This window comes from Erinaceus europaeus, chromosome 15 (genome assembly GCF_950295315.1).
Source record: "Erinaceus europaeus chromosome 15, mEriEur2.1, whole genome shotgun sequence".
In the NCBI taxonomy this organism is placed as follows: Eukaryota; Metazoa; Chordata; class Mammalia; order Eulipotyphla; family Erinaceidae; genus Erinaceus; species Erinaceus europaeus.
Genome location: NC_080176.1, coordinates 594,258 through 707,275, shown reverse-complemented (window position 1 = coordinate 707,275; position 113,018 = coordinate 594,258). Strand labels below are relative to the sequence as shown.

The 113,018-nt window shown below is 60.6% G+C and overlaps 5 protein-coding genes across 6 annotated transcripts; 2 read left to right on the top strand and 3 right to left on the bottom strand.

Moving 5' to 3' along the window:
• Positions 1-3,311: 3,311 nt before the first annotated feature.
• EMP2 (epithelial membrane protein 2) lies at positions 3,312-7,016 on the bottom strand. Its single transcript, XM_007532389.3, has 4 exons — positions 6,919-7,016; positions 5,381-5,474; positions 3,932-4,078; positions 3,312-3,549 (listed from the first exon to the last, which is right to left on the bottom strand). The coding sequence occupies exons 1-4, from the start codon at positions 6,994-6,996 to the stop codon at positions 3,362-3,364; spliced, it is 507 nt and encodes a 168-aa protein (XP_007532451.1). The 5' UTR covers positions 6,997-7,016; the 3' UTR covers positions 3,312-3,361.
• Positions 7,017-50,599: 43,583 nt separating this feature from the next.
• Positions 50,600-65,377, bottom strand: TEKT5 (tektin 5). The gene is made up of 7 exons (XM_060172382.1): positions 64,766-65,377; positions 60,408-60,491; positions 58,356-58,426; positions 57,651-57,794; positions 56,955-57,177; positions 51,436-51,590; positions 50,600-50,840 (listed from the first exon to the last, which is right to left on the bottom strand). Exons 1-7 carry the CDS (start codon positions 65,336-65,338, stop codon positions 50,624-50,626), a joined length of 1,467 nt encoding a protein of 488 aa, XP_060028365.1. The 5' UTR covers positions 65,339-65,377; the 3' UTR covers positions 50,600-50,623.
• On the top strand, positions 50,684-55,079 carry LOC132533048 (submandibular gland secretory Glx-rich protein CA-like). Its single transcript, XM_060172383.1, has 3 exons — positions 50,684-50,819; positions 53,189-53,607; positions 54,058-55,079. The coding sequence occupies exon 3, from the start codon at positions 54,138-54,140 to the stop codon at positions 54,831-54,833; it is 696 nt and encodes a 231-aa protein (XP_060028366.1). The 5' UTR covers positions 50,684-50,819; positions 53,189-53,607; positions 54,058-54,137; the 3' UTR covers positions 54,834-55,079.
• A 4,377-nt stretch (positions 65,378-69,754) lies between the features above and the next one.
• On the top strand, positions 69,755-81,631 carry NUBP1 (NUBP iron-sulfur cluster assembly factor 1, cytosolic). Of its 2 annotated transcripts, XR_009544931.1 has the most exons (12): positions 69,755-69,891; positions 69,977-70,081; positions 71,429-71,562; positions 74,056-74,124; positions 76,845-76,877; positions 77,193-77,283; positions 77,905-78,059; positions 79,278-79,388; positions 79,827-79,929; positions 80,826-80,911; positions 81,044-81,127; positions 81,393-81,631. XR_009544931.1 is itself a non-coding variant. In XM_016192247.2 (11 exons), the coding sequence occupies exons 1-11, from the start codon at positions 69,873-69,875 to the stop codon at positions 81,449-81,451; spliced, it is 963 nt and encodes a 320-aa protein (XP_016047733.2). In that variant the 5' UTR covers positions 69,758-69,872; the 3' UTR covers positions 81,452-81,631. The 2 variants fall into 2 exon arrangements, 1 of the variants encoding a protein (XP_016047733.2); XM_016192247.2 differs by lacking the exon at positions 80,826-80,911 and having other exon boundaries at positions 69,758-69,891.
• A 1,105-nt stretch (positions 81,632-82,736) lies between these two features.
• On the bottom strand, positions 82,737-97,182 carry TVP23A (trans-golgi network vesicle protein 23 homolog A). Its single transcript, XM_016192248.2, has 6 exons — positions 97,136-97,182; positions 96,955-97,031; positions 85,879-86,023; positions 84,620-84,709; positions 84,333-84,461; positions 82,737-83,147 (listed from the first exon to the last, which is right to left on the bottom strand). The coding sequence occupies exons 1-6, from the start codon at positions 97,142-97,144 to the stop codon at positions 82,995-82,997; spliced, it is 603 nt and encodes a 200-aa protein (XP_016047734.2). The 5' UTR covers positions 97,145-97,182; the 3' UTR covers positions 82,737-82,994.
• Between the last annotated feature and the right edge of the window lie 15,836 nt (positions 97,183-113,018).

Below are 113,018 nucleotides of genomic sequence, written 5' to 3'. Positions count from 1 at the left end.
CTCTCATTAAAAACAATTACTTTGGGAGACAGGCGGTAGCTCAGCGGGTTAAGCGCAGGTGGCGCAAAGCGCAAGGACCGGTGTAAGGATCCCGGTTCGAGCCCCCGGCTCCCCACCTGCAGGGGAGTCGCCTCACAGGTGGTGAAGCAGGTCTGCAGGTGTCTGTCTTTCTCTCCCCTTTCTCTGCCTTCCCCTCCTCTCTCCATTTCTCTCTGCCCTATCCAACTATCTAACGACGATGACATCAATAACAACAACAATAACTACAACAATGAAACAAGGGCAACAAAAGGGAAAATAAATATAAAAAATATTAAAAACACATATAAAGCTCAGGCACCATCAAAGGATGATCTGCCCTAACTTCTCTTCCTCCTCTCTCTTTGCTGAAATATTTCTTTTACTTTATTAACCTGGACTTTTGTATTTGCGAAAGGATTTATTTGAATCCTTGTTGCTTACCAAAAAAGGGAGGTGAGGGGACCCAGATGGTATCTGTATCGGGACCCCTGCCTGTGACCTGCCATCAGAAGACTCCGCCGGGCCGGGCAGCCCTGGATTAGGGGTCTGCGAGGTGCTGCCCTGCCAGGGGCGCCAACACCCCTCTGTCTCAACCGGCTGCCCCAAGCCCCTCCACACCCCCCAGCCAGATCCCAACCCGACTTGACTCACACCCTGTATGGCGAGCCCCCAACCGCGGAAGGCCACCGTCACGAATTGGAAGCCCCCCATTTCAGCTGAAAATCTGAGGCCAGTGAGGAGATTCGGCCCCCTGCCCCTAACCCCCAACACACCTGGATGCGGCAGAAGGGACCACAGGGACATGACTCGTGTGACCATCGCTCCCAGGATAGACGGACACAGCATAAGGGGGTCCCAGACGGGTCAGCCAGGTGTGGAGAGAACTGAGGGCCAGGAGGTAGCTCCGTGGTGGGTGAGCAGAGTGCAGACCCAGCAGAGCAGCTTGTCGGTCTCCCCGACAAGCAGATGAGCTGGAGCTGGGTGATGGCCGGGCGGCAGTGCACTCGCCCAGCAGGGAGGGAGGTGCCAACTCTCCTGTCCTCTCTGCAGCCCTCGCCAAGACGCAGCCACCTCGCGCCCAAGCCCCCTGACGTGACATTGGCCCTGCAGACGGGGACGCCCCCCGGACGGTGCACATGGAGCCAGCATGTGGGAGAAACCGGGGACCTGAGGCCTCTGCACCGTCGCCCCCCAAAGAGGAAGAAACGGCCACTAGGAGCGGTGGACTCGTAGTGCCGGCACCAGGCCCCAGCGAGAACACGGGGGCAAAATAAGTCAAGCTCCGATGAGAGTGGGCACGGGGCACCTCCCTCTCACCCTGGATAAGCTGCTGCGGGGCTGAGCCCACGGCCTCTGGGCCCAGTGTAGACCTGCCGTACAGGGGCCAGACAGCTCCCGGTGGCGGGCGGCACCCTGGTCTTGTTCTCACAGCTGGAAGAGCAAATCCCGTGTCACCGTGCCAGCCTGCACCGGGTCACAGACTCGGGCGGGGCACTGTGTCCAGCACCGTGGTGGCGACTGGCCCCTCCACCATCAGAACCCGGGACACACAGGTACTAAGCTCCAGCCAGCTGGCACCCTGACATGGGACTCCCCTCCCTCAGCAGCACCTGCTTCCAGCCGGGACCACCCGACAGGCAGTGCAGGCGACCTGGGTTTAAACTTTTATTTTCCATTTACGGTAGCAGACCATACAAACCATAGAAAAGGGACCGTTTATAAAGGCACGTGAAAGAGAAAGTATCGAGCGACCTAAGATCACATTCATCCCCAAAATGAGACCCTGACTGGATGCCTCCAGCATCTCCCTGGGGTCTCCCCACCGCTGAGGACCCCCACCCCACCCGCACCCAAGGCTGTGTGCGGTGCCCCCAGGATCCCGGGCCAGTGCGGTGAGCCCCCTCGGGGTAAACAGGCTCTCAGCGCCGCAGGCTGGCACCCCCACCTCTGCTGAGAAGAGGTGGGGGGGCTCGGCCTCTGCCGTGCAGGAAAGCACCCGGGGGAGGCCCAGCTCCCCTGAAGCCCAGGGTCTCAACACGGGACCACACAGCCCAGGCCCCACGTCTGAATGCAAACAGCAACAAAACAAAACCCAGTTAGTCTGTCCCCGCCCAGTGCCCCCACAAGAGCTACAGTACTTTGTAAAAGGACGTGCTGAAAGCAGACCACAGCCCCTGCTGCACGGCCGTGGCCAGCCACGTTTGGTCCTAACGGGTGCTGTTCAAGGCCTGGTGAGGCTGGGCGTTCTTGGGTAACTAAGCATAAGCACCCGGTCAGGGCCGGCTCAGCCCCGCCCCTGCAACGCCCTGTGGGGAAAGGAGTCTTCACCAAGCCATGGTGTCACGGGTGGGTGAGCACCCAGATTGTGCCATGGGGTCTCCACTAGTCAGGACCGTGCCAAGGTCAGTTCAGACTCTCAGGAGCACGGCCTGGGGACTGGGCCCCGGGTCCTGCAGTTGGGGGACGTGGCCTGGGGACTGGGCCCCGGGTCCTGCAGTTGGGGGACGTGGCCTGGGGACTGGGCCCCGGGTCCTGCAGTTGGGGGACGTGGCCTGGGGACTGGGCCCCGGGGCCTGCAGTTGGGGGATGTGGCCTGGGGACTAGGCCTCGGGTCCTGGAGTTGGGGGACGTGGCCTGGGGACTAAACCCTGTAGCTGGGGGACATGGCCTGGGGACTGGGCCCCGGGTCCTGGAAGGTCTTGGTCTGCCTGCCTCGGCCATGGTCAGCAGGACACCAGAGAAGTGTCAGCTAGGCAGGAAGCTGGAGGACCCTCAGTCCTGGTGTCTTGCCGGGGCTCCCACAGCAGCACCCTCAAGACCTGAGGTGGGTGACCCCCAGAGTGGGAGATGACCGCTGTGGTGCCTGCTCCTGGCTGTGGAGCGGGCCCTGCCTCCTCAGAGTCCTCCACCCAGTGCCCGGAAAGGAGCGCAGCGAGCCACTGGGAGGATGGGTGGGTGAGGAGCGCAGACAGGCCCCTGGCCACCCGCAGCCCTCAGAGCGGTGTCCACCGGCGCCCCTCACTCCCGGTGGGGCCCACCAAAGAAATGCAGGTCCCTGGGCCCCGGGAAGGCTGATTCCGCAGGGCAGGGCAGGGCTGCTAGGGGCTCAGCAGATTGCGCCCCCAAATAGCCCCTGCACCGAGGGGCCAGGAAGCTGCATGGGTACACCAAGGCTGCGGACCCGGGGTGGGGGCAGCGAAGCTCCGCCTGTGGACAGGTGGGGGCGTGGCTCCTCCAGGGGAAGGGGCGTGGCTCCTGTGGACGGAGGGGCGGGGCTCCGCCAGGGGAAGGGGCGTGGCCCCTGTGGACGGAGGGGCGGAGCTCCGCCGAGGGCCGGGCTCTATTTGCGCTTGCGCAGGACGAGGTACATGAGGCTGCTGAGCAGCGTGCAGGCGAAGGCCAGCCAGGCCAGCGCGAAGGCGTAGCCGTAGGCGCCCTCGGCCGTGCCGGAGTAGATGAGCCCGTTGCTCTGGTGGAGGCTCTCGCGCTGGTCCGCGTACACGGAGGCCGCGATCATGACGCACAGGCCTGCGGGGCGGGGGCGGGGGCGGGGGCGGGGGGTGAGGGGCGCTCACCGCCAGACGCGGCTCAGCCCGAAGACCCCACCGTGTCCTGCGGGCGCAGCTCCCCTCGGAGCCAACCCAGGGCTCCTGGCACCGTCCCTGCCCTCCTGGGGCCACACGGCCGTCGGGGGAGTGGGGCGCCCGGCCGGCCGTCTGGGGAGTGGGGCGCCTGGGGAGTGGGGGCACCCGGCCGTCTGGGGAGTGGGGCGCCCGGCCGTCTGGGGAGTGGGGCGCCCGGGGAGTAGGGGCACTCGGCCCTTCTTTGGAGTAGGGACCCCAGCCCATCTCCCTGTCCCCCAAGGCATTGCCAGCCCCTGCCCCCCGGCCTGGGGTCCCCGCCGACTCACAGGACAGCAGCTGCAGGATGGAGGTGAGCACGAAGCGCTCGCCCTGCTTGAGGCGGAAGAGTTGCAGCAGGAAGATGAGGAGGGCCAGGCAGCACAGCGTGGTGGACAGGACCATGCTCACCTGCACCGTCTGCATCGTGGCGAGACCTGCGGGCAGGGGCGCTGGGACCGCGGCGCAGGACCCACCCCCACTCGCCGCTCCTCCAGCCCTCCACCAGACAGGCGGATGTGGTGGGTCGGATGTGGTGGGTCGGGTGGGTTCCGAGCTTAGGCGGGGACCACCCACAGGCTCAGAGGGGTGCGAGCCCCGCTCCCAGCAAGCACCAGGCACTCTCCCCTGTGAAAGGAGGGAGGGAGGGAAGAGTCTGCCGAGAGGGGTGCAGCCACAGGCACAAAGCCCCAGCCGTGTGTCTGTCTGTCTGTCTGGACAGGGTGCAGCGGTCAAAGTGTCCGACTCTCAAGCATGAGGCCGCGAGTTCCGGCCCCAGGTGGCACTGTGCCAAGTGATGCGCTGCTTCTCATATCAATAAACACTCAAATAAATACACGGAAAAGAGCTTCATAGCAGGGCAAGGGAGATAGCACGATGCTTCTGCAAAACGACTCGTGTCTAAGGCTCTGAGGCCCCAGGTTCAATCCCCAGCACCTCCATCAGCCAGAGCTGAGCAGGGCTTCGGTTTAAAAGAAAATTCTTTTTAAAACATCATTTGGTTTTCAATGAAGCATTTGAAGAAGCTCCCCTTCCTTTATGACAAGAGCATCTGGCTCACTTTTATGGGAGAAGAGCGGCCGAGCGAGGTTCCCTCAAGAAAGTGTGTCAGGAGGCAGCTGTACAGGCACAGACGCACGGCACAGACGCACTGTTCTTCCACAGAAAGGCAGACGGCAGATACTTCAGGTGTCGGGCCCTTGTTCAATACTGTTTTCTCTCTCTCCCTTTCTCTTGGAGGTGAGTTAAGGTGGGGTTGTTGTCTATAGCTCTTAAAAAGTCTTTTTTTGGGGGAAGAAGGTAGATAGCATCATGGTTATGCAAACAGACTGTCATGCCTGAGGCTCCAAAGTCCCAGGTTCAGTCCCCCATCCTACTGTAAACCAGAGCTGGGCAGTGCTCTGGTAAAAAAAAAAAAAAAAAAAAAAAAAAGAATAAATAATAAAGGTAAAAAAAATAAGTAACTCCCCTGCCTGAGGCTCAGAGGCCCTGGGTTCAATCCCCAGCACCACCAGCAGCCAGAGCTGAGCAGGGCTCTGGGAATAGACAAAGACCCTAAAGCCAGAGATACAGGCTTAGAAAGAGGAGTGAGAAGAAGAGTCTAGAGGGAGATTAAAGCACGGATGTGAGGAGGGAAGGCCTGCGGGACCAAGAGACAGAGGGGAGGGGAGGGGGGCGGCCAGGGTCGGGGGGGGGGGGGGGGGCAAGGGGAATGGGAGCCGGGCGGGGACCGCACTCACCCTCCATGGGCGCCCCGATTTCCGTGCAGTTGGAGCTGCCATTGACGCACACCTTCCAGATGTCAGCGTGGAACTCCTCCCCGACCCACCAGGCCTGGAACAGAGCAGGGGCGCGGGGTGGAGGGGGACGCACACCAGAGGCGGGTCCCTCCATCCCCTGCCCGGCCCACGGCGGCTTCCCCAGCTCCGCGTCTCTGCAGGGGTCAGGGAGCCGGCCACAGAGCTCCACGTCCTGCCACGCAGGTCCAGCGGGCGCAGGGCCTCGGATACGCTCTGCTGAGCGGCCTCCCTGGGCCAATCGTCTCCCCCTTTTCTCTCAGAGTCAGAGGAGGGAGAGGAAGAAGGACAGAGAAAGGAGGGTCAGCCTGTGCTGCCTGGACAGCAGCGGCCTCCCGTCAGTGTGCCCAGTGGGCCAGTGGGCTCGGGCCGGCACTATGAACCCCCTGCTCCCGGGGGCCATTCTTCCATTTTACTGGGTGGGACCAGAGAAACTGAGAGAGGAAGGGGAGACAGAGACAGACAAGCACCGGCAGACCAGCTCCACAAATCTCAGCGTCCACCCCTGCAGGTGGGGAGATGGAGGCTTGAACCCACATCCTTGTGTGGGCGCCTGTGTTTAGTACTATGTGAGCTTGACCAGCTGCGCCACTGCGGGCCCCCCAAAATGAAGGATGTGGGCCCAGGACTCTGGACAGTGGTATCAGCCATGTGCAGGGCCCTGATTCATTCCCAGGCACCACATTAAAAAAGCAAACGGACGGCATTCCACAGAGCACAGAGTCCGGCACCCGCACACGGAGCACAGAGCCCGGCACCCGCACACGGAGCAGCAGCAGAGCCCGGCACCCGCACACGGAGCAGCAGCAGAGCCCGGCACCCGCACACGGAGCAGCAGCAGAGCCCGGCACCCGCACACGGAGCAGCAGCAGAGCCCGGCACCCGCACACGGAGCAGCAGCAGAGCCCGGCACCCGCACACGGAGCAGCAGCAGAGCCCGGCACCCGCACACGGAGCAGCAGCAGAGCCCGGCACCCGCGCACGGAGCACAGAGCCCGGCACCCGCACACGGAGCAGCAGCAGAGCCCGGCACCCGCACACGGAGCAGCAGCAGAGCCCGGCACCCGCACACGGAGCAGCAGCAGAGCCCGGCACCTGCGCACGGAGCAGCAGCAGAGCCCGGCACCCGCACACGGAGCACCGAGCCCGGCACCCGCACACGGAGCAGCAGCAGAGCCCGGCACCCGCACACGGAGCAGCAGCAGAGCCCGGCACCTGCGCACGGAGCAGCAGCAGAGCCCGGCACCCGCACACGGAGCACCGAGCCCGGCACCCGCACACGGAGCAGCAGCAGAGCCCGGCACCCGCGCACGGAGCACAGAGCCCGGCACCGCACACGGAGCAGCAGCAGAGCCCGGCACCCGCACACGGAGCACAGAGCCCGGCACCCGCACACGGAGCACCGAGCCCGGCACTCCATCCCGCACCCAGCGCCCCGCAGCGTCCCGGGCTCCCCTGCCCGCCCCCGGCGCGGGACTCACGTTGTGGATGGTGGCGATGAACAGCAGGGCGGCCGAGGCGACGTGGAAGAGGAGGATGCAGACCAGGAGCACCAGCATCTCGGCGGGCGGAGGAGGCGCTGCGGGCAGAGCACCGCGTTGGCCGCGCAGACAGAGGCGGGCGGGACGGGGGCTCCGCAGGCCTGCACCCAGCACCCAGCACCCCGCCTCGGCCTCTCCCGCACGCACCCGGGGCGCTCCGCGCAGGGAGGGCTGGCGCAAAGCCTTCGCGCTCCTCCAGGCTGGGTGCTCACGGGCCGCTGCGGGACCCCCGCCTGCCAGACAACTGCGGGGAAGCCTCGCAGCACCTGGGGAAGCTCCCCTCCTGAGCCTCCCATGCTCACGGTCCCTGCCGTGGACAGGAGCAACGTGCGGTCTCTAGACGCGCCGTCCCGGCGTGCCCAAGGGGAGGACCTCGCTCAGCAGCGGGCCTCCACGCGTCCCCGTGCGGACACCTCCCACCACACCCCTCTCCCTGCGGGCTCGCCGGCCCCGGAAGACTACATTTCCCAGGGTCCCTTGCAGGCTCGCGCGACTACGTTTCCCAAGGTCCCTTGCGGGAGGACCGCGCGCCTGACACGGACAACCAATGGGCTGTAAGGATCGCTCTGCCGTCACTTCCGGAAAGAAGCACTTGTGGGGGGGAGAGAGCGGGCCTGAGTCCTCTGGCCTTCTGACGGGACGGAGCGGCCGGCAGGGTCGGGGGCTGGGCGCTGGGCCGTGGCGGGAAGTGGCCCCGGGGAGACGTGTTCGTCACCTTCACGTGCCGGACAGAGGCCGCGCGCAGCTGCCCTGCGGGGCCGGGGCTCGAACCCGGGTCCTTGCGCGCCGGGGCAGGGCGCCACCACCCGTCTCCCCCTTTAAAATGCAGTTATTGGGGGTCGGCCGGTGGCGCAGTGGGCTAAGCGCAGGTGGCGCAAAGCGCGGGGACCGGCGTGAGGACCCCGGTTCGAACCCCGGCTCCCCACCTGCAGGGGAGTCGCTTCACGGCGGTGAAGCAGGTCTGCAGGTGTCTGTCTGTCTCTTCCCTCTCTCTCTGTCTTCCCCTCCTCTCTCCATTTCTCTCTGTCCTACCCAACAACAAAGCAGCGTCAACAATGGCAATAATGATAACCGCAACGAGGCTGCAACAAAAAGGGGGGAAATGGCCTCCAGGAGCGGTGGATTCATGGTGCAGGCACCGGGCCCAGCAATCACCCTGGAGGGGGAAAAATGCAGTTATTATTCATTTATTTACCTTATTCCCAGAGCCCTGCTCCGCGCTGGCTGGCGGTGCTGGGGCTCGAACCCGGGACCGCCGGGCCTCAGGCAGGACAGCCTTTTGCAGAGCCTGGGCGGAAGGGGACAGGCCCCTCCCAGTGAGGACATCGCCCGGGCGGCCGCGGCCCAGCGCTGCTCTCTGGGGAGGCACCGGGTCCGAGAACTCGGGGACAGGAAAAGCGGAGCCGGGCCGCAGCCGCTGCAGACCCGCCCGGCCGCCCGACCCGGACCGGACCGGACCCGCACGTGGTCTGACCGCCTGGACCCGGACCCGCACGTGGTCTGGCCGCCTGGACCCGGACCGGACCCGCACGTGGTCTGGCCGCCTGGACCGGGACCCGCACGTGGTCTGGCCGCCTGGACCGGGACCCGCACGTGGTCTGACCGCCTGGACCCGGACCCGGACCGCACGTGGTCTGGCCGCCTGGACCCGGACCGGACCCGCACGTGGTCTGACCGCCTGGACCCGGACCCGCACGTGGTCTGACCGCCTGGACCCGACCCGCACGTGGTCTGACCGCCTGGACCCGGACCCGCACGTGGTCTGGCCGCCCGGACCCGGACCCGCACGTGGTCTGACCGCCTGGACCCGGACCCGGACCCGCACGTGGTCTGACCGCCTGGACCCGGACCCGCACGTGGTCTGACCGCCTGGACCCGGACCCACACGTGGTCTGGCCGCCTGGACCCGGACCGGACCCGCACGTGGTCTGGCCTCCTGGACCCGGACCGGACCCGCACGTGGTCTGACCGCCTGGACCCGGACCCGGACCCGCACGTGGTCTGACCGCCTGGACCCGGACCCGCACCCGGTGGTCTGACCGCCTGGGCCCGGACCGGACCCGCACGTGGTCTGGCCTCCTGGACCCGGACCGGACCCGCACGTGGTCTGACCGCCTGGACCCGGACCCGGACCCGCACGTGGTCTGACCGCCTGGACCCGGACCGGACCCGCACGTGGTCTGGCCGCCTGGACCCGGACCCTGACCGGACCGCGGTGGTCTGACCGCCAGGCTCGCGCATTCTGCTGTCGTCTGCAACACGTGCATCTTGTGTGTCTCCTGAGCGCCGACCAGTGGACGTGCCGGGTCAGTCGGGGCTTCACCCGCGTCCCAGCCCCTCCCGCAGGCCCCATGGCCTCTCGACTGCCGACATCTTTCCTTCCGCCTCCTAATGCCCGACATCAGAAGCACCTAAGTAACATCGGCCTCAGCTCGCCCTGCCGGGAGCCAGGAGATGTCAGCCTGTCGATTCCCCACAGTGCTGACGACAAGTGGCTCGAGTCCGCCAACTTCTTTTTTTTTTTTTCCTCCAGGGTGATTGCTGGGCTCGGTGCCTGGACCATGAATCCACCGCTCCTGGAGGCCATCCCTAGTTGTTGCAGCCTCGTTGTGGTTATTATTGCCATTGTTGACGCTGCTTTGTTGTTGGATAGGACAGAGAGAAATGGAGAGAGGAGGGGAAGACAGACAGAGGGGGAGAGAAAGACAGACACCTGCAGATCTGCTTCACCACCCGTGAAGCGACTCCCCTGCAGGTGGGGAGCCGGGGGCTCAAAGTCCGCCAACTTCTCACTGCACATTTCTCCTCCGTGATTGAGAAGTAACTTGTGGGGGTCAGGTGGTCACGCAGCGGGTTAAGCGCATGTGGCACAAAGCACAAGGACCAGCTCAAGGATCCCGGTTCGAACCCCGGCTCCCCAGCTGCAGGGGAGTCGCTTCCCAGGCGGTGAAGCAGGTCTGCAGGTGTCTGTCCTTCTCCCCCCCTCTCTGTCTTCCCCTCCTCTCTCCATTTCTCTCTGTCCTATCCAACAACAACGACATCAACAACAACAACAACAACAAGGGCAACAAAAGGAGAAAACGTGGCCTCCAGGAGCAGCGGATTTGTAACGGAAGCACCGAGCCCAGTGATAACCCTGGAGGCAAAAAAACCCCAAGCAAACCTGTGGTTCACCCGCAGTCTAGGGCCCGTCACCACCCGGCTCCAGAACACTCAGCTCAGGGAAGGAGAAGCCAGCGGCCCCTCAGCGGCACCGCCCCGCCGCGCCCCGTGCTCGGCCCGTCTGCAAACCTGCCAGATGTGGACGCTTCACAGAAAAGGAGCCACAGCGTCTTCTGGTGCCTCACGCAGCACAGTGTCCTGCACGCCGCAGCCCGAGTGGGGAGAGGTCTTCAGACGCAAAGCTCCCACTCTGGTGGGAATATCGCCCGGCGGTCGGAACAACCACGGACAGTCCTCCAACAGCAGCAAGTAAAGTGCCGTTTCTGAGCCCGGCTCTCCCACGCAGGGGCTGCACTGCCCTGGCCAGCTCTCGCTCGGACGCCCAGGCGCCGCCCCCGGACAGTAAGGCCGACACTTGGCCTGGAGGGTCCTGGCTGCCCCCGGGCGTCATCGCCTGGGAGAACCCTGCGAACCCGCTCAGAGGTTCCTCCCATTCCTTCTGAAAGGACAGACTCCCCTTTGTTGAAGCCTGCGTCACTCTCGCTGTCATCATGTGCTGCCCCAGAGACAAGAAGGCCCGTGTGCCAACCCCCTCGGCTGGGTCCTCAACTCCCAGTGCCCGTGGCTTCTAAACCATCAAGCTCCAAGGACACAACTGCAGAGGGACACATGATTAGAACCTTCTAGAGGGAGCCGGGCGGTAGCGCAGGGAGTTAAGCACACGTGGCACAAAGCACAAGGACTGGCGTAAGGATCCGGGTTCGAGCCCCTGGCTCCCCACCTGCAGGGGAGTCGCTTCACAGCTGGTGACGCAGGTCTGCAGGTGTCTGTCTTTCTCTCCCCCTCTCTGTCTTCCCCTCCTCTCTCCATTTCTCTCTGTCCTATCCAACAACAACAACATCAGTAATAACTACAACAATAAAACAATAAGGACAACAAAAGGGAATAAATAAATATAAAACAGTTTTTTAAAAAGACCTTCTAGAATGGGGCGGGGGAGGGGTTCACTCAGCCTGTTGCAGAGTGTGGAAGTGAGAGTTCGCAGGGCGTGATCTGGGATAGGTCACTACACGGCACTGAATGACACCGACCCAGGCGGCAGGACACTCCCGGCTCCTAACCTGGAGCCCACCGAGGAAGACGGCACCGCGTGGTCCCGGCCTGGTCTCTGAGCGACGCCGCTTCCAGCAAGAGGAGCAGCCAGCCCTCCGGTGGGCTGTGCGCTGTGTAGCCAGCTGTTAGATTTACTTTAAGCTCCTTTCTTCCTGCAGGAAGTGCTACCATTCATAGTCGTGATGTAAAGTTCCCTCTTAAAAGCAATTCATAGAGGTTTTAAAAAGTGAGTCATTTTCGATAAACATTCGCTTAAAAGAGAGAGGAAACGAACAGGCGTTCTTTAGTGTTGGCTAAACTCCTGAGGGCCAGAGACGGGTTCGAACCCCGAGGATCCAGGGAAACTAGAAGCTGGCGGGCTCAGTGCCGGCCACACAGTCCTCCCCGTGGACGGCTGGAATCCACATCTCCAGTAAAATGCAGAAATAAATAAGATGTGAGGCGGGGGCCCCGCTGACGGCACCTGGTCGTGCACACACACTACCACACGCAGACACCCAGGATCAAGCCCCCACCCCCCTGCAGGGGGAAGCTTCACGACCAGGGCAGCAAGTCTGCAGGGGTCTATCTGTCTATCTCCCTTTCTGCTCTCAATTTCTCTCTGTCCTATCAAATAAAATAGAAAAAAGAAAGGGGGAAAAAAAAACAGCGGTGGAGCCATCCGTGCGCCCGACCCCAGGGTCCACAAGAGAAGCAAAACCTGCCCGTCCGGGAGCCCCCGCGACCCCAGCAGCGAGGCCAGGACGGGGGCCTCCCGCTGCCCTCCGTGTGACCTCGCCCAGGTCCCCCCACGCCCACAGCCTCGCTCCAGGCCGGCGGAGCAGGATAGCCGGGAGGCCACCTGGGCGTTCACCTGTGTGAGGGGCTTTTGAAGTTCCTGTTGAGAAATCAAAGGCCTCGGACTTGCTGAACTTCTTTTAAGAACCCACGTGCGCCCACGCGAGGACCGCCACCCGGAGGCGCCCAGAGACAGAGCCCGCCGCCCGCCCTGACCCGGGAGCACCTGGCCCCGGCAGCTGTCCTCCTGACCCCCAGGCCCTGCTCTCAGCTCCCACCGGTCCAGCTTCCTGACTCTTCTGCTGCAGACACGGCTGCCCGGCCGCCGAGGTGGGGGACTCCGTCACCCGGCACTGCCAGGTGCTGTGGCCAGAGCCGGATGGCCCCCACCTGCCACTTGTTCTTATCTAACGGGCTGGGGAGTGGGGCTGGGGTCTCGCCCGGCAGCAGGCTGAGGGGTAGCCTCCAGCCCAGTCTTCTGACCTGCCCCATGGCTCTGTCCTCCCGGCCCTGCCCAGCGCTGTCACAGACAAGACCCAGGGGCCTGGGCAGGCGGCTGGAAGCCGGTGAGACCCCAAGGTCCCCAAGGACGAGACCCCCAAGGTCCCCAAGGACGAGACCCCAAGGTCCCCGAGGTGTGCAGTGGCCAGAGCTGGCCCCTGGGCAGCGGGACCCAGAGGCCCCCACCTGAACGAGGCTTCCATGATGAGAGGCGGGGCGGCGTGTGCACTGCATGTGGCCCTGGGAAGCCGGCGGCGGGAGACCTCATTAACCCTCCACAGATGAAAGGCCGAGGTTCCCTGAGGCTGCGGGTACCAACGTCACCCACCCAGCGAAACTCCCCACCCTGCTTGTCCAACTCCAGTCAGAGAGGGTGAGTGTGTGTGTGACTTTGAGGGTGTGTGTGTGAGAGAGAGAGTGAGTGTGTGTGAGAGAGAGAAAGTGAGTGTGTGTGTGGGGGGGTGAGTGTGTGTGAGTGTGTGTGTGACTCTGAGGGTGTGTGTGTGTATGAGAGAGTGTGTGAGAGAGTGAGTGTGTGTGTGTGTGTGGGGGTGAGTGTGTGTGAGTGTGTGTGTGACTCTGAAGGTGTGTGTGTGTGAGAGTGAGTGTGTGTGAGAGAGAGAGTGAGTGAGTGTGTGTGGGGGGGTGAGTGTGTGTGAGTGTGTGTGGGGGGTGAGTTCGCATGACTATACTTTGTGTGTCTACCTTGAGTGCACACACGTGTGTTCACGTGCATGTGTGTTAGTGTGCACACAGGTGTTTGTGGGCTGTGAGTGTGCATGTGTGAGTAAGTAACTGTGAGTGTGTGCGACTGTGTGCACGGCCAGCTCTGTCGGGACAGAGGCTGTGGCTGCCCGTGGCCCAGAGGTGCGCGCGGATGCTGGACCAACAGCTGTGCTCACACCCTGCTCGATGAGCCGTCCCGCCCGGAGCAGCCCGTCTCCTCTCGGGGGCTCTTCCTAGAATTCATAGCCACCCGCCCGCTGCCCCCTTGGAGCCTGGGCCCAGAAGTCCCGGAGCCTCTCCGGCAGGGCCAGTGGTCAGCGAGCACCCAGGCCCCAGGCCCCAGAGACGGGGCGGGGAGGAGGGAACAGTGCGGGCTGGCCAGCACCCAGGTCCACCCCAGGGCCTCCCAGGGACGGGGCTTGGCCCCCGCACTCAGGAAGTCGAGGTCAGCCTGGCCTCAGCCCCGGTCTCCACGTCCCCGCGCCCCAGGATGAAGGAAGCCCTCACCCTGCCACCCGGCCCCAGGCCTGGACTCGAGCCAGCCCTCGTCCGGAGTCAGCTGTGGGCAGGATGCCGGGCGGATGCCATGGCGGTGACTGAGCTGAGCCCCAAAGGCCGTGACTGCAGGGACGCCGGCCCACAGGGCACCACTCAGCTGCCTGCACTGCCGGCCCGTGTCCTCCCTCCTCCCTCACCGTCTGTCCGTCGTCATCCTCACGCGTTCGTCCGGGACAAGCTGAGTGCCGTCAGCTTCCTCTAGAACAAGGAGGACGAGGCTCGGAGAGAGGCCCCACCGCCGCCCAAAGCCACACAGCCAGTAGGGGCTGGAGCCTGGACACGGGCAGGGTGGTCCGGCCCCGAGAAACCGCGGTGACCTGCTCAGATGCACCTCTCTCCCTTTGGGGGGCAGCCCAGAGACCTGTGGCCACAGCGGCTTCAGACCAGCTGGCAGGACAGGCCCTGGGCTGTCGCTGTCCAGGCCCCAGAGCTGGGACACCAGGGACAAGGGGTGGCCGTGCCTTGAACAGAGGATGGACATGGGTTTAGACCAGCGGGCGGGAGGGCACCAGGGTCTCGTCGCCAGAGGCGGGCCGGGGGCTCCGGCACAACCAGATCGAGATAGCGGCTCCTCACACCCTGAGCATCTGCTGGGCGACCAAGGGGTTAAGCGCACACAGACACCATCGCACAAGTTGAAGTCCCCGGCCCCCACCGGCAGGGGGGAGCTTCAGACGTGGTGAAGCAGGGCTGCAAATGTCTCTCTGTCTCTCTCCCTCCCTATCTTGACCCTTCCCCTCTCAGTTTCTGTCTCTTTTCAATAATAAAAATAAGCAAAGTAAATAAATAAAATAAGGAAATGAAGACAAGGCATCAGGAGTCCCTTTGCAAAGAGAAACCCCAGGCCCAGCCCTCTGCGGGGTAAACCACGCCAAGCACCGACTCATCCCGCGCAGGACGCGGAGGGCGGGGAGCCCACACAGCCAGGCGCCATGTCACACAGAGAGAGGGCACACGCCCCTCGCGTTCACGGCAGGTGGGGGGCTTAGCAGTGGCCAAAGAAGACGCCCAGCTCTGCACGTCCGACCCTCCCCAGCGAGGACAAGCAGCCCAGTATGGCTGCAGGATGGAGGTGGCAACACAGAGCAGACAGAGCTGCCCCGGGAAGACCCCGACCGGCCCCCAGCCAGAGCAGACGGATCTCCCCTGGGAAGACCCCCGACCGCCCCCAGCCAGAGCAGACGGATCCCCCCGGAAGACCCCCGACCACCCCCAGCCAGCGGGCAGCTTGCCTGCAGGGACATTGGGACTGTCTCTTTCACTTGTTCGCGCAGCGAGGAGATGCGGCCATGTCACCTTTCCTCAGAGAGGCAGGCGGCAGACAGAAGTGAGCCCAGCCCTGCCCCACCACCCGTGGAGCCTCCTCCCTGTGCTGCCCATGGTGCTTCCGTGTGGTGCTGGGGCTCGAACCCAGGGCCTCACACACAGCAAGCGTGTGTCCTGCTGGGTGAGTGACCTCGTGTCCCTCCTTTTTTTCTGCTGCCACTGGGGTGACTGCTGGGCTCAGTGCCAGCACATGGAAGTCCATTGACTTGGCAGCCATATTCCCTCTCTCTCTTTTTTCTTTCTTTCAATTATACTTGACAGGACAGAGAAAAATTGAGAGGGGAGGGGGAGACACAGAGACGGGGAGAGACAGAGGCCTGCAGCCCTGCTTCACCGCTTGTGAGGCTTTGCCTTGCGGGTGGGGATCAGAGGCTTGAACCTGGGTCCTTGTGCACTGCGGTGTGTGCACTTAACCAGGTGCGCCACTGCCTGGCCCTAATTTCCTTCCTTCCTTCCTTCCTTCCAATTTTTATTTTATTTATTATTGAATAGAGACAGAGAGAAATTGAGAGGAGAGGGGGAGACACAGAGACAGAGAGAGACAGAGAGACACCTGCAGCCCTGCTTCACCGCTTGTGAAGCTTTCCCCTGCAGGTGGGGGCCAGGGGCCTGAACCCGGGTCCTTGTGTGCTATAAATTCAGAGTTTAACCAGGTACAGCAGCACCACCTGGCCCTCTAATTTCCCCTTTTTTTTTTTTTTTGGACCTGGGCACTGCTCAGTTCTGGCTTACAGTTGTGGCAAGGATTGAACCCGGAGCCTCTGAGCCTCGAGCATGAAGGCCTGTTGTGTGAGTCACTGTTCTGTCTCCAAGACCCTCGTCCTGCCACCTTCTGAGCAGCAAGAACCTGGGGCCTGGCTCACGGGCAGCACATCAGACCCCACCCCAGCTTCTCATTCTGATCACAGAGGCGGGGGGAGAGGGGAGAGAGACAGAGAGACACAGAGGGAGCAGACAGCACAGCACATCTCCAGCACCCATGGCAACCCCCGGATGCTGGGGCTGTGACTCCAGGGAGGCAGGCGCTCTACCCACTGAGCCGCCTCCTGGCCGCGGGCTTCCTAGGCCAGCAGCCATGGGGATGGCCGGTCACGCAGCCCAGCTGACCACAGCGGGCACGGTGCTCTGCCAGGCAGAGCTCCTGGTGGCTGGAAGCCACACACCATCCCGTCTACAGGCCCCACGAACGGCCGGCTGAACCCGAATGCCTGGCCTCCGTCTGCAGCACAGATAGTGCTGCAGACGCCCGCGTAAGGATCCGGGTTCGAGCCCCCAGCTCCCCACCAGCAGGGGAGTCGCATCACAGGCGGTGAAGCAGGTCTGCAGGTGTCTGTCTTTCTTTCCTCCTGTGTCTTCCCCTCCTCTTTCCATTTCTCTCTGTTCTATCCAACAACAGCAACAACAATAATAATAACTACAACAATAAAACAACAAGGGCAGCAAAAGGGAATAAATATTGAAACAAATTTCAGAGCAGAGGAAGCGGCAGGGCCTCCACCTGTCCCTTGGCCGCTGTCCGTCCAGGCAGCCTTCCCACAGGACCAGGCCCTCACGCACAGGACTTGGGGGCCCTCATTCAAGGGGCCTGGAAGCTGAGGACAAGGCAGGCCTGGGGCGCACCCAGGGGTCCCAGCCTTACCCCTCCTGCCGCTGCCTCCCCAGGCCCAGGCCCTGGGGCCGGGCAGTCACACCCAGCCGTCTCCACCAGCCTCTGCTCTCTGTGCCACCCTCCCCAGGCCTCGAGACCGCCCGCTTCACTCACCCCCGGGAGCCACTGACCGGAGACCCAGGGCTCTGAGCGCGGCTGTGCGCACCGCACCCACCACCACAGGATCCAGCGGGAGAACGAGACCTGGATCACGTGGGGCCGTAGCCAGATGGCTTTGCCTCCAGGGGAGAGGCCTGCACTGCTCAGCTCAGGGGTGCAGGGGTGCTAGGGCGGGGTGTAGTTCTGCAGGGGTGCTGGGGCGGGGCCTGGGCTGTGCAGGGGTGCTGGGGCGGGGCCTGGGCTGTGCAGGGGTGCTGGGGCGGGGCCTGGACTGTGCAGGGGTGCTGGGGCGGGGCCTGGACTGTGCAGGGGTGCTGGGGCAGGGCCTGGACTGTGCAGGGGTGCTGGGGCGGGGTGTAGTTCTGCAGGGGTGCTGGGGCGGGGCCTGGGCTGTGCAGGGGTGCTGGGGCGGGGCCTGGGCTGTGCAGGGGTGCTGGGGCGGGGCCTGGGCTGTGCAGGGGTGCTGGGGCGGGGCCTGGACTGTGCAGGGGTGCTGGGGCGGGGCCTGGACTGTGCAGGGGTGCTGGGGCGGGGCCTGGGCTGTGCAGGGGTGCTGGGGCGGGGCCTGGACTGTGCAGGGGTGCTGGGGCGGGGCCTGGACTGTGCAGGGGTGCTGGGGCGGGTGTGGTTCCGCAGGGGTGCTGCGCGGGTAGGGGCTGCACAGGGCCCTGGCACACAGCTGTCTCCGTCTCTCCCTGCTCTGGGCGGGGCTCCGGTGGTGAGAGTCCCCGCCATGGCCACCCTCCCGTTGTCCTGCCCAGGTCACAGGGGACAGGTCCTCGGTCCTCCCTGGGCTGGGAATCTGCACTGCAGCCCTCTGGAGCTCCCTCCCTCCTTCCTTCCTCCCTCCTTCCCTTCTCCTTTCCTTCTTTCCTCCCTCCCTCCCTCCCTCCCTCCCTCTCTCCCTCCCTCCCTCCCTCCTTTCCTTCCTTTAGCTGCGGCTTTCCCACACAGCTTACCGCCTCCTGGCCACTTTCCCATCCTGACAGACAGACAGACAGACAGCAGCACACCAAGAGGAGACGAGACGTCCACCACACAGCCCAGGCACGGGAGCCTCCCCCAGCCATGGGGCCCCCCCCCCGAAGGCGCTGCCCTCCCAGTGTCACTCTCCGGAATGCAGGGAACTCCGGGCCTCTGCGGGCAGGTGCCCGAGGGCTGGGGTGACAGGAGGCTGGTCAGCCACCAGCTGCACTCCAGGGCGGCTCTCCTCCATCTGTATTGTTATTCTCTGGGTGACCAGGGCAGGGGCGACTGACTGGCTCATTTGGGGGAGCTGCAGAGGCTCTGGGTGGCCCCCACTCCCGGGGGCCAGGCTGGGCTCTGCTGAACAAGAGGGGTCCTCCTCTCCCTCACCCCCCGGGCCTCCCACCAGGCCGCCCTCGGCCGCCCTCTGCCCACGCCTCAGACCCCCAGTCTGGGCCAGGGGCGCCTCCTACCCAGAGCTGGGCAGCAGCCAGCATCACCACACACGTGGTCACCCGCCCCCAGGCTGGGCCGCCTCCCGGCCGGCCAGCCCCACAGCCCTGTGGCATCTGGCCCGCAAGGGCAGGCTGACCGGCTCAGGGCCTTCCTCCCTGGGGCCAGAGCGCCCGTGCCCACCGTGCGGGGACAGGATGAGGGGCCCTCACAGAGCCTTCACCCCCGCCCCAGGAGTCGTGCAGGGCGGAGAGGGGCGCCAGGCCGAGTGTCCCCCTCTAGGAAGCCCCACGGGCACCCGTGCGGGGGCCACCCCGTGTACACGCAAGCCCCCCGGCTGTGCCCCAGTCAGGGTGGGGCCCCTGCTCGGCCCGCCCAGACCTCACCCACTCCCTGGCTCCTGACACGACACACCTGCCAGGGGATCTCTCCATCTCAGCTTCCCCACCCGAGGGACCCAGGAGCTCGGCCTCCCACGCCTGCTGCCGGGCTACCGCGGGGGAGGAGGCCCAGAGACCCGAAACCCTCCCGGCAACAGGCAAACAGGTTCAGCCTCTTCCTGCCACCCACACCCTCTGCCAAGGCGCTGCAGGGCCCCCAAGATAGCAGGCCTGTCCTCTGGAAGGGCCCCCAGGCCCCCTTTCCCCAGAGCCCACCAGGACACCTCCAGGTGGGGAGAGGGGGCTCCCTGCCCCTGCCTCCCTCCGTCCGGGTCTTGCTGACTGACCGGGCATCCTGAACCCCACAGCTGGGGCCTCCTTTTGTGCGAAAGGGAACAGGAGCCCCCACTCCATCCGCGTCGACACGTCACATGGGGCCCGCCATCGCTTCCCAAAGTCTCTCCAGCACTGTCCCTTCTCTGTGCCCCAGAACTGACCACTTCAGCAAACTCCCGGAGGGTGGGCCCGCAGTCCTGGGCTCAGCAGGCAAAGCCCCTCTCCAGGGCCTTGACCCCCTCGGTGGTGGGGCTTTGGGTGTGGACGTCCCCACACACACCTGGTTCCAGGAGAGCCCGCGGCCCACAGGGAGGGGCCTGCTCCGTGGCGTCTCCCACAGGCCCAGCCCCCAAACCGGCCCCACTGCCGGCTCCCTGTGTCAGTCCCCCAGCAGGACCCCCGAGGGCCTTCGGAACCCAGGACTCGGGGACAGCGCCGAGGCCCCCAAGGGTGGGGCTCTCAGAGCACCCCAGAGTGTGAGCGTGAGGTGTCACCCCAGCTGCGCTTGGGGGCCCTTCTCTTCAGGTTGAGGGAAGTTGCCAATGACCATGAAGCGCAGATGCCAGGGAGGGACCTGGGGATCCTGAGGTGCCACTGGGTGCCCCAGCTCCTCCCTCCAGACTTTTCCCGCCTCCTGGGTGCGCAGGGCGCCTTGGGGATCCCGGGTGGGGCTGGGGGTCCCCGAGAGCTGGGCCTGAATCAGTGACCAGTGGGGCCTCCCTGGGCCCCAGCAGCCACCTGGACTGCTTTGGGGTCCCTCCCCTGGGTGCAGGGCCACCCCGGCCCCGGAGACCCCGACTCACCAGAGCCCCCCCAGACCCCAGAGCTCCCTGTCCCAAAGCCCCCCACTCATCAGAAGCCCCCATCCCTGGAGCCCCCAAACCACAGAGGCCCCCACTCACTGGAGACCCCCCGGAGCCCTCCAAACTCCGGAGCCCCCCCCCCAAGCCCCGGGCCCCACTCACCAGAGGCGGCTGGCGGCTGGGGCAACAGCGGCTGTTTTGAGCCAGAGGGAGGGAGCACCGCCCTACATGTCGTGTCGGGGGAGGGCCCAGCACCCCACGCCCAGGCCAGCAGGCGGGTCCAGGGGAGGGCCTGGCCAGCTGTCCCGCCCAAGTCCTCGGGGCAGTCACACTTCTTCAGGCCTATCTGGCCACACTCCTTCTCCCCCATCTCCTTGAAGTTTTCTTTCTCTTTAACTTTTTAATTTACGTTATTTATTTGTGTTGGGTAGAAACAAGAGAAAGTAGGACCGGCTTAAGGATCCCGGTTCGAGCCCCCGGCTCCCCACCTGCAGGGGAGTCGCTTCACAGGCGGTGAAGCAGGTCTGCAGGTGTCTGTCTTTCTCTCCCCCTCTCTGCCTTCCCCTCCTCTCTCCATTTCTCTCTGTCCTATCCAACCACAACAATAAAACAACAAGGGCAACAAAAGAGAATAAATAAATATTTTAAAAAAATTAAAACAAAAGAAACAGAGAAAGTGAGAGAGGAGAGGAGAGGAGAGGAGAGGAGAGGAGAGGAGAGGAGAGGAGAGGAGACGGGGAGAGAGGCAGAGAGACAATGGCAGCTGCACTGTGGCTAAAGCTTCCCTCCGCAGGTGTGGGCTGGGGGGCTCGAACCCGGGTCCTTGAGCGAGGCAATGTGCACTCAGCCCCTCAAGTGTCCGTGAAGGCTGGGAAATGTCTGGTGCCGCTCTGCAGAGAACCGGGTCATCACGCCAGCCTGGGAGACACCGGACGGAACCCAGGCCCTGGGGCTTGCAAGTCAGGCGCGCTGCCCGCTGCACCACCTCCCCAGCTGCCTGTTCCCAGGAAAAGCCCTCTGGACACCTGTCACCACTGAGGGGCTCCTGGGAGGGGACGGGCCGTGGGCCTGGCTGGTCACAGAGCTGGGGCCCACGGGCACTCCCGCGGCCTGACCTGGAGTCCCTGAACCTGAGAGGGGCAGGACACCCCTGCCCCTCAACACACTCACAGGCCACTCCCCACACCTTCCAGCCTGCTACGTAGGGACCGTGTCCCTGAAATAACAGCCACCACCAAGAAGGCCTCCTGTCCCTGCCTGGACCCTGAGAGGGCTGGGTGGGGGGTGCTGCTGAACCCATCAGCTGGGGCCAGGGCACAGTGTCACTCCATGGGAGAAGCTGCAGGCTGGGAGAGGCACAGGGGTTCTGCAAAATGACTCTCCTGCCTGAGGCTCTGAGGCCCCAGGTTCAATCCCCAGCACCATCAGTCAGAGCTGAGCAGAGCTCTGGTCTCTCTCTCTCTCATACATATCTATCTATCTGTCTATCATCTGTATCTGTCTCTGCCATTAAATTAGTAAATTAATTGAATATTACAAACACTCTCCTGCTTGAGGCTCTGAGATCCCAGGTTCAATCCCCAGCACCACCATCATCCGCAGCTCAGCAGGGCTTTGGTCTTTCTTTCTCTGTGTATTTCTTTCATTAAAAAATTAAAATGTTAAGAAATAAGGGGGGGTTCCTAAACAGGCTCACAACACAGTAGAGCTCCCTTCTGAGCTTCCAGTCCAGCTCAATGAACATGCGCCCCCAAAACTCAGCGAAAGCCTGGAGTCCCTGAAACATGAAGCAAGACTCCCGACAGAAGCATCGGCGGTCCTTCCAGGAGACACTGGTTTTAAAGCAGAGACCCAGGGCGGGGGCTCCAGGTCCTGGGGAGTCATGGTGGAGGAGGACCCAGGGCGGGGGTGAGAGCATTTTGCAGAAAACTGAGAAACGTTACACGTGCACCAACAACTGTATTTACTGTAAACCATGGGGCTGGGAGGTGGCACACCTGGTTGAGCGCACAAGGACCTGGGTTCAAGTCCCTGGTCCTCACCTGCAGGGGGGAAAGCTTCAAGAGTGGTGAAACAGGGTTGCGAGTGTCTCTCTGTCTCTCTCCCTCTATCTGCCCCTCCTCTCAATTTCTGGTTGTCTCTATCAAATAAATAAAGATAACAAAGCATTAACACACACCCCCGCCAATGAAAAATATATATTAAAAACAAATGCTGGTTGTGTGCACCACGGCAGAGACCTCAGGTTTCAGAGAAGAGGAGGAGAAGGGGCTGGGGGGAGGAGGGAAGGGGAACACTGGAGCATCACCCCAGAATGTTTAATGCCAGGAGCAAATGCCCCAGACCCCCATCTGCCGGCAGAGGAAGTGGGGCAAGTGGACCCTCCACCCAGCAGGTGCCTGCCTGGCCTCGGGCCACCTGGAGCCACCTAGAAGGCCAGAAGGGACAGCCAGGTGGCGGCCACAGTGCGTGCGTGTGCGCGTGCATGTGTGTGTGTGTGTGTGTGTGTGTGTGTGTGTGTTCTGGCCACTGGATCTTCCTACCTGCCTGGGGCTTAATGTGGCAATATTACAGTTTCCAGAGGACAGACTTGCAGGTAACACGCTGCCCGCCACAGCAGCCACCCCCTTTACTCAGGAGTCACCAAGACTCGCAGGCCTCAGGAGTCTGGGGCACGAGGCTCAGCTGGAAGCAGGCCCACTACCCTCCCACTGAAGTCTCCTAAGCCAGGATGGGCCAGCCGGCGTGTGCCCGAGTTGCTGAGCAAGGCTGCTTACTGCCTTCACTAGACTGACTATTTATCAACCTCTATTTATGTTCTACAAAGGAAGCCTTCTTTCATCAGGGTAAATAGGAAACCAGTGTCATCCTCCCCAAACAGAAGACAAACTAACAGATAAACACCAGCCAACAGCAGGGGTGAGGAGCGCCAGCCAGGTGCCTCCGCTGCCCAGCAGAGTCCTGAGATGTGCGGCTCAGGTGATATTTCCCTCCAGGGTCACTGCCGGGCCCGGTGCCGGCACTATGAACCCACTGCTCCTGGAGGACAGTTTTTTCCATTTTGTTGCCCTTGTTGCTGCCCCTGTTGTTATTGTTAATGTTATTGTTGCCGTTGCTGTTGTCGTTGTTGGATAGGACAGAGAGAAATGGAGAGAGGAGGGGAAGACAGAGAGAGGGAGAGAAAGACAGACACCTGCAGACCTGCTTCACCGCCTGTGAAGCGACTCCCCTGCAGGTGGGGAGCCGGGGGCTCGAACCGGGATCCTTCCGCCGGTCCTTGGCGCTTTTACGATTTACTGTATCTATTTAACCAGAGCCAGCTCAGCTCTGGCTGACAGCGGTGCTGGGAATCAAACTCAAGACCTAGAAGTCAGGCAGGAGGCTCTTGCTGAACCACTGTGCTGTCTCCCTACCCCAAGTTTCCTTTCTTTATATATTTTTAAATTTTTATTTATTATTATTAATTTTACCAGAGCCCTGCTCAACTCTGGCTCGTGGTGGTGCAGGGAATTGAATCTGGGACTTTGGAGCCTCAGACTCGGGGGTCACTTTGCATCCCTATTATGCTGTCTACCCCTGCCCTTTTTAATTCTTTTCCCCCAACCCTAATTTTCTTGAGCTGCTGCCTGTTCACTTTTCACAGGCAAAGTGAATCCTGGAGTCCAGCAGCAAACGTCCCCACGGCAGGCAGTGTCCCCTCACAGAGAGCAATTCCGCCTCTGGGCCTGGCTCACCATACCGTGTGCACGTGCCTGCGTGTGTGGATGTGTGCATACGCGTGTGTGCACGCGTGCAGGCGTGTGCGTGTCCAGAGCACCCTCGGCTCTGGTTCCCAGGGGCCGTGCCCACCCCCAGCTCCCAGCTCTTGCCTGCAGTCTGTGCACTGAGCCCCACCCTTCCAGGTACTCCCGGGAGGACCAGGGCCAGCCCACTGCAGGAAACCCGGGCATCCTGTGCAGAGGGCTGCCCCAGCACAGCGGCCCCAGCCTGCTGCTCAGCCCCTCCCCCCAGGCAGTCAGGGAGCTCCCCCCCAGCACCGGGAGCCAGAGCTCAACACACAGTGCTCCCTGGATCCACCTCCTCCTGTTGCTCCACCTCAGCAGGACGGGGGGGCGGCGGGAACAATGGTCTCCAGCCCAGACGCCGGCTGGAGGCCGCAGAGGCCTCCCCGCTGGACTTGCACGTCACCAGCCTCCACAGCAGGGGTGACCCCCACTCGTGCTGTGGCAGAGAAGCTGGACTCCTGGCCAGGGCCGGTGACCACGGCGTGTCCAGGCCTGGAGGATGGGCTTGGAAGTGCTGCGCAGAACAGACCCTGCCTCTTCCCCCAGGAAATGTCTAGCCGCCGCCCCCAATCTGGCTGCTTGAGCAGACTTCCAGCTTCTGTCAGACGTGGGCCTCGTAGTTCCACGTGCATTCACTGCACCCCCAGAAGCAGGGGTTGGTGGGTGTGGCTCTGCCGTCCCAACGTCCGAGCTCAGCGGGCCTGCAGGGGACGGTCTTGGCAAGGCCCCCGAGAAAGTCCCTGGGAGCCTGTCTGCCCCGAGGCCCAGCAGGTAAGGGCCTGTTCTCCTGGACCAGCTTCTGAGAAGGAGGGAGCCAGCTTGGCACTAGAGACGTCGGAGCAGAGACGGACCCCTGTGCTTGAAGCCCCGGGGAGCACTCACTTCCAAGACTTCTGTTCACAGCAATGAGTATCAATCTATGAAGTGCGTGTGTGTGTGCGTGCACGTGCGGGCGTGTGTGTGTGTGGGGTGTGTGTGTGTGTGGGTGTGTGTGCGTGCACGTGCGTGCGTGTGTGTGTGGGGGGTGTGTGTGTGTGTGGGTGTGGGTGTGTGTGTGTGCGCACGTGCGCGCGTGTGTGTGTGTGGGGAGGGGGTGGGTGTGTGTGTGTGCGCGCGTGCGCGCGCGCGTGTGTGTGTGTGGGGGGGGGGGGGGGGGGGTGGGGGGGTGGGTGGGTGTGAGCGTGCGCACCTGTGTGGGTGTGGCTATGTGTGGGTGTGGGTATCTATTAGCCCATAAGATCATGGAGAGGGCTGGGGAGACAGCACAGGGGTTCTGCAAAAAGTCTTCTCTGCCCAAAACACCGAGGTTCCCAGGTTCAACCCCCAGCAGCTCCATCAGCCGGTGCTGAACAGGGCTCTGGGGGAGAGAAAGCCGGTGCAAACATGTCCTTCCTCCTCCATACGCTGCACGACCCCGCCTGCAGTCCAGGTGTCCAGGTCAGACTCACACAGCCTGGACTCTGGGTGCAGGGATGGGAGGGAGCCTTCAGTTTCCAGAGGAAACACACACAGGGACCGGGCGGGGGCGCACACAACCCCATGCACGGGGACCCGGGTTCAAGCCCTACTGCCCACCTGCAGACGCCCACTTCACAAAAGGTGAGGCAGGCTGCAGACGCTTTTCTCTCCCTCTCTGCCTTCCCTTCCCCTCCCAGTTCCTCTCTGTCCTGTCTATTAAAAAGGAAAATGGCGATGGGTTCATCGAGCAGGCACCGAGCCCCGGCGAGCTCCCTGGTGGCAGAAAGAAGAGGAGGAGGGGGAGGAAGAGAAAGTAGAGAGAAGTAAAGCAAGGAATGTTCGCACTCACACTTACACTCACTGTAGGGCGTCAGGGGCAGACGTGGGCAAACACTGCTCCAACTCGGGCCCCGCGGCCCTGGGGGAAGCGCTGGTGCTGGAGTCTCTGTCTGTCTCTGTCTCTGTCTGAAAATGTGGCCTGCAGAGGTGAAGCCTGCTGACAGCATAAAGGGAAACGCTTGGTCCCAGCTTTGATCACAGCAACGCCTGTGTGAGCGTCCCCGCTGAAGAAACCAGAGGCTGGCAGGTGGCAGCAGCTTGGAGTCCAGGTACCAGGACACCTTAGAAAGATGGTGGGAGCCGGGCGGTAGCGCAGTGGGTTAAGTGCACGTGGCGCAAAGCGCAAGGACCGGTTAGGATCCCGGTTCGAGCCCCCGGCTTCCCACCTACAGGGGAGTCGCTTCGCAGGCGGTGAAGCAGGTCTGCAGGCGTCTCTCTGCCTCTCTTCCTCTCTATCTCCCCCTTCTTTCTCAATTTCTCTCTGTCTCTGTCTAAAAACAAATAAATAAATAAATAATTTAAATATTTAATCTGGGAGTCCGGCGGTAGCGCGGCAGGTTAAGCAAACGTGCTGCAAAGCGCAAGGACCGGCGTAAGGATCCCGGTTCGAGCCCCCCGGCTCCCCACCTGCAGGGGAGTCGCTTCACAGGCGGTGAAGCAGGCCTGCAGGTGTCTGTCTGTCTCTCCCCCTCTCTGTCTTCCCCTCCTCTCTCCATTTCTCTCTGTCCTGTCCAACAACGACAACATCAATAACCACAACAACAATAAAAACAACAAGGGCAACAAAAAGGAAATAAAGAAATAACTATTTTTTTAAATCTTTAAAACAAAAAAAGAAAGCAAGTGGGTGCAGGGACAACACCTGAGGGAGACCTCAGGGCCACAGAGAGGCCCTGGGAACACAGAGAGGGCGGCGTGTGGAGTCTGAGGTGTGGGGCCCAGCGCCGGCCGCGCAGGGTGCCGCGCAGGGTGCCGCCTGCTCCCGGCTCATCTGCTCATCTGCAGGAGGATGTTTCCGGATGGGCTGGGGGCGGGCGGGCCTGGGAACCAGCTGTTGCTCTCAGCTCGCGGGAGAGGGCTCCCAGGCTGCTGCTCGGGCCGGAAGCAGACCAGCTTGGCTTGAAGCTGGTCGGTAGAGGTCAGCTCAGCCCTTGACCCTGTCCGAGGCCGGGTCCTGCTTGCTGAGATGATTACAGTAAAGGCTTCTCTTCATTTTCTTTAATTAATTTCAATCTATTTTCTTTTCTTTCTCCTCTTCCCAGTTCCCTGCTAAATTCTAGCTTACAGCAGTGCTGGGGACTGAACCCAGGACCTTTGGTGCCTCAGGCATGAAAGTCTTTTTGCATAACCACTATGTTATGTCCTCTTAATTGGTTTTTTAAAGTTAAAGACAGACCTGCAGGGGCTGGGTGGTGGTGCACCCGGCTAACCACACACATGACCTGAACAAGGAGCTGGGTTTGAGCCCCGGCTCCCCACCTGCAGGGAGAGAGCTCTACAAGCAGTGAAGCAGGTCTGCAGGGGTCTCTCTGTCTTTCTCTTCCTCCTCTCTCAATTTCTCTCTGTCCTGTAAAATAATAAATAAATAAATAAATAAATAAAAGGAAGGAAGGAAAAAGCGCCACTAGGAGCAGCGGATTCACCAAGCCCCAGCGACAACCCTGGTGGCAATAAAAAATAAATAAAATGGGGAGTCGGGCGGCAGCAGCGGGTTAAGCGCAGGTGGCGCAAAGCACAAGGACCGGCATAAGGATCCCGGTTCGAACCCCCGGCTCCCCACCTGCAGGGGCGTCACTTCCCAGGTGGTGAAGCAGGTCTGCAGGTGTCTAGCTTTCTCTCCCCCTCTCTGTCTTCCCCTCCTCTCTCCATTTCTCTCTGTCCTATCCAACAACGACAACAACAATAATAACTACAACAATAAAACAACAAGGGCAACAAAAGGGAATAAATAAATAAAAATAAATATTTAAAAATAAAATTAAATAAAGAAAGAAAGAAAGAAAATGGATAAAATAAAATACCAGACTGACAGAGAGGAGCGAGCCCACAGCACTGAAGCTTCCTTCAGTGTGTTGGGGCCAGGATGGAACCGGAGTTTGCGCTACCCACTGAGCTATGTCACTGGCCCCAGTGAGGACTTAAAGGCGCAGTGCTGCCCCAGCAAGGCCCTCATCCTTTTCTTTCTCTGTCTGCCCTGTCGGCATGTTCTCCGGGTCGGGGCCCCGCTGGATTTGTGCGCCCCCGCGTCCCTGAAGGTTGGTCTGAGCTCCCTTTCCACGGCGGGCAGGGCTGGGCAGGGCTGGGCAGGGCTGGGCGGCTGGCTCCTGCCCTACAGCGGCGGACGCTGACCCAGAGGAGCCTGCACGGGCTGGGAGGGAAGGGTGTTTGCGGAGGAGAAGGCAGAGGAGGCCGGGCTCCCCTCCCCTCCCTCCCCTGCCCGCACCAGCTCCTCCTCTGCCAGATGACTGGGTTCCAGGGCCTGACACCCTCCTGCCCAGACGGGTAAACCAAGGCACCGTGGTTGGGGGGTCAGGGCAGGGCAAGAACTCCAGGGCTGCCTTCCTACTGTCCCCCCCCCCACAGTGGGTGCCCCCACCTTTCCTCCATCCGTCAGGACCCCTTTCTGCTTCCATCTGCCCTGGGGAGCTGCCCACCCAGCCTCCACCAGCCCTCAGCTGCCCTTGGGAAGCCCATTCAGTGGCCAAGCCCAGAGGGCCCCAGGGCATCCGTGCAGGGGTCAGCCAGCGCCCCAGGGTGCCCCGCCCTGGGGAAGGGGTGACAGTTGACTCCTGCCACCCTGGCCGGCTCACACACACCCCACACTCAACCAACCAGTCAGACGGCCCCACTGGCGTACCAGACACCTGCACCCACAGGACCCAGCACGCCTGGCCGGGTGGGGGGGCTTCCTGGAAGCTTGAGGGACAGGGAGGGAGGCTGGGGGGTGGGCTGCCCAAGTGCAGGGGGGAGTGAGCCTACCAGAGGGAGGCCTCAAGGAAGCTGTACCCAACTGCTGGGCTCTGAGCTGCTGCCCCTCCCCGTCTGAAAATGGACAAAGAGCCCCTCCCTGCCCAGCTGCTTCAGATCTGCCCTCAAGCCTGGACACCACTCCTTTTTTTTTTTTTTAAATCATTATTTATTTGTGGGATAGAGACAGCCAGAAATTGAGAGGATGAGGGAGAAAGACAGAGAGACACCTGCAGCCCTGCTTCACCACTTGTGAAGCGTCCCCCTGCAGGTGGGGACCAGGGGCTTGAACCCAGGTCCTTGCACACTGTAATGTGTGCGCTTAACCAGGTGCACCAACACTTAGTCCCAACACCACTCCTTGTCCCACTCAGCCATCCAGTCCAATGTCTTATTGTTTCTTTCTCTTTATTTTAAAAAATACTTTATTTTAATGATAGAGATATAAAGAGAAAGATGACAGATAATATAGATAGATAGATAAATGATAGATAGATGATAGGTAGATAGATGATAGATAAATGATAGAGGATAGATAGATGATAGATAGATGATAGATGATAGATGATAGGTAGATAGATGATAGATAGATGGCAGAGGATAGATAGATAGATAGATGACAGAGGATAGATAGGTAGATAGATAGGTAGATAGATAGATAGATAGATAGATAGAGGATAGGTAGCCAGAACCCTGCTCAGCTCTGGCTCATGAGGTGCAGGTATTGAACCTAGGAACTCAGAGGCTCAGGCATGGAAGGTATTTACATAACCATTATGCTGTCTTCCTAGCCCCTTTCTGTGAAGCTTTTTAAAATTTCTTTCCTTTTAAAAACTACTCTATTTTATTTATTTATTTTAATGAGAGAAAAGGGTACAGATGCTGAGCCCTGGCTGCTGGTGGTCCTGGGATTCAGCCTGGGACCTGAGAGCCCGCAGGAGAGGCTTTGCAGAACCCTGTGCTGTCTCGCCGGCCCCTTCTCTCCTTTCTTTCTTTTGCAGCCTGGTTGTCACTGGAGCTCGGTGCTTGCACAATACACCACTGCTGTAGCCCATCTGCCCTTTTCTCCTCCTCCTCCTCCTCCTCCTCCTCCTCCTCCTCCTCCTCCTCCTCCTCCTCCTTTTATCTGAGACAGGGAGCAAGAGGCAGGAGAGCTGAGAGACACCTGCAGCCTGCAGCACAGTCCACCACTGTGAGGCCCTCCTGCAGGCGGGAAGGGGGGGTGGGCTTGAACCCAGACCTGAGTGTCTAGTGGTGCACGCACTCTGCCTGCTCAGCCCCTGCCTTTCCTTCCTTTCTCTCTCTCTCTTTCTTTCTTTCTTTCTTTCTTTCTTTCTTTCTTTCTTCTTCTTCTTCTTTTCCTTTTTCTCCTTCTCCTTCTCCTTCTTCTTTCCCTCCCTTCTATGCAGCATTAGGGAAAGAATCCAGGGCTTCAGACTGCTGGAGGCCAACACTAAGTCACCTCTGTGACATAATGTCTCCTTTTTTAAAAACAAAGTCTTTAACTCATTGCCTATCAGGGAGCAGAGTCATACACCTCACATGTGGCACCAGGGACTGAACGGGCAGCCTCGGGCGTGGAAGTCGGACAGTCAGTCGAGCTACTCCCCTGGCCATCCGTCTGTTTCTTTCTTTAATATTTATTTATTCCCTTTTGTTGCCCTTGTTGTTTTATTGCTATAGTTATTATTGTTGTTGTTATTGATGTCATCATTGTTGGATAGGACAGAGAGAAATGGAGAGAGGAGGGGAAGACAGGGAGGAGGAGAGAAAGACAGACACCTGCAGACCTGCTTCACCGCCTGTGAAGCGACTCCCCTGCAGGTGGGGAGCCGGGAGCTCGAACCGGGATCCTTACGCCGGTCCTTGCGCTTTGCGCCAAGTGTGCGTAACCCGCTGCGCTACCGTCCGACTCCCTAGCCTTTATTTCTTAAAGACAGAAAGAGAAAGAGAGAAAAAAGAGTCCACAGCTCTGCTTCCCCATCCATGCACTCCATTGCCAGTTATGCAAATCTATTTATTATTAATTATTACTATTATTACTGTTATTATTATTATATTACCAGAGCACTGCTCAGCTCTGGCTTATGGTGGTGTGGGGGGTTGAACTTAGGACTTGTGGAGCCTCAGGCATGAGAGTCTTTTTGCAGAACAATTATGCTATCTGCCCCCTTCCCTATTTCTTTTTTTAAATATTTTATTTATTAATTAATGAGGATAGGAGGAGAGAGAGAGAAAGAGAGAGAGCCAGACATCGCTCTGGTACTTGTGCTGCTGGGGATCCAACTCAGGACCTCATGCTTGAGAGTCTAACACTTTATCCACTGCGCCACCTCCGGAATTCCTATTTATTTTCCTTTTATTTATTTATTTTTCCCCAGGGTTATTGCTGGGGCTCGATGCCTACACTACAAATCCACTGCTCCTGGAGGCATTTTTATTCCACTTTTCTTGCCGTTGTTGTTGTGATTATTATTTTTTTATTGATGTTGTTGTTGGATAGGACAGAGAGAAATGGAGAGAGGAGGGGAAGACAGAGGGGGGAGAGAAAAAGAGACACCTGCAGACCTGCTTCACCGCCTGTGAAGTGACCCCCCCCTGCAGGTGGGGAGCCGGGGGCTCGACCCGGGATCCTGATGCTGGTCCGTGCGCTTTGTGTCACGTGCACTTAACCCGCTGCGCCACCACTCAGCTCCCTATTTATTTATTTTTAACTGTCACCAGGATTAACACTGGAGCTCAGTACTGGCACTAGGAATCCACCGCTCCTGGTGGCCTTTTTTTTTTTTTTATTTGACAAAACAGAGAGGAATTGAGAGAGGAGGGGGAGATAGGGAGGAAGAGAGACAGACAGACACCTGCAGACCTGCCTCACAGCTCATGAAGCTTCCCCTCTGCAGGTGGGGTTGGGGGCTTGAACCTGAGTCTTTGTGTGTGCTGTGTGCTCAACCAGGTGTGCCCCGGCCCGGCCCCAGATCTGCTCATCTTCAGCTCTCATCCCTGTGCTGTGCACAGACCCGGTCTGCACGGGGGGCTGACACACCAGCAGCAGAGCATGTGAACGGGGCCCTCTGTAGGCCCAGCAGGACGCACCCCTCCACGTCACCGCCAAGTGCCCGCCTGCTCCGTCCCTGCTGTCAAGTTCGCCCTGTTGAGTCGGTGTGACACCCACCCTTCACTCAACAAGTGCACTGGGGAAAAGTCGGGGGGCGGGACCTGAGCGGGGCCTCCTATGTCCCCCACCCGGGGGTCAGTGGCTGCTGTTAGAGCCCCAAGGGAGCCCCAGTTCCCTGGGCCGGTGCCTCACTCCGCCCCCGTGGGTGGGGCCCCAAGGAAGAGAACAGACTTTCTCTGCCTTGTGCAACCTGGTTCAGCCATCAGCACCCCGCCTCCGGTTCCCCAGGGAAAGGCCCTGCCAGCTGGAGCCCGGCCAGCGGAGGGGCCCTGGCTGGAGCATGGACCTCTGCCCACCTGTGAAACGGGGGTGCAAGTTGCATCCCCCACCCGGGAGAAGTGGGTTCTGTTCTGGGAGCCTGGGGGACAGATGCTGCAACACTTTAGCCCGGGGCCCCACGGCCTCCCTCCCTCCCCCGTGAAACTGTTGGTTTCTCTTGTCCGTTCACCCAGTGGCGGGCGTGGAGGGTGGCACCTGTGAGCGGGCAGGTCTGGGAAGCAGGTCACGAGGCCTGGAGCAGCCTCCCCTCTAGGGCAGAGCCAACCCCAGGTAAGAGGCAAGAGGACGTGAACACACTGGGGGAGGGGGTGGCCCAGAGGGAGGGCAGTGCCCGCCTGCTTGAATCCCAGCACCACACGGGAGCAGCATGGGGTCTCCAGGGATGGCGGAGCAGTACTTCAGTGCATCTCTCTCTCTCTCTCTCTTTTTCTCTCTTTAAATTTAACTGCTGCCAGGGTTGCCACTGGGTCTGTCAGCACGATGAATGCCACACCCCTGGAGGCCTTTTAACTTTTTACTGGACAGGACAGAGAGAAATTGAGAGGGGAGGGGAGATAGAGGAGAGAGACAGAGACTCCTGCAGACCTGCTCCACACTGCGAGTGAGGAGCAGGGCTCCAACCCGGGCCCTTGCACATGGTGGTGTGTGTACCTTGCTGGGTGTGCCACCACCCCACCCTCCTTTATTTTTAAGATGATTCATTTGCAGGGGCCAGGTGGTGCTGCGCCCAGTTAAGTGCATACAGAGAGGGCGGGCAAAGACCTGGGTTCAAGCCCTCACTGCCCACCTGCAGGGGGAAAGCTTCACAAGCAGTGAAGCAGGGCTGCAGGTGTCTCTCTCTCTCTCTCCCTCTCTACCTCCCTTTCCTTTCTCTCTCTCTCTCTGTCCTATCAAATAAAATTGGAAACAACAAAAAGGGGAAAAAATGGCTATCGTGAGCAGTGGGTTCATAGTGCTGGTACCAAACCCCAGCGGTAAGCCTGGAGGAAGAAAAACAGTTATTATTATTATTTACCTCCAGGGTTATCACTGGGGCTCGGTGCCTGCACCACAAATCCACTGCTTCTGGAGGCTACTTTTTTTCCGTCTTTGTTGCCCTTGTTGTTTTATTGTTGTAGTTATTATTATTGTTATTGATGTCATTGTTGTTGGCTAGGACAGAGAGAAATGGAGAGAGGAGGGGAAGACAGAGAGGGGGAGAGAAAGACAGACACCTGCAGACCTGCTTCACCGCCTGTGAAGCGACTCCCCTGCAGGTGGGGAACCGGGGGCTCGAACCCTGATTCTTATGCCGGTCCTTGCGCTTTGCGCCACGTGTGCTGAACCCGCCGCGCCACGGCCCAACTCCCAAGATCACTCTCTTCTAATGAAAGAGAGGAAGAACCAGAACATTCCTCTGGCACAGGCAGTGCTGGGGACCAAACCTGGGGCAACATGCTTGAGAGTCCGACATCTCGTCTGCTAAGCCCCAGCCTGGACTGCTGTTGTCTGACTTTTTTTTTTATGTTTGATTCGATTTTATTTATTTATTTTCCTTGATAGGACAGAAAGAAATTGAGAAGGGAGGGGTTGGCATAAAGAGAAAGAGAGAAGAAAGCTTCACCGCTTATGGAATTTCCCCTGTAGATGGAGGCTGGGACTTGAACTTGGGTCCTCGTGCACTGTAGGAAGGCCACTTGGCAGACCGGCACATGTGTGAGGCCCCGGGTTCATCCCCAGGTTCGACTTTAAAAGGGCAAAGGAGGAGGGTGGGGGAGAAGGTGAGGGTGCCATGATGTGGCCCTGGGTCCCTGCAGAGCCTGCAGGCGGCTATCTGGTCAACCTCACCCACACGTGGGGTCCTAGGCAGCCCCATCTGCGAAAGAACCCCCCCTCCCCACTCCCCTGGCGCTGGGCAGACAGCAGGGCAAGTGGTGGCCTGGGTCTGTTGACCAGCCCGTGGTCAGCACCCCCAGCCCCCTCTGGGTGTCCCCCTGTGGTCAGCATCCCCCAGCCCCCTCTGGGTGTCACGCCTGTGGTCAGCACCCCCAGCCCCCTCTGGGTGTCCCTCCTGTGGTCAGCACCCCCAGCCCCCTCTGGGTGTCCCCCTGTGGTCAGCGTCCCCCAGACCCCTCTGGGTGTCCCCCTGTGGTCAGCGTCCCCCAGCCCCCTCTGGGTGTCCCTCCTGTGGTCAGCACCCCCAGCCCCCTCTGGGTGTCCCCCTGTGGTCAGCACCCCCAGCCCCCTCTGGGTGTCCCCCTGTGGTCAGCACCCCCAGCCCCCTCTGGGTGTCCCCCTGTGGTCAGCGTCCCCCAGACCCCTCTGGGTGTGCCCCTGTGGTCAGCGTCCCCCAGACCCCTCTGGGTGTCCCTCCTGTGGTCAGCACCCCCAGCCCCCTCTGGGTGTCCCCCTGTGGTCAGCGTCCCCCAGACCCCTCTGGGTGTGCCCCTGTGGTCAGCGTCCCCCAGACCCCTCTGGGTGTCCCTCCTGTGGTCAGCACCCCCCAGCCTCCTCTGGGTGTCCCCCTGTGGTCAGCACCCCCAGCCCCCTCTGGGTGTCCCCCTGTGGTCAGCACCCCCCAGACCCCTCTGGGTGTCCCTCCTGTGGTCAGCACCCCCAGCCCCCTCTGGGTGTCCCCCTGTGTTCAGCACCCCCCCAGCCCCCTCTGGGTGTCCCTCCTGTGGTCAGCACCCCCAGCCCCCTCTGGGTGTCCCCCTGTGGTCAGCATCCCCCCAGCCCCCTCTGGGTGTCCCTCCTGTGGTCAGCACGCCCCCAGCCCCCTCTGGGTGTCCCCCTGTGGTCAGCGTCCCCCAGACCCCTCTGGGTGTCCCCCTGTGGTCAGCGTCCCCCAGACCCCTCTGGGTGTCCCTCCTGTGGTCAGCACGCCCCCAGCCCCCTCTGGGTGTCCCCCTGTGGTCAGCACCCCCCAGCCCCCTCTGGGTGTCCTCCTGTGGTCAGCATCCCCCCAGCCCCCTCTGGGTGTCCTCCTGTGGTCAGCATCCCCCCAGCCCCCTCTGGGTGTCCCTCCTGTGGTCAGCACCCCCAGCCCCCTCTGGGTGTCCCCCTGTGGTCAGCACCCCCCAGCCCCCTCTAGGTGTCCCCCTGTGTTCAGCACCCCCCCAGACCCCTCTGGGTGTCCCTCCTGTGGTCAGCACCCCCCCAGCCCCCTCTGGGTGTCCCTCCTGTGGTCAGCACCCCCAGCCCCCTCTGGGTGTCCCCCTGTGGTCAGCATCCCCCCAGCCCCCTCTGGGTGTCCCTCCTGTGGTCAGCACGCCCCCAGCCCCCTCTGGGTGTCCCCCTGTGGTCAGCGTCCCCCAGACCCCTCTGGGTGTCCCCCTGTGGTCAGCGTCCCCCAGACCCCTCTGGGTGTCCCTCCTGTGGTCAGCACGCCCCCAGCCCCCTCTGGGTGTCCCCCTGTGGTCAGCACCCCCCAGCCCCCTCTGGGTGTCCTCCTGTGGTCAGCATCCCCCCAGCCCCCTCTGGGTGTCCTCCTGTGGTCAGCATCCCCCCAGCCCCCTCTGGGTGTCCCTCCTGTGGTCAGCACCCCCAGCCCCCTCTGGGTGTCCCCCTGTGGTCAGCACCCCCCAGCCCCCTCTAGGTGTCCCCCTGTGTTCAGCACCCCCCCAGACCCCTCTGGGTGTCCCTCCTGTGGTCAGCACCCCCAGCCCCCTCTGGGTGTCCTCCTGTGGTCAGCACCCCCCAGCCCCCTCTGGGTATCCCCCTGTGGTCAGCACCTCCCCCAGACCCCTCTGGGTGTCCCTCCTGTGGTCAGCACCCCCAGCCCCCTCTGGGTGTCCTCCTGTGGTCAGCACCCCCCCAGACCCCTCTGGGTGTCCCTCCTGTGGTCAGCACCCCCAGCCCCCTCTGGGTGTCCTCCTGTGGTCAGCATCTTCCAGCTCCCCTGTAGTCAGTACCCCCCAGCCCCCTCTGGGTGTCCCCCTGTGGTCAGCACCCCCCCAGCCCCCTCTGGGTGTCCCCCTGTGGTCAGCACCCCCCCAGCCCCCTCTGGGTGTCCCCCTGTGGTCAGCGTCCCCCAGACCCCTCTGGGTGTCCCTCCTGTGGTCAGCATCCCCAGCCCCCTCTGGGTGTCCCCCTGTGGTCAGCGTCCCCCAGCCCCCTCTGGGTGTCCCCCTGTGGTCAGCACCCCCAGCCCCCTCTGGGTGTCCCTCCTGTGGTCAGCACCCCCCCAGCCCCCTCTGGGTGTCCCCCTGTGGTCAGCGTCCCTCCAACCTCTTCCGGGGAGTGCCCAGGCCAGATATCCGGCCTGCCTGCCTGGCTGTGCTGATAGCCCCCGGAGGGAAGCATTTGTTTGGAAGGAAGCAGGCTGGCACAGCCCTGAGCTGAAAATAGGCTGGAGAGCAGGCAGAGCAGGGGCTGCAACCCTCAGGACTGAGATTTGGGGTTCCCAAGGCTGCTGACTCGGTACCTGCTCCCCCATGCCTTGGGTGGGCTTCCAGGAATTTTCCAGGCCTGGCCCCCTGCACCCCACCCCTTCTTCCCCCTTCTACTGGCACTTCAGCCTCCAGAATTGGGGGGTGACAGCCACAGGGGTGCGCGTCGGGATGTGTGGTCGGAATCCTTCCTCCCCCAGTTCTGTCAGGCTCTGGGGTGGGGCCCACACACTCATATTTTGCTTTTAGTTTTATTTCTTTTTTTTTTTTTATAAACTAGATATTTTAATCTTTATTATTGGATAGAGACAGAGAGAAATTGAGAGGGGAGGGAGAGATAGAGAGACAGAGAGACACCTGCAGCCCTGCTTCACCTCTTGTGAAGCTTTCCCCTGCAGGTGGGGACCGGGGCCTTGAACCTGGGTCCTTGTGCGCTGTAGTGTGTGCGCTCAACCAGGTGTGCCACTGCCCCCTTTTAGTTTTATTTCTTCGCAGCTGGCGAGAGACCCCAGGGTCTCTCGTGGGTGATGCCACAGCCCACTGTTCTTACAGAGAGGAGTGAGGAAGGGCAGCAGGCCAGCAGGGACACGGAGCGCTGTTCCTCCATCCACAGAGCTTCACCCATGCCGGCATTGGTGTTCAAACCCAGGGCCTCGAGCATGGAACACAAGCACTGGTCATTCTTCTACCTACTTATTATCTTTATTTTGCAAGGTCAGAAAGAAATTGAGAGGAGAGGGGGAGATAGAGAGATAGAGAGGGGACAGACCCCTGCAAGCGTCAACCCGGCTTTGACCTAGCACGTTATGATTGGGCCCTCCTCAATCGCTATCGAACAGGCCATGGCCGGTGCGCCGCTATGTTCCATCGCTGGGGAGCCAGAGACGACCCGAACTGCCCCTGCGGCTCCAGACAGACTATGACCCACATAGTCAACGACTGCCACCTCTCCAGATTCAAAGGAGGTCTCGAAACTCTACATCAGGCTCAACCAGACGCTGTTGACTGGCTACGGAATAAGGGCAAACGCTAGAAGAAGAAGAAGAGGGGACAGAGACAGAGAGACAGACACCTGCAGCCCTACTTCACCTCTTGCAAAGCTTTCCCCCACAGGTGGGGAATGGGGGCTCGAACCCAGGTCCTTGCACATATGTACTCTGCCAGTGCATCCCCTCCAATGCACTTAAAAGCCCCCCTCCACCCTGCCGCAGCCGTGCAGCCACCCCGAGGCCAGCTGTCGCAAGTTCCGGTGCCAGGCTTAACAGGGCAGGCATCAGTCTCTGTGTGGACAGGACCCCCAGAGGCAGCGTCGGGGAGACGGGTCAGGCCAACGTCCTCAGGCTGTACCCCCCCCCCACCGGCAGGCCAGAGACAGCACTCCGGGGACCCAGGGGGCTGGAGGCCTGCAGAGCAGAATGCCCCGAGGACGCCCGCCTCCATGCGCCCACCTCCATGCTGCTGCCCCCTGCCCGCCTCTCAGCGTGTTTGTGGCTCTGGCTCTCCCCTGGGGAGGAGTGCTCTCTGGCGAGAGCAGGGGTGCGGCTGGGCGGGCGTGGGGTGACAGGGTGGGGCGGCCCTCCCCACTCTCCAGGAGCCCTGGGAGCGAAACTGCCCGCTGCCTGGAGCAGAGGCCACTAGTCGATGAGGTATCTGGCACAGGAATGCCCCCACCCACCCCGCACACAGTAGGCTCCTGACCCACCCAGAGTCCCCGGGACCGCCCAGCCCTCGGCTGCCACGGCCACATTGCTGCCATTCCTCCCGGTCTGGAATGTCTCTGTTTGCCGTGGGTGGCACCTGGCATGACAGCCCCTGCTGCGTGGGGGGGGGGGGGGGTCACAGGGATGGGCCATGCCCCCTTCACGCTCCCCACGGAGGCCACTGCAGGGAGGGACTCTGTGGCCCGCTGGGCAGCGGCAGTCTCTGCCCTCCACCCCCACAGCCCGCTTCCTCGCAAGGACTGACTGACAGCCTGGCGTCTGACTGCCCCTGGCGCCCACTGAGCAGACCTCCCCAGCCTGGAGGACTGGACTCCCAGCCCCGGGTTTGGCCCTGCGTCCCCCTTCTCCCCTCACCTGTGAAGGGACCATGGGGTGGGGCACACGAGACGTCTCCAGCACCCTCAGTCTTGGGGAGCAGGGCCAGCTGTGCTCCCTACGAAGACAGAACCCAGCCCTGCACCCAGTAATCCAAGCAACGGACCCAGACTGGATGCAGGACTCCCGAGAGGGGCTGGACAGCTCACCCAGGACAGCGCACACCTCGCTGTGCTTGGGGTCCTGGGTTCGAGCCCCAGCACCACATGGAGCTTTCTGGACGGTGAAGCAGTGTTGTGGTGTCTCTCTCTGTGGAGAATCAACAGACTGGCCCAGGGGAGGCCTCTTGGTGGTCTTACTCATGAGTGAGGCCCTTGGTCTATTCCCCAGAGCACAGGCCTGGCACGCCTGAGGCCCCAGGTTCAAGACCCGGCACTGTTTCCGCCACAGCTGTCTCTTATACATAAGCTAATACAAAAGCGAATCTTTGAAGATTCACCTGTGCCTTAATCAGTCAGGGTGGACTCTGCTGTCGGCACGTCAGGGCCTTGAGGAATCCCCGGCCCAGTGAGCACACCCAGCCTCCTCCCAGCGGAGCTGCTGTGAGGCCTAGTGTCCGTGGGGCCTGGAGGAACCAGGGGCCCGGGAGGTGGTGAGCCAGACTCCTCTCTCTCTCTCTCTCTCTCTCTCTCTCTCTCATCAATAAATGAATCAGGGGCAGGCGGTGGCACACCTGGTTAAACGCAAATAGTACCAAGCACAAGAACCCAGATTCAAGCCCCAAGCTCCCCACCTGCAGGGGGGAGGCTTCACAAGTGGGAGGCAGGGCTGCAGGTGTCTCTCTTTCTCTCCCTCTCTATCTCTCCTCCTCTCTCTATTTCTCTCTGTCCTATCTAATACAGTGGAAAAATGGCTTCCAGGAGCAGTGGATTCATAGTGCTGGCACTGAGCCCCAGTGATGACCCTGGAGGCAAATAATGAGTTATTATTCTTATATTATGACTATTACCGTAAATCAGAGAGACAGAATGCTAGTTCCAGACCACCTTTTCTGTCTGGTTGTTTGTCTGCCTCCAGGGTGATCACTGGGGCCTGGTGCCAGCACTATGAATGCACTGCTACTGGAGGCCATTTTTCCATTTTGTTGCACAGGACAGAGAGAAATTGCGAGAGGAAGGGGGGAGATAGAGAGGGGGAGAGACAGACGCCTGCAGACCTGCTTCAGCGCTTGTGAAATTCCCTCCTGCAGGTGGGGAGCGGGGACTTGAACCCTGATCCTTGTATAGGTGCTTGTGCTTAGTACTATGTGCGCTTAGCCGGGTGTGCCACCATCTAGTTCCTAATATTTTAGTTTTCAGGAAAGGTCTCAGTCGGCACTGCAGATGCCAGGGCCGGGGCCCAGCCTCTGAGCTCCTCCCCACTCACAGAGCTGAGTGAGGCTGGTGGAGCAGGGGCTCCCCGTGGTGACCACCGGAGACTGCCGGGATGAGGGCTCCGGGATGCTGCCCAAAGCACTGGGCCCTGGTGCTGTCCTGCGGGCGTTCTCTGAGTTTTTTAATCCCACGTGGCTCTCAGAAGACCTCCAGCTTCCTGTGTGGTGGGGCTTGTGTTTTACCAGATGGCCCACTCTGCTCTGCCTCCGCCAGGCTACAGATTCCAGCTCTGTCCCTGGGCACTGGGCACTGGGCACTGGACATTGGGCAGCGGGCAGCAGCACATCCTGTCTGACCTCAGGCCTGTGCTCCCTGAGACCCTCTCATGGCTGTGCCCCCCCCTCCCCCCCCCCCCCCCCCGCGCAGGGACAGGGGCAGGATCAGGGGCAGGGCTGAGGCAGGGGCAGGGCTGAGGCAGGGGCAGGGGCAGGATCAGGGGCAGGGCTGAGGCAGGGGCTGGGGCAGGGGCAGGGGAAGGGCTGGGGCTGGAGCTGGGGCAGGGGCAGGGGCAGGGCTGGGGCAGGGCTGGGGCTGGGGCAGGGGCAGGGGCAGGGCTGGGGCAGGGCTGGGGCTGGGGCTGGAGCAGGGGCAGGGGCAGGGCTTGGGCAGGATCAGGGGCAGGGCTGGGGCTGGGGCAGGGCCTGCGGCAGGGGCTGGATAGGGCTAGCCTATGGCAGGGGCTGGGTCAGGGGCTGGATAGGGCAGAACTGGATAGGGCAGAGCAGGACAAGGCAGGGGCAGCAGCAGGGCAGGGCAGGGTGTCTGCTTGCCCAGTGCTGCCCCTGCTGGGCTGTGGCCATCTCTTCTCAGGCCACTGATCATCTCCAGTCTTTTTCCCGGCCGTGACCCATTAATGTTTCCTTGGGCTCTTGGCTTTGTCCCAGTCTTCATTTTATTTTTTTAAATTTATTGGGGAATTAATGGTTTACATTCGACAGTAAGTACAATAGTTTGTATATGCATAACATTTCCCAAGTTTCCATATAACAGTACAACCCCCATTAGGTCCTCTGTCATCCTTCTTGGATCTGTACTCTCCCCCCACCCCACCCCAGAGTCTTTACTTTGATGCAATATGGCAACTCCAGTTCAGGTTCTACTTGTGTTTGCTCTTCTGATCTTGTTTTTCAATTTCTGCCTGAGAGTGAGATCATCCCATATGCATCCTCCCAGTCTTCATTTTTATGTGTTTTACTACATTCTGTGACTGCAGGATCTCCTGGGGGGAGTTCTGTCCATTCTAGACTTTTAAGTGTCAGCCCCCGTCCCGTCCCTCACTGTCGGGACTCTTGGTTTTCCGCCACCAGTTATCAGGTGTGGTGACCCCATGACTCTGTAACATCATCTCCACAACCTGCTCAGAACAATCTTTTTTTTTTTTTTTTGCCTCCAGGGTTGTCACTGGGGCTCAGTGCTGGCATTGTTGCAAATCCACTGCTCCTGGGAGCCATTTTTTTTTCATTTTATTGTTGTTGGATAGAACAGTAAGAAATTGAGAGAGAAGGGAGAGACAGAAAGGGAGAGAAAGAGACAGATACCTGCAGACCTGCTTCACTGCTTGTGAGGCTCCCTTCCTTTAGGTGGGGACTGGAGGCTTGAACCCTGATCCTTGCACTCAGTACTATGTGTGCTTATGTGGGTGTGCAACCACCTGGCCCCAAGAATAATTTCTTATTAAACTTTTTAAAAAATATATTTATTTTCCCTTTTGTTGCCCTCGTTTTTTATTGTAGTTATTATTATTGTTGTTGTGGATGTTGTTGTTGGCTAGGAAAGAGAGAAATGGAGAGAGGAGGGGAAGACAGAGAGGGGGAGAGACAGACAGACACCTGCAGACCTGCTTCACCGCCTGTGAAGTGACTCTTCTGCAGGTGGGGAGCCGGGGGCTCGAACCGGGATCCTTCCATCAGTCTTTGCACTTTGCGCCACGTGCGCTTCAACCTGCTGCACTACCACCCGCCTCCCTATTCAACTTTTTTAAAAAAGAGGTCAAATATTAATCAAAAGGGTCAAAAAAGAGGGTCAGGCAGTAATGCAGCAGGTTAAGTGCACATGGTGTCAAGTGCAAGGATGGATGTAAAGATCCGGGTTCAAGCCCTCGGCTCCCCACTTGCAGGGGGGTCACCTCACAGGCGGTGAAGCAGGTCTGCAGGTGTCTGTCTTTCTCTTCCCCTTTCTGTCTCCCCTCCTCTCTCCATTTCTCTCTGTCCTATCCAACAACAGCAGCAATGGCAGCAATAACAATAGTGACAAGGGCAACAAAATGGGAAAAATGGCCTCCAGGAGCCGTGGATTCGTAGTGCAGGCACCGAGCCCCAGCAATAAGCCTAGAGGCAAAAAAAATAAATAAAGGGGGAGGTCGGGCGGTGGCGCAGTGGGTTAAGCGCACGTGGCGCAAAGCGCAGGGACCAACATAAGGATCCCGGTTCGAGCCCCCGGCTCCCCACCTGCAGGGGAGTCGCTTCACAGGCGGTGAAGCAGGTCTGCAGGTGTCTGTCTTTCTCTCCCCCTCTCTGTCTTCCCCTCCTCTCTCCATTTCTCTCTGTCCTATCCAACAACAAAGCAGCGTCAACAATGGCAATAATAACCGCAACAAGGCTGCAACAACTAGGGCAACAAAAAGGGGGGGAAATGGCCTCCAGGAGCGGTGGATTCATGGTGCAGGCACCGAGCCCAGCAATCACCCTGGAGGAAAAATAAATAAATAAATAAAGGGTCAAAAACCTTTTGTTTTCATTTGTGTAGTGCTGAGGCTCAAACCCTGGACCTTATGTACTACTCAGCTGCATCTGAGCCCTTTTTTTTTTTTCCTTCCTTCCTTCCTTGTCTTTTTCTTCTTTTTTTATTGAGAGAGAAAGGGGGAAAGCAAAAGCTGGAGAGGGGAGACAGAGAAGCAACCCCCCTGGTGCTGCAGGTGCTTCCAGGTGGTACCTGTCCTGAGGCTGAGGTGCTTTGCTCCAGGCTCAGCCCCGTCCTGCACCGGGAGTCCTGAGGCCTCGCTGCTGGATGCTCAGGAATCAAGCCTTAGGACTAAGCTTCCAGAAGGGGCCAGCAGGTCGGGGTTTCAGGGCTGGGGTTCCCTGAGCCCACTGGTTGGGGCCCGGAGAAGGAAGTGGAGTCAGCGTGCAGGGCCTCCTCTGGCTCAGCGACCCCCCCATGCCTCCCCTGTGAGGGGCACTGGGGGTGGGTGTGTTTGGGGTCCCTGTGGATCAGAGTTGGGTGGACAGAGCTAAGACTTCTGAGCCCCTGGACTCGGGTGGGCGAGAATCCCTGGCATGGGGCTGCCTGCTGCAGGGTGGGGGACATGAGACCCCCCCCCAGCTCCTGTTTGTAGGGTGGGGCCAGAGCAGCCCCTCACAGACAGTCTGGTTTTGGTTTCTTTTTATTATTATTAATTTTCCCTTTTGTTGCCCCCTTTTTTTTATTGCCGTACTTATTGATGTCATCGTTGTTGGGTAAGACAGAGAGAAATAGAGGAGGGGAAGACAGAGGGGGGACAGACAGACACCTGCAGACCTGCTTCACCACCTGTGAAACAACCCCCCTGCAGGTGGGGAGCTGGGGGCTCGAACCAGGATCCTTACGCCGCCGGTCCTGCTGCGCTACCACCCGACTCCCCTGGTTTTGGTTTCTGAGGGGGTGTGGAGGGGGCTCCTTCCCTGCCCACCCCAAAGGTCACCCAGCACCCCCCTGCGTGCCTGACCCTTGGGGACATCCTCCAAAGCCTCCAAGCAGGGATGGGGGGGGGGTTGTAGGAGATTCCCAGCCTGCAGGAGAGGCAGAACACAGACCCTCAGTGTCCCTCAGACGGGCCAGAGGCTCTACCCACACCCCTGCCTTGCCTGCACCTCCTGCCGGCTGGGGTGCTGAGTGCCAGGGCCTTGATGTGGGAGGTACCTCTGCCCCCCACACCTAGCCAGGGCTTTGGGACCCCAATTGCATTCCCTGGGGGCACCCCCACCCACCAGGAACCTCATGGGCAGCCTGCCAAGTTCAGAATCCTGAAGCAGGAGGGGCCCTGCACCCAGTGCCCCCTTCCCCGAGGTCTTGAGGGCCCTCTACTTGTGCTGGGGCTTGCCTTCCAGGTGGGGAGCTGGTCTCCTGGGCCCCTCCCAGCCTGCTTATCTCAGCAGTGTTCCCAGAATTCTGGAGCCTGGTGTGCCTGTCAGGAGGGTGGCCAACACTGGGCCTGAAGGCAGTGACCCTGTTCCTTCAGCGTCCAGGACCCCGCAGGCAAGTCTCTCTGGGCCACATGCCGGGGTAGGGATGCAGGGACAGACATCTCGATCTTCAGAGCTGAATGGGGGGCATGGATAGACTCCCCCACCCCCTCCCCAAGTTTCCCACTTTCAGTCTAGGGAAGAGTCCAGGGGTGTGGAATTTTATTGTTGATTTATTATTTTTTAATATTTTATTTTGTAGACAACCAGAGTCTGGCTTAGCCCTGGCTGATGAACCTGGGACCTCAGAGCTCCAGGCATGAAAGTTTTTTGCAGAACCATTATACTGTCGGCCCAGACCCTACTGTTGATTTATTTTTAAAAAACTTATTCAAGGGAGTTGGGCGGTAGCACAGCAGGTTAAGTGCAGGTGGCGCAAAGCACAAGGACCGGCCTAAGGATCCCGGTTCGAGCCCCGGCTCCCCACCTGCAGGGGGGTCACTTCACAGGCGGTGAAGCAGGTCTGCAGGTGTCTGTCTTTCTCTCCCCCTCTCTGTCTTCCCCTCCCCTCTCCATTTCTCTCTGTCCTCTCCGACAACGACGACACCAGTTACAACAATAAAACAAGGGCAACAAAAAGGAATAAATAAATATTTTTTAAAAAACGTATTCAGTGAGAGGGAAGGAGGGAGGGAGAGAAGAAAGGAGAGAGAGGGAGAGAACCGGGGCATCATGCAACGCCAAGGACTGAACTTGGGGCCTTCACCTATACATTCAGTACTCTAGCCACTGGGCCACCTCCCAGACACAATTGCTCTTTCTTCTCTCTCTCTCTCTCTTTCTGACTAGAATCCTACTCAGCTCTGGCTCATGGTGGTGCTAGGGACTGAACCTGAGACTTTGGAGCCTCGGTATGAGGGTATCTCTGCATAACCATTATGCTATCTACTGCCTTTCCCTTCCTTCCTTCCTTCCGCTCTCTCTCTCTCTCTCTCTCTCTCTCTCTCTGTCTCTGTCTCTCCATTATTAGTGGGAGAGAGAGCCAGAATACAGCTGGCAGTCAAGGTGCTGGGGATCAAACTCAGGACCTTGAGCTCACGGGTCCGACACTCCACCAGCTGCACCACCTCCAGAGCTGCTGCTTTTCTCTGTATTGTATGCCTCACCGGGAAATGAAGCCAGAGCCGGGCATGTGTCGTGTCACGGAGCGGCTTCCCTGGCCACACTGTAGACCCCACTCCCTTAGGTAGAGAGGGAGAGGCTCCAAAGTGCCCACCACCTCTGAGGACTTCATTCTGGTGCAGCCAGAGAGACTGGGACTCGAACCCAGAGCCTCAAGCATGGCGATGCAATGCTCTACCCACTGGGTCATCTCCTGAGCCCTAGTAATCTGAACATTTGTTTTTTAATGTTTTACTGTATTGATTGGATAGAGACAGCCAGACAGCCAGAGGGAAGGGGGAGGGAGACAGAGAGGCAGACACACACCTGCAGCCCTGCTTCACAGCTTGCAAAGCCTTCCCCCTGCAGGTGGGGACCAGGGATTTTGTGCATTGTAAAATGCCGGGATTCTGCATATGTAAAGCAGCACTGGGTGGGAGTAGACAGCATAATGGTTAGTTATTTAAAGAGTGTCTCGTGCCTGAGGCTCCAAAGTCCCAGGTTCAATCCCTGGCACCACCGTAAACCAAAGCTGAACTGGGCTCTGGTAAAAATGAAAAATAAGGCGGGAGTCGGGCGGTGGCGCAGAGGGTTGAGCACACATGGTGCAAAGCGCAAGGACTGGCGTAAAGACCCTGGTTCGAGCCCCCGGCTCCCCACCTGCAGGGGAGTCGCTTCATAGGCAGTGAAGCAGGTCTACAGGTGTCTGTCTTTCTCTCCCCCTCTGTCTTCCTCTCCTCTCTCCATTTCTCTCTGTCCTGTCCAACAATGATGACAATAATAACTACAACAATAAAACAAGGGCAACAAAAAGGGAATCAGTAAATAAATATTAAAATAAATAAATAAGGAACACATTCCCCAGTTCTCACTGGGCTGGGAGTCTGGAAATCTGGGTGGGGTGTGGAAGATATTACAGAGCTCCCTGCTGGAGCAGGAGAGGAATCCCAGAGCACAGAGACATTCTGGGAGGCGGCTCAACACTGGGGGGAGGGGATGGGGTAGGAGGGTGGCTCTGTGCTAGAACTCACGGGCCTGAGTGAGGCCCTGGGCTTGACAGCCGGCGCTGACAACCAATAGGACACCCTTAGGGGGGAGCCGTGATTGCGGAAATAAAATAGGCACAAGGTTGTCAGCAGGCGCAGATGTGTGTTCCTGGAGCGGACGGGCACATGCAAAGGCCCTGCGGCTGCAGCGTGAATGGCCAGGGAGGCGGCCGGAGAGATGTGTCGGAGCCACCGGAGAGACAGGGCAGGAGCAGCCCTGGAGCCAGGGAGTCTCAGGAGGGGCCGGTGTGTACAGGCTTGGCGCTCTGCGGTCACTCCTTTGCACACACATGCACACGGCCTCGTGGGTGACTCTGGCAGAGGGGAAGTGGGGCCCCCAGATCTGACCAGCCCCCTGCCCTGCCTTGGCAGGGAGGAAGCTGTACACGAGGGCTCTGCCAAGGGCCCAGCAGTGAGGGCCCAGCAGGACAGGCCAGCTCTGACTCACAGCCTCCTGAGCCCACCCACTGCGGGTCGGGCCGTGGGCAGCTGTGGAGGTCAGGCCGCGCGGCTGAGTGGCTGCCCAGGGGTGGCACCGGGGTGGCCCGCCAGGAGCGCCAGGAATCCCAAGCCGCATAGCTGGACAGGGAGGAGGGCGCCAAGGGGACGGAATTCCTGGAGGGGACCCATGAGGTGCGGGACCGGCCCCAGGGAGAGCCCAAGAATGTTCTGTACTGCAAGGGCTCCCCAGGAATTTCAAATGTGTGCTTGGGGCCTGCCTCCCATTCCTGTCCCTCCCCCTGTCAGGGCCGGGGGATGATGGGGACCAGGAGCAGACAGGCAGGACTTTGTGTGGCCTGAGTAGCAGCATTCCTGGGCCACCCTCTCCCTCCTTCCCAGCCACTGTGGCCTGCGGGGCGTGCGGGGTGGGGAGGGACCCAGTACCCGGGCCACCCCTCGCTGTCACACCTCTGTGCCTTGGTTCCCCTTGGTTCCCTGTGTGATGAGGACACAGCAGCTCTGCCCAACTGGGGGCGGGAGACAGAGGCGTGACTCTGGGGACTGTCCCGCTGCTGGTGGCGCTGGGAGAGGAAGCCAGGCCCCAGATGCCAGGCCCAGTGACCTCCAGGCTCAGCTCACCTCCGGAGCAGAGAGGGAGAGACAGAATCATAGGTGGGTGGGGACATGTCTCCGTCCCATCATCCGTGGCGCTCCTGTGTGGTGCTGGGACGCAAACCCAAGGCCGCACACACAGCAAAACGTGCACTCTACCCGCTGAGCTGTCTCCCAGCTCTCTGTTCATTATCTTTCTCCCATGTATGGTGATGCAATCGAGAAGCATGATCACAACCGTGTCCTTGGGGCTCCAGCCTCAAAAATAAAGCGTCCAGGGCGCTGGACATTGGCTGCTTGGTCCTGGGCCAGACCTGCGTGCAGCCTGCCCCTTTGAAGTGGAGGGAGTTTCCGGAGGTGCCCTCTCTCTCACTGCCTCTGTCTCAGAAAAGAGAATTCCTTCAGCACCCAAGCACTTGGTGAGCATTCTGCAGACTGAGCTCTCCAAGGCTGGCGGGAAAACTCCACCTGGCCACTCAGCTTGGACACAGCAGCTCCTGGGACGGCCACTTCTCAAGGCCAGCCGTTCAGGCTGTTTCCGGACTAGTCTTCCAGGGACAGAGCTCGCTCGCTCCCTCTCTCTGCCTCTTTTTTTTTTTTGACCCCAGGATTATCACTGGAGTTTGGTACTTGCACTGCAAATCCACTGCTCCTGGCAACCATTTTTTCCTTTTCCTTTTTTTTTTTTTTAATTTACTTAAGGAGACATTAAAAAAACCATAGAGTGAGAGGGGTACAATTCCGCATAATTCCCATAACCCAATCTCCACATCCTACCCCCTCCCCTGATAGCCTTCCCATTCTCTATCTCTCTGGGAGTATGGATCCAGGGTCGTTGTGGACCTTTTCCTTTTTTTATATTATATTTATTCCCTTTTGTTGCCCTTGTTTATTGTTGTAGTTATTATTATTGTTGTTGTTATTGATGTCATCGTCATCAGACAGGACAGAGAGAAATGGAGAGAGGAGGGGAAGGCAGAGAGGGGGAGAGAAAGACAGACACCTGCAGACCCGCTTCACCGCCTGTGAAGCGACTCCCCTGCAGGTGGGGAGCCGGGGGCTCGAACCGGGATCCTTATGCTGGTCCTTGCGCTTTGCGCCACGTGCGCTTAAATTTTTCCTTTTTCTACTTTATTCAATAGGACAGAGAGAAGTGGGGGGAGGGGAGATGAGAGAAAGAGACACCTGCTGACCTTAGCAGCTTATGAAGCAGTCCCCCCTGCAGGTGGGGAGCCAGGGGCTTGAACCCAGATCCTTGTGAGGGTCCTTGTGCTTTGTGTCATGTGTGCTTTGCCAGGCTCAGCGCCTCCCAGTCCCTTTCTCCCCTTTTCTTTTTGCCGCCAGCGTTATCTCTAGGGCTCAGTGCCTGCAGAATGACTCCACCAGTCTTGGTGGTTTTTTTTTTTTTTTTTTTTTACTGAGGGAAGATATACACAGAGATGGAAATTGAGAAGGAGGGAGTCGGGCGGTGGCGCAGCGGGTTAAGCGCACGTGGCGCAGAGCGCAAGGACCGGCATAAGGATCCCGGTTCGAGCCCCGGCTCCCCACCTGCAGGGGAGTCGCTTCCCAGGCGGTGAAGCAGGTCTGCAGGTGTCTGTCTTTCTCTCCCCCTCTCTGTCTTCCCCTTCTCTCTTCATTTCTCTCTGTCCTATCCAACAACAACGACATCAATAATAACTACAACAATAAAACAACAAGGGCAACAAAAGGGAATAAATAAATATTTTAAAAAATACTTACTTAACCAGAGAGAGGGAGAGGAGCACCACAGCGGTGCTCCACCTCCATGGACGTGCCCCACGGGGCACCGTGTGGCGCCAGGGTGTCACACCTGGTGGGGCACACACCTGACTGGGGGAGCTATGCCCACCGGACGGCGAGGCCTGAGCTGAGGCTCCTCTCTGCGCATGCTGCAGGAGGCTCTGGTTCTCTCTCTCTAGCAAATACATTCGTTAAGAACTATCCAAAGGTGGGGGCGCAGCGGGTTAAGTGCACGCAAAGCGCAAGGACCGGCATAAGGATCCCGGTTCGAGCCCCCAGCTCCCCGCCTGCAGGGGAGTCGCTTCACAGGCGGTGAAGCAGGTCTGCAGGTGTCTGTCTTTCTCTCCCCCTCTCTGTCTTCCCCTCCTCTCTCCATTTCTCTCTGTCCTATCCAACGGGGAACTACATCAACAACAACAATAATAACCACAACAAGGCTACAATGACAAGGGCAACAAAAGGGGAAAAATGGCCTCCAGAGCGGTGGATTCATGGTGCAGGCACCGAGCCCAGCAATCACCCTGGAGGCAAAAAAGAAGAAGAAGAAGAACTAGCAAAAGGACCCCCCTTGACTCCTGGGAGGCTGGCAAAGCCGCAGGGCTGTGTGAGGAGAGGGAGGCCAGGCAGACCTGCAGGGAGCTCCAGGAGCGGTGGAGCCGGGCAGTGGTGCCCCTTCTCCCTCCACCTCTGGGCAAAGCCGGCCCCCAGGAGCGGAGCGCCTGCCCTGCAGGAGCCACGGCGCGCGCTGGGACGGGACGAGGAAGCAGCTGGCTTTGCTGTCTTGTCTTTCTGGATTTGCCACGGCAGCCAGTCAGTCGCTGGGACTCGGTGCCCGCACGCTGTCTGGCAAAGCCAGCACTCCTGCTGACCGTCCATTCCTGTTTCTTCCTGACTTCTTTCCTTCGTCTTTTTTATTTGATAGGACAGAAAGAAACTGAGTGGAAAGGGGGAGAGAGGCAGGGAGAAAGAGAAAGACATCTCCAGCCCTGCTTCACCACTTGTAGAGCTTTTCCCTTGCATGTGGGACTGGGGACTCGAACCCCGGCCCTACCGCCATTCCAGGGGACTAAACCGGGCCTGTGGGATGCCGGAGCCCCCAGCCTGGAGGGGAGAGGGCGTGGCCCGAGAGACCACACTCACCACCCGGCCCCTCCCCGCGAGACCACACCCACCCCTCGGCCCCGCCCCCACACCACGCCCTCGCGGCCTAGAGTATGCCCACCCACTAGCCCCGCCTCTGGCCCGGTACCCAGGCCCCGCCCCCGTGAGGGCCACGCCCCCAACCCCGCCCGCCCCGCCCACATAGAGGTCCCGCCCTCAGTTCGCCCTCCAGTCCGGCTGGAGCGAGTCCCGGCCCCAGGCCCCACCCACACCCGCGGCCCCGCCCACACGGAGGCCCCGCCCGCGATAGGCCCCGCCCCGATCCCGCGGCCCCGCCCCCACGCCACGCCCTTGCGGCCTAGAGTAGGCCCACCCACTGGCCCCGCCTCTGGCCCGGGTATCCAGGCCCCGCCCTCATCCAGATCTGGATACCATCCACAGGCCCCGCCCCTAAGGGCCACGCCCCCAACCCCGCCCGCCCCGCCCACATAGAGGTCCCGCCCTCAGCTCGCCCTCCAGTCCTGCCCTCAGAGTCGAGTCCCCGCCCCAGGCCCCACCCACCCGGAGGCCCCGCCCACACAGAGGCCCCGCCCGATAGGCCCCGCCCCCAGGCCAAGCGGACGCGGGGGCGTGGCCAGGCTTTATTGGCCGCCTAGACGTAGCCCAGCAGGCGCGGGGTGCTGGGGAAGGCGGCGCGCATGGCCATGCAGGTGTCGCGGTCGATGCACAGCGTGCGCGCCTTCACGGCCAGCTCGTGCTCCAGCCGCGAGCGCGTCATGCCCAGCAGCTGCAGCGTGTCCTGCGTCTCCCGCAGCCGCAGCCGCAGCGTCTGCAGCGTGTCGTCGATGGTGTGCACCTCGTTCACCAGGCTGGGGACGGCCGGATGTCACCAAGGGCCTGGCCGCCGGCTGCCCTCGCCCACGGACCGAGTGGGGGGACGGTCAGCTCTCTGCAGGGGCGGGGGCGGGGGCTGGGCCACGAGGGGGAGGGGGCCGGGCTGGGCAGGTGGGCGTCAGGGGAGCAGGTGGGGGGCAGGGCTGGGCAGGTGGGGGACAGGGGGACAGGGCTGGGCAGGTGGGGGCAGGGGGGCAGCTGGGGGGCAGGGCTGGGCATGTTGGGGCAGGGGGGCAGGGGGACAGGACAGGGCTGGGCAGGTGGGGGCAGGGGGGCAGGTGGGGGACATGGGGGCTGGGGGGCAGGTGGGGGGGCAGGGGGGCTGAGCAGGTGGGGGCAGGGGGGCAGGTGGGGGACATGGGGGCTGGGGGGCAGGTGGGGGGGCAGGGGGGCTGAGCAGGTGGGGGGCAGGGGGCAGGTGAGGGGCAGGGACAGGGCTGGGCAGGCGGGTGGCAGGGGCTGGGGCAGGATTGAGGTGCAGGGCTGGGCTGCAGAGGCCGGGGAAGACGCAGGCCCCCCTGGCAGACACGGCCGCCTCCCCCGGCCCGGCCCCCAGGCGCTGGGACTCACTGGAACTGTGGGGCGTCACGGCACAGCTCCACGTCGGGGCGCTGCGTGCGGCACTGCAGCCGCGTCTGGGCCACCTTGAGCGGGCTCTCCTTGGCCAGGATGCAGCGCTGGAGCAGCAGCTGCGTGCTCTCTGCCTGCAGGATCTCCTGCAGCGTCTGCGGGTGGGCACGGGCGGCGGCTCAGCCGGGTGGCTTCCCTCAGCAGCCGAGGCCCCTCCCCAGGCCCGAGCCTCCAGCACCCGCAGGGCGGCCCCGGAGGCTGGCTCCTGAGCTCTGTCTCTCTGTCTCTCTGTCTCTCTGTCCCTCTGTCCCAGTCTCAGCTCTGCCTGATGGTGGCGGCAGGGATGGAACACAGGACCTCTTCCCACCCGCCGGGCTGGCCTTGACATGCCCTTCAAGGATCTCCCCGGCCCAAGGCTTTTATTCTGTCGTTAACGTAGAGAAAGGAGAGCGACGGAGGGGAAACACCCCTGCCCGGATCCACACCCATGGAGCTGCCAGGCCCCTCTCTCTCTCTCTCTCTCTCTCCCTCTCTCTCTCTCTGTCTCTCTCTCTCCCTCTCTCTCTCTCCCTCTCTATACATCCTCTCACCTCTCAATTTCTGTCTGTCCAACAACAATAATAAAAATAGTAAACAAACTAGAAGAAAGGACAAAATGGCTGGCTCAGTGCCCCCTGAACCACAGCAGGGGCCTGGCTCCCACACTGCATGCTGTCCCTGGACAAGACCCCGAGACTCAGCGGCTGAGTAGGCCTCTCCCGGCAGGGCCCAGTGCCAGGCGACTCAGGGCCGTGTGCGGGACACAGTACTGGGTGTGGTCAGCAGTGCCCGGAGCACAGTGTGGAGGACTGAGCGCGGCCGTCCCGGCTCCGCACACCCATGCCGTGTGCCCCAAGGCCAGGCTCCGAAGCCCTCTGCTCCCTTCCAGGGTCGGAGGGTCTAATCTCTGTCTCCCTGCCGGTGTGCGCTGAGAGCAGTGGTACCAGGAGCTGCTGGGTGGGGTGCGGGAGAGAGAGGGGAGGGAGAGCATGTGGCAGCAGGGACCTTCCTGCCCCCACGCAAAGCTGAGGGGCGTGGGGTAGAGGCCTGCCTGGGCTGGCTGCGGCCTGGCTCACGGGGAGGCCCGGTGAGGGTGCTGGGAGTTGGCGCAGGGGATCACCCCAGGGGAAGAGCTGGCGCCCTCGGGCTCAGCCCACTCCGGCCCAGCTCCGTGCTCCCAGGAAGGTCTGAGGGAGGGAGTCTGGGCCCCTCTCACCCCCACCCCTGCTCTACTTGGAGCCTTCACCTGGCTGAGCCCTCGGTGCCACCGGCTCTGGCCTGGGCAGCTTCCTGAGCCTCTCTGTGCCTCCTGCAGTCAGAGAGCCTCCCCACAGCCACGGCGCCCCCAGACTCACTGCACAGAGCCTGTCAGCAGGTAGTTCACGGTCGAGACAGCAGGAAGGGGGTCGTGGGGGTCCTACTCTCTCTCTAGTCAGCTTCCCCAAGGCCTTTCATGGCCTCCAGTTAGGAAAAAACAAGACTTCCCTGTCCTCCCAGGCCTGCCCCCAGCTCCTACCCTCAGCTCGAGGTCACACAGATGAATCTTTCTAAGCCCTGGTTTATTCATCTGTGAAATAAGATTTCTCCTCCTCCTCTTCATTATTTATCCATCAGTAGAGATGGAGAGAAATTGAGAGGAAGGAGGGAACTAGGGAGAGGATGAAAAGAGACCCCGCAGCCCTGCTCCATCACCCATGAAGCTTCCCCCCTGCAGGTGGGAACTGGGCGCTTGAACCTGGGTCCTGACACAGGATGACTTGTGAGCTGTACCGGTGTGCCACCACCTGGTCCCAGATTTCTTTCCTTTAAATAAGATTTGTGTATTTTATGATGACGACCAGAGCACCACTGGCCCTGTGCTGCCAGGAACTGAACCCCAAGCCCACCACAGCCTGGGCGAAATGCTTCCTCTTCACTCTGCTTAACTCCAGCTGTCTACAGCCCCCAGGCCAAAGTCTGCATGGGGTGGGGGGAGCCCACACAGGCCTGCGTCCAGGGTGTGTGCCTCAGACCCCTGGGGCAGCACCCACCAGGATGGGGGCTTGGAATCTTCTTGCCAAGGGGAGTGGGATGAGCTCCACGTTTAGCACGCGACACCGTCCACAGCTGGCAGCTGAAGCCAACTACTGAAAGGTGAAGTGGTTGCTATATATTTATCTTCATGACATCAGCTCCTTTTATTAGCTTAGACACCACGTGAGCACAGTCCCCACCTGAAGACTAGCCCTTGCTCAGGCAGGGCTGGGGCGGGGAGGGCCGGGGGTTTGAACGGGTGTGCTGGCTTATTTGCAAAGCAGCTGGTGATTAAATAATGACTAAAAATAATAATCCACGTGGCTGCAAAAAATTCTCTGAGGAGAAGCAGTGAGGCGGTTAGCAGTGACTCAGAACTTCCCTGGAGAAATCTGGGAGATAGGCAGTTTGCCCTCCCCACCCACACACACATCCCAAGACCTTCTCCCCTGCACTGTTGACATCAAAGGGGCTGTTCTGAATCCCTAGGTATCAGTGTAAGGACCTCACACTGCGTACCATCTCCTCACTGTGTGACACAAAAGCAGGAGTTCTTACCCACTTTTGCAGGAGAGAAGCTGGCCACCAAGACGAACCAACAGCCACCAAGACCAAGACCAGCCAATGGCCACCAAGACCAAGAACAGCCAATGGCCACCAAGACCAAGGACAGCCAATGGCCACCAAGACCAAGGACAGCCAATGGCCACCAAAACCAATACCAGCCAATGGCCACCAAGAACAAGAACAGCCAACAGCCACCAACCAAGACCAAGAACAGCCAATGGCTACCAGGACCAACCAACAACCACCAAGAGCAAGCCAGCCAGTGGCCACCAAGGCCAAGAACAGCCAATGGACACCAAGACCAAGAACAGCCAACGGCCACCAACCAAGACCAAGAACAGCCAGTGGCTACCAAGACCAACCAACAGCCATCAAGACCAAGACCAGCTAATGGCCACCAAGACCAAGAACAGCCAGTGGCTACCAAGACCAACCAACAGCCATCAAGACCAAGACCAGCTAATGGCCACCAAGACCAAGAACAGCCAATGGCTGGCCACCAACCAAGACCAAGAACAGCCAATGGCTACCAGGACCAACCAACAGCCAACAAGAGCAAGCCAGCCAGTGGCCACCAAGACCAAGACCAGATAATAGCCACCAAGACCAAGAATAGCCAACGGCCACCAACCAAGACCAAGAACAGCCAACAGCCACCAACCAAGACCAAGAGCAGCCGATGGCTAACAAGACCAACCAACAGCCACCAAGACCAAGACCAGCTAATGGCCACCAAGACCAAGAACAGCCAACGGCTACCAAAACCAAGACCAGCCTAGGAGCTGCCTATCACCACCCTGCCACAGTCCATGTGCCAAGAACTGTCCTTGTGGGGCTACATGAAACACACATTGAAGGAAACCCCACACCCCCACCTCTGCACTCCAGCCTGGCAGCCCAGAGACCAGGCAGGCATGGGAGCAGCTGTGTGAACAGGTAAGATCCCGGCTGTGGACGCAGCACATGCTGAGTGCCACACACTGCCCTGTGCTCACCCACTCTGCCTGGGTCATCCTGAGGCTGGAGCCACCCTACAGAGGAGGACAGGGAGGCACCTACAGAGACAGTGGAGCCATGATTCTTACTCAGGCCCTGTCTGTGCTTCTAAGCGCACGCTCTGAGGTAAACAGAGCAAGGGCTAAGATGGCCATCAGCAGCTACAGGCTGTGGGCAAAGCTGGCCCCTGCCTGGTGTTATAGTTTTTTTTTTCCTGTTGTTGCCCTTGTTGTTTATCGTCGTCATTGTTATTGTTGTTGTTATTGCTGTCATTGTTGTTGGATAGGACAGAGAGAAATGGAGAGAGGAGGGGAAGACAGAGAGGGGGAGAGAAAGACAGACACCTGCAAACCTGCTTCACCACCTGTGAAGCGACTCCCCTGCAGGTGGGGAGCCGGGGGCTCGAACCGGGATCCTCACGCCGGTCCTTGCGCTTCGTGCCACGTGTGCTTAACCCGCTGCACCACCGCCCGGCTCCTGGTAAAGTTTTATTGGAACACAGCCCTTGTGCACACATTGTCTATAGCTATGTGGACCTGCAGCCAGAACTGTACAGAACCAGGCTGTGAGCTTTGCCCCGGGGCAGGGGACTAACCGGGGTGTGTGTGGGGAAGATAGACTGCAGTGCCAGCTGACTGTGCCACCGCCCTGTGCAGGGGCTAGTCCTCTCCCTTGTATCCACTCAGCCTCTGCAACCCTTCTCCACCCACAAGGGAAGGAGATGCAGCACCTTCCATTGTCAGCCATCAGGACTCCCCACTATTTTCAGAAAAGAGGTCAAGACCTGCCAAGCGAGCCCAGAGACCCCTGACTGAGCTCACCGCCCTCCCATCTCATTCCAGAGGCAGCCCTGGCACGTGCCTTTGGGCCAGCTCCTCCCCACTACCCTGGCTGTCACTGTCATGCCCTCTGCTCCACCCTGGGGTCTCCAGGACATCCCCAGCTCGCCTTCGAGACACCCACCACAGCCTCACAGTCCCCTCCGGGAGATGTCTGTCTGACCTGCCTCCCGGAGGGCAGCTGAGCGGCAGGTGGATGTCTCCTCTGAGGTCCCCATTACGCCCTGCTTGGGGGCTGGGGAGACAGCTCGGCTGCAACCTGGGACCTGAGTGTCAGCTCTTGGTTTAACCCCTGCACGTTCGTTGCGTGTTCTAGCCTCTCTCTCTCTCTCTCTCTCTCTCTCTCCCCCCGATGTGAAACTCAATGTGAAATAAAATAAATGTTCAGGACCCCTGCCCCAGCTACCTTCAGTATCTATTAGGTAAGAGGAACAGTGTTCACACCGTGCAGTGCAGACAGACGCGTGAGCGCTGCTACGTATGTAGCCAACACCGTGGGTGCAGCTGCCCTGCAAGGCAGGTTCAAGGCGGGTACCCAGCCTGCCCACACCTGCTCCAGCCGGACGTCATCCCAAGACTGCACGGCCACCAGTGCTCTTTGGAACACGCGTCCGCCGAGGACGGGGACCCAGGGCTGCTCTGCGGCTCCTCTCTTCATGCTCAGTGCTGGGCAGAGCAGCTGGACATGCAGACAGGGCTCCCCCAGGGGTGGCGGATGAAGCGGCCCTCCTGTCCACCCCAGTTCAAAGAGCACCCCACCCCCTTCGCACAGGGAGTCCTGGCGCTGCTGCCGGTTGAGAGGGTGCAGTTCAGAACCGGAGTGAGTGCAAAGGGCCTGGTCTGTGCAGACCTGTCTCCTGGGCTCCCACACCTGCATCCCACTTGCTGGTCTTGCTCGGTCCCCTGGCCCTCCGGACAGGGATGAAGGGCCAGAGGAGGGGCTCCTCTGGGCCACCATCCCGGGTGCTGGGGTCCCCTCGCCCCGTGTGCGGCAGGGTGGGTGAGCGCACAGGGACCACGGGGCCAGCCCCGGCTGGGAGGCCAGATGGCGACCTCGCGGGCTACCTTGGCCAGCTCCGTCTGCAGCTTGTTCTTCACGTCCATCACCTCGGCAATGCGGGCGCTGAAGGCCAGGTTGGTGTTGGTGAACTGCTTCCACATCTGGTCCGACAGCGTCTCAGAGAGGTTCTCGGCCTCCTCACGCAGCCGGATGGAGTCGGCCCGCATGTTCTGCGAGTGCCTGATGTTGTCATTGCTGAACTTGGCCCACGTCTCGGGCACCGAGACCCTGCGAGGGGAAGCACGGGTGACGCAGGCTGTGGGAGGCGGCGGCCCCTCTCCTCTCCCCTCCCCTCCCCTCTCCTCGGAGCACTGTAGCAAAGGAAGCCGTGCGTGCGGGGCCAGGCATGGGCGTAGCCTGGGGCAGCCTCTCCCGCTCAGTGCTCTGAATCTTTTTTTAATGTTTCATTCTTTATTTTGGCCACAGGCAGAAATCGAGAGGGGTGGGGGAGATGGGAGAGAGAGAGACACCAAAGCCCTGCCCACTGTTTACGAAGCTTCCCCCTGCAGGTGGGGAGTGGGGGCAGCTCTGCCATTCCAGCTCCTGGTGTGGGGTTCCTGCTCGCCTGGGAGGAATTCCGTCTGTCAGCTGGCTGTGATTCTGCAGCTTGCAGCCATGGTCCCCAGCCATGCCACCTTGCCCCTGCAGGAGCAGACCCAGGAGCCTCCCCCCACACGGCACGGGAGCCGGGGCACACTCACGTGCCGTCCACTTTCTCCACGCCGCAGAAGAAGCTGATGCAGTCCGACGTGTTCCTCAGGTTGAAGCACTTCTCATCAATGAACTGGGCCGTGCTCTTGTCCTCGAGGTCCCTCTCCAGAGATTGCTGGGCATCGCGGTTATCCCTGGGAAGTGGGGTGGGCTCCATGTCCCTAGCTGCATACTGACTCTGGGCCCCAGGCCCAAGGTCACAGGGAGGGCAGGGCCGGGTCCCGGGGCTCCCGGGAGGGACCCCGCCCCTCACAGCTTCTCAGCTGTCTCTCCAGCTCAATGGCTCCTTGCTCCCCTCACCCAGCAGCCAGGGCCCCCTGACTCCTCCAGTCCAGCAGACGCCCGGCCCTGAGCAAAGGGCAGGACTTTCCTGTAGAGCCTCTGACACGATCCCTGTGGGCTCGGTGGAGAATAGGGCCCAGAGTCCCAGAGTCCCTGCCCTGCCGGCCCAGCCGCCTGGAGGCCCTGACAAGGGCGAGACCCTCCTGCCGCCGCCATCAAGAAGCCCAAGCGTGGCCTCCACTCTGTCAGAAGCCTCTTTGGCAGCGTCTCCCTTCCTCAGCGACACCAGCCACGGCAGGCCGGCCAGACTGTCCGACGCCCAACCGGCGCACCGCCGGCCAGCAGAGACGGGTGCGGACGGCGACCTCAGACCTGGGGCCGAGACACCCCAGGAGGGCAGCCGCTCCTCTTACCGCATCTGTGCAGCGAGCCTCTGCGCCAGCTGCCGCATCTGGTCCTGACAGCACTTCAGCAAGTCCACCTCCTGGGCGGGGTGGAGAGAAAGGGGCTCGGGCTGGGGTGGGTTCTGGCCGACTGCTGCTTCTCTGAGGGTGGGCAGTGTCAGGGGAGGCGTGGGCGAGGGGCCAGCCCGGCCTTCACGCCACGGTCCCCGGGCCACAGGCGTCCCCAGAGGTGGCTCGGCGGGCAGAGCGCCAGGCTTCCTGGGAGTGCCACGTGGGAGTGCCAGGGGTGGGTGGTGGCGGGGATTCAGGGTCCCCCAGTGTGTCCGGGTGTGCAGGGCACAGGCTGCCAGCAAGGCACCTCAGCAAGCAGCAGCAGGTGAGGCCGGGAAAGATGCCCAGGACCATGAACCTGAGACTCACAGTTCACAACCACCTGTGCGGCTTCTGCTGTGTGGGCAGCCCCCTCCCCTGACCCTCAGCCCCCCAGAACCTCAGTCTCCTCCTCAGACCCTCAATCCCCCCCAGGCCCTCAATTCCTCCCCCCAGACCCTCAGTCCCCCAGACCCTCAGCCCCCCAGACCCTCAGCCCCCCAGACCCTCAGTCCCCCCAGACCCTCAATTCCTCACCCCAGACCCTCAGTACCCCAGACCCTCAGTCCCCCAGACCCTCAGTCCCCCCAGACCCTCAGTCCCCCAGACCCTCAGTCCCCCCAGACCCTCAGCCCCCCAGACCCTCAGCCCCCCAGACCCTCAGCCCCCCAGACCCTCAGTCACCCAGACCCTCAGTCCCCCAGAACCTCAGTCCCCCCAGACCCTCAGACCCCCAGACCCTCAGACCCTCAGTCCCCCAGACCCTCAGTCCCCCCAGACCCTCAGTCCCCCCAGAACCTCAGCCCCCCAGACCCTCAGTCCCCCCAGACCCTCAGTCCCTCAGTCCCCCAGACCCTCAGCCCCCCCAGACCCTCAGACCCTCAGCCCCCCAGACCCTCAGCCCCCCAGACCCTCAGTCCCCCAGACCCTCAGTCCCCCCAGACCCTCAGACCCCCAGACCCTCAGCCCCCCCAGACCCTCAGACCCTCAGACCCTCAGTCCCCCCAGACCCTCAGTCCCCCCAGACCCTCAGACCCCCAGACCCTCAGCCCCCCAGACCATCAGTCCCCCAGACCCTCAGTCCCCCAGACCCTCAGTACCCCAGACCCTCAGCCCCCCAGACCCTCAGTCCCCCCAGACCCTCAATTCCTCACCCCAGACCCTCAGTCCCCCAGACCCTCAGTCCCCCAGACCCTCAGTCCCCCCAGACCCTCAGTCCCCCAGACCCTCAGACCCCCAGACCCTCAGTCCCCCCAAACCCTCAGCCCCTCAGTCCCCCAGACCCTCAGCCCCCCAGACCCTCAGCCCCCCAGACCCTCAGCCCACCAGACCCTCAGTCACCCAGACCCTCAGTCCCCCAGAACCTCAGTCCCCCCAGACCCTCAGACCCCCAGACCCTCAGACCCTCAGTCCCCCAGACCCTCAGTCCCCCCAGACCCTCAGTACCCCAGACCCTCAGTCCCCCAGACCCTCAGTCCCCCAGACCCTCAGTCCCCCAGACCCTCAGACCCCCAGACCCTCAGTCCCCCCAAACCCTCAGCCCCTCAGTCCCCCAGACCCTCAGTACCCCAGACCCTCAGCCCCCCAGACCCTCAGACCCTCGGTCCCCCCAGACCCTCAGTCCCCCCACACCCTCAGACCCCCAGACCCTCAGCCCCCCAGACCCTCAGTCTCCCTCAGTCCCTCAGTCCCCCCAGACCCTCAATTCCTCACCCCAGACCCTCAGTCCCCCAGACCCTCAGACCCCCAGACCCTCAATCCCCCCAGACCCTCAGCCCCTCAGTCCCCCAGACCCTCAGTACCCCAGACCCTCAGCCCCCCAGACCCTCAGACCCTCAGTCCCCCCAGACCCTCAGTCCCCCCAGACCCTCAGTCCCCCCAGACCCTCAGACCCCCAGACCCTCAGTCCCCCACCCCTGCCCTCAGTCCCCCACCCCTGCCCTGGCTGCCCAGGCCCTGTGGGCGCCTCACCCTGATGAGGTTCTTCTCCACATTGTCGTGCACCAGGTCCACCCCAATGCGCTTTTCTCGCTGGTACAGACACTCCAGGGCCACCTGTGGGGCAGGGGACACTGTGCTCTCTGCAGAGACACAGCCTGGCACAGGGGGCCTCGGGATGGGAAGCCTGGAGACTGGGGGAGTACTGGGGGTACTAGGCGAGTACTGGGGAAATACTAGGGGGCACTGGGAGATACTAGGGGAGTACTGGGGGAATACTAGGGGTCACGGGAAATACTAGGGGGTACTGGGGGATGCTGGATGAGTACTGGGGAAATACTAGGGGGCACTGGGAGATACTGGGTGAGTACTGGGGAAATATTAGGGGGTACTGGGGGATGCTGGATGAGTACTGGGGAAATACTAGGGGGCACTGGGAGATACTGGGTGAGTACTGGGGAAATACTAGGGGGCACTGGGAGATACTGGGTGAGTACTGGGGAAATACTAGGGGGCACTGGGAGATACTGGGTGAGTACTGGGGAAATACTAGGGGGCACTGGGAGATACTGGGTGAGTACTGGGGAAATATTAGGGGGTACTGGGGGATACTGGGTGAGTACTGGGGAAATACTAGGGGGCACTGGGAGATACTGGGTGAGTACTGGGGAAATACTAGGGGCACTGGGAGATACTGGGTGAGTACTGGGGAAATACTAGGGGGCACTGGGAGATACTGGGTGAGTACTGGGGAAATACTAGGGGGCACTGGGAGATACTGGGTGAGTACTGGGGAAATACTAGGGGGCACTGGGAGATACTGGGTGAGTACTGGGGAAATACTAGGGGGCACTGGGAGATACTGGGTGAGTACTGGGGAAATACTAGGGGGCACTGGGAGATACTGGGTGAGTACTGGGGAAATACTAAGGGGTACTGGGGGATGCTGGATGAGTACTGGGGGAATACTAGGGGACACTGGGGAAATACTAGGGGGTACTGGGGGTTGCTGTATGAATACTGGGGAAATACTAGGGGCACTGGGAGATACTGGGTGAGCACTGGAGAAATACTAGGGGCACTGGGAGATACTGGGTGAGCACTGGGGAAATACTGGGGGATGCTGGATGAGTACTGGGGGAATACTAGGGGGCACTGGGGAAATACTAGGGGGTACTGGGAGATACTGGGTGAGTACTGGGGAAATGCTGGGGGAGTACTGGGGGATACTGGAGGATACTGGGGGCACTGGGGGAATACTAAGGGGTGCTGGGGGTTCTGGGTAAGTACTGGAGGAGTACTGGGGGAATACTGGGGGAGTACTGGGGGATACTTGGGGGTACTGGGGCATAATGGGGGCATTGGGGGTACTGGGGGATACTGAGGGAGCTCTAGGGGAGTACTGGGGAAATTCTGGGGTAGTACTGCGTGAATACAGGTGAGTACTAGGTGAGTACTGGGGGAGTACTAGAAAGGACTGGGGGAGCTTCTCCCTGCTCCACCCATCTCCAGAGGGGTCCCTGGCCACCCTCAAGACAGGCGGCCACTGCTCTTCCCTTCTGACCAACGTCCCCAAGGGGAAGGAAGGTGCCAAGGAACAGAGCCACCTCCGGGGGCACAGGGAGGTTGGCAGGAGAGATGCTTCTGGAAGCCCTGCCCCTGCCCCTGCCCTGCCCCTGCCCTGCCCCTGCCCCTGCCCCTGCCCCTGCCCTGCCCCTGCCCTGCCCTGCCCTGCCCCTGCCCCTGCCCTGCCCCTGCCCCTGCCCCTGCCCCTGCCCTGCCCTTGCCCCTGGCCCTGCCCTGCCCCTGCCCTGCCCCTGCCCCTGACCCTACCCTGCCCCTGCCCTGCCCCTGCCCCTGCCCCTGCCCCTGCCCTGTCCTTGCCCCTGCCCTGCCCTTGCCCCTGGCCCTGCCCTGTCCTTGCCCCTGCCCCTGCCCTGCCCCTGCCCTGCCCCTGCCCCTGCCCTGCCCCTGCCCCTGCCCCGCCCCTGCCCCTGCCCCTGCCCTTGCCCCTGGCCCTGCCCTGCCCCTGCCCCTGCCCCTGCCCTGCCCTGCCCTTGCCCCTGGCCCTGCCCCTGCCCTTGCCCCTGGCCCTGCCCCTGCCCTGCCCCTGCCCCTGCCCCGGCTCTGGCCTGAGGTGAGCACTCTACCCCTGTCCTCAGAGACTCGGCGTGACAATAGTGGCCATGGGGACACGGCCATGTCCTCCCTCTTAACAGAAATTGCACGTAAACTGGCTACTACAGTCACTGCTGACGGCTTGTGTGGAGCGTCTGCTCTGACACCCCAAGTGCATTATTTCAAAAACATTTATCTCTATTTATTATTAGAGAGAAACAGAGAGAAATTGAGAGAGGAGGGGAGATAGAGAGGGAGAGAGACAGAGAGACACCCGCAGCCCTGCTCCACCTCTCGTGAAGCTTCCCCCATGCAGGTGGGGACCGGGGGCTTGAACCTGGGGCCTCGCGCATGGTAGCGTGCCCTCCAGCAGGTGCGCCGCAGCCCGGCCCCAGCCCCCAGTGCCTTCCACACGCACAGTGTCCAGGTATCTCCTCAGCTCTGCTCCTCCACTTTCCTCGCTGGTGACTTGCCCAGGACAGAGGCCGTGGAGCCGGTGCCTGGGCCTGCTGGGGAGCCCAGTGCTCCGAGGAACTGAGGGACCCCTGCGGGTTCCCCGTGGGTGGGACGGCTCGACTTGTGGGGAGCCCGTCTGCTCCGTGATGTTTACACCTGAGCTCCATGGCAGCCTGGAAGGACCATTACAGCACTGGGTTCAAACCCAGACTCAGCTGCTGTGACTGGGCCCAGGCAAGGGGCCCGCCATGACCCTCTGCCTCCTCATCCGCAGGTGGGCAGATGGGGGGACGTGGCGTCTCTCACGGGCCTGTGCACCCGGGCATGGCGTCTGCACAGGGGAATGCCCTCAGAGCACTGTCGGCAAAATCACCCACAAAGACAGGCAAAGGGGGCCGGGTGGTGGTGCAGCTGGTTAGGGGCCACAATATCTATCACGCACAAGGACCTGGGTTCGAGCCTCCACTCCCCACCTGCAGGGGGAAGCTTCATGAGCAATGAAGCAGGTCAGCAGGTGTCTCTCTTTCTCTCCCTATGTTGCCCTCCCCTCTCAATTTCTTTCTTTAAAAAATTTATTTCATTAATTTATTTATTGGATAGAAAGAGAAATTGAGAGGGGAGAAGAAGATACACAGGGAGAGAGAAAGACACCTGCAGCCCTGCTTCACCACTCGTGAAGCTTTCCCCCTGCTGGTGGGGACTAGGGCCTTGAACCTGGGTCCTTGTGCCCTGTAGTGTGTGCAGTTAACCAGGTGTGCCACTGCTTGCCCCCCACACACACCATGTCTCTCTGTCAAATAAAAGAAAAAGAAAAAACTGGCTGCTGGATTCTTAGTACTGGCACTGAGCCCCAGCATAAGCCTGGAGGCGACAGACCAAGGCCCTGACGGCCAGCCTTGCCCCTGAGGGGGCCTCATGGGGATTGTGAGCAGAGTGGAAGGGAAGACTGGGGGAAGGCTGCTGGGGGCCGGGGGGCATCCTGCCACAGACCACCAGGAAGAACGGTGATGGGGCCGCTGGCATGTGATGTCACAAAGCAGAGAAATTACCTTGCCAGGTGTGCAGCCCAGGCTGGAGCCCCGGCGTCACAGGGGAGAGACCAAGGCACGGGGGTGGGGGGAGCCCAGGGCTGTGGTGTCTCTCCTTCTCTGCCTTTCTGTCTCGTGTTCCATGAAAAACTGGCTTGGAGTGGTGAAATCACACATAAGCAAGGTCCCAAGACAGGGAACAATAATGGGCCAAAGAGACAGCATCATGGTTCTGCAAAAGACTCTCCTGCCTGAGGCTCTGAGGTCCCAGGTTCAGTCCCTAGCACCACCATCAGCCAGAGCTGAGCAGGGCTCTGGGAAGCAATAATAGCATATATTGAACAATAATTCATTATAAATGCATACAGTCCCATATTTGGAAAAGAGAGAGAGAGAGAGTCAGGCGGTAGCGCAGCGGGTTAGGCGCAGGTGGCGCAAAGCGCAAGGACCGGCGTAAGGATCCCGATTCGAACCCCGGCTCCCCAGCTGCAGGGGAGTCGCTTCCCAGGCGGTGAAGCAGGTCTGCAGGTGTCTGTCTTTCTCTCCCCTCTCTGTCTTCCCCTCCTCTCTCCACTTCTCCACTTCTCTCTGTCCTGTCCAACAACGACGACATCAACAATAACTACAATAATAATAACTACAACTTTACAAAGAGAGAGAGGAGGAAGAGAATGATAGAGGAGCAGAGAAGGAAGGAGGAGGAGGAGGGAGAGAGGGAAGGAGGAGGCATGAGGGAGGACGAAGAGAAGGCGGGAGGGGGCTGCTGAGGGCTCCCTGGGGTGGGCCCACCTGCAGCGGGCAGTCCAGCTCGGCGGCCGCACACTCCAGCCGCTGCCGGAGCCCGTCCAGGCCCAGGTTCTCCTTGAGCAGCCGTTCCAGCTCGTAGCCCAGCTCGGCCTTCCAGAAGCCGATGTCCGCCAGCCTCTGGCCCAGGTTCCGGCTGGAGCCCTCCTGCATCTGGCGGGTCAGCTGGTCCTTGTCCTGCATGAGGCGGGCCGTGTCGCCCAGCAGCCGGCCGGCCCACAGCCGGGAGGCCTCGGCGCCCCTCACCTGCCGCTGGCTGGCACGCTCCCAGTCTCGCGGGCTGTAGCGGCAGAAGAGCTTGGTGCGCAGGGCGGGCAGCACCGTGGGCGGCCGCAGGGAGCTGCGGCACTGGGCGGGCGCCGGGCAGGTCTGAGCCCCGGGCACCCGGCACAGCAGGCTGGGCCGCCAGGAGCTGGGCAGGCGGCAGCCGGGCAGCGAGAAGGGCTGGCAGCACTCGCGGGTGGCCGGGGCCGGCAAGGCCGGGGGCAGCACGCTCAGGCAGCATGTCTCCTTGGGGACACAGTAACTGGCCGTCTGCGTGGTCCCCAGGAACTCCATCCTCGCCCGTCCACCACCATCAAGCAAAACGGTCCTGCGGGCCAGGGCATCCCAGAGGGGAAGCCCCTCCTGCCCGGCCGGGCCTCTATGACCTGTGGCCGCTGTCACAAAGCAGGGGCCGTCGGGCACTGCCCACTGCTCAGGCCACCTGGGCCCAGGAGTGTGGATGTGAAGCAAGACATGCCCGTTCCACGCTCACTGCCTCTCAGCAGCACCTCAACACAGCTGTTTGAGAAACAAGCTGCAGGGCCCGAGTGTGCCAGGAATCATCTTACTTTTAAATCTTTTTATTTATTTATTATTGGCTAGAGACAAAGGGAACACGGGGGGGGGGGGAGATAGGGAGAGAGAAGGGCCGGGTGGTGGCGCACCTCCTTGAGCGCACACCATTACCGTGCGCAAGGACCTGGGTTCGAGCCCCTGGACCCCACCAGCAGGGGGAAAGCTTCACGAGTGGTGAAACAGGGCTGCAGGTGTGTGTGTGTCTCTCTCTCCCAGTCTGCCCCTCCTTTCCCAATTTCTCTCTGTCTCTAGCCAATAATAAATGAACAAAAATTGGGAGAATACTGATCCGAGAAGGATGACAGAGGACCTAGTGGGGGTTGTATTGTTCTACGGAAAACCGGGAAATGTTATGCATGTGCAAACTATTGTATTTACTGTGGAATGTAAAACATTAATTCCCCAATAAAGAAATTTAGAAAACAATAAATAAATGAACAAAAATTAAAAAAGAAAAAAGAGAGGGAGAGACCCCTGCAGCCCGGGTCCTTGCGCACTGTGACATGTGTGGTCAACCAGGTGTGCCACCGCCTGGGCCCCTGTATTTTGACTCAGCTGTGTTATCTGTCCCTGTGTGAGAAACTTCTGCAGGCCCTGTGGGAAGAGGCCCAGAGTTGTCTATCCTCAGACAGAGCTCAAATCGTATTTTGTTACACACTTAAGTTACACTTTCATTATCCATTTTATAAAAATTCTAAAAATGACATACATGCAACTATAAATAACCCCAGTGCCTACAGAGGCTCAGACTGGGGAAGGGTGTCACCTACTGGCGACAGGCAGGGTGGCAGGCACCCAACGCGTTTCAGCGCCCACACGTCTGAAAGGCTCCCTGCCCTGAGCTTCAGCCTGTCTGGTGCAGGGTCCCGCCTTCCTTCAGCACCTGCCTGTCTGGGTCTCGGGCCACCTCCCAGCCCCAGTTCCCCGCGCCGGCTCTTTGCTCTCTGGGAACTGGGTGCTTGCCTAGAATCACCTGACCTTATTTCCACAGCCGCCTTGTGGGGTATATGCTTTTCTTTCCCTCTCTTTTAATTTTTATTAGTGATTGGATGATTAACAAGACTGTAAGATCACAGGGGCACAATGCCACACAGCTCCCACCACCAGAGTCCCTGTCCCATCCCTTCCATTGGGAGCTTCCCTGTTCTTTATCCCTCTGGGAGCCTGAACCAAAATTCTTTTTTTCTTTTTTTTCCAATTTTGTTATTGTTGTTGTTGCTGTTGTCATAATTGCATTGTTGTTATTGCTGTTGTTGTTGTTGTTAGATAGGACAGAGAGAAATGGAGAGAGGAGGGAAGACAGAGGGGGAGAGAAAGACAGACACCTGCAGACCTGCTTCACCGCCTGTGAAGTGACTCCCCTGCAGGTGGGGAGCCGGGGGGCTGGAACCGGGATCCTCACGCTAGTCCTTGTGCTTCGCACCATGTGTGCTTAACCCGCTGCGCTACTGCCCAGCCCCAGGATCAAAATTCTCTATGGGGAGCAGAAGGTGGGAGCTCTGGCTTCTGCCACTGCTTCTCCACTGGACATGGGTGTTGGCAGGTGGATCCACACCCCCAGCCTGTGTCTGTCTGTCCCTCGTGGGGCAGGGCTCTGGGGAGGGGAGGCTCCAGGACACATGGGTGAGAGGGCATCTGCCCAGGGAGGTCAGGATGGCGTCATGGCGGCATCTGCAACTTGGTGGCTGAGTACTGGAGCAGGAGGGTTGACGTCTCAGGCTTGGCGTCTCTGGACGCAGTCTGAGGTGAAACGTGGCACAGCGGCACGAATGCTTGTCTTCTCCCCGAGTGACAGAGAAGCAAGCTGAGGCTGGAGACACGAGGTGGTTCAGCTCCAGAGAGCCGGAGTCGGGATTTGAACACGTGCCACTGCATTTCAGAGCATGGGCTAGGCCTGCCCTCACCCGTCTGCACCAGGGGAGAAAACCCTCCACTGGGGACCCTGGGCGGCGTCTCAGATGTTCCACGATGCGGGGATTCCCAGGAAACACGCGCACGGCTCACAGGAGCTGCCGGCCAGCCGACAGCACGGTGGGCAGCTACGGGGAGGGCGAGGCAGCCGACGCTGGCGTCACCAGCTCACGCAGGACTGCCCCACGGCTGCTGAACGGTGCGTGGAGAGCGGGCGAGTCACCATGGAGATGTCACCCCGAGAGGCTTTCTTCACGGCAAGGGGCAAGAGGAAGGAGGTCTTACGTGCTGAAGGAACAGGACTGAACCCCCCACCCACCAAGCGGCCAAGACCCCAGACTCGCACCTCTGGCGTCCTGTGCACCTGCCCACGTACTCACATGGGGGCTCGGCCACACAGCCTTGGGGGGCAGGGCAGGGGCTAGAATGTTGGACTTGCAAGTGTGAGGTCCTGAGTTTGATCCCTGGCATTGCACGTCCAGAGTGGTGCTTCTCTCTCTATTCTCGCTCTCTTGAATATATATCTTAAAAGCACATTTTATTTTAATGAGGTAGAGAGAGAGACAGGCCAGGTCCTGCGGAGTCCTGGCTGATGGGGATGCTGAGGATAGAACTTGGGACCTCAGAGCCTCAGGAAGGAGAGTCTGTTTGCAGAACCATTTATTATTATTGTTGTTGTTGTTGCTGTTATCCCAGACCCCTGCTGAGCCCTGGCTCTGGTGGTGCTGGGACAGAACCTGGGGCCTCAGAGCCTCGGCAGGAGAGTCTGTTTGCAGAGACATTATATTATTATTATTATTATTCCAGAGCCCTGCGGAGTCCTGGCTGATGGGGATGCTGAGGATAGAACTTAGGACCTCAGAGCCTCGGCAGGAGAGTCTGTTTGCAGAGCCATTATATTATTATTATTATTATTATTATTCCAGAGCCCTGCGGAGTCCTGGCTGATGGGGATGCTGAGGATAGAACTTGGGACCTCAGAGCCTCGGCAGGAGAGTCTGTTTGCAGAACTATTTATTATTATTGTTGTTGTTGTTGCTGTTATCCCAGAGCCCTGCTGAACCCGGGCTGCTGGTGGTGCTGGGACAGAACCTGGGGCCTCAGAGCCTCGGCAGGAGAGTCTGTTTGCAGAGCCATTATATTATTATTATTATTAATCTCAGAGCCCTGCTGAGCCCGGGCTGCTGGTGGTGCTGGGACAGGACCTGGGGCCTCAGAGCCTCGACAGGAGAGTCTGCGGGCAGAGCCACTTTATTATTATTATTATTATTATTAATCTCAGAGCCCTGCTGAGCCCTGCCTGCTGGTGGTGCTGGGACAGGACCTGGGGCCTCAGAGCCTCGACAGGAGAGTCTGCGGGCAGAGCCACTTTATTATTATTATTATTATTATTATTAATCTCAGAGCCCTGCTGAGCCCTGCCTGCTGGTGGTGCTGGGACAGGACCTGGGGCCTCAGAGCCTCGGCAGGAGAGTCTGTTTGCAGAGCCATTATATTATTATTATTATTATTATTATTAATCTCAGAGCCCTGCTGAGCCCGGGCTGCTGGTGGTGCTGGGACAGGACCTGGGGCCTCAGAGCCTCGGCAGGAGAGTCTGCGGGCAGAGCCATTATATTATTATTATTATTATTATTATTAATATCAGAGCCCTGCTGAGCCCTGCCTGCTGGTGGTGCTGGGACAGGACCTGGGGCCTCAGAGCCTCGACAGGAGAGTCTGTTTGCAGAGCCATTATATTATTATTATTATTATTATTATTAATCTCAGAGCCCTGCTGAGCCCGGGCTGCTGGTGGTGCTGGGACAGGACCTGGGGCCTCAGAGCCTCGGCAGGAGAGTCTGCAGGCAGAGCCATTATATTATTATTATTATTATTATTATTATTAATATCAGAGCCCTGCTGAGCCCTGCCTGCTGGTGGTGCTGGGACAGGACCTGGGGCCTCAGAGCCTCGGCAGGAGAGTCTGCGGGCAGAGCCACCACATTACTATTATTGTTGTTGTTGTTGTTGTTGTCCCGCGTCCATGTTCAGCGGCGGGCGGAGCCAGCCTGCACGGTGAAAGTCTCCAAGACAGAGACGGGAGGCGGGCGGAGGCGCGGGCACAGGCAGCCGGGGGCCACACCGAGCGGACTGAGCCGCCGAGGCCAAGCACCGCCCGAGCCCCGGTACTGACCGCGCCAGCGGGCCGGAAGTCGGCTCGGGACAGCGGGCAGCGCCGCGCGTGCGCACAACTCGCCGCCGCCACCTCCTCCGCGCCGCGGGAGCGTCCGACTGGGCTCCCCGAGGCGGAAGCGCGTCACGGCAGCTTCCGGCGACGGCGGCGGCCGTGCTTGGCGGCATGGAGGGGGTGCCGCAGGGTGAGCGTGCGGAGGGGCGGAGGGGCGTGGGCGGCGGCATGGCGAGGACGGGAGCTGCGCTGACTGCGGTCCTCTTTCCGCGCAGACTGCCCCGGGGCCGGCAGCGCCCAGGCGGGCCGAGGCTCATCCTGTCAGGGATGCCCCAACCAGCGGCTGTGCGCTTCCGGGGCCGGGGCCGCTCCGGACCCAGGTGAGGAAGGGGTACGGTCCGAACGGAAGTGGGAGGCGCGGGCCCGGAAGAGGCGGGGCGTGTTGGAGAGGAGGCGGGTTCTGAGCGGTGATTGACAGGGACGGGGCCTGTAAAGGGCGAGGGGCGGAGCCTGAGGACTGGACGTATGCGCTGGGGGCGGGGCCGGAGGACTGGACGTGTGCGCTGGGGCGGGGCCTGGCGGAGGGGCGGGGCCTGGGGCGGCGGAGGGGCGGGGCGTTGGTTGGAGTGACGGCAGCTGCAGCGCTGGGGTGGGTGTGAGCGCGGAGGTCCTGGCCTGCCCCCGCTTTTATTACTTATTTAAAATGTGACTTTGTTAGGAGAGAGGGAAAGAGCAGGCGTCACTCTGGAACGTGTGCTGCGGGGGATGGGACTCAGGACCACGTGGCTGTGTGTGATGGACGCGGGCAGGAGCCGGGGCAGCTGGGGGAGCTGGGCCCGGAACCTCCTGCAGCCCTGCTGGTGCTGGGCTGCAACCTGGGGCCTCAGAGCCTCGGGGTGGAGTCTGTTTGCACAGCTACTATTATCATTACTGTTGTTACTGTTTTTCCCCCCCCCGAGCCCTGCTCAGCCCTGGCTGGTGGTGGTGCTGGGCTTGAACGTGGGGCCTCAGAGTCTCGGGCAGGAGGGCCTTGTGCAGGACAGTATTATTATATCATTATTAGTGATGTTATCGTTACTGTTACTATTTTCCCCCCAGAGCCCTGCTCAGCCCTGGCTGATGATTAGATTTTATTTATTCATGAAAAATGATCGGAGAGAGAGTGAAAGAGAGAAAGAACCAGACATCATTCTGGTACATGTGCTGCCAGGAATCGAACTTGGGACCTCATGCTGGAGAGTCCAAAGCCTTATCCACTGCGCCACCTCCCGGACCACTCTTTTTTCTCTTGATTCTTTTTTATTTATTTATTATGGAATAGAGGCAGAGAGAAATTGAGAGTGTAGGGGAGATAGAGAAGAAAAGAGAGAGACACCTGCAGCCCTGCCTCACCACTCGTGAAGCTTTCCCCCTGCAGGTGGGGCCCAGGGGCTCGAACCCGGGTCCTTGCGCAGTGTAACGTGTGCGCTCAACCAGGTGCGCCACCACCTGGCCCCCCAGGTTCAGTCCCCCACACCACCGTGAACCAGAGCTGCGCAGTGCTCTGGGGGAAGACGGTGGTCTTTGTAAAGGAAGAGCCCAGGAGGTGGTTCAGTGGTGGAGGCCCTGCCTGCGAGGGGCAGGCCCTGCTTTGACCCCTGGCCCCCAGTGACCCCTCGCACAGCCGCACGGACTCGTAGCCACGGGAAGAGTGACACTGGGGCTGTCTCCTGCCATGCCCTCTGCAGCCGTCGAGGAGATCAGAGAGAAAATGAAGGCGGTGAGACACAGAATTCTGGTGCTGTCCGGGAAAGGCGGCGTGGGCAAAAGCACGTTCAGCGCCCACCTGGCCCACGGCCTCGCGGAGGACGAAGACACGCAGGTGGGGCCCCGGCGAGAGCGGGAGGGGCGGGCGGGCGGGAGAGGCCCAGCCCCGTGACCGAGCTGCCCTGGGCGTCCCCTGACAGCCGGGCACACGTGGCGGGCCGCACGGCGCGGCCTCGATTCTGCCTGGCGAGGGCCGAGAGCCGGCACAGCGACAGTGGAGCGGGGCCTCGCTGCCGCTCCCAGGCCGGGACCCACCACGTCGTGTTCAGATGGAGCGAGGGGGCGCACCGGCCCATCCCTCGGGGATCTCAGAGCAGCCGGTGAATGCTTGTTCCCCGGCCGCCCCGCAGCCCCGCAGGCTGTGTGTGTGCTGAGGAGACTGCCTCTGTGTCCACACTAAACTCACCCCAGGCCACCTCGGTCCTTCTCAGTCTTCTTCCAAAAACGTGCCCCCGTCTGATTGTCAGGGAGTGGCTTTGGTGTCCAGGGCTGACGCCTTTGGCCTCCGGACGCCGCCTCACCCGCCACCCAGGGCCGAGGCCCTGCGGCCGCCGTGCATTGGCTTGTTTCTGGAAACTCAGTGCAGTGTGACTACTGAAAGCTGCTCTGCGCAGGAAGGTGAACTGACTTCCAGTCAAGTTTCTTCTGTGACTGACACCTGGCCCTCTCGTTTGGTGCCTTTTTTCTTTGTGAACAGTGCTGGACGGCGGAGGCACGTCTGCCTTTCCGCTGAGATCTCAGCGCGGCCTGTTCGACTGGGCAGCGAGCTGACCCCCCACCTGCGCTCTCATGTCTGCCACACAACGCCAAAGCCGGCCCCCGTGGGCCAGGGAGCCCTCCCCCCCCATACCTTTGCTCAGCACGGCACGGAGGCCGCAGACGCCCCACCTGTGCCCTCGGTCTCCAGGAATAGACTTGCAGCAGACCGTACTCATTTTAGCGTATGAACACTAGGTGTCTTTTTTCCTGACTGCCAGGGATCGAACCCAGGGCACCCCTCTGCCCAACACAAGTCATGCCCTCTGTCACGAGGAACCTCCCCGACCCTTTCTTTCTGCCTTCTGAATTATTTATTCGAATGAAGGAGAGGGAGCAAAGGTCCAGCACACTGTTCCTTCACATGTGGTTCAGGGGTGGGCCCGGCGCCAAGGGCATCAGCTCAGTTCTGTACAGGCCAAGTCACCTCCCTGAGCCGCTAGTTCTATTTAAGTTTTTTAAAAATATTGATTTTCCCTTTTGTTGCCCTTGTTTTTTCATTGCTGTTGTAGTTATTGTTGTTATTGATGTCGTTGTTGTTGGATAGGGCAGAGAGAAATGGAGAGAGGAGGGGAAGACAGAGAGGGGGAGAGAAAGACAGACACCTGCAGACCTGCTTCACCGCCTGTGAAGCGACTCCCCTGCAGGTGGGGAGCCGGGGGCTGGAACCGGGATCCTTACGCCGGTCCCTGCGCTTTGTGCCACGTGCGCTTAACCCGCTGCGCCACCGCCCGACTCCCTTAAAATGTTATTTGAATGTGAGAGAGACCAGAGCACTGCTCTGCTCTGACCTGTGGCAGTGCCGGGAATTGAACCTGGGACCTCTGGCCCCAGCACCCACGTCTGGTGAGCGAGCAGCGCGTCTCTCAGACCCTAAGTTTTGGGCTGTCTGTGACAGGTTAGTAAGACCGCAGAGTTGTGGCTGTGGCACTCGGCAGGACACTTGGCTTCTCGGCAGGCCCGACTTTAAGGCAGTAAGAGGACTGGCGCTCGGATGCCCAGCCAGCCCTCAGCCCCACGGCGTCTCCCGCGAGTGGGCCCTGGGGGCGCTGGGCACACTCCTCCCGTCGTCTCCTCAGGTCTGTCTCTCGGACCCTCTGAAGGAAGCGGCCTGTACCCGTGGCCACGCAGCCCTGGCTCCCCCGTGGGAGGGCGTGGGCACCTCTGTGAGGCGGTGCTGGCGCTTAGTGCCCGGCCGGGGGCTCTGGGGCTCTGCTGACCGCCGGTCCCCACGCTCACCCGAGAGCCCAGCTGGGGGCGCCCACAGTGGGCGGCCGGGCCTCGGGCACTGAGCTCTGGGGGCGCGAGAGCAGGGCTGCTGGGGCGTCTGCAGAGTGCGCGGCCTCAGAGCTCTGGCCCAGTGAGGGCTGAAGATCCTGAAGGCAAGCCTGGGGCGGGAGGGTCAGTGAGCTCGGCTGCACTTCCTTCTCACTTTCAGCTTCCTCTGGGTGGGCTGAGCCCTTCCGATCTCGGGGACGCGGGGGCTGCCCTCGCCCCGCTCGGCACAGGGCCCCCGTTCACCTGGCTCTGCTTCTCGCCCGTGGCCTCAGTCTCCCCTGCGGTCCAGCGTTAGCGGTGCCCCCCGCGCCCCCCACGTGTGGTCAGGGCCAAGGCAACAGTGACTGAGTCTCTGGGTGGCCTGGAAGGGCGTGGAGGTGCTGTGCCCAGTCCCCGTGGGCACAGGGGCCGTGTCTGCCCTCGTGGGCCTCTCTCCACTTGGTGGAGCTTCACCTCCCCCCCGGCTGTGCACCTGGAGGCCCCACCCAGCCCGACGTGCTCCCCTCGCCCTCAGGTCGCCCTCCTGGACGTGGACATCTGCGGGCCGTCGATTCCCAAGATCATGGGGCTGGAAGGAGAGCAGGTACGAGCATGACCCCGGCCGCGAGCCCAGACGTGGAGGCTGGCGGGCCGGGCGCTCGCTCCCCACCCTCCGTCTGCATGCCCAGGGCTGTGGGGCCGGATTAGAGCCAAGTTCGCCCCCGCCCCCGCCCCCGCCCCCGCAGCCTTGGCTTTGGTGCCTTCCAGGAGAAGGGAAGCGGCATGTGAAATGCAGAAGTGTGAGGCGGACATAGCTCCAGTGGGAAAGCCCAGCCCGACCGGCCGGCTGGGGCTGCACCCTGCAAGCCAGGGGCCAGGGGGTCACCCTGGGGAACTGAGACTGGGGGCAGGGGGCAGGGGCAGCTCCGGAAAAGCCCCCCAGGAGGTGCCCTGGAGCTGGGCAGCAGGGCTGCCTTGTCTCTGGGAAGAGACAGGTGAGGGGTCCCTGTGGGGGCTCCGGTGAGAGCCGTGGGGCAGGTGAGGGGACAGACGCGGCAGGGCCTGCAGCAGAGAGAGTACAGGAGCCTGAGCAAGTGTCCCCGTGGCCATTTACTGGCCACACAGAAACAGGGAAGGGCGAGAGGAAGAAAGGGAGACGCTGCAGACCTGCTTCCCGTCTTGGGAGGCCCCCCAACAGGTGGGGACCAGGGGCTTGAACCCGGGTCCCTTCTTGCTCATGGTAGCGTGTGTACTCCACCAGATGTGGCACCACCCGCCCCCACCTCACCCCCCAGCCAGCTGTTTTCCTTGTTTATTTGAGAGAGGTGGAGACATCCCAGCACTGCTGCCTGAGTTCCTTGTTTATTAGAGAGAGAGAGAGACATCCCGGCACTGCTGCCGGAGTTCCTTGTTTATTAGAGAGACATCCCAGCACTGCTGCCTGAGTTCCTTGTTTATTAGAGAGACATCCCAGCACTGCTGCCTGAGTTCCTTGTTTATTAGAGAGAGAGAGAGAGACATCCCAGCACTGCTGCCTGAGTTCCTTGTTTATTAGAGAGAGAGAGACATCCCGGCACTGCTGCCTGAGTTCCTTGTTTATTAGAGAGAGAGAGAGACATCCCGGCACTGCTGCCGGAGTTCCTTGTTTATTAGAGAGAGAGAGAGAGAGAGACATCCCAGCACTGCTGCCTGAGTTCCTTGTTTATTAGAGAGAGAGAGAGAGACATCCCAGCACTGCTGCCTGAGTTCCTTGTTTATTAGAGAGAGAGAGACATCCCAGCACTGCTGCCTGAGTTCCTTGTTTATTAGAGAGAGAGAGAGACATCCCGGCACTGCTGCCTGAGTTCCTTGTTTATTAGAGAGAGAGAGAGACATCCCGGCACTGCTGCCGGAGTTCCTTGTTTATTAGAGAGACATCCCAGCACTGCTGCCTGAGTTCCTTGTTTATTAGAGAGAGAGAGACATCCCAGCACTGCTGCCTGAGTTCCTTGTTTATTAGAGAGAGAGAGACATCCCGGCACTGCTGCCTGAGTTCCTTGTTTATTAGAGAGAGAGAGACATCCCAGCACTGCTGCCTGAGTTCCTTGTTTATTAGAGAGAGAGAGACATCCCGGCACTGCTGCCTGAGTTCCTTGTTTATTAGAGAGAGAGAGACATCCCGGCACTGCTGCCTCAGTTCCTTGTTTATTAGAGAGAGAGAGACATCCCGGCACTGCTGCCTCAGTTCCTTGTTTATTAGAGAGAGAGAGACATCCCAGCACTGCTGCCTGAGTTCCTTGTTTATTAGAGAGAGAGAGACATCCCGGCACTGCTGCCTGAGTTCCTTGTTTATTAGAGAGAGAGAGACATCCCGGCACTGCTGCCTGAATTCCTGGGCTCCTCCAGTGCTGACTTGGTGCCCGTTTGGTGTCGGGGCCTCGCCCTTGGCTCGAGAGATGCCCAGCCCCAAAGTTGACGCGTAGGTGGCCAGGTGAGCCCCGTGGCTGTCTGCTGCTGGGCGAGACGCCTGCTCCAGCTTAGGCAGCAGGGTCTGCAGGCACGAAGTGGCATTTCTCCCCTCGTTTTCCTTCCTTTCCTCTCCTCTTCCTTCCTTTTCTTTTTCCTTTCTTCAGACAGAGACAGAGAGTGTGCCGGGGACCACAGCATGGAAGCTGCCCCGGTGTGCTGGGGGCCGGACTCAACTCTGGGTGGGAAATGGCAGAGCAGAGCACTGGCCCAGTGGACGTGTTGGGGCCCTGATGTGGGTCTTGCCAGACGTCAGGGGCCCGTGTTGTGGGATTGTGCTGCTGTGAACGGAGCAGGCACACGCAGAGACGGGGACAGTGCCTCCCCGGACCAGTGAGACGCTCTGACATCAGCTGTGGTGATGGGTGCACAGTCCCCCACGTGCTCCCCACACCTCAGACTTGCTCACCTCAGACGGAACCACACATCTGGGTAAAAGGCGGCATGTGGCCCGCCGAAGGGAGACGTGCAGCCGGGTGTGCCCGGGTCTGGCTCCGAGGCGCTGTGACTAGCCCACTGGGGGGAGACACCATCCAACAGCCCGGCCGCTTCCTGCAGGCGGCCACTGGCTGGCCCCCAAGGGCGGCCCGTCCGCTCCTGGCCTCCCTGGGCCACCTGACCACTTCTCTGCAGCCCTGGCCCATCGCCCTCACTGAGTGAAAGTGCCCCGACCCCAGGTTCCCCACATGGAGGCCCCAGCAGGGTCCCCGGGGAGGCAGGAGGCAGGGCCTCTCCCTGTGCGCTCCCTGAGGGTAGAGCGGTGGCCCTGCCCAGGTCAGCGGGGCCTGGCTCTCACAGATGGCCGTGTGTCCCCCACAGGTCCACCAGAGCGGCTCAGGCTGGTCCCCCGTGGTGAGTTCCCGGCTTCCCTTCTTCTCGGGGCAGGGGTGGGGCGGCACCGTCTTCCCAGGCACAGGGCTACAACAGACGGGTCTGCGGTCAGGCCGCGAATGCTCAGTGTGCGCCAGGGAAGTGGGAGCGTGCCAGCCAGCGTGGCCACATGTGGAGCTCTCCGCACAGCTGGCGGGCGGCCGGTGTGGTGCGTGTCCGTGTCCGCCTCGCTCGCCACCTCACGGCCTCCAGGCCCCGCGTCCATCCCCTCTGTCTGGGGCTGGCAGACACCCTGTGCCGGGCACGGCCTGACTAAACGCCACCTCCTCCCCCCAGTTCCTGGCAGACAACCTGGGTGTGATGTCGGTGGGCTTCCTGCTCAGCAGTCCCGACGACGCCGTCATCTGGAGAGGGCCTAAGAAGAACGGTCAGCCATGCCGCCTTCTGGGGCCCCGGGCCCCCTGTGCCCACCCCCGCCCCCGCCCCCATGGCCGGTTCTGCTGCCCACCCTGCACCTTCACTCTGAGCACCGGGCCGCCCTTCCCCACGCTGGCTGAGGAGAGCCAGTAGAAACACCAGCTTCTGCTTTTGTATCCTAGAGACTCCTTCTGAGAGGAGGGGTGGGGTGCGGAGTGGGAGGCCCAGCGAGCGGCACCACCACGGTTCTGGGCTCAGGCCTCGGCCGGCCTGCAGAGCCCACCGCCAGCCGAGCTGCCTCTCCCGGGCTGTCTCCTTGGCTCACACCACCGGCTGCCCTTTGCTCCCTCCTCACCCCCGCCTGGCTCTCCCCCACCGTCACCCCGCACCCCAGCAGAGAAGCAGCCCCCCCCTCCCGCTCCTCCCACCCCCGTCTCCCCTCCCCCCTGCAGAGAAGCCACCCCCCCCATGTCCCCTCTGCCCTGTCTCCCCCGCACCCCCCACCCCAGCAGAGAAGCAGCCCCATGCCCCCGCCCCCTGTGCCCCTGCCCCCTGTGCCCCCTCTCCCCCCCCCCCCCCCCCGCCCCCATGCCCCCCACCCCAGCAGAGAAGCAGCCCCGTGCCCCCGCAGGCATGATCAAGCAGTTCCTGCGTGACGTGGACTGGGGGGACGTGGACTTCCTCATCGTGGACACACCGCCTGGCACATCCGACGAGCACCTCTCACTCGTGCAGTACCTGGCGGCCGCTGGCATCAACGGGGCCGTGCTCATCACCACGCCGCAGGTGAGTGGGCGGGACCGTGCTCATCACCACAGGCAGGTGAGTGGGCGGGGCGTGCGCATCACCACAGGCAGGTGAGTGGGCGGGGCCGTGCTCATCAGGCGCAGGTGAGTGGGCGGGGCCGTGCGCATCACCATGCGCAGGTGAGTGGGGCGCTGTCTGCTGGCTGGTGCTGTGGTCCTCACTCCTTCCTGAAGCGCGGAAGGCGAGAGCGGTGCCAGAGGGAAGCCGGAGCAGGTCCTGTGCTCTGCCGGCTCACAGCCGCCTCCTCGTGACTGTTGCTTTTTTAAAAACCACCTGCTTGGGCTGGGGAGACGGCGCAGGGTTCTCCAGAGACTCCTTCCTGAGGCGCTGAGGGCCCAGGTTCAATCCCAGCACCACCACCAGGCAGTGGCGGGCAGGGGAGTGATCACTCTTATCGTTTCTGTTGGACTGCCCTTTTTCCTTTTTTGTCTGAGTATGGCTGAAACTCTGCCAGCAACTTGTTTGCCTCCAGGCTTATCATGAGCTGGGGCTCAGTGCCGGCACTACAAGTTCACTGCTCCTGGCGGCCATGCTCTCGTCCTCTTCCTTCCTGGAAACAGAAATTGAGAGGAGAGGAGGAGGTGGGGGGGGGGGTAGGGAGAGACCCCTGTAGACCAGTTTCACCGCTCTTAGCAGTGAGGTGCGGGAGCCTCGAACCCAGGTCAGCCTCCCTGGCCGTGTAACTTCCTTTTTTCTTTTTTCTCTCTTTAGATTCATTCTACTTGTTATTTATAAATGAGAAGCAGCCAGAGTGTCTCGCTAGCATAGGCAGTGCCAGGGATCAGACTCCCGGCCGCAGGCGTGCAGGCCCGACTCGCTCCCGGTGCCACCTCCTGGGCGGCTCTGCTAAGGGAAGCGGGAGGAGAGGCCGGAGCACACTGCCACTGCACTCGGGGGGAGCGCCATACTTTCCAGGGGGTCTCAGAGCCGGCAGGAAGAGACCCTAACCCTACCCCCAGCTTCATCCAGCCCCTCCCCCGCATGGAGGGCGTGCGTGGCCTCTGAGCAGATGCACAGTGGTGGTGGGTGGGCTCGGCATTCCTGCAGAAAGCAGGTGTCTGGGCGAGAACCCTCTCTCGGCACTTCTCCAGCGGGGCCGGGCCAGGTCACGCCGGGGGCTACAGCTGATGCGCGGCACAGGGTTCTCTCCGGCACGGCACGGCACGGCCTGTGGACTAAGCAGCCTCTGAACCGCAGGAGGTGGCACTGCAGGACGTCCGCAGAGAGATCAGCTTCTGCCGCAAGGTGCGGCTGCCCATTCTGGGCGTGGTGGAGAACATGACCGGCTTCGTCTGCCCCAAGTGCAAGGTGCGGTGGGGGTGGGCTGGCTGCCTGCCCCAGATGCATCATCATCCGCCCCCCAGTCACCCTTGGGCCCCGTGGCAGCTCAGAGACCTCTTGGATCAGCCTCTGGACTGCTCTCCCTCCGCCCCTGTACTGGGGTCCGTGGTCTATGGTTCAGCTGTAGACAGAACTTGCTTTTTCAGGCCTTGTGATTCCATTGCTGCTGGTGGACTTAACTTTCCCTCAATATCAGAGAGGAAGGCAGATTAAGATGAGAGACAGCACAGCACTGCTCCACCACCAGAGCTCCCCGGTCCCTGTGTGGGGCTCCCAGGCAGTGGGGTGAAGTGTGCACACTCTGGGCTAGCTAGCTTCTGGCCCTGCGGCCCTGCCCTGCCCTGCCGAGTATCTGCACTGTGGCAGCTGACTTGCTCCCCCCTCTCCCCCACCCCACCCTCACAGAAGGAGTCTCAGATCTTCCCGCCAACCACTGGGGGCGCCGAGGCCATGTGCCAGGCCCTGGGCATCCCCCTGCTGGGCAGAGTGCCGCTGGACCCGCTCATAGGTGCGTGAGTGCACACCCACCCCCCCTGGCCAATGGCCTTCACTCCTACAGCAGTGGGGTGACCGAGGGCGGTGACCTCGGGGCCTGCGGCGCAGCTAAAGACCTCAGGACGGGAGGGGTACAGCTGAGAGGAGGCGGGGGGCTTAGAAGCAGGCCTGCGGGATGGTAACCCCCCAATGTTCTGTCCAGTCAGGTGACAGTTGTGCTGCCAGAGGTGAGCCAAGAGGGCCTGTGGACACAGGAACAGGCAGTGCACAGGGCGCGGCTGAGGACGCCATCCTGGGGGTCGGGCGGGGCGGCCTAGGCAGTCCTGGGCTGGGCCTCCTACACCCAGGGCCACTGCAGCCTCCCTGGGCTTCCCCTTGCTATTCCCGGGAGCTCCCGGGGCGCAGGGACACCCCCCTGCCTTCCCCTGTATCACAGCTTCCTGCAGCACACGGCAGGGTGGCGTCATGGAGATGACTGCCTGGGGCTAGCCTGGGCAGCTGGGTCCAGCGCAGTGTACTCAGGCTCTGGAAGGGCTGAGGTCTCGGGGTGCCAGGTGCAGGGGGCAGAGCAGAAGGCAGGACGGTGGGCGAGGCTGCTGCCCGGTCGCGGGCCCAGACCCCTGCGAGGGTTTAGCTGGACACAGGTTCATGAGGCCCGTGATGCCCCAGGCTCAGGGCCGGCTGGAGTGGACGCCCCCGAGTCGGGGCCGGCTCGAGTGGGCAACCATGCATCTGCGAGGCGGGGGCTCTGCACCTGTGCGGTGGGTGGCCTTCGGGGCTCTGTTACCGAGGCAGTGGGTCGGGCGGGCCGTGTCCCCTCCCCGTCTCAGCTGCGTCAGACACGTTTCTGAAATAACACGCATTTTTTAGATCTGCTTTTCGCACATTTTTATTTTTCACCTTCTGTAGCCCACACCTGCCACGTACACCCATTCTCCTTATCCAAGGAGCAGACAGACCTGCGGACTGGCCACACGCAGACTGCCGGCACCCAGGTGTGCTCAGACTCTGGAGGCCACAGGCTGCGTGGGGCCACAGTGAAGGGCCCGAGGTCGACAGAGGGAGCCGGGAGAGCCCGGCCTCGGTGCCTCGGACCCTCGGGCCTGAGCTCCTGCTGCATCTTGCAGGTAAGAGCTGCGACCGAGGTCAGTCCTTCCTGACGGAGGCCCCAGACTCGCCAGCCACTGCAGCCTACAGGGCCGTCATCCAGAGTGAGTGGCCGGTGGGCTCCACAGGTGGGGGCAGGGGCGGGCAGTGAGCATGGCAGGGCTGGGCAGGGGCGGGCAGTGAGCATGGCTGGGGGCCAGGCCTGAGGAGAGGCGCGTGGGCTGGGAGGTCACACCCAGTGGTCTGGCCCTAAGAGGTGGTGTAGCGCAGGGGTCAGCGAGGGGACCTGGGTCACTCGACCCGAGTGAGGGGCTTTCCGGGGAAGCAGACCAGGCATGGCTGCCCGGCACTCATGCATCCTGCCTTCAGGAATCCGGGAGTCCTGCCGCCAGCACCGGCCTGAAGGAGCCCCCGGCCCCAACTCCTGAGACTGGGCAGCCGTGGGGATGCTGACCAGCCCTGGACCACGGGGTCACACAGGACTGGACCGGCCGGCATGGGAGGATCTCTGTGGAGCCGCCTCCGTCCTCGAGTGGCGTCCTCTTCCTCCAGGACACACGGAACCGGTCCTTCCAGCTGTGCCATCTTAATAAAAATGTCTCCTCAAACCTCTTCGTCAAGGAGTACCAGCTCGTGTGTGGGTTGGGTCTCTCCTGTCAGAAGCTGGGGTCTCAGACACTCCCGCTGAAGCCACTGCCCGGAGGACGGGACGCAGCCCCCCTCACGCCGCACGTCCAGGCAGACGCCCACTCGACTGAGGAGGTGCTGGCCGCGGGGCCTGGCCAAGGTGAGGGCACACGGAGCACTGGGCGCACCAGGACGGCCCACAGCCGTGCACTCCCCGCAGGCGGGCCGCCCCACGGTCCGCACCCGTGACCTGACTGACCGTCCCAGCTGTGTGTGGAGTCCCTGAGCTCACGGGCTCCAGCCCCCAGCCAGAGCCGGACCCTCTGACAGATGCCTCAGTACACCGCCACCCCACATGGCACCCCGCCTCACACAGGCAGGTGCAGGCTCTGCTGGGCCAGTGGCCGCCTCGCCCTTGCTTCTCTCTTCTCAGAGAGGACAGAAAGGAGGCACTGAACTGCAAACCAGCCCGGTGCCTGGGATGCTGTTTCGCTGCACAGCTGAGCCCAGCCCTGGGGAGGAGGAGTGGACTGGGCGGGGTGGGGGCTGGTCCCCTCTTCCCCCACCTGCCTGCTTGAGGGCAGAGTGTCCAGCGTAAGCAGGCCCAGCCTCAGGGCCGGTGAAGCCACAGGGCCCGGAGTAAGGTCCAAAGCAGGGTCCAGCCCCAGGGGCACGGCCTTGCCCGGGGGCCCTCACAGCCCCACCCAGTGCCACCCAGGCCCCTCTCACCTAATGCCTGTGGATCTGCAGCCAACCACTGGAGCCCGGGCTTCTGGAAGTCACGCGGGGAGGCCTGCGAGGGGAAGCTGGTCAGCAGGGCCTGCTGTCCTCACAGTAAGTGCTGTGATCTGCAGGCACTGGCTCCCCTTTTTGTCTCTGAGTTTCAGCCACTCATTAATAAGAGAACTGGAGCATTGTCTAGCACGTCACACCAGGAGTCAGACTCAGGATGCGGACGGACAGTCCATGGCTTCATCCACAAGCCCTCCCAGGCTGACTGTACATTTAAAACCACCTCAGATCCTACCTCAGGGTGAGGAGTAGCAGTCATGTTTGACCCCACTTAGATGAGGCCCTTCAGGTCCGACTCGCAGACCCATTAGGAAGAGGAGGGGGACAGAGCCGGGCAGGGTCCTGGCCCAGTACCTCGGAGAGGCCGGAGGGCACTGGAGAAAGCTCCAGGACTGTGCTGTCTCTCACACTTTCTCTGAATGACCAAGTAGCCCTCCGGTCAAGGCCACTGAGATGAGAGGCCTCTGGAGGCGGACGGGCTCTGGCTGCACAGCAACTTGGAACCCCCACCCTGGGGTGCTCTGCCTGCAGCCTGGCTGGGTGGGGACACCCTCAAGGCCCCCCAGCCCCTCTCACCGTCTGGAAGACTGTTGGGGACAGGAAGCTGGCAGCCACCCTGCCCACGTCACCGTCGCTGCCCAGCTTGCACAGGACGTAGCCACAGAGGTTGGCGGCCTGCAGGCACAGCCCAGCCAGCACCAGTGCCTGTGGGCAGAGAACAGGGCCCGTGGGCGTGCACCTGCCACCACCTGCCACGCCCACCCTGAGCGTGGGTGCATCATCACACAGCCGGCTCGGGGTGAGGGGTTGCCCAGAAAGGCAGCCTGTCCCAGACAACGTGTCTCCCTGTGGAGTGAACTGGGTCCTCACAGCCTGGCTTGTTACTACCCAGGGAGAGCTCTTTCAAGAAACAAAAAAGAGGGAGGCAGGCAGTAGCGCAGCGGGCTAAGCGCAGGCGGCGCAAAGCGCAAGGACCAGTGTAAGAATCCCAGTTCGAGCCCCGGGCTCCCCACCTGCAGGGGAGTCGCCTCACAGGCGGTGAAGCAGGTCTGCAGGTGTCTGTCTTTCTCTCCCCCTCTCTGTCTTCCCCTCCTCTCTCCATTTCTCTCTGTCCTATCCAACAACAATGACATCAATAACAATCACTGCAACAAAACAAGGGCAACAAAAGGGAATAAATCACTGAAACATCTTTTTTTATTTGCCTCCAGGGTTATTGCTGGGCTCAGAGCCTGCACCATGAATCCACTGCTCCTGGAGGCTATTTTTTCCCCTCCTTTTGTTGCACTTGTTGTGGTTATTGTTGATGTTGTTCACAGTGAAGCAGGGCCAAAGGTGTCTATCTCTCCCTCCCCTCTCAATTTCTCTTTGTCTCTATCAAAAAGGATTTGTCATGTAGTCACAGAGCCTCAGCGACAACACCGGTGGCAATAATACTAAGGAAAGCCTGTTCTAAACATTATTCATACAAGCCAAAGGCGGAAGCAGCCCAGTGTTCGGCCATGGCTCAGTGAACTAGTGTTCAGCCCTGTGCAAACAGTACTGGCACAGGCTGGGGAGACAGGACAGTGGCTCTGCAACAGACTCTCCTGCCCGAGTGTCCAGGTCCGGCCCCCAGCCCCATCGTTGGGCAGAGCTGAGCAGGGCTCTGAGTGCCACACGTGACAGCAGACAGACCTTGGACACCAGCTGTGGAGCCACGAGCCCACAGGGCATCTCTTACAGGAGCTGAGCCGGACGGGAGTCACACCAGGGCCTGACCCCAGGCCTGGCTGCGGGCACCACCCCTCCCTGGCTCACGGGCGGCTGTGAGGACCCTGTACCCCGTCCCCAGCCGCTGTCACACACGGACAGGAGCCAGGGCCCCGCTCTGCAGGCGCCAGGCCTTACCAGCCACTTGAGCTTGAGGGAGAAGAGGGCGCTGAACAGGAACACCGTCCAGATGAGGGGACAGATGACCAGGCCGAGCCAGAAGATCCGGGCCTCCGCCTCCGTGGCCGCCCCACGGCGGGGAGAGGCCTGTCCCGGGAGAGGCCGTTCCAGAAGCCAGTGGGGAGGGAAGGGGGAGCACCGTCCCTCCCCCCACGCGGCCAGCCCAAGAGGACCCTCACCCCGGGCGCAGAGCACCCCCTCACCGCCCGTCATGTCTCCCTGGTTGAGACCTCCCCAGCTACCACCTTTCTGGCTTCAAAAATCCAGTGGCTTCTTCCATCTTCATCTATCTGATTCCACCAGCGAAGACCCACCATGAGCCGTCCGGTCACGTTCTGAGGGACAGGAGAGCCCCGCCGTGCCACAAGGAAGGCCCAGCTTGCCGTGAAGGGTCCCTCCCCCAGCAGGAAAGGGGGGCTGGGCAGTGGCGTCTTTTCCTGTGTGTGTCTGTGTGTGTGTGTGTGTGTGTGTACACTTTATTTTTGGGGTAGACACAGATCAAGATGGAGAAGGGTGGTGGAAGGAGACAGGGCCAGGCAGTGGTGCACCTGACCGAACACTCAGATTGCCTGTGCAAGGACCTAGGTTCAAGCCCTCGCTCTCCACTCGGTCTCCAGGGGACACTGCACAAGTGGTGGAGCAGGGCTTCAGGCGTCTCCTCTCTCTATCTCCCCTTCCTTCTTGATTTCTGGCTGTCTCTATCCAATAAAGATAATAAAAATAGGGAGTCGGGCAGTAGCACAGCGGGTTAAGCGCACGTGGCACAAAGCACAAGGACCGGCTTGAGGATCCCGGTTCGAGCCCCCGGCTCCCCACCTGCAGGGGAGTCGCTTCCCAGGCGGTGAAGCAGGTCTGCAGGTGTCTGTCTTTCTCTCCCCCTCTCTGTCTTCCCCTCCTCTCTCCGTTTCTCTCTGTCCTATCCAACAACAACGACATCAATAACTACAACAATAAAACAAGGGCAACAAAAGGAAATAAATATATTTTTTTTAAAAAGATAAAACAAAAAAGAAGCTGCTGGGAGAGGTGGCTTCACCCTGCAGGCACCAAGGCCAGCGATAACTGGTGGCAGGGAGGGAGGGGTACCTGCAGCCAGCTCACCGCTCTGAAGCCTCCCCCCTCCCCCGCTCCCCCATGCAGATGGGCCCAGGGGTGGGAGTCTGGGCCCCACACCTGGGAACTGTGGTCCACAGGCAGTGCCAGCCTGGCCGGGTATTTAGCTTCTAACTAAGCGTATGTGAGTGTCCGTCCGTCTCTGTGTGTACACGTGGCACGGAAGCAGGTGCGTCACCCAGAGCCCTACTGCACCTGGCCACAATGTCACACGACACCAGCTGAGAGTTCTGCCCAGGCAGACTCCGAGGCCACATGGCGCCACCCCCCTCACGTGTCTGCACCCTTTCTCAGGGCGGGCTGGGGACTTGGAGGCCCGCTCGGTGCGCTCGGTGCGCCCTTCCCACCCGCGGGGAGCCTGCCCCCCAGAGGCGCCCCCGGCCGGGCCTACCTTCACAGACCAGAAGTCGAAGGACAGCAGCAGCAGCACGGTGACGAAGCAGCCCACGGAGCTCTTGCTGAACCAGTCGCAGCACACGTAGGTGACGATGGCAGCCACCCGGAAAAACAGGTGGAAGAAGGCGGCCACGGGGTGCCTGGAGACAGGTGGGCGCCTCAGCTGGGCCCGGGGAGCCCTGCCCCCTCTGACTTGCCCGCCAGGAACCCAGGACTTTCCCCACTGGCTGAGGTGGTGCTGAGAACCACAGTGGTCCCGATGTGAGCTGGCTCTCGTCCTCTGAGCCCTCAGACGTGAGGGTGCGAGGGTGGCCCCTAGCCCTGCATGGCCCGAGCTTCTCTGGAGCCCAGCACAGTCCGAGGGCCCACCGGCTCAGCGGGGCAGAGCGGGCAGGGAGGTGGCCAGTGGGTGATACAGGCCCGTGGCTGGCACCTGGGCACACGTCACTTCCCGGAACCCCACCTTCATCTGTTTAAAAGCAGCAGCAGGTGTGCTCCACTGAGCGTCACGCCCCCACCTACAGTTTCTACTGACCTTGAGACGCAGAATGCGAGACAGCACAGTGCCACCCACCACCCATGGCACCCCACGAGAACGGTGCCAGTTCTCGAACCCGGGGCTTCACACACAGCAAGACCTGTGCTCAGCCAGGTGAGTCTCGTGTGTTTAGTTGCTATCAGAGTTACTGCTGGGGCTCAGTGCTGCAGAGGCTCCAGGTGACCTTTTTTCTAGTCCTTTTTTTTTTTTTTTTTTTTGCCTCCGGGGTTATGGCTGGGGCTCAGTGCCTGCACTACGAATCCACTGCTCCTGAAGGACATTGTTCTCATTTTGTTGCCCTTGTTGTGGTTATTATTATTGTTGTCACTGCTGCTGCTGTTGTTGGACAGGACAGAGAGAAATGGAGAGAGGAGGGGAGAGAGAAAGGCAGACACCTGCAGACCTGCTTCACAGCTCGTGAAGCGACTCCCCTGTTGGTGGGGAGCCGGAGGCTCGAACCGGGATCCTTGCACTGGTCCTTGTGCTTTGCGCCATGTGGCTGCCACCCGGCCCCCATTCCTTCCTTCCTCTTGACAGCACGTAGGAGCTGAGGAAGCAAGAGATCCCCGCAGCCCTGCTTCACTCCTAAAGCTGCTCCCTGCAGGTGGGGGGTGGGGCGGGGCTTGAACCCGGGTCCCTGCACACAGTACTGTGTACACTGGGCCAGGTGCGGCCAGGCCCCTGGAGTAACACTCTTCACAGAGCCCTGCATGCCCCCCCACGCTGGCCCAGCACCACCAGATGTGACTCCACAGGGTAAGAATGCTTCTTCCACGGGAGGTCGGTTTAGCGTACAGCCAGATGGAAGGGGGCACAGCCAGGAGAGACACCACTGCACACCCACCATGTGGCGCCAGGGCTGGAACCCGGGGACTCAAGCCTGGTCAGGCGTGCACTCTACCGGGTGAGCCCCTCCCCGTCCCCATACGTGCAAGAGGCAGTGGGTAGAGTATTGCTAAGTACTTCAGGCCATGTCGACAGCAGCCCGGGATGGGGGATGGCGGGGGCCAGTCGTCCTGAGGGGGCGAGGCGGAGCCAGGCTGGGGTGGGAGGCACCCCGGGGAGGCCAAGGCTCCGTCTGCTGTGACGCCCAAAGGAGCAGGCGCCCCACCCACCCACTGCTCATTGAGCTTCCTGACACGGCCTGATGGGAAGGCCCGACACTGGACACAGCCTCACATCGAGGGAAAGGGCTCAGCTGGGAGAGTGCAGGACTCCCCCGAGGTCCTGGAGCCACACACACCAGTGATGTTCCGCCCTCTCCCTCTCGTGTGAGTGCCTCTCTGTCTCTCTCCTGAAACAGCCAAAACTGTCTCTGCAGATAAAACCAGACGCAACTGGGGGTAGTGCAGCGGGTTAAGCACACGTGGTGCAAAGCGCAAGGATCGGCGTAAGGATCCCGGTTCGAGCCCCTGGCTCCCCACCTGCAGGGGAGTCGCTTCACAGGCGGTGAAGCAGGTCTGCAGGTGTCTGTCTTTCTCTCCCCCTCTCTGTCTTCCCCTCCTCTCTCCATTTCTGTCCTATCCAACAACGAATGACATCAACAACAAAAACCACAACAAGGCTACAAGGGCAACAAAAGGGGGGAAATGGCCTCCAGAGCAGTGGATTCAGGCACTGAGCCCAGCAATAGCCCTGGGGGCAAAAAAAAAAAAGTCTGCCGCAACTACACTGAACTGTAGACCTGGGGCATTCCAGAAGGCTAGACGCTTGGGAGTCACTTAGGCCATGTTCTTGCTTCCTTTTTTTTTTATTTTTATTTTTTATTTTTTGCCACCAGGGCTATCACTTGGGCTTAATGCCGGCATGAGGAATCCACCGTTTCTGGTGGCCAGAAACGGTGGATTTCCCTTTTCCATTTTTCTTCCTCGTTTTAGATGGAGAAATTGAGAGGGGAGGGGGATAGAGAAGGAGAGAGACAGGGAGACACCTGCAGCCTGGCCTCACAGCTTGTAAAGCTTCCTCCCTGGCGGAGGAACCTGGGGACTTGAACCAGGTTCCTTGCGCACAGTGGCTGCCGGCAGTGCTTCCATTTCACCTGAAGCCTGACTGAGTCCTTCTGTCTTCATGCCGTTCTCCCCTCACCGTGAAGAGAGTCCCTCAGCAACGGAGAGGCTCCGGGTAGAGCCGCCACTGCAGACGGTTCTGCCCACCCCCACCCCCCACCCCCCGGCACCTTTCCCTGAAGATCCCTGAGATGACTGGCCCCAGCGTGGGCCCGAGCAGGAGGAAGGCTGGGGACAGTGTCTCGCTGGGGGCCGGGCGGCGGCACACGCAGACACACAGGCTCGCAGCACGTTCCCCTCTAGGGCAGAGACCTGGAAGCTGAAGCCTTCGAATAAATCCCCTGCTCACCCACTTCTTTTCTGGCTGTGGCTTCCTGAACTAAAAAGCAGAAAAATTCCAGTTACTGGAAAGTTCCAGGTGGCTGATGGGGCTAGCTGGCCGTGGGCAGTGCTGGGGCGGGGGGATGACAGCGGCTCCGCCAGGCCGGGTCAAGCGGCAGCTCTGAAAAGGGCGCCACACCGCAGGCCCACCCAGTCCTCTCGTGGGTGAGCAGGCTGCCCCGCTGCCCCAGGGACTCTGAAGCTGGGCTTCTCCTTGGAGAGCTCCCACGGCACAGGGCCCCCAGTGCACACGCCCAGCACCCACACGGTGAGGACTGCTGCTGTGTCCTGTCCTCATTCTGGGCTCAGAGCTCAGCTCCTGCTGTCCCGGGAGGCAGGGGCAAGGCCACACCAGGAGGACACCCTGCCCAAGGGGCTCACTGTCCCCCAACATCCCGAGCGCCAGCTGTGTGCTCGGGGCCAGGACGCCTTCGTGCCGTGCACACATGTGGGCTCAGGCTGAGTTGTGGCCACGCGGCTATGACAGACCCAGGACTGGACCCAGCCATTCTGGCCCTGACGCTGCCTCGGCCAGTGTGCTGGGGGCTCGGGGACACTGCTGGGGGACAGGGTGTCACAGGGTCTTGCCGCTCTGCCGGGCAGGGCTTGGCAGGGGTCGGGCCTTTGGTGCTGCTGGCACACGCAGCACAGATGCCGGTCGCTAGTCACCACAGGGCCGGGGAGGGAGGACGGCCACACGGGCTGCAGGGCGGGGTGGGCAGCGTGTCCAGGTGACCTGCTTCAGCTTGGGGATGGGCCGTGCGCCCAGGCCTCCTGGTTTCGCCCCCCACGCCCAGCCTCAGCCCGGGCTTCCCCACTCACAGCATCTGGGAGGCCCCGGACAGCAGCCTCCCTGCCCTGCCTAGGGCTCCCGGCAGATGTGGCCTCAGCCTCCCCACCCAGCCCTGTGGGGTCCCTGCCTCAGCGCCACAGCAAACATTTCCGCAGGGATGGAAGAGTCAGGCCAGCGGTCGTGGGCCACACAGACCCCGCTGTCTGGGGCTCCTTGGGGACAGAGGTGGCACTGCTGAGCCCGCATCTGCCACCAAGCTCCAGGGCTGCCTCCCTCAGTGCTGGTGCACCCAGGAAGCACCTCGAGCCCTTTGTTTATCAGGTAACGTGGGGGACGTGTTAGTGTCCCATCTGTCACTCTCTGGCTGATGCTGGTGCTGGGACGGAACCCGGGGCCTCAGAGCCTCAGGCAGGAGAGTCTCCCCAGCCCACCCTGAAGCTCTGTACTTTATGTTTCTCTCAGGCCGAGGGTGAAGGCCAGGAGGGTTGGCAGGCCGGGGGCCGAGGCTGGGGGCCGAGGCTGGGGGGCCAAGGCCAGGGGCAGAGGCCGGGGGCTGAGGCTGGGCAGGCCAGGGGCTGAGGCCGGGGGTCAAAGCTGAGCAGGCCAGGGGCCGAGGCTGGGGACCAAGCCAGGGGCAGAGGCCGGGGGCCGAGGCTGGGCAGGCCGGGGGCTGAGGCCGGGGGTCAAAGCTGGGCAGGCTGGGGGCCAAGTCAGGGGCAGAGGTCAGGGGTCAAAGCTGGGCAGGCTGGGGGCTGAGGCTGGGCAGGCCGAGACAGGCCCAACCTGGGGAAATGCAGGAAGGGCAGACTTCCCTCTGCTCACCATGCTTCTCCCTGTTTCTGCCCTTTCTTTGTTTCTAAGTAGATTTGTTTAAGATTTATTATTGGGGGAGTCGGGCTGTAGCGCAGCGTGTTAAGCGCAGGTGGTGCAAAGCACAAGGACCGGCATAAGGATCCCGGTTCGAACCCCGGCTCCCCACCTGCAGGGGAGTCGCTTCACAGGCAGTGAAGAAGGTCTGCAGGTGTCTATCCTTCTCTCCTCCTCTCTGTCTTCCCCTCCTCTCTCCATTTCTCTCTGTCCTATCCAACAACGACAACAATAATAACTACAACAATAAAACAAGGGCAACAAAAAGGGAATAAATAAATAAAATATAAAAAAATTAAAATAAAATAAAAAGATTTATTATTGGACAGAGACAGAAATTGAGAGGAGGGGGATATGGAAAGGGGGAGACACCTGCAGCGCCCCTTCACCACTTGTGAAGCTTTCCCCCTGCAGGTGGGCCTTGCGCACGGTAATGTGTGTGCTTAACCAGGTGCATCACCAGCTGCCCCCCTTTCTTTTTAAAGAAACACCCCAGGCTCGCCATCAAAACGCAAGGAGGAATACCACTCAGCTGTTAAAAATGGTGACTTCACCTTCTTCACCTCATCTCGGACGCAGCTTGAAGGAATCCTGTGAAGTGAGATCAGCCAGAAAGAGAAGGAGGAAGATGGGGTGACCCCTCGCACAGACAGAAGTGGAGAAATCAGAGCAGAACTTGGGTCTGGCGTCTTGCACCAACGTAAAGGACTCTGGGGTTGGGGCGGTTAGAGTTCAGGTCCTGGATCATGACGGCAGAGGAGGACCTGGAGCGGGTCGAGCTGTTATGTGGAAAACTGAGAAATGTTCTGCATGTACAGCTATTGCATTCTTCTGTTGACTGTAAACCGTTACCCCCCAATAGAGAGCTTTGAAAAAAACGCAACGAGCCCCTAGGGACTGGGTGAGTGGGGCTGTCTCCCCGGGACACCTACAGCCCCCCTGGGCACAGACACAGCCCCCCCCCCCAAACCTCAGAGTTTTCAAGAGAGACTCAGAGAAGTGAAGCCGGGACTCACGGCCTTGGGTGACAGCACTGGGCAGCACCGGGCAGCACCATTCACAGTGACCACAAGGCGAAACCCCCAGATGCCCAGCCTCACCACCTCTGTCTCTGAAAAGTTGGCCTGGAGCAATGGAGCCCCAGAGACGATGAAGGAAAAATGTATCAGAGACGAAAAGTGCCGGTGAGAGTGGGCTCTGATGGTGGGGAGGTGGACTGGTCCAGCCCAGGGGTGTCTCAAGCTACTGAAACTCCCTCTGCCGGGGCCAGGGAAATAGGCCAGTGTGACAGCACCAACGTGCACGCCCGAGGCCCCAGAGGTCCCAGGTTCAGTCCCCACCACCACCTTAAGCCACAGCTGAGCAGGGCTCGTTCTCCCACTCTCAACCTTTTATTCTGTCTCTCTCATAGATGAATCTAAGCATGCTGAACCCATGTGACTCAGCAATCCTACTCCCAGGTGTCTGTCCTGAGAATGCAAAAACACAGACCCAAAAAAAAGATGCGCTCACGCACAACAGCAAAGACACGGAAAACCACCATCACGTCGAACACGCCACCGTCACGTGTACGGCATTCCACCGATAGTCTACAACAGCCGAGATGCAGAAGCAGCCCACGTGCCCAGGAATGGCGAGGGCGCGGAGAGGAAAGGGGTTGTGGGCAATGCACACGACGGGGAACTACTCAGCTGAGGAAAAAGGTGAGAGCCTGCGTCTGCTGCAGACAGCACGAGGGACGTTAAAAAAAATCCTGGGGCAGGGTGGTGGTACCTGTTTCAGCGTGTGCATTACCGGGCACAAGGAGCCAGGTGCAAGCCCTCCGCCCCCACCTGCAGGGGGTGCTTCAGGAGTGGTGGCGCAGGGCTGCAGGGGTCTCTCTCCCTCTCTTTGTTAATTGTTATTTATTTAAAAAAATATATTTATTTATTTTCCCTTTTGTTGCCGGTGTTGTTTTTCATTGTTGTTGTAGTTATTGTTGTTATTGATGTCGTCATTGTTGGATAGAACAGAGAGAAATGGAGAGGGGAGGGGAAGACAGAGAGGGGGAGAGAAAGACAGACACCTGCAGACCTGCTTCACCGCCTGTGAAGCGACTCCCCTGCAGGTGGGGAACCGGGGGCTCGAACCAGGATCCTTAAGCCTGCCCTTGCGCTTTGCCGCCGTGTGCGCTTAACCTGCTGCGCTACCGCCCGACTCCCTGTTTTTTATTTATTAATGAGAAGGGTAAGAGGAGAAAGAACCAGACCTCACTCTGGCACATGTGCTGCGGGGGATGGAAGCCAGGACCTCATGCTTGAGAGGCAAACCCTTTATCCACTGCGCCACCTCCCAGATCACTCTCTCTCCCTTCCTCTCAATTTCTCTGTCCAAAGTAAATATTTTTAAATCAATAAAGCTTTATGGACCGGGGCATGGTTTTGCGGCTGGAGGAGCACGAGGACCCAGCTCAGTCCTAGCATCACACGTTGTGTGTGTGTGTGGGGGGGGGGGGACTCTCAACCTCTCACCCAGTTGCACACTGGTCTCTAAAAGATGAAGAAGTGGAGGCTGCCTGTCACACACAGCCCGGAGCCCAAGCTCTCCACAGGTGTCACCCACCCCGTTTACTCTCCCCCAAGGCCCCACCTCTACGCCTGGCACTCACCGTGCCACCACCCGACTGTGCTCCCGCCAGCACTCAGGCCCCGTCTAGATGCCGACACCAGGCTGCCTCTGACCTATGCTGGCGCACAGAGCCACCTGGCTCAGCCTGGGCCCTCACCTCCGTCGGCTCCCAGTCACTGTGTCAGCTCCCTGCGGGCAGGCACCAGCCTGTCTGTCCTTCACCTGTCCTAGAACAGTGTCCGGGGGATGGGACCTGGGGGGTGGGGGCACATGACAACCAGCATCTCTCAAGGAGGAGTGACTCCAGCCATCTCTGCTTGTTATTACTGGGGGCCGGGTGGGGCCCCTAGCGGCCAGCGCTGCTCTGCCCACCCCCCAAGGCACAGGACTGTCCTTGACGCAAAGACAGGACAGAGCACTGGGCAGAGCAGAGGTCCCCAGCGTATCCCGGGACTGTCTGCCAGAGCCGCTCTGGTTCCCCATCCCCACCCCACCCCCCCGCAAACAGATACATCTGGAAAAAAACACTGTGTCCAGACCCACACGGAGGCGTGAGACACAGATCCAGGCCCCTCATCCTCCTTCCCCCAGTGCCGCAGGCCCGGAACCCAGGAGCCAGCCTGCTGCTCTCTGCACGTCCCAGTGGCTCTCCCCCCGTGGCTCTCCCCCAGTGACTCTCCCCCCAGTGACTCTCCCCCAGTGGCTCTCCCCCCAGTGACTCTCCCCCAGTGACTCTCCCCCCAGTGACTCTCCCCCCAGTGACTCTCCCCCCAATGGCTCTCCCCCCAGTGACTCTCCCCCCAGTGGCTCTCCTCCAGTGGCTCTCCCCCCAGTGACTCTCCCCCCAGTGACTCTCCCCCAGTGACTCTCCCCCCAGTGACTCTCCCCCCGTGGCTCTCCCCCCGTGGCTCTCCCCCCAGTGGCTCTCCTCCAGTGGCTCTCCACCCAGTGACTCTCCCCCCAGTGACTCTCCCCCAGTGACTCTCCCCCCGTGACTCTCCCCCCAGTGACTCTCCCCCAGTGACTCTCGCCCCCGTGGCTCTCCCCCCGTGGCTCTCCCCCCAGTGGCTCTCCCCCCAGTGGCTCTCCCCCCAGTGGCTCTCCCCCAGTGACTCTCCCCCCAGTGGCTCTCCCCCAGTGACTCTCCCCCCAGTGACTCTCCCCCAGTGACTCTCCCCCAGTGGCTCTCCCCCCGTGGCTCTCCCCCCAGTGGCTCTCCTCCAGTGGCTCTCCCCCCAGTGGCTCTCCCCCAGTGACTCTCCCCCCATGACTCTCCCCCCAGTGGCTCTCTCCCCAGTGGCTCTCCTCCAGTGGCTCTCCCCCCAGTGACTCTCCCCCCATGACTCTCCCCCCAGTGACTCTCCCCCAGTGACTCTCCCCCCAGTGACTCTCCCCCCATGACTCTCCCCCCACTGACTCTCCCCCCAGTGGCTCTCCCCCGTGACTCTCCCCCCAGTGACTCTCCCCCCATGACTCTCCCCCCAGTGACTCTCCCCCCAGTGACTCTCCCCCCAGTGACTCTCCCCCAGTGGCTCTCCCCCCAGTGGCTCTCCCCCCAGTGACTCTCCCCCCATGACTCTCCCCCCATGACTCTCCCCCCAGTGACTCTCCCCCAGTGACTCTCCCCCAGTGACTCTCCCCCAGTGACTCTCCCCCCAGTGGCTCTCCCCCCAGTGACTCTCCCCCAGTGACTCTCCCCCCGTGGCTCTCCCCCCGAGGCTCTCCCCCCAGTGGCTCTCCCCCCAGTGGCTCTCCCCCCATGACTCTCCCCCCAGTGACTCTCCCCCCAGTGACTCTCCCCCCAATGGCTCTCCCCCCAGTGGCTCTCCCCCCAGTGACTCTCCCCCAGTGACTCTCCCCCCAGTGACTCTCCCCTCAGTGACTCTCCCCCCAGTGACTCTCCCCCCAGTGGCTCTCCCCCCAGTGGCTCTCCCCCCATGACTCTCCCCCCAGTGACTCTCCCCCAGTGACTCTCCCCCAGTGACTCTCCCCCCATGACTCTCCCCCCAGTGGCTCTCCCCCCATGACTCTCCCCCCAGTGACTCTCCCCCAGTGACTCTCCCCCCAATGGCTCTCCCCCCAGTGGCTCTCCCCCCGAGGCTCTCCCCCCAGTGACTCTCCCCCCAGTGGCTCTCCCCCCATGACTCTCCCCCCAGTGACTCTCCCCCCAGTGACTCTCCCCCAGTGACTCTCCCCCCAGTGGCTCTCCCCCCAGTGGCTCTCCCCCCATGACTCTCCCCCCAGTGACTCTCCCCCAGTGACTCTCCCCCAGTGACTCTCCCCCCAGTGGCTCTCCCCCCAGTGGCTCTCCCTGGTGCTGGATCTCGGCTGATCAGCTGAGCAGGAAAATGTCCCTCTGGTGAGTTCACGGTCAGTGCAGCTTATGCAATCGAACCACGTTAAGCAGAAAAGCAGATGGGGAACTCAGGGGAAGGGGTTCACTTCAAAACATGTAATTCTGAGCCCTCATCAAAGAGAACTGAAATTTCTCTAGTTCCCTGATTCTGTGGGTTCCTTTCCTTGGTAGTCGTGGACCTTCCTTAAAATCAAACAATTGGCTTTTGGTGAGACCTGCTTATATGTCACATTTCTACCCTTTAAAAAAATACGTCTTAAGAGTGAGGGGGCTCGGGGCAGTGTAGACCTGCTCCCTGAAGTCCCCAAGGGCAGGGTCTGGTGCAGGGTCTCCACTGAGCAAACTGACTTCCAGAGTCACAAAGAGCCGGCCCGGGAAAGTGCGTCTTTCTGTGAGCGACTCTGTGTGTGTGAGTGTGGGGGGGTGAGGCTGAATCTACCGCACCACCATCAGCCAGAGCTGAGCAGGGTCCTGGCTGAAAAAAAGAAGAAAAGAGAAAAGAAAAAGAAAACAGAGCAACTACTATAGAAAACAGTACAGAAGTCGCTCAAAAACTTTCAAGCTGGACCACCATACACACCAGCAATTCTCCTTCCAGGTCCTTATTAAGTAACATTGAGGCCGCGCGGTGATGGGCCTGGCTGAGTACAGGTCACCATGCGAGAGGACACTGGGGGTTCAAGCCCCCACTCCCCGCCTGCAGCGAAGCAGGGCTGCAGGCTTGTCCCCTCCCCCATTTCCCCTTCCCTTTCAATTTCTATCCTATCTAATAAAATAGAAAAAAAAACCTGCCCCAGTTCTCAGCACTCTCACTTCCTCTGGCCTCCAGCCTCTGGCCTGTCCCTGCACCCATATGCTTTCATCTATCCTGATCAGAGCCCTGCTCAGCTGCCGGGCTCGAACCTGGAACCTCTCGCATGCAAGTCCTGGGTGCCGCCACTGCTGGGCTGTCCCACAGCTGCTGGCCACACAGTCACACGGGGCCTGTGGTCCCATCCTGGGCAAAGTGTCTCCCTGTGGAGTGGAGGGGGTCCAGGTGACCAAACCACACAGCCTAGGGGCTGGCTTGTTCCTACCCAGAGACGGCTCTCTCTTTCTCTCTTTAAAAGAAAAAAAAAAAAGAAAAAAGGGCGGGGGTGGGGGGGTAGACAGCACAATGGTTATGCAAAGAGACTCTCCAGCTTGAGGCTCCTGGTCCCAAGTTCAATCACCATCAGCCAGGGCAGAGCAGGGATCCGGTGAAAGAAAGGAAGAGAGAGAGAAAGGAAGACAAAAAGAGAGAAAGAAAGGGAAGGAGAGAGAGAAGGGAATGGAAGGAGGTCTTCTGGAAAGGGAGGGTCAGGACTGCGGGCAGTGCCCCTCCAGCTCAGGGGTCGCGCGGGCAAGAGGTGGGGGGACACCGGGTCCGTGTGCTCTGGGGGGTGCAGACCCAGGCCCCCAGCCGATTCCGTGGGTTCAGGGCCCCTGCCCAGCCCCCGCCCCACCTGCTCTCCCCGCTGTGGGGGCGCCGCCCCCAGCCCCACCTGATCTCCGCTCGGAAGGCCAGCTCCTCCTCGTGGCCGAGGTCCAGGGACACGTCCTCCGTGTCGTCCACCAGGGCCTGGGGACAGGGCGGTCAGGCCCGTCCTCTGAGCCCCGCCGGGACCCCAGGCTTCCTCCTGCTCGCGCCCCCCCGCCCAGCCCCAGGCCCCAGCCCCAGTCTACCTGCTTCATCCTCCGACTCACGTCTCCTGGGGGAGCTCTGCGTAGGTGGGGGGCTCTGCGCAGGTGGGGGGGTCTGTGCAGGTGGGGGGGGTCTGTGCAGGTGGGGGGTCTGTGCAGGTGGGGGGGTCTGTGCAGGTGGGGGCCTCTCTGCAGGTGGGGGGGGTCTGCGCAGGTGCGGGGGGTCTGCGCAGTTGGGGGGTCTGCGCAGGTGGGTGGTCTGTGCAGGTGGGGGGTCTGTGCAGGTGGGGGCCTCTCTGCAGGTGGGGGGCTCTGCGCAGGTGTGGGGGTCTGTGCAGGTGGGGGCCTCTGCAGGTGCGGGGGGTCTGCGCAGGTGGGGGGTCTGCGCAGGTGGGTGGTCTGTGCAGGTGGGGGCCTCTCTGCAGGTGGGGGGTCTGCGCAGGTGCGGGGGGTCTGCGCAGGTGGGGGCCTCTCTGCAGGTGGGGGGTCTGCGCAGGTGCGGGGGGTCTGCGCAGGTGGGGGGTCTGTGCAGGTGGGGGGTCTGTGCAGGTGGGGGCCTCTCTGCAGGTGGGGGGCTCTGCGCAGGTGTGGGGGTCTGCGCAGGTGTGGGGGGGTCTGCGCAGATGGGGGGTCTGCGCTGGTGGGGGCCTCCCTGCAGGTGGGGGGGTCTGCGCAGGTGCGGGGGGCCTCTAAGCAGGCGCGGAGGGGAGCTCCCCGCAGGTGCAGGAGGGTACTCTGCGCAGGGACGGGGGCGGGGGGCGGGCGTGGGACTCGGCCGCAGGGTCTGGGGCTGCGGGGCGGTGCGGGGCGCAGCGCGCAGGCGCGGACGGAGTGGGGGCGGGGCGGGGGTGTCAGATGTCGGGGGTGTCGGAGGGTGGGCTGCGGCGCTCGGGAGGGGCTCGGGAGGGGCTGCGGGCGTTGGCGAGGTCCGGGCGCGGGCCTGGGGACAGAGTGGGGGTCCTGGGCGCAGGGGAGGGACAGCAACCAGGGGGGGTCCAGGGGCCGAGCAGCGGCAGGGAGGGCCCGGCCATTTGGGGCCATCAGCGGCCCTGTGACCGTGCAGGGGCGAGGGGAGTGCCAGGTGCTCCCGGGTGTCGTGTCCGGATGGGGTGGGGGCGGTGACCCCGGCAGGGCAGAGGCTCTGGGCCCCGCCTCGCGGCCACCCCACACTGCTGCCCCGCACGGTGGCCAGCCCCGGACCCGGGAGGAGCCTGGTGGGGACCGCCAGACCCCGGGGCACCCGCCTGACACCCCCACTCCGGCCCGGGTCCTCCTGTCTGGGGTGCTGTGCCCGGGCAGAGCTGGGCATTGGAGACACCTGAGCTCTGTGCCCACTAGTTCTCGGGGTGGGGCACCCCTTTGAGCCCTAAGCTTCTCAGCCGCCAGAGCTTGGCCTTCTAAACAGCCCCGTGGGTTCTCCCTGCCAAAGCCAAGCTGGCCCCAGGCACAGATAATCCAGGCGCGGAGAGGCCCGGATGCCCTGCTCGTTCCCCTGGGCCAGGTGCCATGGGCAGGTGGAGGTAGGCAGCCGTTGGGACAGTTAGGGACTCTTCCTGGCCCCTGCAGGTGCCGCACAGCTGACCCGTGGGGCGAGGGGCAGGAAAGCCCCTGGAAGCCCCTGAGGTGCCTGTCACTCTGGGAGGGCGGCACGGCCGCCTTGGGGCGCAGCCACAGCTCCTGCCTCCTGAGGTCAGCAGACCAGACGGCTGTGCATGGAGGGGCCAGGCCTGGGGGCTCCATCATACACACAGCTAGCTGAGGGGGGGTTCCCGGGGGTAGAGCGCCGGCCTGGCAGCCCCCCTACACACACACCTGTTAGCTCTCTGCTGACAGATAAATCACCTTTCGTAACCCCCTGGGGGTGATGGATGGGGCCTGCTTCCCAGAATTAATTAGCGGGGAGGCGGGTGCAGCGCCCTTTCAAAGGCAACACCCCCAGCACATATTTTGGGGTGGTGGAGCTCCAGCCCGCGCCTCCTCCAGCCCCCCCCCCCCCCGCCCTTTCCTGGTGTGTCCTGCACAGGCCTGTCACACAGCCCACAATTCCAGACCCTCCCAGGACGGCTCAGCTGCCACGTCCGGGACGAGCCTCGGTCAATCGCACGACGACGACAGCACCCTCTCCCACGGGGGTCTCCTCAGCCCCCCGCACTCGCTGTGTGGTTAATAGCAGGTTGGCAGCTGCCGTGTGGTTTCCAGGGGTGTCCTCAGCCTGGGTGGGTGGGACACTTTGAGGCTCCTGTTCCGTGGGGGTCTTAGAGGTTCCCATGCCGCGGACAAAGCCCCAGTCACCCACAAAACACGGAGCCCTGATTGACTCCCTCACTGCGCAGCCTGGATTCCCCATCTCCCTCCGACATCCTGCTGTCTGTAGGTGTGAGGACTTGCTAGCACAGGTGTGTGTGCAGGGTGTGGGGACAGCACAGGGGCAGGGGCAGTGTCCCCAACAACTTCGGGTCTTAGGGGAGTCCCCAGACCCCAATGCAGAGCCCCAAAGGAGGGTCCTTCCCACAGGTGTGGCCCCAGCCCTCCTTGGGGTTGATTCCTGGACTTGAGTAAGGCACCATGACCATGACGAGCTGTGGCTGGAGCCTCCTCCCTTCCCCCAGAAGGGGCTGAGCCAGAGACCTGAGCCAGCATAGGCTGGAGGAGGACCCCCACTCAGCCCCCAAGGCCTGGGGATATAAGCCAAGGGAGGAAGGTCACGGGGAGACACACAGTGAAGACTCAGAGAGGAGAGACCAGAGACCAGAGAGGCAGCTACAACCCAGGGGTGCTGGCAGCACAGTCCTATGCCCCTCCCCCTCCCCTTCCCCAGGGGTCCTCTGAGCCAGGAGGAGCCAGCTGCTGACACCTGGGCCCCCAGCTGCCCCCACGACATTCCAGGGAGCCAGCACCCCTGCCCCAGCCCCTCCTAGGGTGTCCCCAGATCTCGGAGGAGCAGCCAGAAAGGAAGGGCAGGCTCGCCCCTGACAGCAGCAGGTTCAGGCTCAGGGGTTCCCCGGGCCCCATCTCATCTGAAGAGCCGGGTTTTCCCTGTGGCACTGCAGGACTCATTGAAAGAGTCTTTGGGGTTAGTCTGGGCGTTTTCCTGTCTAGCACCCCCCCACCCCCCCGGAGGTGGGGACTGGCACAGAGCAGGTGCCTAGCAAACCAAGCTGGGTGAGGAGAAACACAGGGAGGTGAGGGTCACAGGAAGGGATGGCCAGGCTGTCCTCAGGGTCCCCAACCAGGGTTCCCTGAACCCCCAGTCCACTGCCATCGGGGCCCCCAGTGCCCCCAGCCCACTGCCCTCAGGGCCCCCAGTGCCCCCAGTCCACTGCCCTCAGGGCCCCCAGTGCCCCCAGTCCACTGCCCTCAGGGCCCCCAGTGCCCCCAGCCCACTGCCCTCAGGGCCCCCAGTGCCCCCAGTCTACTGCCCTCAGGGCCCCCAGTGCCCCCAGTCCACTGCCCTCAGGGTCCCCAGTGCCCCCAGCCCACTGCCCTCAGGGCCCCCAGCCCACTGCCCTCAGGGCCCCCAGTCCACTGCCCTCACTGCCCCCAGTCCACTGCCCTCAGGGTCCCCAGTCCACTGCCCTCAGTGCCCCCAGCCCACTGCCCTCAGGGTCCCCAGTCCACTGCCCTCAGGGTCCCCAGTGCCCCCAGCCCACTGCCCTCAGGGCCCCCAGTGCCCCCAGCCCACTGCCCTCAGGGTCCCCAGTGCCCCCAGTCCACTGCCCCCAGTGCCCCCAGTCCACTGCCCCCAGTGCCCCCAGTCCACTGCCCTCAGGGCCCCCAGCCCACTGCCCTCAGGGCCCCCAGCCCACTGCCCTCAGTGCCCCCAGTCCACTGCCCTCAGGGCCCCCAGTCCACTGCCCTCAGGGCCCCCAGTGCCCCCAGCCCACTGCCCTCAGGGCCCCCAGCCCACTGCCCTCAGTATTCACGGCCCAGGACTCTGTAGACACAGCCTGCGTGCATGGGGCGTGTTTGCTGACTGACAAGAGGGAAACAGTCTCTGTAGAGGAGGCTCCTCCTCACTGGAGTCTCTCTCTCTCTCATCCTCCACCCTTGCGCACTGTCCCATCCTGCCCTGTTCCATCCTCTGTCTGCCCCACTGTTGGACGTTGAGCAGTGTCCCTGGCCTCTGCTCCACCAGGTGTCAGCACCCCCACCCCCAGTTGTACTAGCCAAGAGTGTCTCCAGACAGGATGGTGTGTGAGAGAGAGAGAGAACCACAGCTCTCAATTTTTATTTTTATTTTTATTTTTTTGTCTCCAGGGTTATTGCTGGGGCTCAGTGCACTATGAATCCATTGCTCCTGGAGGCCATTTTTCCCCCTTTTGTTGCCCTTGTTGTTGTAGCCTTGTTGTGGTTATTATTGTTATTGTTGATGTTGTCGTTGTTGGATAGGACAGAGAGAAATGGAGCGAGGAGGGGAAGACAGAGAGGGGGAGAAAAAGACAGACACCTGCAGACCTGCTTCACCGCCTGTGAAGCGACTCCCCTGCAGGTGGGGAGCCGGGGGGCTCGAACCAGGATCCTTACGCCGGCCCTTGAACTTTGCGCCACGTGCGCTTAACCCGCTGCGCTACCGTCCAACCCCGAATTCTCTTTTTTTAAAAAAATATTTTATTTATTTATTTATTTATTTATTTATTAATGAGAAAGATAGGAGGAGAGAGAGAAAGAACCAGACATCACTCTGGTGCATGTGCTGCTAGGGACTGAACTCAGGACCTCATGCTTGAGAGTCTGATGCCCTATCCACTGCACCATCTCCCGGACCACCTGCTCTCAATTCTTTACACACAGCCCAAAGATTCTCCTGTCCTCCCCCTCCTCCCCTGCCCGCCTTCCTGTCTGTCTCAGCTCACCCTAGCACTCGCAGGATGAGCTCCAAGGACCTGCAGTGCCCAGAATAAAGCACAGCTTCTCAGGTCCCATCCAGAAACATTCAGACATGGGGACCAGCCACCTGCACTAATGTCCAGCAGCCCACGAGACAGTCTCGATTCTTCTCCATGTTGTAGAGACAGGATCTAAGACTCTGGTTCTCTCGCTTTTGCTGTTATCAATAAATAACATATGTCTAAAGAGGAAATGATCACTCTTGGGAAAGGCAAATGCTCACTGCTGATTCACCCGCAGAGCAGGAAGGACACACAAGCACAGCAATGTGTAGAGACACCACGGGGCTGTCCCCGTCCAGAGAGTGCGGCGAGGACAAGGTATGGGAGCAGGGAAAGTGAAGCAGAGGAGAGACCTGCCCAGGAGGCTTGGCATCTGAACGGAACGGAAGGTGCTGCGGAGAGAGAGAACTAAGAGCACAGACGGGAGGAAATCACAGAGACAAGACCAGAAACCCCACAACAGGAAGGTGGAGAGTAGCAGATAAAAGGTGGTTCTTAAAATAGCTTCCCTGGGGACCCCAGGGCAGGAGACCCCAACGGGCTCTTACAGCAGCAGGCGGAGCCTGGGGCAGGCTCACAGCTTCAGGTGCTTACTCAGCACACGAGGGACCTCCCTCCGATGGTAGCTCAGGGCTGGGGAGACGGCCTGAGCTTACTGAAGACGCCCAGGCCTGAGGCTCTGAGGCCCCAGGTTTGGTCCTTGGCACTACCATTAGCCAGAGTTGAGCAGGGCTCTGCTTTAAAAAAAAAAAAAAAAAATTAAATCAGATCTACAGCCTGACAACACAAGGAAGTAGAAAAGGGGAGAAATGAAGCCCAAAGCTAGTAGGAGGAAGGGCATAATAGATATCGGACAGGCAGTTGCTGTGGGGACTAGGAAGACAGTGGAGCTTACTCAACGCAGTGACGACAGCTTTTTCTTGAGAGCAGAATGAGGGAAGGATGTGCACTTCTGCTCTTTCTCGACGTAGTTGTGAACGTTCTAGTCAAATCAATCAAGGAAAAGACATAAAAAGCCTGCTAAATTATAAATTAGCAAGGAAGAAGTCACATATCTCTGATCTCAAATGATGGGATCTTACATGTGGAAAATCCTAACGATCCTCCCAAACTTGTTAGAATGAAGAAAACAGGGGGTCGGGCGGTGGCACACGCGGCGCAAAGCGCAAGGACCGGCATAAGGATCCCGGTTCGAGCCCCCGGCTCCCCACCTGCAGGGGAGTCGCTTCACAGGCGGTGAAGCAGGTCTGCAGGTGTCTGTCTTTCTCTCCCCATCTCTGTCTTCCCCTCCTCTCTCCGTTTCTCTCTGTCCTATCCAACAACGAACAACATCAATAATGGTAATAATAATAACCACAGCAAGGCTACAACAACAAGGGCAACAAAAGAGAAAAAAAAATGAAGAAAACAATTCAGCAACGAGGTGGGACATAGTCACCACACATGGTCACATCTCTAGACGCTCACAGTGGACATCAGAAGGAAACTGAGAAACAGCGGGGGCCAGGTGGGTATCCCAGAGAGGGCAGACGTTGCCGTGTGTGAGGACCCAGGTTCAAGGCCCCGGTCTCCACCTGTGGTGGGGCGGGGAGCTTCATGAGTGGCCGTAGGTGTGACGTCTGCCTCTCCCTCCTCCTCCGTCTTTTTCTTTGTTGCTATTAGAAAGAAGAGAGTCACGGCCTCCGGGAAGGTGGCATGGCTTTGCAGGTCTAGCCCCAGCCATCACCCGGGGCAGAAACAGAACCACAAAATGTGAGCAGTTCTTCCTGTAACCAGCTCAGAAGGATAAGGGATTATCACCGGACACGCCCCCATCCACTCCCAACCCCATTCTTTCTTTAAAGAAAGCAGTGCTGACACCCCCACAATGTGGGACAGTGCAGTCACTCACTCGCTGTGTGGCCCTGCTCCTTCGAGAAGCTGAGTCAAATTCAGAGGTGGAAAGTCCAGTGTGGTGCCCTGGGCTGTGGTGGGATGGATGGGAGAGCCCTGCTGTGGGTAGTTTCAGGCTTACAGGGTGCGAAACGGCCAGGAGGGGGAGAGTGCTCATCACGACACATTATGAATGTGCCTAAAGGCTCACCCAAACATGGTGGAGACAACGCGTCCTGTGCTGTGTGTACCGTAACACGATAAAAACGCGAGGAAGGGGCAGGGAGATAGCTCACTGGGCAGAGCCCTGGCACCACATGGGCGGGGCTGTGGCACTGCTCCCTGTCTGTGTCTCCGCGAGCGAAAAGCCGGCCTGGAGCGGGGAGCCTGCACTTGGGCGAGGCCCCTGCATCTCAAAAAAAAAAAAAAGAAAAGAAAAAATGAAAAAGGAAAAAGATGGGGGCCGGGCAGTGGCGCACCCGATTCAGCGCATATAGTGAAAAGCACAAGGATCCCAGGTTCGAGCCCCTGGCTCTCCACCTGCGGGGGTGGGGGGGTCACTTCACAAGCAGTGAAGCTGGTCTGCAGGTGTCTTTCTTTCTCTCTCTTTCTCTCCCTCTCCGTCTCACTGTCTTCCTCTCCTCTCTCGATTATTTCTCTCTGTCCTATCAAAAAACAAAAAAGAATGGCCTCCAGGAACAGTGGATTTGTACTGCAGGCACCAAGGCCCAGCAGTAACCCTGGAGGCAAAGAAAACAAAGGGGGCGGGGGGGGGGGTTGCTCATCGCCTGTTTAAACTATCAGTGGCTTGTTAGTAGGTACCAGTCCAAACCTCATCAGGACAAAGCAGGATGTGGGGAGTCAAGTGGGCTCAGCAGGTGGAGCGCTCGGCTCTCAAGCTTGAGGTCCTGAGTTCAGTGTGCCAGAAGGATGCCAGTTTTCATTCTTTTAAAAAAGTTATTTTTATTTATGTATTTATTTTTATTGTCGCCTGGGTTAGCCCTAGGGCTCAGTGCTGGCATTATGAGTCCACTGCTTCCCTCGACCATATTTTCCCTTTTTTAAAAATTCTATCTTATTGATTAAGACAGAGAGACATTGGGGGGGAGGGAGTTAGGGAGAGAAAGATAGACACCTCATACCTGCTTCACCACTTGTGAAGCAACCCCCTGTAGGTGGGGAGTCGGGGCTCGAACCCCGGTCCTTGTTCATAGTAATGTGTGTGCTTAGCTGGGTGTGCCACCACCCTATCCCCAGAGAGATGCCAGTTCTCTTTCTCTCTCCCCTCCTGTTTCTCAAATAAACAAGTAATAAAATGTTAAGAAAAAAGCACTGTGAGGTGACAGGAAGTGGAGGAGGCTGGGCCCAGCTAAGGAGGAAGAGGCCTGTCACCCAGTCACTACAGAGGCTTCAACAACAGTCAGATGCCCTAGAGGACAGAAGCCCACCACGGAGGTTGACTGGAATGGCTTGTTCTGCAGTCCCTCTCCTTGCTTATAGCTGGCTATTTCTCCCGCGTCCTCAGCGTCTGCCCCGTGCCTGTGCCCACCCCTTCTCGCTCTCCACTGTCCCTGGGATGACTCTTTCACCCTTTTTACTTCAGAGGAAGAAAGGTTCAGAGGCAGAGGGAGGGATACCTCAGCACCAGAGCTTCCCCCAGTGCAGTGCTGTCCCCACGTGGTGCTGGGGTTCAAGCTCAGACCCTGTGCATAGCAAGGCTTTTTTTTTGCCCTACCAAGTGAGCTAGCTATCTCAGTTCCAGTATCCTCATCTCAACCTATAATTATGTTAAACAATACTGATTCACATGGTTTCATGTGAAAAAGATGAGCAACACTCAGCATGTGGGGAGAGATGGGAGCTGCGGCCACACACACATACACCCCACACTCTGCCTTCGAGCCTCTACCCTAACCACACACCTAGCTGTCCCTATAAAGACCATGTCTCCACATGTGGTCACATTCTGAGGTGCTGGGGCTTAGAACTCTTTAAAATTAATGACGTCTTCTCTGTGGAGAGCAGTCTGGGGAGCTCTCAGAAGGCTAGAAATGGACCTACCCTATGACCCTGCAATTCCTCTCCTGGGGATAGATCCTAAGGAACCCAACACACCCATCCAAAAAGATCTGTGTACACATATGTTCTTGGCAGCACAATTTGTAATAGCCAAAACCTGGAAGCAACCCAGGTGTCCAACAACAGATGAGTGGCTGAGCAAGTTGTGGTCTATATACACAATGGAATACTACTCAGCTGTGAAAAATGGTGACTTCACCGTTTTCAGCCGATCTTGGATGGACCTTGAAAAATTCCTGTTAAGTGGAATAAGGCAGAAACAGAAGGATGAATATGGGATGATCTCACTCTCAGGCCGAAGTTGAAAAACAAGATCAGAAGAGAAAACACAAGCAGAACCTAAACTGGAATTTTCATGTTTCACCAAAGTAAAAGACTCTGGGGTGGGTGTGTGGGAAGAACACAGGTCCAAAAAGGATGACAGAGGACCTGGTGGGGGTTATATTGTTATGTGGAAACCTGGGGAATGTTATGCAGGTACAAACTATTGTATTTACTGTCGACTGTACAACATTAATTCCCCAATAAAGAAATTAAAAAAATTAATGATGTCTTGGGAATTGGGTGGTAGCATCATGGGTTAAATGCTGCAGGTGGCACAAAGCGCAGGGACCGGCATAAGGATCCTGGTTCGAGCCTCCGGCTCCCCGCCTGCAGGGGAGTCGCTTCACAGGCGGTGAAGCTGGACTGCAGGTGTCTGTCTTTCTCTCCCCCTCTGTCTTCCCCTCCTCTCTCCATTTCTCTCTGTCCTATCCAACAACGACGACAACAACAATAATAACTGCAACAATAAAACAACAAGGGCAACAAAAGGGAATAAGTAAATAAATAAATGATGTCTTGATTTTGGGATAGAGAGAAGAAGGGCAAACGCTAGAAGAAGAAGAAGTTGAGAGGGGAAGGGAGAGGAGAGAGAGAGGGAGGGAGAGAGAGAGAAAGACATGCGGCACTGTTTCACAGCTTGTGAAGCTTCCCCTCAGCAAGTGGGGACTGAAGCTTGAACCCAGGTCCTTGTGCACTGTAATGTGTGCACTCTACCGGCTGTGCTCCCCTAACCCCAGGGCCCCCGGGGGGTTAGGAATCAACACAGGAATCTGGGGGCTGGGGCTCAGTCCCTCATGAGCACAGCCCTTCCCCACTGAAGAAGTGTCTTTTGCACATCAGCCACAGAGCCTGCAGGCGAGGCCAGGCCCAGACATCTCTGCCAGGTGACTCCCACCAGAAAGCGTTTGCCTGTGAACGGTGGGCAGTACAGAGGCTGCTTCCTAGAACAGGGGTGGGGCAGGCCTTGCAGGAATTGGTGAATTTTGTCCTTCCTGGGGCTCAGCTTTTGAGAAGCAGAATAACACATTTATTTGGAAAGGAGAACTGTCCCATGGTTTCTCCCTCTTGGGAGGAAGTCACACACACACACACACACACACACACGACAAACAACACACATTGAAACTCGATTTTGAAGCACTTTCTCCCAGCAGATCTTGGGTAGCTAGAGTCATCCTCGAAGGATGCTTGGAGGTTGGGGCCAGGCCGGGGGCCGAGTGTTCAGGGCCCCAGAGGTGAGCCGCTACTTTGGGCCTGGCCAGGTTTGGTTTTGTTTTGTTTTTGTCACTCAGGCAGGTGTGTTCCCCGCTCTGGGCTGGCAGCTTCAGTGGGCAGCGATAAAACACCTGCTGAATGCAGAATCTCTGGCCACAGAGAGACGCCTGGGCTGGGGACACAGCTAAGCGGTGACGCGGAGACCTTCAGCCTGGGGCACCAAAGGTCCTGGGTTCAAGCCCAGTGCCGCCAGAAGCCAGAGTTCAGGCTGCTCTAGTAAGAACAAACAACCCGCACTCAGAGAGAGAGACCCTGACGTGGCTCAGCTTCAAAGGGACCTGAGGGGGCAGCACCGCTCGCTTCAGGATGCAAATCCTCACACAAGTCCCGGGAGGCACCGGCTGGGCTCGGGCCCCGGGAGTCGGGGTCGGGGTGGGACTCGGGGAGGGTCAGGGCCGGATCCCGGGGGAGTCGGGGAGGGTCAGGGCCGGATCCCGGGGTAGGTCGGGGTCGGGGTGGGACTCGGGGAGGGTCAGGGCCGGATCCCGGGGGAGTCAGGGTCGGGGTGGGACTCGGGGAGGGTCAGGGCCGGATCCCGGGGGACTCGGGGAGGGTCAGGGCCGGATCCCGGGGGACTCGGGGAGGGTCAGGGCCGGATCCCGGGGGACTCGGGGAGGGTCAGGGCCGGATCCCGGGGGAGTCGGGGTCGGGGTGGGACTCGGGGAGGGTCAGGGCCGGATCCCGGGGGAGTCGGGGAGGGTCAGGGCCGGATCCCGGGGGACTCGGGGAGGGTCAGGGCCGGATCCCGGGGGACTCGGGGAGGGTCAGGGCCGGATCCCGGGGGACTCGGGGAGGGTCAGGGCCGGATCCCGGGGGAGTCGGGGTCGGGGTGGGACTCGGGGAGGGTCAGGGCCGGATCCCGGGGGAGTCGGGGTCGGGGTGGGACTCGGGGAGGGTCAGGGCCGGATCCCGGGGGAGTCGGGGTCGGGGTGGGACTCGGGGAGGGTCAGGGCCGGATCCCGGGGGAGTCGGGGTCGGGGTGGGACTCGGGGAGGGTCAGGGCCGGATCCCGGGGGAGTCGGGGTCGGGGTGGGACTCGGGGAGGGTCAGGGCCGGATCCCGGGGGAGTCGCGGTCGGGCCCCAGAGTTCCTGGGGCCGCGCTGTTCGGCAGCTGTTCCGGAGGACACTGGACAGACAGACAGGAATAGCGTGGCAACAAATGTCGTTGAGGCGTACAGAAAGAAAAGGGGCCGCCAAGACGGAAAACAGGACAGACGCTCCCCAAAGAATTAAACATGGTGGCGCGGCGCAGGTTGGCAGCACCGCGGCTCTGCAAAGCGACGCTCAGGTCGCAGGTTCAGGCCCCAGCACCAGCCTCCGGAGAGCTGCGCAGGGCTCCGGTAACGTAACGCAACAAAACAAAACACAGACCGCGGCGGAGGACACCGAGTCAACGTGCGCACTCCGCGTGCTGGAGCCTCACTTCCGGCGCCGACCTGTGACGCACTTCCGGCCACAGACACGCACTTCCGGCGCGCGCGGAGGTGCGAAGCCCGCGGCCTGTGCGAGCGGGGACCCGCGTCACGTGTGTGCCGGCTGCCTGGCGGTGGCCCGGGTCCGAGAGCGCAGAGGCTGCCGCTGCCGGGGCTGCGGGAAACGGCGGGTTCAAGCCCCAGCACCGCCACCAGCCACAGCGCAGCCGGGCTCAGGGGGCAAAGTTCTGTTTTCTTTCTTTTTTTTTTTTTTAATTTTTAAAAAAATATTTATTCCCTTTTGTTGCCCTGGTTGTTTTATTGTTGTAGTTATTGTTGTCGTCGTTGTGGATAGGACAGAGAGAAATGGAGAGAGGAGGGGAAGACAGAGAGGGGAGAGAAAGACAGACCCCTGCAGACCTGCTTCACCGCCTGGGAAGCGACTCCCCTGCAGGTGGGGAGCCGGGGGCTCGAACCCGGATCCTTATGCCGGTGCTTGCGCTTCACGCCACGTGCGCTTAACCCGCTGCGCTACCGCCCGGCTCCCAATTTTTTCTTTTTTATGTTTAACCAGAGCACTGTTCAGTCCAGGCTCGTGGTGGCGCCGGGGATTGAACCTGGGACGCTGGAGTCTCAGGCGGGAGAGTCTGTTTGCAATAACCACCATGCCGTCCGCCCGGAGGAAAGTTGGTAACGCAGCCAGGTCTCCACCGTGGGTGGATAAAGAAGCGGGGCACCCACGAGGGCCTGCCCTCTGCTCGGAAGGCAAAGGCGGCCATGGACGCGGCGAGACACCCAGACGCGCACCTGCGGCACGGCCTCCGAGACAGACACCCAGACGGCCTTCGAGACAGACACCCAGATGGCCTCCGAGACACCCAGACGGCCTCCGAGACAGACACCCAGACGGCCTCCGAAGACAGACACCCAGACGGCCTCCGAGACAGACACCCAGACGGCCTCCGATACAGACACCCAGACAGCCTCCTAGACGCCCAGACCTGCACCTGGGGCACGGCCTCCACCTGAGAACGGTGACCGCGGGGGCGGGGCGGGAAAGTGGGCGGGGCGTTGGGGTGGGCAGGGCGACGAAGGGGGCGAGGCGGGGAAGTGGGCGGAGCTATGAGGGAGGCGAGGCGTGGAAGTTGGTGGGGCGATAAAGGGGGCGGAGCGTGGACGGGGCGGGGCGACGAAGGGGGCGAGGCGTGGAAGTGGGCGGGGCGGTGAAGGGGGCGGGGCGTGGAGGGGCGGGGCGGTGGGCGGGGCGTCTGTTGTGGCTGCACCCAGCCCGAAGTCGGGGAACCTAAGCGAGGAACCTGGGGCCGGGTGGATACCATAATGGTTATGCCAAGAGACTCTTAGGCCTGAGGCTTCGAAATCCCAGGTTCAATCCGTAAGCCAGAGCTGAGCAGGGCTCTGGTAAAAAAGAAAGAGAGAGAGAGAAGGAAGGAAGGGAAGAAGGAGGGTCGGCCTGTAGCGCAGCGGGTTAAGCGCACGTGGCGCAAAGCACAAGGGCCGGCTGAGGATCTGGGTTCGAGCCCCCGGCCCCCTACCTGCAGGGGAGTCGCTTCACAGATCTGCAGGTGTCTGTCTTTCTCTCCCCCTCTCTGTCTTCCTCTCCTCTCTCCATTTCTCTCTGTTCTATCCAACAACGATGACATCAGTAACAATACAACAAGAAAAAACAAGGGCAACAAAGGAGGAAAGAAATATAAGGAATTTTTAAAAAACTAATAAAGGGAGTCGGGCAGTAGCGCAGTGGGTTAAGCGCAGGTGGCGCAAAGCGCAAGGACCGGCATAAGGATCCCGGTTCGAGCCCCCGGCTCCCCACCTGCAGGGGAGTTGCTTCACAGGCGGTGAAGCAGATCTGCAGGTCTGTCTTTCTCTCCCCCTCTCTGTCTTCCCCTTCTCTCTCCATTTCTCTGTCCTATCCAACAACAACAACAACAATAATAACTACAACCATAAAACAAGGGCAACAAAAAGCTAATAAATAAATAAATATTTAAAAAATAGCCTCCTGGAGCAGTGGATTTGAAAAGAAAGAAAGAAAGAGTGACGGCTGAGGGGCCCGGTGGTGGTGTACCGCTAGAGTGCATGTGTTAGCATGCACAGAGACCTGGCTTCCAGCCCCTGTTCCCGTCTTCAGGGGGGACACTTCATGAGAGCTGAGCAGGGGTACCCCACTCATCTCAATCTCTTCTTTCTTTCTTTCTTTCTTTCCCTCTCTCCAGGGTTATTGCTGGGGTCTCAGCGTCAGCACTTGCATCTGCTGCTCTCGGCGGTCTTTTTTCCCCCCCCATTTTATTCGACAGGACAGAGAGAAACTGAGAGAAGAGGGGGAGATAGAGAGAGGGGAAGAAGGACACCTGCAGACTTGCTTTGCTACATGCAAAACTTCCCCCCTGCAGGTGAGGAGCCAGGGGCTCAAACCTGGATCCTTGTGCAGGTCCTTGAACTTAGTACTATGTGCACTTAAGTGGGTGCATCACCCCCAGGCCCCCTTACCTCTCAGTTTCCCTGTCTCTATTCAAAGCAAGAAAAAGGGGGAAAATGCCCAGTGGGAGAGGTGGGTTTGTTGTGCAAGCACAGAGCCCCAGTGACAGCCCCGGAGCAGTCAGAAAGACAGACAGACAGAGCTGGGGAGCAGAGGGGGCAGCTTGGGGGGCAGCTTTACCCCTGGGTCATGGAGGTCCCCCCACCCGGCCCCACAGTTGGCACCTGCAGTGGCTTGGCATCATGTCTTTCTTAAGATTTTATTTATTTGTGAAGATAGAAGGAGAGAGAGAGAGAACCAGACATCACTCTGGTACATGTGCTGTCAGGGATTGAACTCAGGACCTCATGACCTCATGCTTGAGAGTGCAATGCTTTATCCACTGCACCACCTCCCGGACCACGGCACCGTGTCTCTGTAAGATAAACGAACAGTGGGCCAAGCAGCCCTGCTGGTCTCGGGCTCTATTGCCCACGAGGTTGTTAGGAAACTGAAAATACAACAAGTCACGGAGGAACTTCCTTGTAAAGTGAAATGAGTTCTCCTCTCAGATGGCAAACCTCACCGTGGAATGTGAGCTCTGGTTTCTTTCCAAAGACCAGACTTCAGACCCCATGGCTGGGAGTGTGAAACAGGTGCGACTGGGGAGGGAGGAGGATTGGACGGTAGCCAGAGACACGCGGCCATAGTGGCCGTGTCTGGAACAAAAGCAGTCCAGGCCGGTGCCGTGGTAAGAGGACTTACTTAGCTGGAGCAGGGAGAGCTGGCCAGTCAGAGCGCACGCCTTCCCGGGCCCGAGGCTTTGAGCCCTAGCACCACATGGGGACAGCACAGTACCCCGGGCAGCCCCGCCATGGTGTAACAGTGCCCTGGCATCTCCCCTTCTCTCTGTCTTTATATCTGAAATGAAAAGAATGAAAACTTAGCCTGGGGGCTGTGGAATCATGCATGCGTGGTGCAGCCTCGCTGCTGCAGGACAACAAACAAAAGCAAAAGCAAAATGGCCTTCGGCTGAGTAAACAGCATGACACTGAGTGCAGGGTCAGCAGCCGCAGACCACAGAGGAGCTTTGCTGCCAGCCAGACGGTGTCCTCAGGCGCCTGGGGCCACAGGGCCTATCTTCTGTCACTTTGAGGGGAGAGAGGAAGGAAAGGACAGTGCAGACGTCTGGACACCACTGAGCAGATGGAGCTCTGAGTTCCCAGGGGCGCCTCTGCTGGGCGTGCGGGACGGCGGCTCCTTCTCGGGGCCACCCAGGAGGTTTCACCTGAAACTGGGCTTTCCGGAACATGCCATCCCTGGGACTCCCCAGACCCTCGTGCTGACCTGGGGTGTGTGCGGACAAACACCAGTCGCTGTGTTTGCTTAGATAAGCAGAGCAGACCTTGTAGCCACCTTGGAAACCCAGGCTCAGAGCAAGCGTCCTGGGGGCTGGTGCAGTGGCGCACCTGGTTGAGAGCACGTGTTACAGTGCGCAAGGACGCGGGTTCGAGCCCCCGGTCCCACCTGTGGGGAAAGCTTTGCAAGTGGTGAAGCAGGGCTGCAGGTGTCTCTCTGTCTCACTCCTTCTCTATCT

Coding starts and splice junctions, on each gene's coding strand:
- EMP2 (XM_007532389.3), bottom strand. CDS start 6,996: ATGCTGGTGCTCCTGGTCTGCATCCTCCTCTTCCACGTCGCCTCGGCC. Junction 5,475..6,918: donor TCATCGCCACCATCCACAAC/GTGAGTCCCGCG, acceptor GCTCTGTTCCAG/GCCTGGTGGGTCGGGGAGGA. Junction 4,079..5,380: donor AATCGGGGCGCCCATGGAGG/GTGAGTGCGGTC, acceptor CCCTGCCCGCAG/GTCTCGCCACGATGCAGACG.
- LOC132533048 (XM_060172383.1), top strand. CDS start 54,138: ATGGCCACCAAGACCAAGGACAGCCAATGGCCACCAAGACCAAGGACA.
- TEKT5 (XM_060172382.1), bottom strand. CDS start 65,338: ATGGAGTTCCTGGGGACCACGCAGACGGCCAGTTACTGTGTCCCCAAG. Junction 58,427..60,407: donor TGGAGAAGAACCTCATCAGG/GTGAGGCGCCCA, acceptor CACCCCGCCCAG/GAGGTGGACTTGCTGAAGTG. Junction 57,795..58,355: donor AGGCTCGCTGCACAGATGCG/GTAAGAGGAGCG, acceptor CCCACTTCCCAG/GGATAACCGCGATGCCCAGC.
- NUBP1 (XM_016192247.2), top strand. Junction 77,284..77,904: donor GAGAGGGCCTAAGAAGAACG/GTCAGCCATGCC, acceptor GTGCCCCCGCAG/GCATGATCAAGCAGTTCCTG. Junction 81,128..81,392: donor CTACAGGGCCGTCATCCAGA/GTGAGTGGCCGG, acceptor TCCTGCCTTCAG/GAATCCGGGAGTCCTGCCGC.
- TVP23A (XM_016192248.2), bottom strand. Junction 84,462..84,619: donor GGATTTTTGAAGCCAGAAAG/GTGGTAGCTGGG, acceptor CTCCCGGGACAG/GCCTCTCCCCGCCGTGGGGC. Junction 83,148..84,332: donor CCCTCAAGCTCAAGTGGCTG/GTAAGGCCTGGC, acceptor CTCTGCCCACAG/GCACTGGTGCTGGCTGGGCT.